The sequence below is a fragment of the Molothrus aeneus genome, chromosome 21, assembly GCF_037042795.1.
Source record: "Molothrus aeneus isolate 106 chromosome 21, BPBGC_Maene_1.0, whole genome shotgun sequence".
Lineage (NCBI taxonomy): Eukaryota > Metazoa > Chordata > Aves > Passeriformes > Icteridae > Molothrus > Molothrus aeneus.
This window is the reverse complement of record NC_089666.1, coordinates 5,881,009-6,002,904: the sequence shown is the minus strand read 5'-3', so window position 1 is coordinate 6,002,904 and position 121,896 is coordinate 5,881,009. Positions and strand designations below refer to the sequence as shown.

General features: G+C 46.8%; 1 protein-coding gene across 1 annotated transcript; it reads left to right on the top strand.

The window, feature by feature from the left end:
- The first annotated feature begins 601 nt into the window (after nt 1–601).
- Nucleotides 602–102,669, top strand: SKI (SKI proto-oncogene). The gene is made up of 8 exons (XM_066563972.1): nt 602–1,307; nt 1,416–2,337; nt 90,838–90,963; nt 91,447–91,562; nt 92,938–93,206; nt 93,583–93,884; nt 95,720–95,950; nt 97,870–102,669. The coding sequence occupies exons 2-8, from the start codon at nt 1,426–1,428 to the stop codon at nt 98,056–98,058; spliced, it is 2,145 nt and encodes a 714-aa protein (XP_066420069.1). The 5' UTR covers nt 602–1,307; nt 1,416–1,425; the 3' UTR covers nt 98,059–102,669.
- Nucleotides 102,670–121,896: the final 19,227 nt, after the last annotated feature.

The following is a 121,896-nucleotide window of genomic DNA, read 5'->3' as shown; positions in this document are numbered from 1 at the left end:
CAGCGGCGAGAGGGAAAAAGCCCTCGCCCTACCGCCCCTCCTTGGCGGCGCGGCGGTCCGTGAACCCAGCAGTTTATCCTCCCCCCGCTCCCTCCCTCCTCCCTCGCCGGCGCTGCCGCCGGGGCCGCGCCGCGCGCCCGCCCGTGCAGCGGCTGGGCTCGGTTCGGCTGAGCTCGGCACGGTTCGGCTTGGCCGGGCACGGCTCGGCACCACTCAGCACAGCTCGGCTCGGTTCAGTTCGGTTCGGCTCGGCACGGTTCGGCTCGGCTGGACTCGGCACATCCCAGCTCGGTTCGGCTCGGCGCGGCTGAGCTTGGATCAGCTCGGTTGTGCTCGGCGCGGCCGGGCTCGGTTGGACCGGCTCGGCTCAGCTCGGCTCAGCTCGGCTGATCCCGGCACATCCCGGCCGGTCTGGGCGCAGCGCGAAGGGGGAGGCGGGCGCTGTTCCTGGAAGAGCCCGGCCCGGGGAGTTGGTCACATTCTTGGCCGGGATTCAATGACTGAGGCAGACACCAACAAACAGAGGGGGGGAGGCGGAGGGCGGGAGGCTGAGCCCGCCTGCATTAGCTCAGCTCTCAGGCACTCTCAGTCACTGCTGGAAAGAGGAGCTGGGAGGATGTGCGCGCTCTCACCGCGGCTCCCCACGGCACAACGAGAGCACCGGCAGAAATAAGGGAAGGAAGGCGAACCCAGAGCCGAGGAGCCCTCCCAGGCCGAGCAGAGGGACCACGAGGGGCAGCGGAGCCGCTCGTCGCCCGTGCGGAGCCCCCGCGCCGCTTTGGCAGTGCCGGAGATCTGGGCCTTTTCTCCTGCGTTGTTCCTTCCACAGAGCGAGCGTGCTGCCTCCTCCTGCTTTTTACTTTCCTCCCCCGCGCCTTCCCTCGGTGGATATGGACAGAAGGGGGATCACTGCAGAGAAGCAGCAGCCGCCAGAACATATTTGAGCCCCGGGTGCTCGGAGCGTGGCACAGACTTTTTGTGTTTCCGTGGGTGGTGTGTGTGTGTGTGTGTGTGTGTGTGTGTGTGTATGTGTGTGTGTGTGTGTGTGTGTGAGTGAGTGAGTGTGTGTTGGAGGTGTGGGAGGAGGGATTGGTTTGCCTGGGGGTTGGCTGAGGGGGTGAGTGCTCGGATGAAGACCTCTTTTTGCCGTGATTCTGTGCTCCATCGGGGCAGCTTGGAGACTTGGAGGGTTTGAAATTGTAACGCGAAGCAAGAGAAAAGAAAGAAGAGAGAGAGACACGCATACAAAAGGATTTATTTCCTCTCCGTTAGTGGATTGCTGAGTGAGAAGGAGGAAAAACACAAGGGTGGGTTGTTTTATTTTGTTAATATTTTTTCCTTATAAAAATCCCTTAAGTGGATTTGCACCAGGGTGGAAGATAATTGGGGATTTTTGCTGTTTGTTTTGGGAATAGAAACTAAAAAATGGAGACTGTAAGTAGAAGCAGCTTCCAGCCTCATCCAGGACTGCAGAAGACCTTGGAACAGTTTCATCTGAGCTCTATGAGCTCCCTGGGTGGCCCTGCTGCTTTCTCAGCACGATGGGCACAGGAGATGTACAAGAAAGACAATGGCAAAGACCCAGCGGAACCTGTACTGCATCTGCCCCCGATCCAGCCTCCTCCGGTCATGCCTGGTCCCTTCTTCATGCCCTCGGACAGATCCACGGAGAGGTGCGAGACCATCCTGGAAGGGGAAACCATCTCCTGCTTCGTGGTGGGCGGAGAGAAGCGGCTTTGCTTGCCCCAGATCCTGAACTCGGTGCTCAGGGACTTCTCCCTGCAGCAGATTAATTCGGTGTGTGATGAGCTACATATTTACTGCTCCAGATGCACTGCTGACCAGCTGGAAATCCTCAAAGTCATGGGCATCCTGCCCTTCTCCGCTCCTTCCTGCGGGCTCATCACGAAAACTGATGCTGAGAGGCTTTGTAACGCCTTGCTTTATGGTGGCACCTATCCTCCCCACTGCAAGAAGGAATTCTCTAGCACAATTGAGCTGGAGCTCACGGAGAAGAGCTTCAAGGTGTATCATGAGTGCTTTGGGAAGTGTAAGGGACTCCTGGTGCCAGAGCTTTACAGTAACCCCAGCGCAGCCTGCATCCAGTGCTTGGACTGCAGGCTCATGTACCCACCTCACAAATTTGTGGTCCACTCTCACAAATCGCTGGAAAACAGGACTTGCCACTGGGGCTTTGACTCTGCAAACTGGAGATCCTATATCCTCCTCAGCCAGGATTATACTGGGAAAGAGGAGAAAGCTAGACTGGGCCAGCTCTTAGATGAAATGAAAGAAAAATTTGACTATAACAACAAATACAAGAGGAAAGCCCCCCGGGTAAGTGGTGCCTGTAATTTCAAAGGGGGCGGGGGGAATTTCGGTAACATTCATCGATATACCCAAATTGTTACCAGCTGCTTTTCCTTGGAGTCATTTTGCAATTTTAATCGTGTTCTCCATTCTCCCCGCGTGTGTGTGTCACTGTGGAGGAGCAGTGCTCGAGATGGCACCTTTATTTCTCTGGTTGTGTTCTGACCACGGTGGTTGGAGTTGGTTTAAATTACGTATGTGTATTTGTATATTTTACTATGTGTGGACCTTGATCCTTGAAGCCCATCACACTGCCCCAGATTTCATCCGGCAGTGCATGATTTCGGGTCTTTAAGGGCTTCTTCACTCAGGGGTCAAGGCAAGGAAGAAGGCAGAGAAAGGGAGCAGGTACTGGTGGCTGCAGACACAAGTCCATGCACTTTTCTGGTCGATGGATTGTCGCCAGGGATGGACGTGCGGGCTGAGTGCTCTCGATGCTTGTATGGAAATGAAATGTGCCTGTTAAAAAAAAATAAATTGTGCCTGTAGTGCAGGTTACTGGTTTATAGATGAAGTGTTCAGAACGTGAATGGAGAAGTTCTTGCTTTTTAAAGTATCCCTGCGGAGCCTAAATTTCCCCAGCAGACAGGCTTTTGTATATTGGATTATGTATACATCCAGCAAATGACTCTGTCTAGGGCCAGCTGCAGCAGCTCCTTAAGGTATTCCGTGCCGTGCTGTGCTGAGCCAGACAGCTCAAGCACATTTTTTTTTTTAGGTGCCGCTTGTTTTTCTTTCAGTCTGAGCTGCCTTTAGATCCCAGAATCCCTGGTGTGTGGGTGGGAGGCTGCCTTGGCATCTGGCACCGGTCCTGCTCCATGGGCAGCAGTGCCACAAGGCCTTGGGGACTCACAGACACCGGGATGTCTGTCTGGCTCCTGCCACGGTGCCACTGGCTGGGGATGAGCAATTCTGCTTCCTGCTCCTTCCCCCCGGTGCGAGGGCAAAACAAACTCCTGCCTCCGAGGTCTCCCCTGCAGGTTTGTTATTCGGGCTCTGCCTCACTGTCAGAGATTTCCAAACTTTGGGGTTTTGTGTCTGGAGTGGAAGGGCAATACACAAGCCTGGAAAAGAGAAGATGTTTAAAGCCCACTGTGAAAATTTTGAATTAACTTACCAAATACCTGTTTAAAGGGGCAGACACACACTCTGATTAAGATAGAGCTTTTATTTATAAAAAAAGTGCAACAAAAATACCCAAGCAAACCCCAGATTTTTTTAAAAAAATATGCTGTGCAAACAGTACAGTAATTCCAGAACCAGTGTAGGAGGCCTAGTGAGCCCATCTGACCGGGCTGCACACTTCTGGATTAAGGAGCAGAGTCTGACTCTTCCAGTTTCTCTCCTGGCCCCCGGCTCAGTCCTTGTCCTCACCCCTCCTCTTCCTCCCCGGAGTGTCAGGACGCTGTGACAAAGCTGGGCTGTAATGAGGCACATTATCCCCGTGGTTGGAGGTGGATGTGTTTTTAATGGCTTGTCTATTCCCCGTCAGTCATGTGCCGAGATGGAATGGTGGGATAGATCTACGTAGATGTGAGAGGAGAATATGGCTCTCAAACTGGAGACATTTTTATGCTAGGAAAGGAATTTTCTAGGGCATGCTCCGTTTGGGAAGTAAAATGAAGAAATCTCCACATTCTTGTTGGAGAAAGGTCCTGTTCCCCTGGCTTGGTCATTTCGAGTGTTAGTAGAGAATTCCTTTCCTTTTCTTGCAAGGCTTTTTCAGCGTTCTCTTCAACTGCATCCCTTATCCAACACCTCAGGCGAGGCTGCAGAAGAAGAACAAGAAAAGGTCACTAAACCTTGGCTGTGCCTCAGTTTTTTTGGGGACCCTTTCATAGGTCCTAGTTCAGAACATGAGAAACACTCTTCCCTCACCCCCCAAAATCTGCCCAGAGTGCATTGAAGATACCTAATAGTGAACGCCAAAAACTGTGCAAGGAAATAATGGCCATCTATTTTCTGGAAAATTTTGCCAGAAATCCATCATGAAATGCTAAAGTCTCCTGCATAAATTCATTTGGAAGGTAGCAAGGAGTGAGGTGGGGAAGAGTAGAGTGGTGTGTGCTCAGACGATGGGGTAGGAAAACCAGAATGTTTTACCTCATATTAAGTTCCAGGGCCTTCAGGACTCTTGTATTAAAGCAGTGCAGTCCTGAGGAGACCCTGACGATGCTGGCAGAGTTTTGTACTCTTATCCTTCCTTTTCCTGAAGTCTTTTTCCATTGGGCTTAGCCAACGGATATCATATGCTAAGGTCATTTGTGTTGTAGCAGTGTGTGTGGATAATTACAGAGAGATTTAATCAGGCTCTAAGATTGGTAGGCTGTGGCCAGGGGCAAGTAACATTGGAGTAAAGTTTAGATGCCTAGTGAGGAAGTGACAGGATGGTCCCATTCCGTGTGTGTTAGATCCTGTGTGGGTTTTGTGTGTCTGTGGGGCTCTGCCTGTCTGGGGATGAAAGGGTGAAGCACATGTGTCTTTGTGGTGGGCTTCCTTTTTGATGTAGATCTCAGCTTTGCTTTGTTCTGTTTCATACAGAGGTGTTCTGTGCCTGGTGTGCCATAAGCTGCTGTGTCAGATATTGGGTTTTCTGCTTTCAGGAGTGACCTTTTTTTTCAGTTTCTCCATTTATTTATTTCTCTGTGTGTGTACACACATTGCTTTGTGTGGTGTGTTTCCCCTGGGGCTCTGGTAGTATGTTGGTAGCATGGGATGCATATGACCAATTTTATGGCTGTTTAGGCAGCAGTGAGTGTTTTGACCTTTTCATGTGTCTCCATGAGGTTTCTGTGATGAGGTCTGGAGATTTCTGCCAGCACAGCTCTGCCTTTTAAGGGTCTGACTTAAATGGAGGAGCTGGGTTGGCACAAGCCCCTGGTGCAGATTCACTGTAGTGGCAGAACTGCCTTTTTTTCCTCCCTCTTTTTTTTTTTTCCCTTTTCATTTTTTTCCCTTGGCGTGGTTTTAAAGCTTTGCTACAAGGCGTAGCTTTTCCTAGATATGTCATTGCCAGTGCATATTTCTCTCTACATCAAGTGTCTGTAGTGCATATCCATCCTTCTGCAGGAGATGGATGTGTAGATGCAGAGATCTCCTCTCTCTGTCAGCCCTGTTGGTTGAACAACACTCCTGTTGCCTGGTCTTGCCGCTTGCAGAAGAACCCTTTGTCCAGACCTGTGTGAAGTCAGCAAAGGGTCCTAACCAAAAGCTGGAGGGAGTTGTGACAGCTGGGGCTCCCCACTAGAGCAGGGGCCAAAAAGGCCTGAGTCACATTCCTTACACTATTGTAAAATTTTGGTTTTTATAGCCTCTTGTTCATGCTTGGATGAGTAGCTGATCCCATAGGCTCTTGATGCCACTTCCCAAAGCTTTTCCTTTTCTTGAGCAGTATAACTTCTCCATTTTACTGACTCTGTGTCCTTCACTGGGTGTTCCACCTTCTCATGCAGGGTTTGTTGTGCTTTGCTTTCTCTCTCCACCAGCACAGCTTTTACTTGGGTGTCCTGTTTCCCTACCTGTCTCATCTCATCCACCATTACTGCTGTGGAGCACAACCAAGAGAAATTCTGGGGTATTTCTAGAAATGAAAAATGTGAATAACCTGATGGGGTTGCAAAACAGGGTCCTAGAAATCCAGCATGAGTGCCAAAGCCTTTTCTTGGGCTCAGCTCCTGGTGCCTGCTCTCCTGTGGGACTGAGGTGGCCTCGCTGTGGCTGTGGCACTGCTCTCCACTCACTCCTGTGTGACAGACAGCTCCCCGCTTGCCTCACATCAGGATGCTCCACTCACACAGAATTAGTTCAGACGCAGCCCTGAAGGCTTTGTTGGTTGCTATTTCCAGAAGAGGAGGGTGGGTTCAGCTGTGTCTATTTCGAACCCTTTTTCTCCAATACTGAAGCGAGCAATGTTTGATGGCACTTTGAGATTCCCCACCTGTGTGCCAGACATGTGCACCCTGAGCAGGACTGGCTGTGAGCAGGGCCAGGAGAGGCAGAGCTGTCCTTGCACGCGTGTGAGCACACCCACACAGCCAGCGCTGCCGTGTTCCCACGGTTCAAGTCCCAGCAGCACTTCTATGAAGTAGCTGGAAGCCAGAAGCAGCATTCTGGGTACTGACACACAAATGAGCACACGAGGCCTCCCACTTTATTTCACAATGCCTCCCAACCCAGCGCTGCCACAACATGCAGCTCGCTCAGCTGGAGGAAGGTTTAGCCAGGTCAAGTGTGCAGCAGAATCAAAGAACCCAAATTGCTGCGAGCGGAGCAGCCGCGGGTGGAGGGAGCACGGGGGCTTTTAGGTGCTGCCCAGTGCTTGCTGTGCTGTGCTTTATGGCCACCTGAAAGGCTGCAGGAGTAGAGCTGGAATTTGTGTCTTATCCTGAAGTCCTGCCCTTCTGGCAGTAGTAACCTTTATTTGTTAATGGGTATGTCCTGTGGTGGGTGTAGCAGAACGATTCTGAGTTTATTCCCTGGCAGTGGTGTTCAGGCTGCAGGATGGATTTATTCCTCTTGGTAGACACTGATGTGAAAAATACTGTTGCAAAATTTTTGCCTGACAACTGGGAGTTCAGTTGTTTTCCCATGGAATGTTGAAGTCTTGTGTTCTATCTGATGTTCAGGAATTGTTTTAGAGATTCTCCAGTAAAAATTTAGAAGTCTCTAAAACAAAAACATTGTCGTCTTGGGGCAGTAGTTTAGTTCAGAAGTCTTTACAGCTTAAAAGTTGAACTGCAAAAGTGACACCAGCTTGACTGAAATCCCGTGTACCCAGGGAGAGGACAGTGTTTAGCAAACATCAGCAGTTTTTCCCAGGCGTACAAACAGTTTTACAGATGTTGTAGATCGAGAACAAAGCAGCAGGTACGTGCATGTGTGTTGGACAAAGAGTTTGCTGCCAGTGATCTCATGGTGTTGAGTCAACCATGGCTCTCTCTCGCTCCAGAAGAGTTCCTAAGTTCCTCAAGTCAGTCCTTTTGAATTAGGGTGGGAATTATATGCAATCTCTGCTTTTGAAAATCACTGCCTAAAATATTTAAACCTCTGCCTCTCCCTCCATTGTCTGGACTGTCTCGCTTGCCTCTCCATTTCTGTGGTTTCAGGCTTGGGCGTGTGTCCTGCCCAAACAGTAGCACGCTTTGAAGATGCGTGTAAACACCGCTTCATTTTTGGACGTGCTGGGAGCCTGACACCTGGTCCCTGGCAGGCTGTGAGCCTGGTTATCACTGGCTGGGGCTGCCTGACCCGGGAGGGTGTGTTTGCACTTGCTGAGAGGCGCCTTTGCACCGGTGTTGTAAAAGCATCTGGAGGCGTCTGCGCCAGGCTGCTCCCGGCGTGTCCGGGCAGCGCAGCAGGGCTGGAGCCTCTCCTTGCTTATCTGCACCCCAGGCACCAGCACTGCCAGAGCAGGGGGCTCAGGGCCACAGCCACGGCCTCTGGGTATCTGCAGTGTCCAGTCTGACCAAAAACTCCCTTTATGTTCATCTAGTGATGTCACAGAAGTGAAGGGTTGGAATGGCCGCAGTGCAGGAGGAGGGGGCTGGCTCTTACTGGGGAGCACTGGTGATTGAACTCACATTGCTGGCTCAGCTGGCCAGACTGCTTTGCCATCACATGAGGAGCTGTGTCTCCATGTGTGCAGTATTAAGACACAGATTATTTTTTTATGTTTGGCTTGGTTTGGTTGTTTTGGTTTAATTTTAAAGCACACTTTGGACTTGACTCTAATTCTTATTTAAGAGGAAGCCGTCATGGAAGAGTTACACCAAATCCAATAGGGGATCTTGGGAAAAAAGTAGCCAAAAATGACTTATACTGAATTGTTGAGAATCTATTGATAGAATCCCTCAATTACTAGGCTGCTGATCTATTTTAGCTGAGTGGCCGTAGAGCACTTAATTCAAATTGATCTTCACATACAGGAAGTTTACTTTAAAATGTAGGAATATTGCATGTTTTTGTTTGAATTCTGTCACTTAGAGCATGTGTGTTAATGATACATTTTATCAGAGAATATCTACTTTGTGTATGTTTTGTATATCTGGGTAATGCATATTATGAATTAATAAATCAGCACCATTTTTTTGATGCTATTTCACTCTGTCTCTAATACAGGCAGTGTATATTCTTGGAAAACAATTTCAGAGAAACAAGTTTGCTCTGAAAAAATGTTCTCTGGTCCCTTCCCTCCTCCTTTACACTTTGTGCAGTCTTGTATGCCTTAAATTTCATTGTCAGCATAGAGAATCAGGCTCAGATCGTCACTGAAATCACCTGCTCCAGATCTTCTGGCACAGAGCAGGTTAATCCAAAGGTTTGGGGCTTTGGGGCTGGTTCTGCAGCTCCCACTCAAGAAATCAGCCCACAGTAATTGGAACCAGTTCACCCACAAACCACAGCAGACTCGTGTGTATCAGGCTCCTTCCTGTGTGTTGGCTGGCAGAGAGCAGGGGCAGATCTGAACCAGAATGTCCCAGTGCTCAGGCACTGTGGCTTCACTAAGTTTACTGGATTTACAGGACTGTGCTGACTGAAACCCTCTAGTTCTGCTACTGCAGTGTTTTCATTTTGCTCATTAATGAGGTGTAGAAGACATTTGGTGCTCTGATCCTGGTGGATCTCCCTGAATGGGACAACTGGGAGTTGGCTTCAGACTGAAAGAGTTTTGTCTGTTGGTCACTACATGCCAGATTTTGTTTTAAGGTTGTGCTAGAGATCTACCACAGAGATCTTCTCTTCCTGTATTTATGATTTATTATTTTTATTTTATTTTTTATTAATGAAGAAATATGTCTAAGGTTAGCATAAGGAGCAGCCTTTTCTGCTGGTGCAAATTCAAGGACTACAAGCTTGGCCTCAGAGTCACATCAGGAGCAGGAGATGGAGTGTGCAGCTTTCCTTGGCTGTGGGGAATCCTGCTGGCTGATAGAGGCTGGCCCCTCTGCACTGAGACAACGATTTTGCTTTGACTTTTGGTTGGATGAGGTGACGAAAACACTGATACTAAATTGAGCTCTGATCCTGTCAGCGTGTGATGGACAGAGCTCTTGTGGGAGCCAATGGGAATTCCCATGTGTGGAGCTGTTATCATCGCCTCCATCTATGGTTTGGTTGCTATCCTGTAAAATTAGACTTCTCCAAGCAGTGGATGCATATTAACACACGCTGATAAGCTGCACAGACATTTGTTCTGGGAAATAAGGCAGGTCCTGCCATCCTAACTCAGGCAGCCTTGTTCTAGCAGTCCTGTTTAAAGTGTCAGGGAAAGCATACATGAGGCTGGAGATTCTGTGTGTGTGTAAAAATTGCAGCATCATTCTGTATGCTGGAGGTAAACAGCAAAGGAGCTAATCAATAACCTGGGCTCTGCCTTTGTTGTTTATTGATTTATGTACAGTTACCTTTGCACATGCTTTGTAGAAAACCGGACTTGTATGTTTGGTTTTCTGTTGTTTTCCCTTTAAAAAAAATGGAAGCTGTTTCTGTTCTGGTATGAGAATCAGTGCCACTGGAAGCACAAGGACTGCTCAGCCTTTAAGGGTTAAAAGACAGCAGCAATATCCACGAGATAAGGTAGAGCCTGGTGCTTGTCTTTCCTGGGGAAGAGTGCAGTGATGGATTCAGGGCTGTGGTACCCTGGGCTGTGTTCCTCGCCCGCTGTTCACTCTGTGGTATCGTTTTATAGAATAAGGTCATTGACTTGGATTGCTTCTTGGTTTCTCAACCCTTTTCAGCAGCCAGTTTGTGTAATGTCTGTCTGAACCATTGAGTAAGGGCATTGAAATAGCAGACAGGATATCAAGTGTTCGGAAGTCTGGGTTAAGTATAACAGACAGTTCTGGCTGGCGAAAGGGGAGCAGCCCCTGGAGCTCCCTCACACTCAGGCTCTGTGCAAACACCAGAGCAGGGCTCTGCAGCCCTGCTCAGCTCTTCCCCCTGTTCCCTCCACACCCATATCATTAATCGTGTGTGGGTGCACCTCTTCTCTAGATATGCCTTCCTTGTTTCTTAGTGGTGCAGAATTGTATGTAATAATGTCTCTTTCTAAGGATTACATAAGTTGAAGATGATTTCTCCACTGGGAGAATTATGCAAGTTTAAACTGAAATGTATTTAGAAAGCTTTTATGTGTGTGTTTTCTGACTCGCAATGCAGAGGGTGATTTATTTGCATCCTTAATTGAACAACATCTGTTGGGGTTGGAAGAAAAACCATTTCATATCTTTTCACTGTCATATCCTGCATTTTTATGAAGTCCTCTACCCCCTCCACGTCTCACATTACCTGTGTTGCAGGTGCTGATTTCCAGGTAGATCACTGATGTGGTGTGGGGTGCTCTGGGCTCTGCTGCAGTCCTGATGCATATCAGCTACAGTGTTTTCTTTCACTCGTTGGATTTCACAGACTCACACAATCACTGAGGCTGGAAAAAACCTCTGAGACCCTGAGTCCAGCCCCTGATCACCACCTGAATGCTGTGTAATGCTGCTCTTGCTATACTCTGACCATTTAGTGAGGAAGTTCCTGCTGCCCTTGAACAAAATCAAGTTTTGTGTCCCAGGAGAAGAAAGCACTGCAGTCAAGAGCATTTATTGAACTTGAAGAGAGGCAAAGAGCTCCTTGTTTCAGTGTGAATTTCTGTGTGAGGCTCTTGTGGCACCTGCACCCATCTGCAGAGCTGCTCCTGCAGTTCCAGTGCCTTTGGGAGAGTCTCTTTCTTTCCCTCCCTGTGGAATTCAGGAGTGCTGCACTCATGGTGCTGGGAGCTGCTGTTTCCAGGATCACAAAATTAATTCTGCTGAGTAATAAAACACACAAGTTGCACAGGCATCCTGCTGCTTACCCACACAGAGGTTGCAACAGGACCAATTAGAAGCAGTGAATTATGTTAAATAATTAAAAACCTAAGGATTAAATTTTTCTAGGTTCTCTATTTTTTCACCCTACAAAATTTTCAAAATTGTTCAGGTTTACCTGTTCATAGCAGTAAAATAAGTTTTATAGCTTTTATACAGAGTAGTGGGCTAAAAAAGGCAGGAAATGCAAAATATTAGGGATAAAATATGGTTTCATTTCAGTAACCTACACTGATGTAATGAATTTCAGACTTACACTTTTGTTATTAAGAATTATATGTTAAACAGGCTTTTCTGAAGCACCATCATTCCACAATTGGAAAACTTACATGAGTTGAAAGATAACAGAATGTCTTCCAAAAAAACCCCAAAATTGCCAGTTTTAACTCCCCACTGGCAGTTCAGTTTATTCAGTGAATTATCTCACCTGTGCTGGTATAATTTAGAAATATTCCTTTGAAATAACTGTGTTTAGAGTGGTGCAGAGCTGCTGGGAGAGGTAAATCAAGCTCACAGCAGCCCAGACTGCAGCATCAGGTCCATCATTGAGGTTTCTTTGTTCCCCTTCGGTCACTAATAAGAAACATGGCATGCAATGAGTCCTTGTCCTTAAATAGCCAAAGATTGCAGTTTATTTGGCTTTTTGCCCTTTTTTTGCCACAACAGTGTAGTTTTTTGTAAAACCAGTGGAGCCAAATAACCTTTGGGCCATTTGCAGTGGCAAACAATGATAGAAGTGGAGTAAAGTGCTCTATTTTACCATCAGTGAACAAACAGAGCTACTGCTCAAAGGCCCTCACAGCCTGCAAATTAGGTGCTCCTTTGCTAAAACCTTCATTTCTAAAAACATTTCTGCAAAAATATTCTTTTATAATGGGTTCATAGATCATTCTTGTTGATTCTAGAGCAAAGGTATTATGTAGAGGACTACTGAGTTCTGAAGGAAAAATAAATTATATTTTTATTATTGTATACTTTTACACTTTTATTATATAAATTTTTTGAGTACAAAATGAAAGTAAATCAGTTATTTAGGGGGGATAACTGATTTATTTTGAGGGGAAGAAGAGGTAGAGAGAGTTGGCAGTGCCTTAACTACTATTTGCTTGTATTTGTTGTATGACTTGCTTCATTATTTGTAGCATTAACTTATTATTGTGTCTTTTAAGTAAATTTGGTCTTTTTGCAGTTTTTGAGCGATTAACCTAACTTATTATTGTGTCTTTTAAGTAAATTTGGTCTTTTTGCAGTTTTTGAGCGATTAACCTAGCTGTGATGAGGCTTGAAAGAATATCATCTGCACACCTGTTTAATGTTAAAGATGAGGCATTCAGTGCTTTGTGGCTTTAGCTTGAAATTCAAGTTGCTTTGAGTCATCCCTTTAGTCTTTTGTTTGGGTGGAAAAAAGGAGTGGCAGCAAAGGGCCTGCAGCTAAGAAATGAAAGAGTTGAATTAGGTTTTAGAAATGTTAGTCTTGGCATTTGGGCCATTTGCATTTGTAGAGATCGTCACGCTCGGCTTTAGCTGGGCTTGAGCAGTTTGGGATGGAGAATGTTGCACATCTCTGTCCCAGCTGCCGCTCAGGGGCAGTGGAGGAGCTGGGAGCCGTGGGCTCACCTTTCCACCGTTTCCACCACCATCCTCGTGGGGATTCTTGCTCCACCTGGATTTCCATGCTGGGCTGCACAGCTGCCTCAGTTTGTTCGAATTCTGTGACCCAGAGGGCTCTGCACTCTGAACTCACCAACCGAGTCACAAACATGGGGCAGAGCTGCTACCAGAGAATCACAGCACTCTCTCTGTTTCCCTTATTTTGGGTTATTTTATTTGGGTCGTTTGGGAGTGATGGGAATGACAGATAATTACACATTTTCCTTGGCTGTGATTGATCTTAAAGAGTCCAAGTGTTTCCTTGTTGCCACAGTCTGGAAGTTTGCTCAAACCTTCCTTAAATTCACACTGAGTTCAGTGGTGGAGAGGGACAGACATTGATATTTTTTTCTCCTGTGGTCATTGAAATGAAGGTATTGGGGTTTTCCAAGTAGAAATGGATTCTCTTGCAGGTAAACTCATTTTTTGTATGGATGAGCAGACAGTGATCAGGGGTTAAACAGCAGGGAAATGGAACAGATCTGAAACATTTGCTAAGAAATGTTGTGGTTGCTGAATCTTACTGCTGGAGCAGTAACTGGTTGCAGTGAGTTCTGTTCTCCTGTTCCTCACAAATCCCTGGGAACTGTGTGAGCAGCCCAGGCTGCTGTGCCACCACGGCGCTGTTGGTCCATCACCCACCCTGGTGTGCTCGTGCTGAGCTTTGTGAGAGAAAGGAGAAAACTCTGAACGTCCCTGTGCTCCAGACCTTGAGGGTCTTTCCTCAGCTCTTTGGCCTGGGATGCAGCCAGGATAATCTGTGGATATCAGTGCTGTCAGGGAAGCCCCGAGAGGGAGGAAATTGCCCCAGACCCTGCCCCAGTGCCTCACTCCAGCCTCTCTGGTTGGACTCCACTGAGGTCACTGCACTTGCTTCAGATTTATTAAAATGTAAAAATCGCTCCCAAATGTGCCCAGGTTTTCCTCACTGGCAATGATTTGAGGGCCACATTCTGCTGAGACGTTACAAGTGAAAATTTCACTGGAGCTTTTCCTTTCAGATGTCTATTTGAATTCTGCTCTTACAAATTTACATGCAAATTTATAATTGAGGTTTCTAAAAAATTTTATCAAATTTGCCCTTGTTAGCTGGACTAATTTATTGGTGCAGTTTTCTCTTATTATAACATGATTTGATTTCAGTAGAGTCACACACAACTCCATATATTCCTTTGTTTCTAAGAGGGATGCTCATTCATGTGCTTGTAAAAGAGCAGCTGGATCCCATCTTGGCAGATGTGAAACCCTTACATTGAAATTGCTGTATTTTTTTCTATGTAGGTTTTTTCCCTTGAAAAAATCTCTTATTAATTAGATCCCCCTCACTTTTGAACTTTTTTGCTCCCTCAGCCAAAATCTTCATCCCCTGTGACATCAGAATTAACTTCTGCAGACAATTGTGATGTCACAAAGTCTCAGGGAGGAGAAATATGGAGACACACAGATCCTGCTCAAAGCAATTTCTTAACTAAGAAAAGGTTGCTTGGTTTTTGTTTTCATTTTAAAGCCAGAAACAGATTTTACTTTAGATTATCATGACAAAGTAACAATTGAGTTGGTCTGAATTCACTCTCAGCCATCATGTAAAGGCTTCTCCAGTCTGTGATTTCTGCTTGGGCAGAGGGAATGCAGCTCTGGGCTGGCTCACTGTAGGGCCAAAGGAGAATTGCAGCCCTGAAAAATTTGGTCAAGACCAGCAGGGCAGAGCCATGTCCCAAAGGAGAAGTTTGCAGAAGTAAATTCATAATTCCCAGCTCTGTTGCTCCTCTTCCTGCTGGTTTGGACACACTTGGTAGCTCTTCTTTTTCTTTTGTTTTGGGAGTGTGGTGGTGTTTTTGTTGTTAGGTTTGTTGGTTTGGGTTTTTTCTCCGAGCTCCTTCTCTAGGCTCTGTGCCCGAGTGCATCTCGGGATTTCCCTTTTGCTGAATGAGCTGCTTGTTTGAGAGGGAGGAAGTGAGGTCCCTTCTGGATTAGGAGGGAATGGGGGTGGAGGGTGGGGAAATGTCCTGTTTCATATGCAAAGCACACTGAACTGAAAAAACCCCACATGAAAACCTTTGAACAAAACCATCCATGTCACAGACTGGCAGAGCAGCTGCTGGCTTTGTTAGGGAGAATATTAATGTTTCAAAGACTTACAGAACCTTTTAAAATATGAGATAAAGAATTGATTTTATTTTTTTTAAGATACAAGCTGAGGCAAAAAAAAATTCTTATCAATATCTGTGAATGGAATGTGCAATCAGCTGATGGGACACCAACTTCCACACAATGTGGTGAGATGTTATGATCTGCACTCTTCTTTGGAGACTGGAATGGCCCTGATTCTCCAGGTGTAAGAGCTCTCATTGAAGGGCAGATTATTGAAAGGAACTCCCAGAACTGTTTCTTACCATGTGAGGAAGTTGTGTTCCTGACTCTGAGTCTTTACCCAATGTAAAAAATATCATCTGACCTCCTTAGCAGGGATTCTGCACACTTTGGGTCGTTTGGGAGTGATGGGAATGACAGATAATTACACATTTTCCTTGGCTGTGATTGATCTTAAAGAGTCCAAGTGTTTCCTTGTTGCCACAGTCTGGAAGTTTGCTCAAACCTTCCTTAAATTCACACTGAGTTCAGTGGTGGAGAGAGACAGACATTGATATTTTTTTCTCCTGTGGTCATTGAAATGAAGGTATTGGGGTTTTCCAAGTAGAAATGGATTCTCTTGCAGGTAAACTCATTTTTTGTATGGATGAGCAGACAGTGATCAGGGGTTAAACAGCAGGGAAATGGAACAGATCTGAAACATTTGCTGTGGTTCTGAATATTACTGCTGGAGCAGTAACTGGTTGCAGTGAGTTCTGTTCTCCTGTTCCTCACAATACCATGTTGAAAATCTCTCCTGAAAATTTCTATTCCATTCAGAAACTGGCATTGTTTTTGTCTTATAACTTAGTTTATGTTACTGAGCTGCCTTCCTGTACAAGGAAGTGCTTGTGTAATGCCCAAGCCATTCCCATTCCTCACTGAATGATATGCAAATCTAGTCAATTAAGCAGGGGGGATTTAATTAGCAGTTTAAGTTCATGTGTGAAGTGTCTTGCCTTAATTACTTAACAGTTTTGTTGCAAATTTGCTAAGGTTTTTTTTTTTTCCCACAGAACTATCAAAACTGTGATTATATTTATTTATTTATTTTATTTTTTTGGTAACATTTTCCAATTCTGAGCATTGTCCAGTGCCTTTAACCTCTGTGTGCATGTATCCCCCTCTTTCTGCAGTTCTTTTCAAAACTGGGGGGGACAAAGCAGGTCTATGGTTATTGTCTCAGAGCAGAACAACACATACAGAAAAACCTCAGGAATTTTGGAGTGAAAAGCCATTTATTGGTTGGTTTTTTTGCAGCTACGTGACACCATTATAGTAGTATCAGTAGCAGCCTCATGTGGTTGTCATGATTCTGTTAAATGGTTGCTTTTATTTCATGTTCTGCCTGGCCAAGGTGCTTTTCTGCAGCCCTGCAGAAGCCCAGGCTGTGGCTGTGTCAGGGCCTGAAGTGCTGCAGGTCACTCAGTCTTGGTACAAACAAGATTTTTTGTGCTGCTATCAGGCCTAGTGAGATTTTATTTCACATAAATTCCATCTATTTTATTTCACAGATATTTCTGTGGAGTACCTGGGTGGGTGAGGCTGGCTGGGGGATGTTCAGGTCCCTGCTGATGTGGTTTGTGTGTCCTTGTCTCTGGTGTAAGGGTGGGAAACTGCCATGGATGGATGTGGAATCACCTGCTCCTCTCTCACCACTCATATCTGCATCAAAGCTCTGCAGCCATGGGCTGCTGTAGCTTCATGCTCTGTTCCTGCTCTGTTTAGCACCAACAGAGGCCTGGTGTGTGTTGGTGAGCCGAGACCAGAGCAGGACCAGTGTGTTTGGGGCAGTGCAGGAGGGTCCCAGGACAGTCCCAGTGCCCAGGAGTGTCCCAGGCTGTGTGTGCTCAGTGATCCCAGGCTCCTCAGGTGCCCACTGCTCCTTCTGCAGCTGGAAACCTCAGGAGGAGGGAAAGAGATGTTGGGTGTGAGGAGCTGTGTGGGAACCCAGCACATCCCTCTGGCTGTCCAGGGTGGCCCAGAGCCCTGCCAGGGGGCTCAGAGACCCTGGCACAGAGCCCAGAACACCTGTGGGTTTGATTATGACCTGTGGAGCAAAGCACCAACCTTGGATGAAGATCAGCAAGCCACAACAGTTTAGGTGGAATAACAGTGAAATTATCACAGGGTGGAAAAGTCGATTTTGGGGTTTCTGGAATGGGGGTTCAGGGGGCAAGATGGAGGGAACTGGGGGTGTCCAGCCTTTCTCCTTCTTCTTCTTGGCCTCCATCTTCTGCTGTGATGGTGGCACTTTGGGATTGGTTTAGAGTAGAAGCTCAGTGTCTGACACAGGTGATGGGTATTGGGAAGGAATTGTAAACATTATATGTGTAGGTTTTAGTACAAAGACATAACCCTGCCCTGGGGACAGGCACAGTGCCTGGAGCTGTCCTGCTGAGCAGACCTTGGCAGGACAGGAGAAAGAATTTTATAGATAAGAAACAATGAACAACCTTGAGAATGAGAACTGAAGAGCTCTGACTCCTTCTTCAAGCGCTGGGCTGGGAAAAGAGCAGAGACTTTCGAACTCTTCTTGGGGTCACTGGGAGCAGCAGAGATCCCAGCAGAGCTGGGCAGGGATTGCCTGGAGGAGCCCTCAGGACCACGCCTGGTGCTCTGTGGCTCCCCAGAGATCCTTGGTGGGCAGGGGTGGCTCTGGGCCTGTCTGGCCCAAGGGTTGGATTGCAGCCTGGCCCAGGCTGTGGGGTGGAGCCACCCTGAGCTCTGAGCCCCTGAAGAGCCCCCCTGGCTGGGCTGAAGGTGCCCATGTGTATCTCAGGGCAGTGAGGTGGTTTCACTGACTCTAGTTTGCATCTGTGATGTGCATGCATGGAGGAGAGGCTGGTGAGGAGCAAGAGCAGCCCTTTGACATCCAGGACACTGCACCACATTTACAGTGATTGTTTCAAAGGGCCTCTTCTCTTGGACTGACATAATTTTATGATTCCCCATCAGTACCTTGTGAAATTTTCTTTTCCACAATGCACAAGCTGCCTTTAACTCTGTGTTGTTGGTGGTGTAGTAGTGACATCCTGGGTTTAGAACTTTTAGACTTGAAAATGGGGTTTCTACCAAGCAGGAGTTTGAGACACATGGCTAGGAAAGTGCTGCATTAGTTCTGGTGACTAATTCTCACATCTGGGCATCTTGTAAAGAACAGATTTTAAATAATTCAGTGCACAGATTGAATTGTCTGCAGTAGGAGGGTTGTTAGAATCACTTCACTCAGCAGACATCCAGTCTGGGCAAAAGGCTGGGGTGCTCATGTTACTTTCAGGTCCTTGGGTTAAAGGATTCTGTTTAAAGATTTACTGTAGCACCCTATGATGGGAAATTCACCCTATTAATAATTCTCTTTATGAAGACAGGAGTCCTCATTTCATGTAACTGCTCTTTGTAAATTGCTTTTGTGAAACAAAGCGATCAAAAAAGAAAGAATAAAACCACTACACTTCTTACAACAGCCACTGAAATCCTGAGTTATCTCCACCACCCCAACCCCCAATATTAATGGAAATGTCAAAGAATCCTGTAATACAAAGCACTCCTCCCTCTCCACAGACCTGCAGCACATTTCAGATTGGCCTGTTCAGGTCCTACTTCCTAAGCACAGTGTAAGGGGCTCAAGAAAGCAAAAGTTACCAAAAAACTGTGAGTGACCCGACCTGTTTGGTTTCCAAACAGAGGTGTAAATGCTGGGATTCAGAATTTTCATTTTGCTTTGAAATTTCATACCACTTCTAAAATTAGAATAATATCAAATACTCACTTTTAATTGCATGTGTTCATTCCTTGAATTTTTTTTTGTGTGCTGTCCCAAGCTACATTCTGGAGGCATTTTCTGCAAATTTATTATCATTACTAATCTTAGTAAGACCCTGCGTTGGTGCCAGGATATTTTTAAAGAGAATTTCTTTCCAGTTCAGCCAGGGCAACCCCTTTGTTGAACCTTCCTTTGGATGGTGTTCCCATGTGCTGCAAAGGCGCTGACACATGACCTCGTTACACACAGAAAATCCTAAATGTCCTGCCCCTTGCCAAACCTATCACAAAACTACCCATCACCCCCTTTTCAGGATCCCAGATGGTAAATAGCAGCAGGAGGTGAAAGGGGAGCTTTGTCTCCATTCTGAGGCCTGTTTTAAGTATTCTGTGTCTGTCTGTATCCCTCTGCTTTTCCCACTCTGCCCATAAATTAGCAAGCCAGCTTTTCTGACGAGGGAAGACAAAATGTCCATAAGCTGCAGTAACATCACCTACCCAAGAGAATGTTTTTGAGCAGTTCCATTTATTTGATTGTGATCTCTCTTCATTTTGGTAGAACCTCTGCCTGCCCTCCTTGCTGCAGCACTGAGGGAAAGGCTTTCAGTTTATAATCTCTGTGCCACTTTGGAGTTTACCTACAAAAACAAAAAAAGCCCAAACCCAGAAAAGAAAAACCCTACAAAGATCTCCTTGTCTGGTTGCAGTGTTTTTATAAAGCCAAAGTGGCAGGAGGAGCAGCAGTTCCTGCTGCATGGGGAGTGCTGGGAGCAGCTGGGAGCTGACTTAGGAGGGGATTTCTCAGGCAGGGATCTGGGCAGGGGATTCAGCAGCAAATCTGGGACCATTTTGAGAAGCTGTGGGGATGCACCAAGCAGGATATTGTCTCTGCACACTTCCCATGGAGTTCCCCTCGCTGGCAACAATTTCCTGTCCTTAGTGCAGGAAAGATGATGTTGATTTTTGTGCAGGGGGATGGTGTGGTGAGAGCTGTGCTGGCCTTGGAGAGCCTTGGCAGGGCCTGTGTGGGGGCAATAGCTGGGGACTCACCTGGGTTTGGGCTGGCAGGGGTGAAGGATGTGTGAGATTCACACTTGGAGCATCTCTCCAATGTCAAGCTGACCTGAACATGCAGGAATAGGAGGCTCAGTGGTTTCTGTGCCCTGCTCTGTGCAGGTCTCACTCAGTGGCTCCTGCTCAGTACCACTGATTTCTGCTGCCCCAGTGCATGTCCTTGTTTGTGGGCACAGGTTGGTTGTTTTTCCTTAATTAAGATACTGCATTCTACTTATTCTCCCTTACAATTCCCCAACCACCCTGCATTCATCCTGAACCTGGAATCTGGCAGCTTTGTCAGGCTGAGATTAGTCTTTCCTCTGACCTGGGCTGGAGCTGAAGTAATGACTTTCCAGTTTCAGCTGACTGGAAATCAGAGGCTGGTGAATTGAAATACTGAAGGCTTAATGAATTCCCTGGATTCCCTGGTGGTTTTTTGGTACATCTTTATTTTAAACTGTTGAATATTAATAAGGAAAGGGGAGTGGGAGTGCAAGGCCTGTTTACTGTCTAGTAGTTGAAAGGGATATTCTTTTTATTTGTTTGTTTTATTTTATGTTGCAAATATTGTTGTAGAAATGCTGTATGTTTGCCAAGTCCCTACCTAGTCTTTGGATGCCAAGTTGTTGTCAGCTGGGAAGCTGCTGGGAGGGATTTAAAGCAATATTACCTCTTTTGCAAATGTGGCTCTCAAACCGAGAGTGAGTCCACCTTTGACCATTTTTAATGAGACTTCATTTTTAAGTTATGAGGAGAATTATAAAGAAGAGAGAGAAGAGCTCAGGTGTCACTTGCTCCTTTTTTCTGGGTAAGATTACTCTGCTTTCCACACTGAAGGTTGATTAGCAAAGGTTTGGGTTTTTTTCCTCCTCTGAGATCTCCTATGTTTCTCCTGACCTGTAATTTTATGTATAGTCATCAAGTAAACTAGATCTGATGGGCTCAGTTCTGACATGTTGTGTTTTGACAGCACATTTTGTTCATACTGACTCAATACTTTTGAAGCTGTAGTTGCTTGGTCACTTTAATTTGACATATACTTAGCTGCTGCCAAAACTCCTTTTGGCTTCTCCCCTAACACCAGCCTACTGTTCCTGTCACCTTCTTTGACTGTCACTGGTGCTTTTATGGCTGCACAATGTGCAACAACTCACCAGGGAATCAATCTGCCTGAAAATTAGTTGTTATATAAGGGAGAGTCACAAAAATTAACTGAACAAATGTGCTGTTGAGTGCCCAGCAAAAGCACTTTGGGGTCTGCTGGTTTGTTCACTGGGCTTGGGTGTTGCTGTTTGGGATTGCCGGGTGTGTTCATGGTTCATCCTTTATCCTAAACCCAAAAAAGATAAATAACAGATGAACAATGGTGGGAGTGTGGGTTTGAATCCAACAGTACTTCTGTAAGTAATCTGCAATTTGTTGAACTTTTGTGTAGTAGATATGGCTGCTAGACTTGGGTCAATGTCTTAAACACCTTATTAAGCTCTTGCTCTAAACCAGGAGCTTCTGGAAATGCATTTTTCAATTTTTTTAGAAAGGCTTTTGATGGATGAAGCTGTAAAATGAATAGAAATAGTGTCTCCCTCTTCCTTTTTCCTCCTACTCAGCGCTCACACACAGTCAGCCCTGGGGTCTTTTCTTTCTGTGTGGTTGGCAGAACAGAGGAAAAGAGAGAGAGCAGGAGACTGTCTGGGCCCCTGGTGCTGTCAGGAGAAGAATAGCCGTGCTGTTAGTGCTGAATCCAAAGGGACAGCCTGGGAGCTGTGTGCTGCAGCAGCCAGCGGGCTGAATTAGTGCCATTTAGGCACTGCTAAGAGGCTAATTGAGTCACTGGTACTTGCTGATTAAACCAGCAAATCCAATAATGGATGGATGTGCATGTTTGGGTTTGGTTCTGTGCTCCCTGGAAAATAGGCATGCTGGGTTTGCTCTAACTCCTTCTGCTATGGGCAGGTTACTCAGGAGCTTAAGGAATATCAAAATGTCCAAGTGAATGTTTTGGGGAGAGCTGCCTGTATTCCATTCTCCTCCTCCTCCTCTTTGCAGTAGGATTGGATGAGAAGGCAATAAAACAGTTCCATTACCAATGGCTGAACTCCACCACTTTTAAAAACACTGCCTTAAGTGAGCCCTGGGTTTAATGTGGGATAATCCAAACTGGGAGGTGACAGAAGGTAAAGAACTGAAGCCATCCCTGGTGGGTGATATATCCGTGCCACGTGGGGATGACAAACAAAGCCTGTGTTGGAATTTTGGTTGGCAACCATCTCCAAGCACCCCACCTTCTGAGAGGTGTGTTAGTAATGCACAGGTGGTGCTGGCACTGTGTATTAATGAGGATTAGAATGTGGGTAAAGAGAATTCTTGGTTTCAGTGGGTTAGAAGGGGAGTTCATCGAGAGTCTTTTAAGCTGACCTAAACTTTATTACACCCTTGCCATGTATTTTCTAATCCATTTTCACCCCTGAAATGTGCCCACAGGCAGGCCCTGCTTCACTTCTGCTCGCAGTGGTTGTTAGAATGATTGTGGCTTGATTGACTTCAGCAGAATTATTCCTAATTTGCAGCACTCTGACTGGAGAGCAGAATTAGATTCTTGTGTTTTTCTTTGAAGTATGCAGAGCTCTCAGGGAGGCTGTTGTGCTGAGGGCATATTGCTTTCAGTGATTCTTTTTAATTTCGTTTTTAACATTTAAGAAGAATAAGACGCCTCTCAATCTAAACCAGAAGGACTCGTATGAAAAAATAGTGAGACTCAGAGGCGAATGGTGGGTTCAGAACCTTGTGAGTCACTGCGGGGAGATTGACAGTTTGGGAACATGAACGCGGAGGAGTGAGGATGGGATGCTCAGGGGCTGATGAGATAAGGGAGTCTATGGAGTGGCAGCACAGGGGTCAGCAGCAGCGTGCATCTCATTGCAGAGTTAAACTCAGGCATTGGGAAATGGCATTCCTTGATGGCAAACACAATCTGACAGCTCTCAGCTAGCTACAGTATTCACCTCCTCCTCCTCCCCCCAACTGCGGAGCAGTGGGTGCTCGGGAGATCGTGTCTGTTCTTGCCTTCAAAGCAGCAACAAGAAAATATTTAAAGCCACAAGCACACCTTGGAGGCTGAGCAGGGTAAGTCAGGTTAGAGAGACATTTCTGCACTATAAAAACTGTGTCCCTGTTGAGGCAGCTCTGTCCTTGGGGCAGTCAGTCTGGTTTAGCTCCTGCTCAGGGATTAATGCTTCACTTGATGTGGAGCACTTCACTTCTGTCTTTCTTCTTTGTCTTTCTTTCTTCTTTCTGTGTATGTGAAAGAATTTCCCTCTGTTCATGGGCAGGCCTGAACTGGATCAGCTCCTGGAATTAACTACATAGGAGTTCATTCATCCCTCCTCTGGAATTACTTGGTGTTTGCTAGGTATAACTTGTTCATGGGTGGTGTTATTGTTATTACCATAGGTGCAGGGAGGTAATGCTGCCTCAGTGGGTAGGGCAGAAGATTGAGGCAAGAGCAGGTTTTTATAGTCCCAGCTCCTGACACCACTTAACTGGGTGACCTTGGGCAAGTTACGTCCCTGGCAAGTCACCTCACCTCTCTGTGAACAGGACTAACAATATTTACCTCCCTGCCCAACAAGGCTCTTAAGAAGAATTTTGTGAAGCATTTTACATATAGACAGGAGTGTGTTAGTGCTGAGAGTTGTTGTTTCTTGATGAATATGTATGAAAGGTGCCAAGACGTTACCTCACCTTGGCCTTCACACGTTACTCATTACAGGCTTGTGGTTGCTCTGAATTTAGGCAGTGGCAGAGACAGGGAGTGTTGTCCTCAGAAGCTGGTGACGTACTCAGAAGAGAAAGTGCCAAACAATTTCTCCTCTAATTAGCACTGTGTTAAAAGAAAAATGTATTTATTGTGAATATGCAGTCCTTCTGGTGACATTTTAGGGATGGGGCCTAGGAAGGCTCCTGTCAAACTAAGTCTGTACTATTTTTCTGTAGAGCTTTTTATGAGATCCTACGATGGAACTCATACTGCTGAGGGAGGAGAAATAATGGTGAAACATTGTGCTGTAGTTTTATTTTTGATTCCTGACAACTGAGCTTTGACAGGGGAATCAAGAGCGCAGCCCCACGAGGAGGTTGCACAAGCGCCGTCTCCAGGGTGTCGCTCCTCTGGTGTCAAGGAAAACTTCCTCTTTTCATCAATTCTGCACTGCAGCTGCTCTGAAAGGGTGCTCAGAGCCAGGAGGGTTTCCAGTTTGTAAAGGAGAGGCGTGATCCTCATCTCATTGGATCTTTTAGGCAGAGTGGGAAAAGGGCAGGAGCGCTGTGAGTGAGACCATCACGGGTCTGGGATGGGGAGGGAGAATGTTCTTAGGCAGAAACTCAGGAACACGGCCTTGTGTAGGGGTGCTGGTGCCCATACAGCCAAACCCTGCTCATTTTATCATACATGTGTGTTCCCAGATGCCACATGAAGAACTTGTGAATTCATTTTTAAGATTTTATGGATGTTATTCTTGAGCTCTGCCAGTATTTAGTTCCGTTTCTGTTGTGCTGTCTATGAAAAAAGAAAAAAAAGGAAGGAAAATTTTTGATGGTGTTGCCACAGGACTTCATGTTTGGGTTGCAGCTGTTGAAGGCAGACGGACCTGAGTACCAAGTGCTTTGTAATAACATCCCAGCCCTGCAGTCCAGAGGTCTTCTCAGGTGATGTGACTCAGTGGTGTAATGACAGCTCTCAGATAACATCTGTCCCTGCTCAGAGCCAGCAGTCTTAGCTTCAGTCTGCTGTGTTGGCAAGGCAGGTTTAGGTCAAAGAGAAACCTGTCAAAGCTCTGATCTGAATGGAGAACTGGGCTTCCTCCTCTGCTGACATCTTTGGGTTTGTGCTTTTTGGCCAGGGCATTAACACTCATCTCTGAAAGCCCACGGTGTTCACTGCACGTGGAGATAAAGAATTAAAAAGTGAATGTGTGCCATGAAGAAACATGAAAGGCTGTAGAGGCAGCCAAGCATTGCTGTTGTTTTTAGCAGTCTGAAAGAAATTTCTGGAGTGCTACTGTCCACTCTTCCACAAGTTCTGTCAAGCTGAATGGTTCAAGAGATGCAGTGGATTTTCACACATTTTAGGGGAGGTCTGTGATAAATTAATTGGGGTTTATTCACTAGTAAGACATTTGGTGGCCAGTTTTCCCCCAGAAGACTCCCCAGTCCTTCCATGGGTGGATTTCTGTGCTGGCTGAGAGCTCAGTTTTGTGGGGTTCACACTTGCAGATGCAGCTTTTATAAGTGCATGTGTGTTCTTAAAAAATTAATTGTGGTTAAAATGAAAATGCTTTACCTGGTAAGTGAATGAACTTGTAGGGTCAACTGTTTGTGAAGTGGAAAAAAATCTAAATCATTATGTGCAGTTTTGGTCCCATATTCAGGTTACTGTCTGGAGTAAGAAAAGTTACTTTCAGTGGTGGAAGATGGAATGAAATTCAAACTTTTTGTTAAATGTTGGTTTTTGTTACTAGAGGACAGAACATACCTTTTCCAGATTGCAAGCTAGGTGCTACACACAAAGTCTGCTTGATTTTCACTAGAGGCAGGAATTGCTGGCTGGATTCTGTCCATTTTAAGGTTTGAGAGGTTTTGTTGTTTGTCTTGGCTCTTCTACCCCTACACAACTCTGATCCTGGAGGGGCTGGGTGAGCACACTGGGGCCACCTGTACTAAACAGCCAGGTGTTATGGCTGTTGGAAGTGAAAAGATTTGGTGTGACCTGTTCCTTCGTCCTCCCCCTCCTTCCATCCCGACTTGTTGAAAATAATAGGTTTGAAAATTTTTAATTTTATCATTTTAAAATTGCATTATCAGTAGGCGTCAGGTAGAGGACCGATGTAAATCAGAACTTTTCACAGTAGCAAAAAAGGTTCCCATAAAGAAATACTTTGTTTCGTGGTTTGAAACACAAGTGCACTGATTGGCACTTCCTCCCTGTGCTTGTGGCTGACTTCACCTTGTCACACTGGGGAGATCTGTGACACTTAGCACCTGATTCTGCTGTGCAAAGGTCAGGCAGCTTTCACAGATGATCTTTTTGGGATGTACCAGAGATACTTTCCAATTTGCTTACGCTCATTTCACGGCACCTGTGCATTCCCTTCTATTCAGCTGACAAAGGGAGTTGAGTGTAAGTGAGAAATAGTTTGTACATTTACTAGGAGTAGCATTGCCTGGAAAGCACCAGTGGAACAGTGCAGATGCTTACTGGAAAGGTCTCCTGGTTTGAGGTTGGAATTCTTACCTTTGAAAGCAAGAGGGGAATTTAAATGTGGGCAATTACTTTATATTAAATGTGCTTTCTTAATTTGTAAAGTGCTTGAAGATGTACTGACATGAATGGCCCTGTGAAAGGGTGAGTCCATGGCAACAAAAAAGGAATTTTGTAGATTTCTGTTCTGCGCGAGTGCTGATTTGACTGGATTGGATTTGTTTAGTTGAAATGGTTCTTGTTTGAGAAAATTAGAAGGGCTTCATTCCTGTCATAACAGAATTGGGTCACTGTATTTAACTGGGTCATAGGAGTTTCCAGCATGGGAGGCCTCTTACCATGTTTGATGAGGGTAAAGTATTAAGCAGCCCAGTCCTGTTAACTCTTAGAAGGTGTTGAGTTTTCTGCCTGAAGTACTGAGGGAAACCATGTGCCCTCTGAAATGCCAGCTGCTGCTTCACCCTTGGTTTGGTAACTGAGCTGGGAGCCAGGGTTTGGCTTCTGCCGTGGCCTGAGGCTCTCCTGTATTTCACTGGGGGAGAAGGAAAATGCAAATATAGGGAGCTGTGTGTGACCTGAGTGCTGTGGGCTCACCTGTTCCATAGAACCCTGCTCTGAAATCACTGTTGTGAAGCACTGGTGAGTGTGGGAAGGCTTTAGGAGCAAACCCCCTCTCATTAGGGAGAGTCTCCCGTTTGTCTGCGTGCTGTGAAAAGAGGCAGTGTCTGAAAACCCAAACAAAACCCCCGGAGCACAACAACTGGCCCCGTTCCACGAGCCAGCCCTGCTCCCAGGCTGTCCCTGCTCCAGGAGCCAGCCCTGCTCCCAGCACCAGGGCCAGCGTGCCCATAAAACCCTGGGATTTGTGCTGGAGCCGGGAGGCTCCTCGGGTTCAGCTCGGCTGGAACACAACGTTCAAGACAATGCTGTGGGATCCAGCTGGAGCTTTGGCGTTAGTGCAGCGTCAGCCAGATGGAAATGAGGTGGAGAGGGCTGCACAGCGCTGGGGGATGGGGAATCCCTTCCCTTTCCAGGGAGGGGAAAACAATAGTGACTCTGAAATCCATATTCACATGGATCTGCAGAGTTCAATGTGAGCTCTGATGGGCATGTGGGCAGTCAGCTCGTGCCAGCGAGATGTCACTGGTGCTTTGTGTGGGATTGAGGAAACAGGGCAGAGATGGTGGGGAGAGCCTGTGCCACTGCACCAGGGCTGGGTGGGCACCACAGAACCAGGGCACGCTCTGCCCTTTGCTCTGAGTTCCAGCAGCCCCGGTGAGTTGGTGTGTGCAGCTGGACGTGCCTGGTGTTGACTTGCTTTTCAAAAAGTACCAGATGTACGCATTCTAAAATTGCCAATCTTGAAAGGTGCAAGCACCTCTTTGGAAACTTTCATTTCTCGAAGTGCCACACAGCTGGTAAGCGGTGATTGCCCAAGTTTGTCCTTTCTGCCACCTTTTATTTCTGCCGATGTGAAGGGATGTGTTAATGGAGCACAGAGCAAGGTCCAACAAGTTTTTCCTCCTTGATTTACAGCATTGCTTTGTTCTTTGCAACGGCTGGGATGGGGTAAGGCATCATCTGTTTGGGTAAAATGATAGTGAAACGAAGCTCCCATCTCCTATTTGTGCACGTCGATGGAGTTGAGGTTTTAGATCTCTCTTTGCACTTGATGCCAGAATTTGATAGGATGAAAGTAATTTCACATTAGTAGTTGCTTTGAAGAAAAATCTGTTCCGTTTCATCTCTCACTTGCCGTACAAGATTGGAAATTGTGAGCTCTGCTGAGCCTCTGGAAAATCTGTGTGACTGTGGAGAAACTGGGAGCGTTGAGTTCATGTTTTCATGGAGAAGACAAGGTAACTTTTTACTACTCCCTGTTCCTCAGTCACATCACCTTGTGCTGCTCTCCTGAGAGAAAACATGAAATTCAGCAACCTCCTGTCCATTGTATCTTGCTGCAAATGAACCAAAATCCATGGAGTTCACCTAAGGATGGTTGAAGGAGCTTGGTAGGTGACTTTCCACTGGAGCCAAGGAAGTTCTTCACATGGTTTGTCTCTCCATTTTCTATCCATTTCCTATTTGAACTGAGCAAAAGCAGAGCTACCTGAACACAAATAGAAAGAGCCAGTTCTGTTTTTACAGAAATAGGAAGAAGGAAGGACTCCTCCTTTACAAGAAGGAACCTCTCCTCTCCCTCTTTTGTTGGTTCATTTTTCCTCTTTAAGGGTGGAGGTCAGCAGGTTCTAGTGAACTCTACTTGAAAAGATTGAGAAATAGCTCGTGGTGCATTCCTGTAAGCAGGCTTGGTTCAGCAATGACTCTTAGAACATCTCTGAAAGAGCCCTGGGGCTCTAAACCATGGTTTAGGGCCCTTCTGAGTAACATCAAGCATTAATTTAACATCACAGAGCCTGGATGGGCAGTGGGGCAGCCTGGATTTTGGTCCTTTGAGGAACATCTTTGGGGAGAAAAGATGTTCCTCAAGACCATCTCCTTTGTGTAATAAAGAAAAGAACATCTCCTTCATGTATCAAGGAAAAGAACATCTCCTTCGTGTAATAAAGGAAACACTTCTGGAGTAAGAAGAAGAAGGAGAGGAAGCACAGAGATGTTGCACTTATTGGCTTCAGAGGAGGTGCATTCTCTGTCCTGGAATATTCCTGAGTTGTTCTCCAAGGGGCTGAAGAGTTGCAGTATCAGAGTTGGCTGCAGTCATGTGTTGGATGCTGAACTGTTAATTAAATTATCCACAGCACAGGTCCCTGGCTAAAGCCTTTAGAAGTGTTCAGCACTCTTTGATCTGTGCCCGAGTATCTTCTGGGAGCAGCTTGCAATTACAGTCAGATCCTGATGTGAGGCTCTCGAGCAGGGCAGTGTTGGTGGTGGTAAAAAGGCAGCAAAGTCAGGGATTTACTGGTGGCAGGTCAGTGCTGGGAGAGCCCCTGCCCCTTCTTTAAAAGTCTCTTTTAAAGTTCTCCCAAACCTGCTGTTCCCCGGCTCCCATTCACGACTCAGAGAGTGCATTTGTCCCTCTCCTCCTCTCCTGTGTGTTCCTGTGGTCCTGCAATCATAAGTTGTGTTGCTGTGCTCCATTTTCCCCTGCCTGTGGCTTCTGGGCTTTTGTGTGACTTCTTTAGAATTTCACAAGTACATCACAAGATGCTATTTTGGGTCTCTACAGGATAAAGAGTGTTTAAGATCTTCAGGATGCCCTTTGCCACTCCCCATTAAGACTGTGGAGATACTCAGAAAATGAAATGAATAAACCAAAACTCTTGGTAAATCTTGGTTCAGCCTGTTCACTTTTACTTGCATATAGGAGTTCAAAAGGTGTTACTTTTTAATTTTTTTTCCCCCGGGTTTATTTTGATCCTGGCACACAGTTTTCCAAATGCCTGAGTCAGAAGCATATGCTTAATGAGCCACAGAACTGGAGCGTGTCCCTCAGCCCCTCCAACACTTCTCACACTCTATCCTTGGACAAAGGAGCAGGAACAAACACTCTGCAGGTATTTGTGTTCTGTCTGGGGGCTTCTCACCCCTCAGCTGAGGGTCCCTGGGCTGTATCTGAGCATCCACCAGGCTGTGTTTCCTTCAGCTGTAACTCCTCAGCTCTCACACAGAGGCGGCTTCACTTCTCCATCAAATGTGTCCCTTCCTACGTTTGAGGTGTCTTGGGGCCAGGGTGCCCTGTGGGTGATGAGTGTTGGTGCTGAGGACAGAGTCCCTCCTTGCAGGGCTGTTGGAGCAGCACCTGCCTGGAACCAGCTGCAGGAACCCTCCGGCCCCGGCGCTCCCTCCCTCCTGTGCCGCATTCCTGGCGGCTCCCACTCGGCCTTATGTAACTGTCTCCGAGGCAGGAGAGGTCACTCCAGGTGCTTCTTTTGATCCCTTAGTGTCTCCTCTCCTCTCCTCGCCTCTCTAATGCTGTCTGGAAGGATTTGTTCGAGTCTTTTTTCAGCAGGAGAGGCCGGCCGTGCTCTTTGGCACCTGCACACGGAGCTGCTGCGCTGGGATTTAAGGGCAAATGGAAGCCAGGGCTGTGACAGGAGCGTGATTAGGAACACAATCCTTTCACAGCGCTCTGCTTTTGCATTTAAAGAGAGCCGGGTGTGCTCAGCGTTCAGATGGCTGCCCCAGTGACATCCCAGCCTGGCAGGACCCACTTACAGCAACACCCCCAGCAGCGCTTTCCTCCCCTGCTTCGTTTGCTGGCGACTGTTGGAACATTTACATATGTTAAACAGCCATTGTGTGACCCCGTGACAAAGAGTTTTATTTTATCCGCTCCTCCAGGAGTAAACTGAGATAGAGAACACCCCACGGCTTGTCTGTGGCCACACAAGAAGTTTTCTGGTGGACCTGCAGTTAGAACCCTCCGGTCCAGGCTCTGATGTCCTGATGAGCTTTTCCTCCTGGCACGCAGCCTTTGCCTCCAGTGTGATGTTCTGACCTCCCTGTTGTATCTGCAGACCTGCATAAAAGCTGGGTGTCACAATTCCAGCTGTGAGGGCCTGGAGGAAGCCATGTGGTCCATGAGGAGGATGTCCTGGCAGCTCCCAGGGATCCCATGTAGCCTGGGATTAACTGTGGGGACATTGGGAGCTGCCCAATGGAGAAAATCCCTGTGCTGCCTTTGGCCTGGTGAGCTCTTGGAAACACTTATTGTTGCCCTTTGTACACAGAAAAAAACTAAGCAGGATCCTGTTTGGTAACGTGGTGCCTCTTTGAAGAAGTAGAAAATCCAGAAACCAACCTCAGTGCTGGAGAGATGAAAGTTTGGATGAATGTCAAAACGCCCTGAGCTGAATTCAAAGTAGAGTTTCTGACGAGTGTAAATAATGGGGGGGGGGGATTGCACAGCACCAGATTGACACATCTCAGTGTCCTTCCCATCAAATGCTGCCTTGTAAAATGGAAATCATGTTTAGCTCTGGTTTTCCCCTAAACTGTATTCCAATTTTCTGTGGGAAAAGTTTCTGGATGGCAGTGCATGTTAGGAGAGCTTTCTGCAGAAACACTCTGTCCAAACCAGCATTTAATTCATGAAAAGTGAGATGTTACTGTATAGAGAAGATGCTGAAGGAGATACTGAACTGTTTACCTAAACCTCTTAATGGTAACAAGAATTGACTGTAAATAAACTCCAACTTTACATATCTTGCTTTATAGTGAGCCTTGAATTCATGTCCCTTTCCTCTGGTTCTGCTGTACATAGTTGGACTGGCTCATGTCCCTTCTGGGCTGGGCTGGTTTTGGGATGATTTGTCCCTTTGCTAAAGAAAAATAAGGGTTATATGGGTAAATTCCTAATTTTTTAAGACTTCCAGTTGTATTCAGGCGCCACTATAAAAGGTATCCACATTCCACATTGCCCTTTCTCAAAATGTTTCCCAGCCCTGAGTTAATTAATAAAAAAACCCTCTTTTTTTTCCCCCGGTGTTAACTCATTTATAGGCCAAGTGCATGTTAAATTCAGTAAATAACTTACTGCATTTTTGTAAGTATTTTAACAGTATCAGCCTCTCTGGCAGTGTTGGAAGGATTCATGTGGTCTGTATTTGGTGTTGGGATGTGAGTTACATGCATGAAGTAAAGAAGAGGGATGGATCAGCCCTTCTGCTGACCAGATGTTACATGAAAGGAGAAACAGAATACAAAATCCTAAACCAAAAATGGCAGAAAAAAAGGTGTGCAAAGAATTTACCTCTGCATTTGGTGTAGGCTTTACAACAAATAGCAAGAGAACTCATTATGGCCAAAATAATGTATCCTTTGCCACAGGAGTGAATAAGGAAAACTCCATCCTGGGAACAGAATTGGAAACTCTTCCATTTATCTGGAAGTAGGGAAAGGGGAAGAATCAACAAGGATGAAGCTGAATTTTCCAAAGAAATTCTCCCTTCCAGAACAATGTGTACTTCTACAATCACAGATTAAGTAAATTCATCCCCAAGTGGGACAGTTGGGAAACTGTGCTCATATTTGTTGGTTCTGTTCATTGTGGAATATTGGACTACACTGACCATTATATTCATTACTTCTTGGGGCCTCATTAGTGACTTATTTACAGTTTGAATTCTGTTGTATCAAACGTACAGAAATGTGTTTGAAGTTGTCTGATGTTACACTGTGCAGCTCTATGGGTTTGGTTTTGTTCTGTGATGGGTTACCTGAGGATCCCTGCAAGCATTTGGGCTTGTTTAGAAGGAGTCACATCAGCATCACAGGGAAAAGAAAAATAATGAGCATTGCAAATTCTTCTGGGTTTGTGTCTTTTTAGAAAATTTTATCAGAGCAGGATGAATCCGTACAAGAAAAATAATACTTCAGTGGTGATTGAGCCTGAGCATTCCACATGTAAATAAGAAATTCCCCCTAAAACAACCCGAAGTCCTCATTTTGCATGTGTGACTGTGGCTTCCTCCCAGTACTGGTGATTCTCTGCTGCTGTGGTGAGATCTTGCTCTGAACCACACTAAACACAACACCGAAGGGAGAAGAGGGAGCAATAAAATCCAACTGAAGTATGTGCGAGGAGAATCAATCCCCTAATTAAATCTAGGTGATAAAAATGAAGATACCTTCTGAGTTCCTGCCTGTGCATATTCTAGTAAAGTTCAGCAGAAGTTAAAGTTGTTTGTAATTGAGAAGCACGGAGTTGAGGCTTTCTCTGGGTTTGAAAGGCTGAATTCTTTTCTTTTTCACTTTCTTTCTTTCTTTCTCCCCTTCTCTGCTCATTAAAAAGGTGCTATTTGTGGTCATTAGGAGGCACCCAGAGCAATTAGGTCCAAGTGACCTTCGTGATAGCTATTCAAGACAGAAGCTGAAGTAGGATTGTGTTGTAAACAACCCCAGAAAGGGGGTCACACTAAACTTTATGGCTTGTTGGTATGTCGGGGGGAGATTAGAGGATGATGCAGTCACCATCCCTGTAAATCTTATTTATCACTGATGTGGGGGAGGATGCCATATCTGAGGGGAATCCTAGGACAGTGAGGTTGTGAACTTTGGGGTTTTATCAGTTAAAATGGCAGAGGGAGGAATGGGAGGAGGGAATGAAAACAGAATAAGGCCAAGCGACTCAGCCCTGAGTGTGAGCTGCTTGAGGACTGGAGTTAGAAGGAAAAAATGCTTTATCAGGAAAAAATGCTTTATCAGGACAAAATGCTTTATCAGCTGTGTTGTGTGAGAGTGAGAGTGACCATTCTGCTCATCCACCCAGCCCAGTGCCCTGACTCGGAAAGTGGACAAAGGAAGGAAGGAGACTGGGCTGAGCATGCGGAGATGCTTTTCCCAGTAAATATTCCCACCAGTCATGGGTGGCCTAAGGGCTTCCTGATTTGAGAAGTTGTTTTTAAGAGCCTTAAGGGACTTCCCTCCCCTGAGTTTGTCAGCTCTCCATTTTGCCACTGCTGTCTCCAGTGAGAAGCTAATTCTGGTTGAGTACTGGAAAAGGGAAGTTACAGGCAAGCAGTCCCTGGCATTTGAGCTGCCTCAGGATCAGCAGGTGGGTGTGCACACTCCCAGCCTGGGAGAATGGGCTCCTAAAGCATATTGGCTTGTATGGCCCTTGTGGCATCTGCAGTGGGACAGCAGAGAGCTCACCTGCTGCAGTGCAGGTTCCCTGGGGACAGGAATGCCTTTAGCCCCATAATCCCATGGGAAAAACCTTTGGTGTCCAAGGTTTTTTAGCAGTAAAAATCTTTGCAGCTGAATGTATTGAAAGAAGGTGGTTTACACCAGCCCTTAAAGCAGAAGGAGCATGTGACACTGCTGAGGGGAGGAAATGGCCAGAGGAACGTGGTTAGGGTGTATCAATAACCAGATTTGCTCCCATGGAGTCATGGGTGGATCTACTGCCTCCCCAGTGGCAATTCCTACTTCTTTGGAAGATGAATCCATGAGATTTTTTTTGAGTTTTGGTGGGAGGTTTTCTGGTTTCTTTGGTGTCCACTTGGGAGAGATGAAAAGGGTCTTTGTGGTGAGTTCACAAGTTGGATGGTTATGGTGATGGGGTAGAGCAAGAGGAAGAAAAGGATTCAGGGAAAAGAATCTGGACAGTTAAGGATGAACAGGAGAGAGCTGCCTGCAGCTGAAGTAGAAATGGGAACTGTGTTCCCTCCCTGCTCTGGGCTCTGTGGTGTTGCTCAGTCTTGGCCCAAGCAGGGGATGTTGGAAATCCAGATCTTGTCCATGTGGGGAAACTGAGGACAGTGGGGAAAAAAATAAGAGGTCAGTCTTGCACAGCAGCTCCTTGCCCGGGATTCTGGTCTGTAATGAAAGTTGTCTGTACTCCATAGCTCTGTCTGAAAACTCACTGGGCACTATGGCATAAAATGCCTTTTATTTGGAGCAGTGTATCCACCCAGGCCATTCTGGAATGGGTGTTGGGATTTTTCTGTGTATGTCCACAAACCAGTATTGTTAAAATAGAATTTTTGCTTTCCTTGTGTGTGGCTGTGTTCACTCATTGCACAGCAGTCAAGAGAAATGGTTGTGAAATGCTCATCCCTAAGACCATCTCTACTCCTTGTGTACGAGATTTAAATCCCCTTCAAGGTTTAAATCCCCTTCTGGTGTTCCCTTCCTGTGTACTTTTGTGTAATGTTTTAGGAATGGCTGACCTGCTGCTGGCTCTAAACCTGGGTGTGAATTCCTTACACAGAATTGGAAACAACGTTGGTACAAATGGGGTCGGCTTCTTTAAGGTTTGGAGGTCTCGGCATCCTCTGTGTGGGATGGGTAGGGAAAGGCTTGGCCCCTTCCAGTTTTATGTGGGGTCAGGCAGTCACGGGGATGAAGAAGGCTCTCAGTAGAGTCCACCATCTGGCAATCATAAAACGAGTAATCAACATTTTTCTGAGGAGGATGGTGAGGAAACAAGCTGCAGACGATTGTCGTGAGATGCCGGCCCTGCACAGACACCTTTATGGCTCTGCTCTGTTCTGGTTGGGTGTCTGCGCTGCAGGTCAAAAGTTCAGCCTGTCCTCTCCCCCTTCTTTTTTCTTCCAAAGATGGGAATTAGGCAGCGGACTGGAATGCCGAGAGACTGTAAAATGGCTTGGCCTCGAGCCCCTCCTACCCCTTTCTCCGTGGGCTCGGGGCTGGGAGGAGGCTGGGCAGAGCTCACAGAGCTGGGGAAAAGGCGGGAGTCAGCCTCAGCCTCAGCTGGGTCAGGGAATACAGGAATTAAACACAACCTGAACTGTGTCAGGGAATGCAGGAATTAAACATGGCTTCAGATGTGTCAGGGAATACTGGAGTTAAACACAGCCTAAACTCTGTCAGGGAATACAGGAATTAAACACAACCTGAACTGTGTCAGGGAATGCAGGAATTAAACATGGCTTCAGATGTGTCAGGGAATACAGGAATTAAACTCAGCCTCAACTGTGTCAGGGAATACAGGAATTAAACTCAGCCTCAGCTGTGTCAGGGAATACAGGAATTAAACTCAGCCTCAGCTTTGTCAGGGAATGCAGGAATCAAACACAGCCTCAACTCTGCCTGGCTGTGCTCAGATGGAGCAGGCAGGCAGCTCCCAAACAATGAGCTGGCAAGGGCAGGCTGGTTGGTTACTCTCCCTTTTTTTTTTCTTTTTATTTTTTTTTTCCCCTGAACACAATTAGTAGCTTATAAAAGTTGTTCTGCTGCAGCAGCAGACCTTGGAGGAAAACATGAACACGAAGATTTTGGGGTTTGCTGTTCAGAACATGGCATGAAATTTTTCTCAAAGAGATGAAGTGTCTCTGGAGCAGTTCTGGGCAGTGCTGACCCAGGAGCACATGACATTAAGGGGGTGAACACGTCAATGATTCAGCAGATCTGATACTTCTCTGAATTATACCAAAGAAAAGTAAAACTTGAAATAACTATATAAGGCTTCCTCTTCTGCTGACTTGCACGTTGTGTACAGTCCCAGCTCCTCCCACTGAGCTCCGTGGCCATCCCTCTGGCAGGGTGACAGTTCCAGCTGCCCAGATGTGACAGGAGCAACATCTGACAGAGCACTTTGTGCATTACCCAAATGCCACCTCATACTGGAACCGAGCAGGAGGCACTGCTGGGCAGGCAGCTCCATCCAGGGCAGGGCAGGAGGGGGCTCAAGGTGTTCACACAACTCCAGCACAAGTCAGAGAGCAGTGTCTGAAAGCAGCAGCAAGAATTAAATACAAGGAAGGTTCAGCAGTGAGCATGGAATGTTTTTAAAGTGATGGATGATAAAAGACCGATCTCTTTTTTCTAAAGAAGAGAGGCTGATTAATTTCTGGTTCTGAATAGTAAAGAGCATTTTAAAGCAGCCATACCTGGTTAATATGAATCATTCTATAAACTGTTTTTTCCTCCCACACAGCACAGAACCTCCAGATTAACAAATATGCTGGAATGCAAGAGGCACATCTGGTCTGCATTACTGCAGACCCGGCTGTAATCACATGAGAAAGCTACCTTGGGTTTTTATGTAGAAATGTTTGTATTATACAAACCCCTGTTGCCAAGCAATTTTTATTAAAACAGCCAGTTTATGCTCAATATAGTGTCCTGCTGAGGAGCTTGGAATGCCATGAAAATCTACTCCCAGCTTCACTCCCAGTGCTTGAGTTCCAGGGGCTGAGCGTCAGCAGAGGAGGAGGTGATGGCTCTGGTGGCTGAGCTTTGTCTGAAATTCCAGTTTCCCTTTGGAATCTCCAGTTGTTGCTGCCATCCCCACAGCCTTGCCTTGTCACAGTCACAGTGGATTGCTGAGGAAGCTGGAATTGCAACCACCATTTTTGCCTGGTTATAATGACATGGAAATTAAAATATCACTACCTAGGCTAAGCTCGTACTCCAGGTGGGCCTGGATTCCAAAAGTGGGGAATTAAACCAAACCAGATTGTAGCCAAGGGGAGCATGGCAGGGTTGGTTTTGAGGGCCTGAGGGTTTCTAATGATGCATGGAAGATTAGAAATGCTTACTTTGAAATCCCAATTCTCAGGACATAATTTTAGAAGTTGCTTAGGATAATTCTCTTAGGGACTTAAAATGATTAAGATTTACCATGTGCTTTAAAGATGCTTCACATTAGAATACTGATCTGACCTGACTAGCAATGCTTCCCAGAACTTGAGTCTAAAAGCGTAACTGTAAATCCAGAAGTTTGGCTGAGTGAAATTTAGGTAAATAAGTATCTGTGAAACTTCTCACACTCAAGGCATGTTCATCTAGACATACTGGGGAGGTGTCTAGTAGTAGAAAGCTGGAAATAAATGCTACAAAATTATTTTCCTCTTATCCTGCAAGAGTTAGAACAGTTGGTACTTGTGGTAGATTAGGAAAACTTCCCCAGCATTTTTCAAGATCTGACACTTCTGAGTTAAGAATGTTTTTTCTTTTTTTCTTTTTTTTTGCCTTTCCAACTCAGAATGTGCTTCAGAAATGGTTACACACAGCAAACCTGAACAAGTGGCACTGAAGGTCATGAGACAGGAAGGGGAAGAAGGAGGTTTCTTTGGTTGTGTCAGTCACAACTGTCTGCAGGAAACCACAGAAACCTGCCCCAGTCTGGGGGATGTCCAGTCACAACACACGTTGTTGGCCAAGTGGTTCCTTCCTGTCCTGCAATTCTGCATGTCCTCAAACTGGGAACTTTCATCTCTTCCCCAGCCTGTCCAGGGGAGAGCTGGGAGCTCTCACAGAGTGTGTGCAAGTTTATATCCTGCCCTGGCATAGATTGTCTGGCTTTAATTTGGTTTAAAATGCTGTTGATGAACAAGCAAAGACTGGTGGATAGAGGGGCTGCAGGTGCCTCATCCCCTTCCAGTGCTCTTTCCTACATTCCACAGCAGGGACATGGCTCTTCCTTAGAAATAGAATGTGTTCTTTCAAATAAATGTGACAATCCTCGATGGTTTTTGCCTCCACAAAGTGGTGAGCAGTTTGTAGAATCAGGCCCTAAGATTTTACACATCTGGGATCCACTACATGCTGTGTCCACATGGAAAATCTGCATAATATTTAACCTAATGGGTGAATTTCAACTCCTGCAGCTAAGTCAGTGCAGCTGTAGTTGGAATGTGTGCAAACAGATCTGATAAGAATGGTTTTTTTGTTTAGATTTGTCAGTTAGGAACATCTTAATTTTAAGTAGAGCACACAAAAAAATACGAGTCTGTTGCTGTTGACACCGGTTTAGTTAGAAACGGGTGCAGCTTTTCAGTGTAGGAATGATGTTGGTGTTCCTTTCCTCATGAACAGTTTAATTGCTCTCCTTTAAAGAGAAGTTTAAATCTCCAAGGGAGTGTGTGCCAGACTCCTGACACGCATGACAATTGAACTGTGTCTTTTCCTGCCTGCTATTTAACAACACTATTGGCATATAAAATCACTTAACTTGAATGACTTGGCCTAGCTGAAAGTGGTGCTAGGTGCAGAGATAAAACTAAGGTAATGAAGTAGTGTTGTTAACATAAAACTGAATTTTGCCTTGATACTCTTACTACAGTGATGATGTTAAAAAACCCCAAACCACCATGCCTGTCCTGTAGCAGAACTTGTACAGCTTAATAAATCCATATACAGTCATGCAGTGAGGTGCCACTTTCCCTTATTTATACTGAACATGCTCATTATATTTAATTTTTTAGTGCAGGAGCCCTGTTAGAGCTATAGATGTACCACCTTTTTTGAACACATTTTCTTGGCACAAATTGGTGTGTTTTGTTGGTCTGTCACATCAAGCAATATCCTTGTCAGTGCCAACTAATTGCTATCAATCATCTGCTGAGCATGAAAGGCTGGTCTGAACGTTTATTAAAGCACGTTAGAAAGCACAGGACACACGATTCCTCCCCAAAGAGGAGCCTGGGAGGGTGGTTCTGGAGGAAACAGGCTGACACATCCCGAGTTGTGTGGTGGGTGGGTAGATGGAGCAGGCGTGAGTGATTTATGGCAGGATTTAGTGCCTGTCACTTGAGAGCGAGTGTGAAAGTGGTCAGGAGGAAACCATTCCTCCCTGATTGCTGCAGGGACCATCAGGGACCATCTGCCTGCTCACACCCTGCTGCCAGAGCTGCTGCAGGGCAGCAGGAGTGCAGGTGATGCTGCAGGAGCAGAGCTGAAATAATCCACAGCATGCACTCGGGTCATTAGGGCATCATTGACTCGAGCCTGAAGCTCTCCCTCTTGTTAAATCATCTGTTTATTTCAGTGTGTGCTGCCTCTTGGATTGTCTTGGCATCCAACCTGATGTTTAAATTGTGTATAATTTATTAGGATAACAGGAGGCTGTAGCCTGGTTGTCCAGAGCTGTTCTTTTCCTGCCTCCCTTGTTCTGGGTCCAGCCCCAGGATCCTCCAAAGCTTTACAAGGGGTGAGGAGCTGCCCCTGCAGGTCCCAGGATCCTCCAAAGCTTTGCCAGGGGTGAGGAGTTGCAGGTCCCAGGTGTCCTCCAAAGCTTTACAAGGGTTGAGGAACTGCCCCTGCAGGTCCCAGGTGTCCTCCCCTGGCACAGCCGTGTCCAGCAGCTCCATGTGGATCCAAGGCCCAAAAGGTCAGAGCTCTTGTGGCTGTGAGTGTTTATTACCTTCCCTTGGCTTCTCAGGAGTCCCATTTCATGACCATCATCAGTCCAGGCCAGGGCACCAGGCAGGTCAGGGCTGTTGTCTCTTTTTTTATGGCTCTTGATGTTTTTTTAGGGGGAGCAGTCATTCCTTCTCTTTCTCACAAGCTCAACTGAAAGTTCTAGAAATGGCTATCAAGGTTTGAAACATTTTTATTCTTTAAGAGAAGCTGAGTGTTCACCTTAATTTTAAAACAAGACATAAACTTCAAAACCCAAAGCAATTGCAAGTCTTCACAGCTGGCTGGAATAACAGCCTGAATGGAGGAAAACGAGCAGGGTTGGAAATAAGGGAGAAACAGCTGTGCCTCATTTTGGCCTCTCTTTCCTAACAGCAGGAACCCTTTTCCCACTGAAGGACTTGGAGACTGCAGTTTGCTGGTGCCCAGTACACTCATAAACCATTTGGAGGGCCCTTAGGATTTTTTTTTCTCTTGAATATGTGAAACATAATTCTGAAAAATGTGACTTGCTATGACAGCAGGCACCAAAAAAAAAAAAATACACCTAAATTCTGAGGAGAAGTGAACAGGTTTGGGGAGAAGGAGGAAGAATCACACTCCCCCTGCTCCCCTTTTTAATCTGGTGGAGTTGGGTAAGTAACACATATTTTGTGTCTTGTATTTAAATTGTGGTGATGGGTTTGGAAGAATTTTCCCAGATAAAAATCTTGTTTTCTGACTGGAAGATGTGTTTTGTTCCTACAGTTCTATTCTGGAATTCTGTTACCTATCTTCTGTTGTTTCCCAAGGGATTCCTTGTGCTTTGGGAACTTATTATTTAGTAGTAGTTTAGTTCTCCCTCTCCCCTTATTTATTTAAAATAAGCAAACAAACAAAAAGTGGACAAATTATCATTACAACACTTGAACACCAGAGCAATGTATTATTCCTTCTTGTTAGAAGTCGTTTATCTTACCATTCATACTCATTGTCATTAAATTACATTTTAATTTCCTCGTGAATGCTATAGGAAAATATTTTCCAAATGGATTTCTCGAGAGCTTTGCTGATAACAGGCAGTAATGGGGCATTTTTCTGCAAAAGCACAGCAGAGCTGCTGTTCTATATCACAGAATCTGAATGTATCTTTGGAGAAATATCCAAGAGCACTGATTGCTCTGCCCAGGTGGACTGTTAGAGCAGTGCACGTTCCCCAGCTGCAGATCAGCTTTCATCATTCACTGGGATCTTTCCTAATCCATCACAGGCGCCTTCAGAGAAAGCCCCAGAGAAGTCTGCAGGAGACCTGGGCTTTTGTGGGGTAGCCTAAGTAACAGAGCACAGTCAAAATATAGAAACAGGGCTTTAAATTTCCTATGCTGCTTTACAAACAAGCTAATGTTTCAGGATAGTGGTGGTTTTTTGGTTTTTTTTCTTTAAAATTAAGCAATACAAGGCCTAAAAAGAAACATTTGCTTATCAAAAATGAAGGCTATGAACAGGTAAAAAAAATGAAGATGTGTTTAATTAAGATAAGGATCTCCATAGGAAAAGGACAGGGATTATAATGCACTTAAGGTCTTAATTTTTGTGTTCTCATACTTCAGGGAAGCCTCAGTTGTCTTGACTGGGAGCATTGGGTTTCTTTTCAGGTGGAGCTGGGCTTTGCAAATGGTGTTGGATTGGAGGCTTTGCTGAGATGCTTTGGAAAGCAGTGCCAGGAGGGGAGAGGCTCAGGCTGTGTCAGTGCAGGGTCACTGGGGAGTATTTGCCTTTGCCTTTGGAACTCATTTCCTTCGGGCATTGCTGGGGTTTGCCAGGTGAAGCTTTGTTTGCTGCAGGCTTGAATTGCATTTCTCAAGACATTAATTCAGAAGTATTTGAAATATGCATTTTCCCCTTTCCCCCCCCCAGTTAAAATAAGATCAACCTGAAGTTTGTCAGCTCTTGACTTCTCTCCTGAAGCCTAAGCTGGACCTGTCCTGGAAGTTCCCAGTTGCAGCTTGGTGGTGTTTCAGTGCAACAAGTTGTTCACAATCAAAGTTCAGCACCTTGGCTTCTGTTGAACTTCTCCCTTTCTGTCACAAAATATTGAAAGTGAGGAAGTGAGTATTTGTTTTTGGTTGTCCAAACCAAAACCACCTCAAAAAGGTTCAGGTTCTGGGAAGCAATGAGGCTTGTGTTGGTTTGCAGGTTTGTCATAGAGTGTTCCACAAAGTGTTATTCAATCACTGCCTGTATTTTTAGTCACAGTTTATTTGTACTGTGGTAGAAATCGGAGGTAGTAAAAACACAATAGAGGTTCCCACTGCTGGGAAATTCAGTTCATCATCCCAGAGAAAACTGGAAAGTGGAGGAAGAAAACCCAACCTCCCCAATGTGCATTGGTAGATGTGTCCTAAAACCAACCCCAAATCCTCGCCAGCTTCCATTGGCTTGGGTATCAGGCCAGAGCAATTTCTGAGCTGCAAAAAGCAGGAATGCCATTGTGTCCCAGGAAATAATGATCCTGCAACATTTACATCACACCAGATCTGCCTGTCACCGCTTGAATTGTGGAACAGATCTCATTCCCAGCTGCGTTTCCAGAGGGAATCTGAAAAAGGCAGGGTCACAGGGAGGTGTCCCTGTTGGCTGTGGAGCTGGTTACAAGAATATTTGCTTTTTTCTGGTGTATGCAGTGACAAGAGCCTGCTCTGTATTTGTACACAACTTGAAAGCAGGATGATTTGCATTCTATGGCATGGACACAAAAATGGACATATGGATTGTTTTGAAGGAAGTGAAAGTTGTTTTGTTTCTGCAAACTGGAGCAGTTAAAAATACATTGTCAAAAAAAATTTCTAAACCCACTTTTCCTTCAGGCAATTCAGTGAGAGCTTGTTTAGGGGTTAATATTGCATGCTTGAGTGACTTGAAGTTGTAAGAACCCTTGGAATGTGTAAAGAGGGGAAGGATTCTGGAGATAAGGCTGCACTCTGAACTCGGGGCACAATCCAGTTTACAGTTAATCTGCCCCCATAAAAGCAGCATCAGCTGTCAGACCCAGCCAGGCCTCCACTCCTCCTCTTCACCTTGTCCAAATAAAGAAAATAGGCTATTGCACCTGAGAGCAGGGCAGGGAAGGTGCATTCTGTGATCCTGAGCTTTGAGGCACACAGAGCTGGAGGGGAAAAGGAGGAAAAGAGGAAGTGTTGATCTGAGGTGGTTCAGTCTCATGGAAACGGAGTCCTCTCACAGGGGAGTTGTTTTTTGTGGGTTCATTTGGGTTTTTTTAATCCTAAACCCATTGCTCTGACAGCCCATGATCCCCCAAGCCCATTTCCATTCCTGGATTCCTTGGGAGCTCTCAGGGACTGCACTGTGCAGCTCTGGAAGCAACAATTCAGAGTTACCTGTTAGTGTGCCAGCAGGGACCAGGGGAGGAGAAACACCCACTGCAGCTGTGCTGTCATTCCCAAATGTTTTGCTTTCAAAATGGTGAAATCCTGCCACAGACATGACTCCAAGTCAAGATTATTTCATCAGTAGAGGTCTGTTATTTGGTTTGCATTTTAATGTCCTTTCCTTTTTGGGATTGTTGTGGTTGCCTCCTAATTCCACCCCTCAGTGAAGTTCTGAAGAAGTTGCCTGTGTAGGAAAAGATGAGAGTGAGCAGATTTGTGTGAGTCTTATTTTCTTACTTTGATTCTGTGGCAATCAGTCTTGTTCATGTGTTTAATCTCGGGTGTTTTATGGGAGGTTAAACCTCTTTGATTTGATTCTAGAACACACAAAAATAGTTTGTGATTATAAACAGAAGTAGGACGAGATTATTGTTGGATCATACCTGCATCTCGATGATAATGGTCAGCTTGAGGGTATTTGAAATGTGGACTTAGCAGCTGTTGAAAAATCTGCAAGGGGAAAAAAGCACATAAACTTTAAATCCAGGAATTTGCATTCTTTGGCAAAAGCTGATTGTGAATTTGCATTGACTGCCCAAGTAATGACTGGGCAGCTGGTGACAATTAGATCTCTTTATCTTGATTTTAGCACCTGATGTGCACTGACCTTCTCTCTCGCTCCTCCAGAAATGAAGGGATGTGAAATGATAATTTGTTTCCAAAATCTTAAACCAATCCCACAGGCAGAACAAACTCATATATGCTCATTCTGTCTGGAGCAACAATTTGTGACCTTACTAAAATCAGGAGGTTTCTGTGTCATTCTCACTCTCATTTCCTCAATATCTTCCCTTTTTACATCATTCCAGCTGATTTTCTGACCTAGGACATCATTAATTTTCTTACAATCAGGGTGTAGGGGGGTATGAAGAACTGGACATGGGTGTGAAGGTCAGGGAGTTGGTTTCTATTTTTGCTGCTGAGTGATGGGCTCAAAATCCTTGTGTCTGTTAACCTGCCTGCAAAAATGGAGATAATGCTGCTTATAGACTTATATGAAGCACTTAGAGGGTTATCTTTTTTGATAGGCTGCTTGTTAGGGAAGGATAAAACGGCTTGAGAGCTTGTGCCAAAACTAGACTGCGCTGAACATTTGGAGAAATTGATTTTAATTTAAATTTTCACTCTTGCTGCTGGTGGAAGCCAGAAGGGAAGGAGCATTTCAAAAGCAAGTCTCACTGGCTTTTTTTTTTTCTTTTTGGGCTCTTTTTGGAAGGTAGGAGTGCAGCAGTTCCCACAGAAGAGGTGCAACCCATGTTTTTAATGACTGAGGCTGGGGATCACTGATGAGGCTGAGTTCTTGTTTAAACTAAGTTTCAAACCCAGCTACTTGTGCTGAAGGACACAGTCCTGTGAGGTGCCAAAAATACCCTGTTATGCCATTCCTTTTCAAATAGGGCCCTGCTAATGTGTGCAGGGCTCTTGCTTAGGAGATTGCTAAGGAAAGGACTGGACCCTTGAAATAGAGACAGTACCAGAAAAACACCCACAGGACTCTAAATGGTACCTCCAAAGTGTGTAGGGCTGGGGTGGCAGAGCCTGGGGCTGTCAGCTGGAAAAGTCATTATTAAGAGATCATTACTGGCAGTGCCAGCTTCTTTTCAGTGCCACACTTGGTGGTGGTGTTCAAGATTCACTATTCCCAGTAAAAATGACATATTTGAGAGGAGCCTCCTGTGTCCCACTGGGATTCCTGTGTCCCACTGGGACTTCAGGGGTTCCTGTGTCCCACTGGGACTTCAGGGGTTCCTGTGTCCCACTGGGATTGCCATTCCCGTGTCCCACTGGGATTTCAGGGATTCCTGTATCCCACTGGGATTTCAGGGATTCCTGTATCCCACTGGGATTTCAGGGGTTCCTGTGTCCCACTGGGATTGCCATTCCTGTGTGTGTCCCACTGGGATTTCAGGGATTCCTGTGTGTGTCCCACTGGGATTGCCATTCCCGTGTCCCACTGGGATTGCCATTCCCGTGTCCCACTGGGATTTCAGGGATTCCTGTGTGTGTCCCACTGGGATTGCTGCTGTTCCAAGAGGCTGTTTGGCTCTTCCTGTGCCCTTTGGAGCTCCTGCAGCCACCTGGGCTTGGAGAGGGACATGGGGAGGTGAGGGAGTGTCTGCTTGGCTGGCCCTTATCGCCTGCCACCACTTCTTCAAAGGTTGCTCAAGGTTTAAAGTTCTGGCTTTGAGTAATCGGCCCAGGAGGACCTTCCAGAGGGAAACAAAGGCTGAATACAGAGCTGTAAATGCTGTCACCAAGGAAGTGACTGACCGGGTTTGTCTGAATTTACAACCTTCTGAGAGAACCCAAAATGTTCTGCTTACATTCTGCCTTTGAAAGAAAAGTGTCCTTTTGGCTGTATTTTCCAGCCCACTTTCTGTCCCCTCTCCCTTCCCCTTTATTTTTTGAAGCCACCATTTTCTTCCTATGCTTGTTCTGTAGGGTTTTTTTTTTTTTTTTGTCATTATATCATGTTTCTCAGTGGAGATGCTTTTTTTTCTTAAAAAAAAAGAAAGAAAAGCAGCCTCTCATCAGAGGAATGTGCAAGCAGAGTACATTTAAGAGCCACATTCTGTGCTGCCATGGCAACCAGAGTTTTAAAAATGATACCGTCGGTGTTCCAAAATGATGCAACCTACAATGAACATCAGGAATAATTAAGAAAAGTCGTGTGTGCTCTATGCTCAGGAGAAGAAATGATGAGGGGACCATTTCTCTGTTGATTTTTTCCCCCTCCAAGTGACGTGTGCTGCTGTTTGGGGTGGGTTTTTGCACCAGCAATACTCTCACAGAGGTCAGGGGCAGGCTTGTGAGGAACCTCCTCATTTTTTCCTGAGGGGTTTTCTAAGGTTTTCCCCTGCTGATTGATTTCAGTGACTGCAGAGCTAGAGCTCCTGCTCCAATGCCCCATGTTTGCCTGCTTCCAGGGCCTTGCAGCCCTTGCTGGTATCCACAGCCAAGAATTCTTGTCCCAACATACAAGCTGTGGCATAATAGAAAAGCTCTGCATTTATTATTGTCCCTCCTTCAGCTTCATTTCCATCTCTGATTCTCCTGCCAGTACTGGAGAGGGAGCAGTAAAACCTGGAAGTCCCAGGGGTGGATGCTGGTGCATGGGGGAGTCAGGAGGGCTTGGAAATGGCAAAGGTCACAGGTTAAGACCCTTCAGTGAGGAGCACAGAAGTCTGAACTTGTTAATGAAATGACTGGGATTTTTAGCTGGGTCAGGAAAGGGAGGAGGCTGGGAAGGAATAGCAGCCCCAGCTTTTGGGAAGCCTCATGAAGCTTAATTGTGAATATTGCTGCTAATCCCATGAACTGGATACCTTCTCCTTCCTCTTTTTTTTCCAAACAAAAATTAGCTTTTTTCCAAATTAACTGTTCAGTCTATTTAGGAGAATAAGACTGAATCCTGCTGTTTGCCAGACATCTAAGTAGAAATTATATCTGCTAATTAAATTACTACAATCCAAATAGCCATGCAAGTTCCAAACAGGATTGCTGTGCTGAGGGAACTCAGTGCATTTCCAGTTGGAGGAGAAACATTTCTTTAGTGGACATGGAAGGTTTTGCTCTTTTGCTGATTCCTCAGATCTTCCTTACCAGCCAAACAAAGTATTTCAGACATAGGCTTGTGCATGAAGATAGTGTAAAACACCAAAATTACTTCTGAGCTGCACCTCCTGAAATGCTGTTAAGTTTGTCTTTCCTTTTGCTGCTCTGCATGTGTGTGTTTTTTGTGCCCAAACACAGACAAGCCTCGAGAAACAAAAGCTGTATCCCTTCAAGGTTGTTTCACGAGGACCTTAAACAACAACGATAATAAAAGAAAAAACCCAAACCAATGCCCAGAGCAGCCAGAAGCGAATGGTCCAAGGCCAGCTCACTCCCATCTGTTCCAGCAGGGTGAGATTGCACATCCCAGCAGTGCAATTGCCACCCACAGCTGCACCTCCACACCCCCACGCTCCCTTCCCCTCCTCCCAGCAGCCCCACCCGGAAAGCGAGACAGAAACAGCTCTGTGGTAACGTGGGGTTTCTTCTTCTTCATTGCTCAGGGTGAATCCCTACAAGAACACGGAGTTCATGCCCCAACCACTTCCCTAGAGTCTGGTATTATAAGAATCTGATTTCTTTCCTCTTTTGCTGACGAGACAGATTGAAAGTGTGTTTTACGGGCACACCCTTTCAGGTTTCTCTATCTCCTCTCCTGCATTAATTTTTAATCACTTCCTCCAGTTGACATGCAACAACGCCTCTGAGGACCGGCAGGATTTATTCTCAGGCAGGCACTGCTCAGCCTTTATCAAAAAATCTGAGGTGACATGACCTTAAAAAAGGGATTCTAATTTCAGACAGGCTGGTGTGCGTTGGCTTCAGGGCAGCAACACGAGGCTCCTGGAGCTGGGAATCACAAAAACACCCCTTGCACTGGAGAGCAAATTTCCTGGGCTGTCACGTGTGCCTGCTAGCAGAGGATTCCTTGTGCAATTATGGAATTATGGAAGTGCTGCCCAGTTTTCAGGCAAGAGAGAAAGGTCCTGCTGGTTCATTAACCCTCTTGTTCTGAAGTTTTAAACTCAACAAGGGAAGTGAATACTTGGGAGGATGCGAGTATCTGTGTATGGATATGTATGCAAAGGGTCTGTATGAAATACTCCATAGATGATTAAAGATGCACTTTCATTTCCCAGGTAATGTGCCAAATTCATTCCAATTAACTAGAAAACCAACACGGGGGGAGGGGGATTTATATATTTAGTATGAGTAACCTTCTCACATTTTAAAAAGCATCCAGCACTGCACCTATAGGATCCCAACTCGTTAATACTCAGTTCCCAGGCACTATGGGGGCAGATTTTAGCGCTGGACCCTTGGTGTCTGTCTGGCAGCCTTTGCTGCTCGTTCATGGGCTGAGAATTTGGGTCAGAAAGCTGAAAGGAGCCGCAGGTGGGTTCAGGGAGGAGCCCCTGACACCTGCACACCCTGCAGTGGAGAGCAGCAGCTCAGCCCATGCAGGTGCTCCTTTAAGCCCCTGCTCAGGGCTGCCTGTCCTGGAGGCACGAGAGGAAGTCATGCGGTGCTGCTGAATGGATTTGCCTTGGACACAGTCCCAGCCAGGGAAATTGTGTGACAATTTTAGGGCAAAGGTTCCCCTTGGGTGACATTCGACAGTATTTCAAATATCCCGTGTGCGTTCCCCGGCCCTGCCCTCCTCCGCCTCGAGACAAATCAGGCCACGGAGAATTAATGAGCTGCTGGCTGGGGCTGCCCCGCGCGTCCCGGGGTGACAGAGGGTGACAAAGGGTGACAAAGCAGCGGTGGGTGCGGGCCGGGCAGGCGGCTCTGCCGAGCCCGTGCGCGGTACCCGCACGGAGCCGAACGCTGGGAAAGGCCGGGGCACATCCCCCAGCGGAAAACAGACAGGGATAAAGGAGCAGAGGCCGGCAGGGAGCCCCGGCTCCTCCAGGGATGCAGAGGCCGGCAGGGAGCCCAGGGAGCCCAGGCTGCCCCGGCTCCTCCAGGGATGCAGAGGCCGGCAGGGAGCCCCGGCTCCTCCAGGGATGCAGAGGCCGGCAGGGAGCCCAGGGAGCCCAGGCTGCCCCGGTTCCTCCGGGGATGCAGAGGCCGGCAGGGAGCCCAGGCTGCTCCGGCTCCTCCGGGGATGCAGAGGCCGGCAGGGAGCCCAGGCTGCCCCGGCTCCTCCAGGGATGCAGAGGCCGGCAGGGAGCCCAGGGAGCCCAGGCTGCTCCGGCTCCTCCGGGGATGCAGAGGCCGGCAGGGAGCCCAGGGAGCCCAGGCTGCTCCGGCTCCTCCGGGGATGCAGAGGCCGGCAGGGAGCCCAGGCTGCCCCGGCTCCTCCAGGGATGCAGAGGCCGGCAGGGAGCCCAGGGAGCCCAGGCTGCTCCGGCTCCTCCGGGGATGCAGAGGCCGGCAGGGAGCCCAGGCTGCCCCGGCTCCTCCAGGGATGCCTGCGGGATGCGTCAGCGGCGGCAGCCGGGGCGGGCGGGCGCGGGGCGGAACAGCCGCAGTCTGGGCTCCAGCCTCCTGGCTAGACTGGAGAAACTTCTAATTGAGTTCCTGAGCCTCCCCTCCCCTCCCTGCAGCTCAGCTGAAAAACACCCTGGCTCCCAGCCATGCCCTTTCGCAGTGACCTTGCCTGCAAATAGCGCGCAGGAATTTTTACAGGCGCTGTGCACTTGGAAAAAGGGCTGGGGGGGTGACAGCAGGGAGCTGGGGAGGGGGTGCTGGTCCCTCGGCTTTAAAAGCCAAATCCATCAGCTTCCCTTGTCAACCTCCTCCCCCTTCCCCCCACCCTGCCCCCCCAAAAAAAACCCTCTGGAGCCCATGAATTGCAAATTTCGATTCATTGTGCTTTCTCTTTTTTTACAATGCTATAGATTAATTTCTCTCTCTGATGGTTGTTACATCTAAAGATTGATGTAACTGATTGGTTTAAAGGGAATTGTTTTGTGTTGTGGCGGGATGATACGCTGTGTGCTCAGGTTCCTTGCACATAGAATTATCCTTTGACATGTATATAAAAAATATGTACTTAAAATGTAGGGAGAGTGTGTGTGTATGGACCTATAAAAATGTTCCTACATCCAGTTATGCATGAACATAATGTAAAACGATCCTGGTAATGGCTGTCTCCTTAGTGTATATACATAAAAAGCAGCAGCAACCACTGGCTAAAAATAACCCCAAATTCTTCTCTCAGATTACATCAATTAAACTTAGAACATTTGATGCAAAAAGTTGGGCTGGTAAATTCTGGTTAAGAATCCCTGGTTCTGGGGTACTGGGATGTGGAAATCCCCAGGGCAGGGGGCACAGGAGCCACCCGTGGCTGTGGCTGTGCCCGACGGCTCCTGCACCTCCTGTCAGCAGCACTAAGTCAAATTATGAGCTTTTCTGGGAGGGACGAGTATGACCCGTGTCAGCAGAGGTGTCAGAAGGGATATTCCTGCTGGAGCTGCGTGGTGCAGCCTCTTGGATCTGGGGATGTTCAGCACTTTGCAGGATCCTGCTGTTCACACGTTGCCACCTTGTTCTCAGTCCCCGAATCGCCTTGTGTAACGTGTCACTGGTATCACACTCTTGAGGCGTATGTATGTTCAAACTTCACGGTACAAAAGGGAAAATTGATAATCTAGAAGTGGCTTTAATTAAAACTTGTTTTTCTTGTTCCTTCTCCCGTGTTTGTCTGGGGCAGCCCCACTCCCTGTAGTCAGCAAGCTGCTTTTCCCTGCTCTCAGTTCAACTGTTGCAATCAAAGGTAATTTTGTTTGTGCAAGATACTCATCTCCAAAGGAAGGGCCAAGAATAGGGGTGAAAGAGAGGACAGCAGGCTGATGACTTAAGTGTTCCTGTCAGGCCTTTCTGACAACCCCAATAATTCTTTAATGGCTTCCTAATAAAGGGTAACATCATTATGTCTGAGAGGTTTTTTGGATCGCTTTTCTACTCATTTGCTAAAGGGAATGAATAAGAAGTGGTCAAAACCAGCAGACTTCTGAGCCTCCACGCTGTGTTGAGAAGATGCTTCAACAGTGTCCAAGTTCTTTTTAGCTTTTATACAAAAAAGGAGTAATAGACTAAATTTTGTTGCACAGAAATTCAACTACAAGGTTCACCAGTACACATTTTGCTCCTGGCACTTTTTGTGTAAGCACCCCAGAGTCTCCCCAGAGGGTTCTGATACCTGAGGGATCCAAAAGGGAAAAAAAATATATTCTTCTGTTGCAAGATAGAATTTGCTTAGTGTGACTTTCTCTGAGACATATGGTGTAGCAGCACCTGTTTTGTAAGTATGATCTCAGTGCAGAGAGAGCAGATCCTCGAGAATAGAGGAAATTTCTGCTCTCCTTCCCATAATTCCACCTGGCTGCCACCTGCTCCCACATTTAATTGGCCTTAGTCCCTTGGCTTCCCACTCCGACCGCAGGGTAGGCAGGAGGAAGCGGAGACAGACAGTGAGTGTGCAAAGTGTTGTGGGGAAACAAAAGGGACTTGGAAAGAGCAGCTCAGGGAGAAGCTGGGCTGCTTTGTGTGAGCCTCATCATCCCTGGGGACACAGCACAGCTTCTTGGCAACCTGGGCCAAATAACCTCTGCACTTCTGCACCATCCTCTGCTCCTGGTGGTTCTGAAGTTCCACCTTTCAGGTTTGGAGCACAAGGGAGTGGTGGTAACAGCTGGGAGGATCCAAGTGTAGCTGGCAGTGGTGGAGCCACACACCAGGGATAAACATCCTGACAAAACTGAAGTGTTTATTTGCATGTGGATGTCACTGCTTGGTAAATCCCAACACATCTGGTTGCCACCACTGAGATTTGCCAGTAAAAAGGAGGGTGTTTTGCCTCGTTTTTCCCAGAACAAAGTGAGCGTGGTTGCTTATGGAGAGGAGCTTTGAGAAGCTGATACGTAACAGATTTCATTCCTCCTTGGCCGTGTTCACCCCACCCCTACGGAGTTCAACCACCTTTTTTCACTTACTTAGTATGACCACAGATATTTAACCACGGATTCTTAACTCAATCTAACCACACTGGTAGCCGTGGTGAAGACGAGCAGCTTCGGAAGGAAAAGGTGGTAGTGACACACAAACCTGTGGGGATCTGCCTGCACAGCTGAGCACTGCTTGAAACCCTTCTTGTCTCTCTATCTCTCTATTACATGTGTACCCTGGACAGCAAGCTGGAGTTAGAGGCTCAGAGCACTTGAAATAAGAACTTTTGTATGAGGTGGGCCCTGAGTTACAGGCAGAGCAGTTCTTGGTAAAGCCAGGATTCCTATCAGTGTTGTGCTGTAAAGTCAGCAAGCTTTCCCATTCTGAGTGAGGCCTGCAGTTGCTTACAGTCTTACAGCACATTCTGAAGTGTTCTCCATCCATTTTCTGCTGCTGAAAATACTCAGGTCTGAACTATTCTGAGTTCCTGAAGCCCAGAATTTCACTGACACGTGTTAGGAGATGCTTCTCAAATAGCTCTGGGAAGCCTTTTTCCATCCTAAGGTTTTGCTTTTGCTGTGCAGTGGAGCTGGGGATTTCATTTCAGCACCTGGCTTGGGGGTCAGTGCATGGACAGCTTCTCCCTCCCTCTGAGCATGCAGGAAGAGGGAGGAGAAGGACATCCGGAGGAACCAAGAGGCTTAGGAGGTGTCCAGACTGTCTGCAGAGTGTGCTGGATAATCTGGGGCCACGAGACACTCCCAGGCAGTGTGAGGTGGCTCTTGCTGATCTGCAGCATTAATTTAAGGTTCTTTCTATGTTAGTGCACTTTCACTTCCTTTTCTAGAAAAACAGCAACTGCAGCTGAATGCTCCTGTTACTGCCCCATAGGCCCACTTATGCAGCAGTGGGCAGAGTCTGTGGAGGGAGGAGATAAGAAAACCACCTCACTTGAATGAGAATTAATTGCTTTTGCCTTGTTTCTGGAACATTCCTAAGCATAGGACTGTAATGGTTACTTTAATATGCAGAGCAATATATGAAATTGTCTTTTTTTCTCTGTGAGCCTTTGAGTTTTCTTTAACTGCTGCCTACATGAGAGGTCAGAAGGTGCAGGAAGCAGAGCTGACTGAGCTTTCCACTGCTTAGATGGAGGAATATGTGCACTGTTCTTCAGGTCCAGTGCCCAGTTTGGGACACTGTTGGATCTAGTAGAGGAAGGAAGGGACCAGAATGACCCTTGTTTAGCTCTCCCTCAGTGATCTGGCTTATAGCTTTTGCCTCTCACCCCTCAGTTCTTAATGGATTTTAAAAGAGTTTAAATGGTTGGACGATGATGGATGTGGGGGCTCACATGTGTGGAGAAGTGGGCATCCACAGGCAGTGTCCATAGCAGACATTCCAAGGTGAGCTGTCTTTTTTTGGTCAATTAGAACTTTAGAACAGTCCTGCTCTGTCTCACAGTTCCTGGCTATAGGCGTGACCAGGGAGGCTGCAAACACATACAATGCATTGTTACACCTGTGCTGGGGCTGAAACAGAACTTGCACCATTACAGAAACCATTTCTATAAAATCTGTTCTTATGGGGCATTTTTGTTTAGCTTGAGGCTGCTTTATGCTGCCGTAAAGAGGGTTTAGTGCAGCTCAGAACGTGCTGCACAGTCCATCACCAGCCTCCAGGCACACAAATGGGAACATTCCCAGCTGTTTCCCAGTGAAGCTGATTTGCCCAGGCCCACCTCTGCCCCTGTCACAGAGCACAGAGGTGAGAGTGAAATGCAGTAGCAGAGCAGCAGGAGCTGCCCCTAAATCATCCGGCAGGCAGGCAGCAGAGCAGCGCCGGTGCCAAGTGCGCCTTATCGGCGGGGCAGATAAGGGAAGGTCAGTGCCCTCAGAGCTGTGTTTGCAGAGGTGTCTGCACAGTCAACACAGCATCTGCTTCTCTGCCTCTCCTTCAGATTTCAGGTAGAGAACATCTCTGACTGCTCAGAGGCAGCCAGGCAGTGCTGAGCATCTAAAGTTCCATGTGCTCCGTGGAATATCGTAGTGAGGAGTCTCGCAGCCAGCTCCAGTGGAAGCTGAGACTAAGGATATGTAAATTTAATTCCTTTGCCACATAAATCCTCTGTAAGTATGATCTAAATCGTGTTAATCCAGATCTGCAAAAAGGGGCCTTTCTTTTCCTTTTCTTTGGATTTAAACTCTTTGGAATAGGAATTGCTTGTAAATGCGTGTGCTCACAGCGCTGTGCTCTTGTCAGAGGTCTGTAAAAACTTCTGCGGGGTCCCTGCTGAAAGAATGGGATCCATTGGAAGTTTATAGAGAGAGTGCAAGGTCTTACTGAACTGAGAATTCTTCCGTCTGCCAAGGAGGAAGCGAGGGCAGAGATAGCCTGGTGCTGTTTGATTGCAGAACAAAGAAGGAAGTCATTAGGCCACACCCTTTATGTGTTCCCTTCCCCTGCACGGATGTGAATTTCGGACTGAGACTTCAAAAATCCTAAAGGTAGGGGTGTGTGTGTGCCCTAGAAAAACCAGACTGGATGGTACAGAGTCCTCACGAGCTGCTGTGCACCCACTGGATCTGGGTTTGCTGCCAGCTGAAACAAGAAGTTACGTATGATTCTGTTTTTCTCCTTTCCATATTTCTTTTTTCCATTAGCTTTAGAGTCAGTTAATGTTTATACAGACTGAGTCACTCATCCCTACCCAGCCACCAAAGAATGCATTTAATTCACAGCTCAAGAAGCAAACTGAATGTTTAAATTGACTCAACCTTTGTGGAGGCTTTGATCCATTCTGGAGCAGAGTGACTAAGTGAAACCAGGGGAAGTCAGATTGCAGTACCCAGCTCACGACTGTTGCTGTGGGATCATTTTCACAAAGAACCCTGAATGTTACAGCACTTTGGGAGTGGCACTGGGGGTTCTGGGCTGGGACAATGGCTGCTTTCTGCAGGGCACCACAGTGCAAAATGACTGGGCAGCAGCCAGCTGCAGACCTTTGGGGCTCTGCTTTTAGAAATGCCAGCCCCTTGCAGGGCTTGGATTTGGATACCTTGGAGGGATTTAATTTTCACAAAGTGCTGAATACACACGCTCTGAAAAACAGAGGTGCTGGAAACTTGTCCTGTGCAAAGCCTTGCTTGGTGCCTTTTTCAGAGTGTGGTGTTAAAAAAGTCAGTCAGATGTGGCCAAAGACACAGAGCATTAAAAGAAACCTTTTCTCTGTCGTCCCCATCTCATCTTCTGTCCTCAATCCCTCTCCCCCATTATTCCTTCCACTTCTGGAGCACTGAAGGATTTTAATGCAGCTGGATTTGAGGTGTAAATAACTAAGCTGTGTGTGGCTGGTTGTGGGAAGTGTCAGGATCTCTCCTCCAGGGACTCTGCAGGATCTGGAACGTGTCCTGGCCAGGCTGTAGTGCCATGCTCCTGTCTCTGACCACCATTCCATACTGAACCAAGGGCTCCAGAGCCTTGCAGAAAGGGGGGAAATTGTCTCTTTTGAGCCCTGCAATTCCTGTTGTACGTTTTCTGGGGAGCAGCCAGAAATCCCTGCACACTGCCTCTCTCTTCTCCCTCTTATGCACACTTTGTCTCTCTAGCTTTTCCCTTGCCTTTTGTGCCAAGAATGTGGTGGGGGAAGGGGGAACCGCACAGGAAATGCCTCTTCTTTTCTCTAACGACATTTCCAGCTGCATTTGGATGGGAGAATTCGAGGAGGGGGAAAGCATCAAATCAGTGGAAAGTTGTTCAGCTGCCAAGTCAAACTGGTACATTTTAGCTCTGGAGACAGTAGAGCCTTTTCTCCTGAATTTTGGCCCATTTTTAAAGTTCCGTTTTTGGAAAAGCAGGGGGAAAAGAAGTTAGTGACATCAGTGCTCCTGGGTTTTATTTATATACGTATTTTTTTCAGCAAAAATGAAGCTAAATTGCAGCTTTACTTCTAAAGGTTGAAAGTGCAGTGGGGTTTAGGAAAGCTTGAGCAGGGTGATGCCTTTTTCTTTCATAGCAAGGAGTGCCTGCCTGCCTCTCCATCTTTTATCATCTTTTATTATCTTTTCTCCATCCAGCCACCCACGTGCAGAGCCAGAACCTCCCGCTCTCATCTTCTCCTCGGTGTTGTTGTTCAGGAACTCTCCTGTCACACCTGGGGCATGGGCTGAAGCAACACCCTGCAATGCAGGCTCAGCCCTTTCCAGCAGCTGGGGATGGATCCTGCAAGGGTGGCCTCGCCATTTATGAGGTGCCAAGGACGCAGAGGGGGCGCCTGCAAAGTGGAGATGTAGATAGGACAGGAGATGAAAGGTGTTCCAGCCAGACAACAGGATTTCTTCTCTTCATCTCAGTCCAACGAGGAGGAGGAGTTCTCCCAGAGTTGTCTGAAGTGTTGCAGGAGATGGGCTTTGCCTGTGGCAAGCTAAATTTGGAGTTTATCTCTCTGCTTGGTTTGGTGCCCAGCATCCTGAAATCTTTTGTTCAACTCATGTTCAAACAATATTCTTTTTGTGGCCTGTGAGAGTAAAACTTGTGGTGGACCTGACAGAAGTGGCAGGCAAGCACCAGGATCATTCCAGTGGTGCCTGTTACAGCTTTAACAGCTCGAGTGCTGTGGATTTTGCAATTGTTTGCCATATAAACTCTGTTTCTTTGAGTAAGGTGCAGTGAGACATCAAAGCTCTACAGCAGTTTTACCTTGTGAAAAAAATATATAAAAGGAGGAGGAAAGAAATGGGGGGGAAAAAAGCAGCTTGTTATTAGCAGCCTGGTTGTCTGCATTTAGAAAACCTATTAAAAATGCATCATGCTGAGGAGACAGTCTGCACAGTGTGTAAAAAAGATGGGTTGCAATAATTCTGTCTCGGTGTTTTGAACCACAGCCTCAGACAACATACACAGGATGGGGAAGGGGGGTTGGGAATAGAATTCTAAGAAAAGTTGTTTATTGCAGTGCAGTCGTATCCTGGACTGGAACCAAATGCGTGACTGTGCCAGGGTCAGGAGGAGCTGCAGCAGGAGAGAGGAAAAGGGCAGCAGGATGGTGGGGGGCAGCAGGAGAGCTCCCCTGAGCTGGGGTCATGCTCTGGGGAAGGTGCAGCAGAGCTGGAGTTGAGCTCAGCTAGATTGATCCCAGTCTCTCTTGAGCTGGGGTAAATCAAAGCTGGATTTCTGGAAGTCACATGGCTCTGCATTGATGGGAATCTCCAATATGACTTAACTGAAACACAGGAGTTGTTTGATTCTTCTTCTCTCTGCTTTTGTTAAGGTTAACAGGGGAGCATAGAGGGAGCAGAATGTCTGGAGGAAGTGGGGGAGAGCAGAAAATCCAGTCTGTGAATTCTCTGTGTTTGAGGGAGTGTGCTCTGCTCTGGATGCTGGTGAATGCCCTGGCTCAGAGTTTCAGGTCACCACCAGCAGGGAGGGTGAATCAGGCACCTGCATGGGCATCATCCCTGTGCCCACCAGGGCTCTGATGCTGCCAGGGTCACACATTGTGTGTTCACAGCGTGCCACAGGCCTGGGCTCAGTGATCTTAAAGGTCTTTTCCAACCCCAGCCCAGTGATTGTGGGATTCTGGGGGGGTCACAGGCAGGGTGTGCAGCATCCCACACAGCCCAGCTGCTGGCCCAGGGCTTTTCCCCCCAAACCTGCAGTTGCTGATAAGTTTATTCTTTCCCTGGCAGCTCAGAGGAGCAGATGGGTGTAGTGCAGTGCCAGTTTCTCTGGAGATGCTCTGCAGCCTCCTGTCTCTGTGCTTAGAGAGAGGAGAGGGGAGGGAGTGTTGGAGCTTCATCCTTTCCAGGGGTGAATCCCATTTCCCCACAAAAGCCAGAGTCACTGAGTTTGCCTGTTTTCACAGCCTTGGGGAGGGTGGCTGTCCTCGCTGTCAGCAGTCTCTGCTCTTTCCCTCTCCCCTCTGACAAGGCTGGGTTCCTTTATCTCCCTGCTCCCAAGGCTCCGTGGCCCTGTTGTCCCTTTCTGCTTTCCAAAGGCACAGGGGAGGTCACTGAGTGCCCAGGGTGGGCTGGGCTGGTGTTTCCTGCAGATTGGGAGGGAAGGAGCAGCGAGGGAGCTTGGAGCCTGCCCCTGCTGATAGCAGGAATTGTTTTCACTTGGCATTTCCATACTGTAGCTGTGCTGTTCTTCTTACCTAACATTGCAGCAGAATAATTGTAATATAGCAGGGCTGGGAGTTCACTTTCTCTGGTGTTTTCTATATCTTTCTATTCCAAGGTTTGAAGCTTCTTGTGTTGAAAGGCAACAGAAACACTGCAGAAAGCCCTAAATTGTGATAAATAATTTCTTCCATTTATTACTTTGTTGCTCTCTCTTTGCTTCAGTTTTTTGTACTAAGATCCTAACGAAAATTCACTAAAGAAGCACATCAGTGTCCAGCAAGGTACTTTCTCACAGGCTCTCCACTCAAAACTTCATTTTAACATTGGGAACAGTCTCCTGCTCTAGCAAGCATAAATTCCTTGGGCTTAGATAAGGGAGAGCTGTCTGATGGCCACACGTGGCCTTGGACACAACAGCGGAGCAGTTCTGCTCCTGCACAGCAGGTTAGGGCACAGATCTGAATTTAGGGCTGGGGTTTGTTCTTGTGTTTGCTTTTTGTGGCAAATTACTGTGTCCTCTATGTGTGTTTCTCCAGCTGCAGAAGGTCAGTTATAAACACATTTAATTTGTGTGCATTTTGGTGTCTGCAGAGCCACACACCAGTGAGGTGTGGGGTGATATTGAACCCTGTTGTGCCAAACTGCTGCTTCTTCAGTGCCATTCTGGGCACATCATTCCTTCTGCTCTGCTCGATTCATGATGTGCTGGGTGCTGTTTCACAGTGCCATTATTTGATATATGCTGGAGCAGTTGCTTGTGCTGCCTTCCTGGACAGACCTCTCTGGACAGACGGACTGTGCCTTTATCCTCAGCAATACCTTGAAGGATCACATGTGCTTGGCAGCCTGAGGGTATCCTGGACATTTCTTTCCATGTCTCTGTGTTTCTCTTGAGTCTGCCCTGGGCCAGGCTGTGTTTGTGGAGCTGGAGCCTGGCTCAAACTCGCTGTTATGTCGGTTTCTATGGAGGAAAAAAAAACACACGGGCTGCCAGACCTGGAAGAGTATTAAAAAAGGAGAAGAAGGAAGTGGAGGGAGGGTGGTGAGGGGAGTGTGGGGTGGAGGAGAAATGTGATCCTCTTGTGCTCTGAAAGCAGAATCTCGATTTCACCCCTCTCTCCCCATTTCTGAATTGTGAGGGGTGGGTTTTGCCTTCCCAGGCAGACTGAAATCTGTGTGTCTTTAACTGAGGGGTGTTCCAGCAGGGAGGAATCCTGACCATGAAGTGAATTCATGGTGGCTGAACCCAGCTGGGGTGGGGAGCACATTGGGGTCCACCAGCACAGAGATGATTTCTGCAGAGCCCCTGGCTGAGCTGCACAGCTGGGGGGTCATGGAGTGTTTCATGCACGTGCTTCAAACCCTCCCTGGCCTTCCCCAGTCTCAGCAAAGCTCTGCTTTTTTAGTAGTTTCAAACTGGTTTTTTAGGAGTAGTTTCCAACTGCTCTCTTCCCATCCACAGCGTGGTTCCATTTCTGTAGGTGAGTTTTCAAGTGCCTCAGTAGCCACCTCTGGCATCAGGTAAAAGCCCCTGCACCCGTTGCTGCTAATGGCAGTGAGGGAGTTTTATCATCTCCTCTCCATCTCTGAAAATCCTGGCTGCAGGGAGCTGCTGGAGGTTCCTGTAAAGCAGCGAGGTGTGATGTGTGCTGGGCAGGCTGCAGGGGAGCCCCAGCCCAGCAGTGAGGAATCACCTGCCCCACACTCATCCCTGCCTCCCGCCTCCTGACACGTGTCCACTTTGGAATGTCTTCAGGGCTGTGTTCTGGGGTGAGGCCTGAAATTGTTTTGGATGGGTTTGTAGCTTTGTGTTGCTGGATCCCTAAAGGAGAGACCCCTCCCCACCCTCATTTCACTCATCAAAACAGCCCTAAACAAGAGCTGGTTCTGTCTGCAGAACCAAACCTCAGACCAGAAGGAAATCCTGGGGTCTTCAGGTGTCATTAGAATAATTCAGACTTGGCCTGGGGTGGTTGGGAGTTGGAAGCTTCTTTTGTGACCAGGCTTGGAGCTGGCTTCCAGGGAAGCTGGGAGCAATTTATGGTTTTGTGCACAAACCAGACAGAATTTCTGTGGGTTTTTTTCCCCCTGAGTTTCGGTTTTATTGGCTTCAGAAATAGTCACAGGACATACACAGGCATCTATAGCTGAAGTGAAAAACCCCTCAGTGCAGTTTCTCACGGTTGCCTATTCAGTTGTTCCTCATCACAGAGAATATTCTCTCCTTTAAGACTTTAAGGTACATCTCTCAGAAATGCTGAGTCACAGAACTTTGGTATCTTTGCCTCTAAAAGAAATCCCCAGCTCTGGTTTGTGTGAACTTTGGGATGCTGATAAAAGTGTGTCACATTTGAGGCTCTTCTTGCTTCCATATTTTATATTTAAAATCAAGACAAATCAAGGAGCAACTTCTATACTCTATGGACATAATTATTTGCACCTTAGGGCTCAGTATAATTGCTTTTACAGGTAGATCATATTCTCAGAACTATTCAAAATCATGCTCTATTGCCTTTAAGAGAGAAGATTATTTTTTTAAAAAAGATAAAGAATCCATCAGAATATTGCACATTAGTCTTAAGATTAATGTATATTTGCTCCAAGCAGCCCAGTGTGTCTTTTTCTTTTCACTAAAGAGAGGTAATTTTATTTTCAAACAGTGGAATGCTTGTTGAATGTTGGGTATTTTTTGAATGTTGAATGTATTTTTACCTGGGAAAAGAAGGGTGGAAGCCCAGGACAGGATCCTCCCCTGCCTGGCAGTGGGAGGGAGTTCTGTGCTAAGAAAAGAGTGGATGAGCTCACCTGGGATTTTATTGTTGGTGTTGTTTGAGGGGTCCACACGTCTCATTTAGAATCCTGGGTGGCCTGCAGGATGTGCTGACATTTCTGAGCAGTGTCACTGTGAGCAGCACTGAGAAGATCCTGGGAAATGTGCAGCTCCTCCATATAATGGTTGGTTTTAGAACAAAGCCTGGAACACTTAACCACATTTCCCTTTTTATTTTGACAGTTCAGACACTGACCACAGGAAAGGCAGTTCCAAACATCTTTAATTGCAGCCTGGGCTGGAGGAAGAGGCATTTCTGTTTAAATCCTCCTCACTGCAGCAGTCCTGGACTGCTGGGGGAAGGTGTGGTGGGATGTTTGAACCCAAACAGAGTCCAGAGGCTGTTCAATGCACCCTTGTGTGTGAGCACAGTGAATATGACATTTGTAAAAATTCTGCTGTAGCTGGAAAAGTTTGATAAGGAAGGGAAAAGCAGCAGTGAGTTCGATTTGCCTGCTCAGAAATGGTTTGTGGGGCAGGGGGGCACAGCCTGGGAGGCTCCTGGAACTCCTCCACCTGAAAATCTCTGTGGTTCTGAGCATTCCCCTCAGCAAACATTGGCCTCAGCTGGCAGCTGAAGCAGGGCAAGAGTTTATTTTTATTTCTTGGAATTCGGTAGACCTGAAATCTCTGTTAAATGTTAACTTTCAAAAGGCACATGCATCAGCATTCTGAGCCACCGCTGCTAGGAAAAAAGAACAGATTATAGAGAACATAAATTAAGTCAGATTTTGGCCTTTCTCAGCCTGCTGTCTTCCTTCTCCTCTGTCTCCATGCTCATCTGCATGACCTGAAGAACAACCTGCAGACAACTGTTCACATCTAATAACTACTATGGTTTGCTTTTAATTTGATCACAGAAGAAACTGTGCTGGCAAGGATCTAACCCCATCCCCTCTCTTCTTTATTTTTCTCAGAATGTTTTCATTTCAGTGAGTATGGTGGTTGCCATAGGAAAAACTCAGCAGTTCAGAGTCAGTTGTTGGAGTGTTGACTCATAGATCGAGTGCTAAAGAGGTGTTTGAGTCTGAGGAGCTGTTATCAGAAATGGCACAAAATGTCTCTCTTGACTCAGTTTGTAAACTGCATGTGCATATATAATGAACAAAGGGACCTTGTTAAATAGACAGTTTTGACCTCAGAAAGGGAAAAAAAACCCCAAAACTATCTGGAATTTTAGCTTAAGTTAAAGCAGTTTCTCATTCAGATTAAGCTTCATTCTGTAAAGACCCCAGAGAAGAAATGTCTCCCTCTTGCATTAATTTGGTACTTTTAGGGATTTCATCTGGTAATATTAAGGATTTTTGAAGTTTTTCTTCCCAACAACAATTTGGAATTATTCCAGATTTATGTCAAACTGGATGACAATTGAAAGAATTGTATATATAATGAATCTTCTCCCACTTCTGAGTATTTGTGGCTAAGGACAGTAATCTGTGCATGGGGATGGTCTGAATTATTCAGACCAAGTTTCAGGTTTTATTTTCTATGACAGTTGTGTAAATCTGGACCGATTCCAATTGACATCATCTTGGCATTCATTTGTTGACTTTTGTTTCTCTCTATGCTAATAGTAGTACGTCCCTCTCTGATCTCACGCTGTGATTACAGGCTCCATTTCACTGTAACACCAACACCAGATTCATTATTATTCCTGCTGTAGTAGAGGCTGGAAACCAGAGTCATGACCTTCTGTGCTTCATGCTCTGTAAATGCATCGAGAGGCACTGGCTTCCTTCTTGAAATCTAATTTAGCAGAAAATGAAGCAAATGAATGAGAGTGTTGAGAGGAGGACAAAGGTAATGAGTAGGTGTAGCAGAGTCGAGGTGGCTGTTGTGCAACCTGATTGTTTTATCATAATACTAAATATATGGATATAAATGTAATCCACACCAACTCCCTTCACCCAGCACAGCCTTTCAGTGTGCTTGAAATCAGAATAGGAATGAGAGCAGGGAAGTGTTCTAAATAGAGGAGTGTAGGGGTTTCAGGGGTAAACTCTTGCAGCAGAGATGGCACGTGCCAGTCCTTCAGCTTCTGCAAAGGGCCTGCCACAGACTGGGAGAATGACTAGGAATAATTTAGTGTGTGTAACAGGTATTTTGTGAAATAGCTGTGCTGTAACAGGTATTTTGTGAAATAAGATTATTCCTATTTGGGACAGAAGTGAGGGAGAATCTGAGTTTTTTTGGAGTTTGGGATTTTGCTGCTGGTTGTTTTAAGGATGAATTCTAAAGCACCTCAGCTTTGTAGTAAAAATAATAATATCTACTTTGCCCTCTTTCAGTTGCCATGTGAGCTGTGCTCTCCTTCCTTCCAGCTGCTCACAGTGAACTGGGGCAAAAACATTTGCTCCTCCCAAAGCTTGTTTAGATTAAAGGCATTTGCTACCTTACTGTAATCCTGAAGGGGGACGGGAAACCATTGACAGAACCTAACTGGTCCCAGCTGTGTGGGGTGAGCAGCTCTGGGGCTCTGCTGGGATGTTTATAGTGCATCCTGGAATCTCAAGTGAGGCTCCTCTGGCTCCAAGTATCCTTTTAATTTACACAGATGTTTCTTCATCATCTATTCTTTTCGGACTGTTGGAATGATCAACAATTTAGTCTAATTGTGCCGGCTGTTTGGGTTGTGGGGCTGTTTATTTTGTCTGTGTGTCTGGAACAGTCACTCTTTCAAGGACTCTGCTCCCCAGACCGCACATGATTTAGAGAGGAATGGGTTGTGTTGGCTAAAACCTGCGAGATGATGTGCCCAAGCCTGGTCTAGGCTCTGTTCTGTCCTGGCCCTGCTCCATGGCTTTCACTCTTTGTGTGCAGGTGGGAAAGGGCAGTGCTGGCCATGGTTCCCTGGCAGTGCTGGCCATGGATCCCTGGCAGTGCTGGCCATGATCCCCTGGCAGTGCTGGCCATGGATCCCTGGCAGTGCTGGCCATGGTTCCCTGGCAGTGCTGGCCATGATCCCCTGGCAGTGCTGGCCATGGATCCCTGGCAGTGCTGGCCATGAATCCCTGGCAGTGCTGGCCATGATCCCCTGGCAGTGCTGGCCATGATCCCTTGGCAGTGCTGGCCATGGTTCCCTGGCAGTGCTGGCCATGGATCCCTGGCTGTTCATGATTCCCTGGCAGTGCTGGCCATGGATCCCTGGCAGTGCTGGCCATGGTTCCCTGGCAGTGCTGGCCATGGATCCCTGGCAGTGCTGGCCATGGATCCCTGGCAGTGCTGGCCATGGTTCCCTGGCTGTTCATGGTTCCCTGGCAGTGCTGGCCATGATCCCCTGGCTTGGGAATCAAGGGATAGGAAAGGGCTGTTCTGCTCACACAGAATGATTTCCCTTTTCTGGAGATGCCTGTAGTCAGTCCCTCCACTGCTGGGTCTGATTCTGGCATCTGGAATGATCTGTGTGGCCTTGGAACAGCACAGATCAAAGATGATGTGGCAGAGCATCCAGCACCAGCACCCCCAGTCTGTGCCAGCCTGGGCTCCACAGCCATTCCAGTTCTGGGAGATCCTTCCCAGTGCAGTGGCTGCAGTTTCTCAGTTGAGTTTGTATTGTCTCATAAATAACAGAGGTGGTTTGTCTTTTAAAATAATAAACTTTACATTCTTGGTAGTTTGTTTTCTTTGTAATTAAGGTATTGATTGTGAGTAAACATTTATGACAGGTCCCAAAGCAGGATGTTTCTTTTTGGAGAATTTATCCCAGCACACCTTAGTGACTGATAAATAACAGGGGTGGTTTGTCTTTTAAAATGGTAAACTTTACATTATTGGTAGTGTGTTTTCTTAGTAATTAAGGTGGGATACTTACAATCAAGGTACTTAAGGTACTTACAATCAAGTAATTGATTGTAAGTAAACATTTATGACAGGTCCCAAAGCAGGATGTTTTTTCTTGGAGAATTCATCCCAGCACAGGTTAGTGACTGGAAGTAAGTGCAGGAGATGCTGTGATCCCTGATAAAAAGGAATGCTCTTGTAACTGAGGGAGATGAAGAGAAACTAGAAAAGCAATAGAGTAATTGTTCCCTTTTTAACAAATCTGATGGATCTTTAACAGCTGTAGTCAAACAACCTTTCTTCACCTCCCGTGATCGTGATAGATAATCAATTGTCTAGGACAACTGATGTGTAATAAAACACCAGTTAGTGCAAGAAAACCCAATGTGTGGAGAAAGGAAGAGCCTTTAATGACTATAAGAATATTATTTAATCCCAGGATGTTCCTTGGAGAGTTCTTGAGTTTATAGAGGTGTCCCGGCCTACAATACATTAGGTTTGCAATTAATAGCTGGTTTTCACTGATGAAAAGTATTTATAAAGTGACTCAAGTACTGCTTCTTAACCCAGGCAGTAAATTTAGATGTGTGTGGCATCGGGTGTTCTTGCCATGGAGCTGTTGGTGTCTGGAGTGTGCACTCAGTTACACTGGGGGAGGTGAGCAAAATGTACTTTCTCTTTTTTAGTCTTGAACTTCTCCCTTAGACACCGTGACTTTATTCAGGAAAAGTGTTCGTTTTCCTTATTACCAAGAATAATAATTTGAAATCCTGCAGACCACCTGATGGAGGCCATTTATTAAGTAACATTTGAAATACATAAAGTTGGTGGCTTGGTTTGTCACTTGCTGCATTTTTCCACAGCCAGCTGTGGGACCTGGTGAATTTTTGGGAAGATGGGAATGTGTGTGTGTGTCTGTGTGTGTGTGTGTGTGTGTGCCTGTGCTTTCCACCCCACAGCTGGTCAGTGCTTGCATGTTTTCCGAGTTATTTTCAGTATGAATGCATTAGCTTGGTTTGTGTTTTAGTCCTGAGCAGCACTTAGATGGAATTTTCCTGGTAATTTTGTGGTTGTGATTGCTGGTTCTGCAGGTGTCACTCAGGTCTGGTGGCTGGAGCACAAGGGCACTTGTATATTTTATATTTTATATTTTATATTTTATATTTTATATTTTATATTTTATATTTTATATTTTATATTTTATATTTTATATTTTATATTTTCTGTTGGAACCTGGGGGGCTCGGAGCCAAGGTAAGCAGGGAACATCAAGAGTGACCAGAAACGAGACCTGGTCTTTCCAGGACTAAACATCAGAGCCAGAGATTGCAAGATTTGCAGCACAGGACTGTGGGTCACTGATGATGGGAGTGTGTGTCCATGTTTCTGGGCAATAGTGGCCAGTAATCCCAGCGTTAGCTTTTGTGGCATTCCAGTGTCAGCCCCAGAACTGGCAGCTGTGGATTTAGAGAACTGACAGCTGCTGTTGGCTTTTCCCACTTTGTGAACTGTTCCATGAATTGATCTGGGTTTTAGGTAAAACTCCATTGAACAAAAGCATGAAACCATTTTGAAGACAAGCTGTAAAAATGGGGTTTTCCCCCTCACTGGTGCATTTTGTTCTTTCCTGGGGGTGAAGTGGACAAGACAAATCTTCACTGGAGTGTCAGAGCTGCCTTCTCAAAGTTCCTCTGGTTGGGTTAATGACTCACCTTAGTGACCATGGTGACATTGTTGGGTGTTTCTTCATCTCTTCTTGCATGGATTTATCAAAATTCCCAGAGCTGTGGCACATTCCTTTGCTTCAGGGGCCTGTTACAGCAAGCAGGTCCTGTGGAAGAGGAGAGAATGGGTTCTGCAATTGGGGTTTTTGTCTCATATTGAGGGTAACTTGTGGTTTGGTCAGGAAGTCCTGACAGGGGCTTCCCCAGGGGTCCCAAACCAGCAGGATGGGATTTCTCCCTGTCTCATTGTCAGTAACTTGCACTGTGAGCAAGGCTTGGGCTGAATGGTGATGTCTTAACTGGGGGCTGCTGTTGTACCTCTGGAATATTTCATTCCCTGTTCTCCTTTATTTTGTTTTTTCCCTAAAACTGTGAGCAGTGGCACGTCCACTTTTGAAAAGTTCCTTGAGTTCCCTTCCCTTTTCTTGTTGCTTTACCTGATGTTTTCTTCCTTCAATTCATCATTCTGTGCCAAACCAGGAATCTTTTGCACAGGGAGAGGGGAGAAAGAAATTAGAGGAAATAAAAGGTTTTATTTTGCATGGAAACTTGGCAGAGTCTGATGCCAGCTCCCAGACACAACCAGTGCTGGGCCTACCTTGCACAGGGGTGATTTAAAAAAATCCCTTCTTGCTAGACATCCTAGAACTTGTTTTCTTCTTGCTTTGTCACCTTGGAAATGCTGTGCTTTGCACCAGATTACTTTTCCTGACATTCCTCTCGCAAGCCTTTAAGGCTAATAGATGCTGGAAAGAGCTCTTTCCTGTCTGCAAACAGTGACAGTGCTCTGCAATTCTGTCCCTGGGTCTGGCGACACTTGGCAAAGATGTGGTAATGACAGGCTCCCCCTGGGTGCTTCTCAATGCTGCAGGGAGCTGAGAAATTCATGATTTAAACCCTGGATTTAAACCCTGTCCCCTGTGCTGGGACCCTCAGTGCTGGGGAGACATCGAGGGGCTGGAGAGGCTGAGGGAGCTCAGGTTTTCAGAATTATTTTCAGTGTGAATGCATTGGTTTGTGGTTTAGTCCTGACCAGCCCTTAGATGGAATTTTCCTGGTAATATTGTGTCAGGGAAAGGGGCTCAGCCTGGAGAAAAGGAGGTTCAGGGGGAACCTTGTGGCTCTGCACAAGCCCTGACAGGAGGGGACAGCCCCAGGTCGGGCTCTGCTCCCAGGGAACAGGGACAGGAGGAGAGGGAACGGGAATTTCCCCATGGAAAGGGGGCTCAGGCCTTGGAACGGGGAGGGAGGTTTGGAGTGCCCATCCCTGGAGGTGTCCAAGGAAAGCCTGGACGTGGCTCTGTGTGACATTGGGGGCATTGGGCACAGTTTGGACTCTGATTTGCACCCTAAATGATTCCATCATTCTGTGGTTCATACTCCAGCACTGTGCAGCACACAGAATTTGCCCTCTTGCTGTCGTGAGTAGCTGCTGAAGTCAGAATTGAACTGGCACCTCTGGATGGAGCCTGCAGCCTGTCAGTGGTGGCATTCCATGGAAATGTGGCCAGCTGTCCTGAGGCACTGCCAGCCCTCAGCAGGAATGGTGTTTTAACATGCACAATGTTACTTTTCTGATTCTTGAGATGCTCTGGTAGAAAATCAGCATACTGGGGATTTAGATATTTCTGATTTTCTCTGTTGGTCTCCCAGAACTCTGAACTGGCTTGGGTTAAAAATGTTTTGTAGGTCCCTTATGTATTTTCATTTCATTGAAGGTGGGAAAATGTCCAGCCAGTGATGGATGGGTTTTTGGAACTTGTTCAGACCTTTTACTTTAGGGTTCTTACTTTGGAATCAGATCCAGCCTTCCCTGTGCTGCAAGGCTCCTGCTGGCTTCCCACTGACTTTTTGCTCTTAAATTTATAAAGAAAAGAGAGAGGGGGGGAAAAGCAGCAAAAAGTAGAGCAGGCCTGAAGTATTTCAGTTGATTCTGTGTTGAGGATGAAATTTAAAATTTCAGAACAGACAGGTCTGTACTTCCTGCTTCCTTTTTTCCCCCTGTCTTGTTGCCCTGCCAGGGCTCCTGTGTTTGCTGAGATTTTCATCTGGAGCCAAAATCCAGCTGATCAGGTGAATTATATTGGAGCAGCCAGTGTTAGAGGATTGTTTCTTCTGTGAAGTTTTCAGTGAAAGTTAAAAAACTTCCCAAGTTCAGGATTTTTGAGGACCCTGCTAAGTGTTGAAAGCTAAGCCTGAACTGGGGCCTCAGTGCAGGAAAAGAAGATTTGAGCATCCCTGAGGGAGCTTGGGGCAGGTGTGTCCCAAAAGGAGCAGATTTTCAACAGCATAGCAAAAACGATCTGAAAACCCCTCCTGATCTCTGTGCAGAGAGGGGCTTGGAAAACTGAAAACTGACTTAGAAGCAGGCCTGGTGCATCCTTAAGGCTGGAGCAGCTTTCAAGCAGCTCTGTAATTTGGAATGTGAGTGACGTCAGTTCTTCTGGCCATCTGCTTAGAAAATCTAGTTGTAACTGAAAATATCCAGCCCTTTTTTCTCCATTGCTAGGTGGTGACTACACACTTATGTAATTTAACAGCTCAAATTCTTTTCCATTCTGGTGATCTCTTCATGAAGCTGGAGCAGGGAGGATGCTGCAGGCAGGGATCAGGGATTCTTCAGGTCCCTGCCCCGGGGGGAAACCCAGGGCTGGGGGCTGGAAAAGGGGATCCTGCTTGTGCTGGGGCTGTTTGCTGGGTGACCTTGGACAAGAACGTTCTCTTTTTTCCCTACCTCAGTTTCCCTTATTAAACAGTGATAATGACACTTCCTATCTCCCAGGCATTGTTAGGATCTAATGAGTCATGCTATGGAACACTCAGCAAGGCACAAGGTATTGTTATAATTACTGCCTGTGCTCTTCTGCTCAGTCCCTGCCTCTCCCCCCTCTTTTTTCCTGCTTGGCACATCCAAACATCCCATTTTAATGCTGTTCTTTAAATACCTGTCGAGCTGCACTGCTCCTCCTGCACAGGTTGTAACTGGATTATAAAATTGTATTGATGGAAAATATATATCTATGAAAATGCACCCTGTGATAGTGCCTGAAAAATAAAGGGAGCAGAGCTGTCAGCCTTTTTAAAGCCATTTCCTAAAGCCTTTTTAATGGCAAAACTTAAAAGAGCACAAGAACAGGTTGTAAACCTAGAAACTGCAGGCATTGCCATGCAACCTAATGTTCAGATAAAACATTTCTTTTTTTATTATTATTTACTCATTCCTAGTAAATAAATTTTCCAAGCAGAATAACGACAACACTCTGTGATTCATTTTTGTTGAGCATTTCCTCTAATTCTTGGTGGGGAAGTGAAATCTTTCTGTATTACTGATCTTTAATGCCAGCAGAGTCCTGGATCAAGCATCCCTTTAGTTCCCTCCCTCTCACCAGTGACCATTAAAGAAGAGCTGAAATCACTGGGGACAGGAATGAGAGAGAATTTGCTAAGGATGAGCTGAAGTTTTAGGATGTAGGGGGAAAAAAAAAAGACTTTCTGCATATTCTTTATAGCTGCTCAGGTCATGCATATTAAAATTCAACCTGGAACGGGAGGAACTACTCCAGTTTATTATTCCAGAGGAGAAAAACTAATGATAAATAAAACAGAAACCAGCTTGCTCAGTGGAGGTAGGAACTGATGACAGTGTTCTGCCCCCTCCCCTTTTTTAAAGCAAACATATTACTGCAGGTAAAGTGGGGTTTGGATTGGCCTTCCAGGAGCTACTTTGATAAAAGACTTTTAGCTCCTGTAAATACATAAATAGTGGTGAAGGGGAAGCTGAATCACTGAATGCAGAGCTGCCCTGGCCTTACAGGAATATATGTCTGGGCTGTACATTTGCTCCCTGACATATTTGCTTATGTGCCACCACTCCTATGCTCTTAGGAAATAAATTAGGAAATAAATCAGTTGTCAGTGAATAAATAACAGTGAAAAAAAACCCTAGCCTAAGGGAAGGCTGTGATAGGCAGGAAATGCTCTCATTTGTATAATATCAGAACCAGTCACTATACAATAATTTATTTTTTTTTTCCTGAAAGCTTTTCCACCTGTCATGCATAGCTGAAAACTTTAAATGACCGTTCAGCTGGCTCCAGCACCAGCTCTGGGAAACAGTAAATCTTTGTGTTGCATCTCCTGTTACAATGCACCATTTTGGTACATTAACACTGACTTGGAGCTCTAGAGCTTACATTTATTTTCCTAAAGCACTAGAAAGAATGATTTCATATTAGAGGGGGGGGGGGGAAAGAGGAGTGGGAATTACTCAGGAGTTAGGTTTAATTGTTCTGAATCCTTCCAGTGCTTCATGAGAAAATGTACTGAGGAGATGTGCAGTATAGTGGGAAATGTGATGGAAAGGTATAATTTGACCACCTACCAGTAGCAGCTGAAAAGCAATTCCATGTCTATCAGGATTAATCACTGGCTCATTATTGAGAATCCCTTCGTGCTCACTCCTGAATCCTCCTTCAGGACGGCTCCAGCTCAGCCCTTCCCTCCCTGCAGCTCCAGCCCAGCTCTGGGCTGGCATTGCACAAGAGCACCTTTTGTTTGGTGCAGTTTTGGAGCTTTTTGCTGTGGAGATTGCCGGGCTGGAAGGGCTGGAAGGGCTGGAAGGGCTGGAAGGGCAGGGCAGCCCCCAGAGCAGCAGCATCTCCAGACAGTTTATGGCCCCCCTGTCTGGTCATTTACCTCGGGCTGAACTCTGCCGGTGGACGTGGCCAAGTATTTCATTTGGACAAGGAAAAAAAGAGCATTATTGAAAGGGACTGACCTTTCCATCACCCTCCTCTGTCGTCATGGTGCTTTTATAGCATTTCTCTCGACCAACCCCTTCCCTTTTCTCAACCACAATCATTCCCCTCCTCCTCTCCAGTCCATCCTCCCTGGAGACTTGGTGGTTTCTCTGTTTCCTCAGACACCTGCCCTGCTGCCCTCATCCTGAAATGATCACTTGGTCCAGCAGCAGAGCTGGGAGATGCTGGATTTCCCTCTGGGCTGGCTGAGGAGAGAGCCCAGGACAGGAGCCTTGGGAATGGATTTCCTCTTCTGCTCTGGGAGCAGGAGCTGAGGGATTTCATGGCACTTGTGCTCCTGGAGCATTTATTTTATAGAGAGAGTGGCTGTTCCTTTGCGAAGCAGGGAGTTCAGTGCCTCTCCCGAGCTGAAATCCATGGGGGAGTGGGAAATGATCCCAAGGAGGCCCTGGGTGGGGCTGTGGCACTGAGGGGACAATTCAGGCACAGAGACCTGTGGCCATGGGAATGTGTGTCATGCTCAGGGAAGAGTCCAGCCTGAAAATGGGATTCCTGATTTTCCCTGAGCACACAGGAAACACCAACATCTGTGTCAGTGCAGTGGGAACAGTGAAAATGGCAATTTATTATAGTGCAGTTTTATTTTCCTTACAGAAGTTCCTGGCCAATCTAGAATTGTTTAAAATTACAGATTTACAAAATATTGGCACACAGGTGTGGTGTTTCCACGAATTTGTTTTGATAAACACAAAGTACCAAACTGCTCAAAGCCATTTTCAGGGGAAGCTGAGATACTTTTGGGGTGATAATTTACACTGAACAGTTTTGGTTGCCACTGCATTCCTGGGATTATTTGATATTTTACATGGAAAAATTCCACCTGTCCTGCTTCAGTGTATTACACACAATTGTGGGGCCTTTTGTTCTGTCTGTTGAGGTCACCTGGACTGTACCTGCAGGAATCTGTGCATAATTCCAGGTGATCCCTTCTATTGCTGCTGTTATTATTGGACATTCAGTGTTTACCATGGGCATAACTTTTGCAGATTTTTCTTCTAGATGCAGCTCCCTTCCACTGATTCTTAAATCTCACATGATTTTAGGGTGCCATCCAAACTTGACATTTGCCACAAGCTTCAAGTCAAGCCCAGTGTCAGAGATGTGGATGTTTAAATACTGATCACATATTTCTGCTTCAGAACATGGCAGAATATCTGTGGGGTTTCAATGCAAGCATTGCACTTGTGCATTCCTTAACCAAAGACTCATCTCTGGGTGCTTGGACAGGTAAAAACCTGGATTTTCCTCCAATTTCTAATGAACATTTCAATTCAGTAATATACAGCTGACAGTGCACTTGGGCTGGAATGAACTCACAGTTCTGTTCAGGCTCTGTTTGGGCATTTGAAACATGTTTATTGAAAACCAAATGTGATGCTGGAGTCCTGAGGAGGGGTTCATGTAGTTCAGCCCCTCAGGTGAGACCTGAACAGGTGAGACAGCCAAGGCCTCCCCCAGGCTGTGTTCCTGCTATTTTTGTTTTGCACCTCTGCAAATCTGAACCTTTGTAGTGCTCCCTGTGCCCAAGCAGGAGGTTTGAGGAGGAGGAAGGAGAAGGAAGAGGAAGGCAGAGCTCTGCTGGGCTGTTCCAGCTGCCAGGTCCTGGCAGATTGATGGAGCACGGGCCGGGAGCCAGGATTCCCTGGGCTCTCCCAGATCCGGGGGATGGAGCAGGGGGGCCCTGGCACGGCGTGGGGAAGGGCAGACAGAAACATTGATCCTCCCTTTAATGGCAGCTGACAGCAGAGGACACAGAGGGAAAAGTGCAACCTCAGAGCTCCATGAGGAGATCTGTGGGATGGAGTGGTGGCCTGGCTCTCCTGAGATGAGTCTGTGGGATCCTTTCTAGGGAAAAACCAGGAGTGTGTAGCTCAGTGTCCCACTGGGGCTGTGTGTACATTAGTCAGACCCTTGATGATTGCTGCAGAATTAATGATGCTGTCAATAAACCCATCACAGGGTAAAATCACAGTCAAATGATTCAGGAGTGTGGTTGGAGTGGTAAAACCTTCCAAACAATGTAACCTGAGTATGATGGCTCAGCCACCTTTACACAGGGATAACTTGATTTATTTGTAAGCTGCTTTTTGGGTGCAGTTTCAGGCATTTGCAAGTAAAACATCTTTGCCCACAAGAAGGGAGTTGCCTTTCACTCTCTTCTTCCTGCTCAGGGCGTTCTGTGCATGAGGACAAGTGTACCTTGGTTTCCTTGTGGGTCTGGACCAGATCACTTTTTTCCTAATGAAAAATGTGATCATTAAAGGAGAGCCATTCATTAAAATAATTCTTTAGGCTTGTTGTTTCATGTGGAGGAGAAAACACCACAAAAATAAATCTGACTTATGCATGAGGCATGAAAGTGTTGTCTAAGATGTTAACAGATCTCAGTCAGCTGACATGAGGGAGCTGGGAGAAAAGATGCTTAAATATTGCCCCTTTACAGAGGGACCAGTCTTGTTACAGGGGGTTTGAGCAGGTCTTTGAGGATATTTAGACATTCATTTCTTTGAGGATATTTAGACATTCATTTCTTTGAGGATATTTAGACATTCATTTCTTTGAGGATATTTAGACACTCATTTCTCTGTGCAGAGTGTTGTCCATGAGCCTGGATAAAGCCAGGACTAAGTTACTGGTTGGCTCCAGTGTAGCTGTCTAAGCCAGGGCTGACTGATGGATCATCTGCAGGTTTTAAAGCATCTCCTTCAGGGTGAATTGCAGTCCAAAAGTGCCTTTCTGATGCCTGCAAGGGAATGTGGACAGCCCCATGTAAACATGTGTAAGCAGAGGGTACCTGTGGGGAACCCAGTTCTAAATAATCATATTTTACATATCAGTGCTTGGGTTTGAACTCAGTGATGGAGAACATAATGAGCAGGAGTTCACAGGGATGTGTGAGAAGTGTCAGGAAAAAGAGCAAAAAAAGAGCAGCTCTTGTGGAGTGTCCAGTTTTGGAGGATTTTATCATGGACTAACTTAAACCTTCTTTTCTGTTGAACTCCATGCTTTTATTGAGAAAGATGACCTGAGCCCTTTTGAGTTGTTGGGAGTTTCCACAACTGGATCCTGCAACAGTTCTCTGCAGCTATTGGCAAATTGCAGTCAAAGGTTTGAAAACTGAGTGTTCACCATGTACCAGACAAAGCTCATGAGCTGCACCATGAATTGTTTCCCAGCTGAATTAATGGTGTTTAACCCTATTAAAGAATTAGGAAAAGGAGGTTCTTTGGGATTTGTCTTGTTTCTGTAGTACCTTCTGCTAGGAAATACCAAACTCCTTTAGAAACTGGGATGCTTTTTACATTTTTAATGTTTACATTTTATTTACCTAAAGCCATTTAAATAATGTCAGTGGCAGAGCCAGGAATAAAACCCAGTGCTGCTGACCTCCAGGCCTGTGTAACTCTCAGTCCTGCCCTAAAGCTGATGGACAGATCTTTCTCCACATATCACAAAGGATTTTAATATTTTTTCCAGGAAAACAATGAAGAGTTATTGGAAATATCCATGAGAAGGGCATTAAAGTAGGTAGAACCAGAGATTTTTGCACAAACCCCAAGTCTGTGACCCTAGATTTAAAGCACACGTGTCTGCTTTGGGCTGTTGGCATTTATTTGTTCTATGTCCTCACTCCCAGCAGTGCTTGAGGACGACTCCATCTCCCCTTGTTTTGGGTTTAGTCTGATATGCAAACTAAAGAAATTGGCTTCAAATGGAGTAAAGTTGAGTTTTGGGGGTTTTGGTGGGATTTTTGTCCAGCTTTAATTCTATTTAAAAAGAAGAAAGAAGCCCAAACTGTGACTGCTTTCCCAGCCATCTGAAGCTGCCTCAACTTGCATTCCACGTGGGTCCTGCTGGCTCTACAATGTCTGCTGCTGACAGCACATGACTTTAGTATCTAATTCTATTAGTCATGACCCAAATCAGCTTTAAAATGGTTAAACACATAGAAGAGGAGTAGGAGTAGAGTGTCAAGAATAGCTTGGAAGAAGATGCTATCCCACATACCAAGGAGCTGGTATCTCCAAGGTGTCACAGTGATGGAAGTGAGCAGAGGGCTGAGCTGCCAAGTTGGTGTGACAAATAAATAGTGACTCCCAATGGAACGTGCACTTCTCCAGCAATTCAGAATATCCCGTGGCACTCCTGGGGCAGAGCTACCACAGGGCTCAGCTTCTTGTGCTGCACCTTTGGGAACAATTCCCATCCAGCCTGGTGGGGAACAGGAGCAGGAGCCAGAAGCCAGCAGCCTTCTTGCTCAGCTGCTGAGTGAGTCACTTGGCCTGTTTTTGTTGTGCAGGAGGGAGCTGGGATGGGGCTCCTGGATCTGATGGCACAGCTCCTTGGCTCTTCATGCAGGTCATGATGTAAAATTAGGCCTCATTTCTGAACTAATTGTCACTAAAAAGGCGTTTTTGGCCTTAATGTTTGGGTTGCTCTGGTTTAATCTGTGTAGAGCTGTGGAACTGCTGCTCCATTTACATTTTTTATAATCCTATTTCTCACCACTCCCAACATGCTATCGTGCTGTCTTTGGATGGATGAAAGGAACCACAGACCTACAAAGCAGCAAGTGGAAAACTGTAGGAAAGAATGTCAGGAGCACTGACAGGGTCTGAGGGAGCTGTGCTGGAAGTTTACAGTGGATGTGTTGGAGTGAAGGGAGTGTCAGCAAATCCACCTTCCAGGGTGTCTTGGTGGTGTTAATGCATTCACATTAACTGCAGCCCTTAATTCATTTGCATTTCTTCATTTCTTGCTACTTGCCAGGAGCTTCGCACCCTATCGAGAGAAAGGTGACCCAGAAGGAGCAGAAATGCAGGATTTTTTAAAAGCATACATTTGCCAGAGATAGATATTGCTGCTTCTTGGGTTTTAAAGGGGGAGAGCTCAGTTGGAGCTCAGTGTTGGAGCTCTCCCTTTAAGGCTTGTGGTTATAGTCCATGTTTTAATCACTGCTTTGATCTGATTAAATCCTCAGCCACGGAGAAATCAGCTTAGAGAAACATGTCTCCTGTTGAACCTGAGAGCAGCAGCAGTTCAGAAAACCAAGCCAAATACCATTTGGAAAAAAAACATGGAAGTTGTAGGTCTCACCAAGAGTCTGTGGCATGGTGAATCTCTGGCACTGCTTCCAGCAGGGTGCTCCAGCCTGCTCCTGGGGATGTCCAAACTCCCCTGTGCCTTCATCTCCTGTGCAAACACATCAAACCTGGCCCAGAAGGGAAACCTGCAATTGGTTGGGTTTTTATTCTTGTGCCTTGTGCCTCTTAGCAGTGCTGGGATCAGGTGTGAGTAGGATGGAGGGCAGGGAGGAGTTACTGTGCTTTGCTTGGGAGTTGGGGATCAAATGAGTTTTAATCTTCTTTCAATCTGTCTGCCACCTTATTACTCTCAATCTCCTTTCAAGATGTTATTCAAATCCACATGTGGGTCTCTTTACCAAGATTATAACACAAGAAGTATCCCATTAAACAATTCCGGTGGCACCCTACAACAATCCTTAGCCTGTGGATCAATATCAAAGTTGTGTGCAGAAAAAAGGGGGGAAACACCACTTAAAACAAGAAATGTGTTTTCTCTGATCTCAGATTTACCCTATTATTACTCACAGTGCAGCTTTCAGCAGGCTCTGTGTCCATCCCTACTGGTGCAGGCAAGGAATGTCTAACACTGCCTGCTAATCTTAAATTAAATGTTTTATGTTTCACCTGATCTTTTGAGCCAGCAGGACTACAACAGTTTCATCCTGGAGTGAAAATCAAGACCTGTTTCTCTCCAAACTCACACGAAGTAGCAGTCAGGATATGGGAGCCTTGCTGAGAAAAATTCTGTAAGAAAAGTCAGTCTCTGAAATTCCAAGGAAGCAGTGGAGTCCTTGTTTACACTCTCCCTGCAGCTCTACTAAGCCAGACCAGTCAGACTCCACCGTTGTGTAAGAATTGCCATTTTAAAGCTCTTCTGCAATGGGATCAGGTTTGCAGCATTCCTGGGGCACAGCAGCCCTGTGGATCAGGGTTCAATGCCTTGCCCAAGGTCAGGCAGGGCTGCAGTGAGAGGCAGGACAAGAATCATGTTTTATCTACTATGGTGGCCAAAATCTGGGCAAACCAATTCTTTGGCCATTTTTTTTTTCACTTTGTGACCTGTTAACAGACCCTGTTTTAGCCCCCTGGGTGCTACAAGCTCTATATCAAACAGCAGTGGCTCCACTCCCCTCTGGAGCAGCATTCCTGGCCCAGGAAAATCTGGGATTCTGACAGGTTTGTCCCAGTGTCCTGCAGCATGGCATTAGCTTTGTCCTGGGAGAGAAATTCAGCTGAGGAGAGGGGTCAGACTAAATAAATTTCATGGGACTGGGTCTGTTTTGAGTTTTTTTCTACCCCTTGCTAAAGCTGAAACCTCCCCCTGCCTCCCTGCTCAGTGCTGGGAGCCAGGCACACAAACGGGGGGGATGGAGGTGTCACTTTTCCTTTTAAATTGTGGAGCTGCAGGGGAGAAAAGGCCTGTCCAGACCCAGCCCCTGAGCTGCCCTGAGTGCAGCCAGCTATTCTGGGAAGGCAGCAGCTCACAAAAGCCATGAGAAAGGCAAGAAGACAGAGGGCCCCAACCTATTGTTTGCCCTGTTCATTCCAAATAATCGTGACTCCCGTGACCTCCTGGCTCCTTCCCTGCCATGAGGATTTGGGGGCAGCTGCTGCCCTGAACAGCTGAGCCCAGCATTATCTGCCTGCTTCCCTGCAGCTCCTTCCTCCCAGCCCAGCAGAGCAGCAGTGGCAATGATCACCTCCCCTGCCACAACATTCATCTGTCCTCCCTAGTGAAGGGTTGGGGTTCTGTTTGGTGTTTCAGTGCTTGTTCTCTCCCTTCCCCTCAGATTTGCTGCTTCAGCCCCGTTCCCTGTTCCATGTGCAGTTGTTGCTGTACAGCTCAGGCTGTTTCTTAGGGAAGTTGCCTGAACTTGGCCTTGTTGAGAGCAGGATTGTGATTTTTGTCAGAGAGAGTTCAATTTGCAGCCTGGTTCAGTTCTTTTCCCTCCTAAGCAGAAGTTTTCTTCTCCTGGTTGGAGGAACGTGCCTGAATTTCTTGGACAATAATTCTCAAGCCGTGTATATGAACAGCTTTGATGGTTGCAAAGGATTTTTGCCTTAATGTGTTTGAGGCCTTTGAAGCTTTTGGCTGTTGCACCACTTAAATTAGGTTTATATCTACCTAAAGGTGATAGTTTTTGTTTCCTTTAGTGGCTGGCAAAACTCTCCTTGAGGTGAGCTTTGATTTTCTCAGCCTCACTTGTGTTTAGGTGAAATGTCAGCTTCCCTGTGCTTCAGGATAAATGCACTTCACAGCCACTGGGTTTGTACCTGCAGCTTGTTGGGTTTTTCCTTGGGCAGACAAAAATCCACCCTGGCTGGAGTCATCCCCCATCAAAGCCATCTTGTCCCCTTCTCCTTGGTCTCTGGGGTTCCTCACCTCCTCCAGCCTCCTCCTGCCATGCATGGAGGGAGAAGGGATTTTCAGGTCACCCTTTGTCCCACTGGGAAAGGGACCAGTGAGATCCACCACTGCTCTCTCCATGCAGCCCTCAGGCTTCACCTGGCACAGGTATATTCTGTTAAACCTTCAAGTTAACCTGCTTGGGTTAGAAAGAAAAATGGGACAGAGAGATCTGTAGTGTGAGGCAGGTAAAGGTTTAGGGGTTGTTGGCACAGTGTCATGGGAGAGCAGGCAGTGAATAATTAAATACAAAGCTTTAGTTGGAACCTCTCACTCCTGATCTAACAGTAACATCTGATCCATTCATTTGTCTGTCCAGGCTCTCCTTTTCTGTTGGGTTGCACAAGTGAACCAGGGGATCAGTCTAATTTCAGATTTTTCTTTCATGCTTGACTTGTGCACCTTTTTCCTTTGGTGTTTCTGTGAAGGAGACCCCTCAGTGCATGGTGATTTGCAGCTATGTGAAATCCTTACAGCACTTTATTCTTGGAGTTTTGTGCTTCTTTAGACATCCTTTAAAGCAAGTAAAGCTGTGGCAGTGTAAGAATGGTTAAATTATCCTTATGGGGAACTCCAGAGATCAAAGCAAACCTTGGGATTACCCCTCTCCCAGGACTGCATTGTTGTTGGATTCTTCACTGGGATGTGACTGATTGTGCTGGCATGATGAGTGACACTGGCATGGATGTTTTGCTGGTCCTTTTGGGAAAATGTCAGGGCATTTTTCCACACAGACATCTTCCTGGTGTCCATCCCTGTCTCTCTGTGCAGCCTGCTCTGAAATAGGTGGTGCACACACAGAAGGAGTGGCCCAGGAGTACCCAGTGTCCTGCAGCACAGGACCTTGTGCCAAATCCGTCCTCTGGAAAATGGCTGGGAGTTCTCTTCTTGCTCCCAGGAGCAAGGCACTTTGTGTCTGACTGCAGACCCCTGACATTTCTGTTGTCACCCCACAGATCTGAGCCCTTCACCCATTTTACCACAATTTCCTGCAAACTCAGCCTATGGTTATTGAGTCCCTTCTGTGCATGATCCACCCTCACTTGAGCTCCTGGCATCAGACAGATTTCCTGTCCCTGTTCTACAGCACAGCACCTCCTTCCCTGATTTGTTATTTATTCATCATTCCTTGTGTGCTGGATGTATGAAAACAGCCCTGAAATGCAGAGCCTGTGACCCTTCAGTGTCCCAGAGCAGTGGCATTGTGCAGCTCCCCTGATGTGGCAGCGTTTGCTCTCGTGCACTCAGGGGCTGAGTCAGGCTTTTCCTTGACCTAAGACTTTCAGGTCAGGCTTTCCTGCCAATTTATATCACCCTGTGGCCAAAACACATCCCAGTTCTGCTCTGCCCAGGGGATGGAACAGCACAAACCTCTGCTGTCTGTAAGGTCTGGATTCCTCTGGGCTCAGCTGCTCACCATGGTTTTAACCTCCAGTACTTCTCAAAGCCTTGTGTGTGTCAGTCACTGCATTGGAGGCTGCCTTAGAAAAGTTCAGCACAAGTGGGTTTGAGGCTTCCCAGTATCAGACACAAGAAGCAAGTCAAACATGAGGCCTGGAATTCAGCTGTGTGTTGGTCCCCATGCTGGGTCTGGGGCAGTGTCAGTGTTGTGACAGCAGAATTCCACGAGCAGAAGCACAGAAAGAAAGGCCTTGGGTTGATATTTTGGGAATCTTGCTTACTGTGCACTTTGGAAGTTGGTTGTGTTGACAATAATAAGAAAAAAGCTCACCCCATGGTTTGAGCAGAGGCAAGTGTGGGAAGGGACGTTGGCATTTAGAGCTCCAGACTTCCCTCACCCCTTTCTTTGTGTTCCTGATCACGGGCTGCAGCCCAGGCTCCGCGGTGCTTTGGAATTAAACCCAAAGCTTGAAGGTTCTGGGGAGTTCTCGTTGCCTACCAGGTCAAACTGAATCTGGTTTCTATCATGGAATATTTCAGTTCAGTTACCCCTTGAGGAAGGCTGGGAACAGACAGGCCATTCATATTGAACAGATGACCTAGGCTTAAAAAACCCCTTTTTGTCTGTTAAGCTTATGGCTAAGATATTATGAAAACTGCTTAATAATGTGCCCCAACATTTATACCACACTATTTTCTTACTTTAATTTTCCAAGCAATTAAAAATAATTGAAAGTTACTGCCAAACCCCCTGAAGATATACTTTTTCTTTCAAATAAGCTTATTTTCATACTTGTGAGGTCACCAGATATTTATTTGACCATCTTTATAGGGGTCAGGCCCATTCCACCCACAGAAGGGGGGTGTGGAATAGAACTTGCATTGTAACAGCAAAGTGAGAAGTGAGAGCCAAGTGGTGAGGGGCCCTGTTTATTGCTGGGGCACCACAAACAGGACTTGTACATCCACCAACCCAGGCCTCAGTTCTGCAGTTCAGCACTAAAAAATCTGTGTTTAAAGCCTGTTAATTCTGAATAGAGGCAAAAAGAGCTTTCTGAGTGCTCGGTGAGGATGAGCTGGGGCCAGGCAGTGCCTTGGGGGGCTCTCAGTGGAAGGGTTTGCTTTGGGGTGGCACTGGAGCCATTCTGAGCCCCACATTGTCACTGTAGCCATGAGGAGGGAAAGGAGGGGTTTTGTTGGTGGATGTGGAGCGTGCACAGTGAAAGCTCCCTCTATGCTCTCCTATTAATAGAGTTGTAGCAGACACAACCCATGTGGCTGTGCAGTCACGCTGCTCCCAATATTGCTCAGCCAGTTCTCCCCTAAAGGCTTCAAATCTATCATGTTATACAAGAACTGAAAGCCTTCTTGGAGTGTCCCACATTTCCCCCTCCTGCCCATCCTATTCCCCTTCCATTTTTTCCTTTCAAATTCTCTTTTGCTGCCTCATCTGATGTTACACAAAGTAGGTTTTTGGAAATGTTGTGTTTTTCTCTCTCCATATTCACACACATGGGGCATTTCCTCTTACCTGTAGTTAAAGGGTGAGTTTATGTTGGGAAAAAGGAGACAAACAGGTGGGCTTTTTGTCAAAATTCTGTTTATTGGACAAGCCAGTTTGCTAAAGGCATCTTCTGCAGTGATGGTGTTCACGTTGAACATCCCAGTGTAGGGGATAATATCCTAATATACAGAATATCCTGAGCTCAAAGGGACCCAAAAAAATCATCCAAGTCCAACTGCTGGCCCTGCACAGGACACCCCAGCAATCCCACCTGGTGATTCTGGTCAGTTATTTTCATTTTTTGGTAACTGTTGGAAGTGTTTCTCTTTTCTCAAGGTGACCAAACCTTCTGAAGGATAAAAATGCTTTTGTGAGTGCATCACCCCAGTGTTGTGGCTAAAATTAATTCTGATTAGACAAATCACTCACTGGAACATGGAAGGTTCCTCCAAAGCAAACCTTTCCTGGCACAGCAGAGCTGCTTTGGCAGAAAGAGCAAACTCAAGGGCTCTCTCCTCTCCTCTCCTCTCCTTCATTCATCCTCCTCCTCCTCCTCCTCCTTCCTCCCCTCTTACACCACCCCTAACCCCCTTAACTCCATGTCTGGTGGAAAGAGCATGTGATGCTTATTTCTAAAGGCAGCAAAATAAGCTTTGGAAGTCTAAGTCTGTAATTGGTTGTCTGCCTTTATCCTGGGAGCTCTGGGAGGTTCAGGAGTAATAAATGTTACTTAAAGGGGATGAGCTCCTTGTGCCTTTCCTAGAACTGCAGAGCACTGAGCTTGTCTGGTGCTTGGGGAAGCATCTGCCTGTCTGCAGCTTTCAAAACATTTTGTAAGCAAAGAATTGAAGTTTTCTCTCTCTTCTATGTGGAGAAGTTGCTCAGAGTGTTCTTGCAGTGCTTTACTGAAAACTGAGTTCCTTTGGAGGATATTAAATTTGCTCAGGAACTTAAAGCCGTTGGCTAAAATACTTATAACTTAAAGAAAGTTACCTTAATTACCTAAAATATCTATAACTGTATGGTTGCTCCTCTTCTTCGGTCATCTTCTGATGGAAGGACTCAGGGTGTGAGGTTTTAGATATCTGAGGCCTTGCTCTGGTTTGTTTTTCCCCACTGGGACTGGGGGTTTTCCATGGCACTGCCTTGTAACCTTAATAGGATTTGTAACTTTTAATCCATGGCCAATGTATTGACTTTCACTGATATTTATGTAAAGCAGTCTTGGGTTTAAAAACTGCGTTGGGTGCTGGGTGGAGCAGAAAATGCAGATTCTGTGGTGATGTTACAGTGACTCTGTGAAGGTGGTGGAGGTAATTGCAGGTGTTTCCCTACTCCTCATTGTGCCTGGGCTCCAGAGCAGAACCTGGCTCTGTGTCCTGTCATTCCACACAGAATGCTCTGAAGCTTTCCCTGTGGTCATCTCAACTAAATGAAATTCAGTGAAAAAATAATGTAGGGCAGTGCTGCCTTTGTGCAGCCTGAGGATCCCAGTTGTTTTGTACAGTTTTTATTCTGTATGACCAAAAAACGACCCAGATGTGCTGCTAAAGTTCATTTTCCTGCAGTGGGATGGAGAGCATCCTGTAAAGAATGCAGGTGAGTGTGGGCAGACAGTGGGGGCTGTGCTTGCTGTGCTCCACTGGCTCTTCAGCCTCTGAGCTCATTCCTGGGCTGTTCTCAGGTCCTGTCCCAGCTCAGGTGACAGGGTGCTGTCCCTGCCCTCACAGCAGTGTCACACACTCTGGGGCTGGGGGGGGCAGTGGCTGGCAGGGAATTCTTCAGCTGGACTGGGAGGATTGCTCAGTCCAGGCTGGCTCCTGACTTGGCTTTCTCTGTGCTCTTTGCTTCTCCTTCCAGAATTAAGAAGGTTGGGTGCTGGTGGCTCTTCAGGGGCAGATTCTGTGCCCCAGGGAGCTCTGCAGGGGACTTGGGGACACCCAAATCAGCTTGGCAGCTCCATCCCCAGGTACCACAGAGGAGTTTGACAAAAGAGCATCAAAAGCCCATCAGTTTTATCAGTTTTAGAGCTCTCCCTGTCCTCTCTTGGCTTCCTAAACTGTGCTGGAATTAGGGGAAGTCACAAGGGGAATATGGGTCCGTTTATGTAACACTGGAGACCAAACTGAGGTTCTGGCTGGCAGAGTGGACTTGACTCCACAATCCAGGAGCAGATGGAGCTGGAACCTGAGTCAGTTACAGCAACAGAGCCTGCCTGCATGGCAGAGAAAATGTGAGGAGAAAATTCTATTCACAAAGAGCTTTTTAATTCCCAGAACTGTGACCCCACAAACTGGGCCCAGAGGAAATTCTGCTTTTCCTTGCTGAACCTGATGGCATCGCTTGGTTCTTCCCCAGTGCCAGAAGTGTTTTCTGGGACACAGATCCCTGGCCACGTTCCCCTCCCTTGGTCACTCTCCTTCCCCTGCTCCTGACAGGGCATCCCAGAGTTCCCAGGAGCTGCTGCCAAGAAAAGCAGCCAGAGGAAAAGGGGCCATGCCCTGTGCTCAGCCCCTCTGACTGCCCTGGCCTCCAGCCCTGGCCCTGCCCAGCCAGGGGAAGGGGCACTGGAGCTGCTTGGTTTTGATTCAAACCACAGGGCAGGGAATTCTTTTCAAGCTGTAACTTTCAGTTTCCACTGGAAAGGCAAAACAGCCTCTTAGCCAGTGGCAAAGGCTTCCAGGTGCATTAGCCAAGAGGCAGAAGGCAAGGGCATCATGTAACAAATTATCAGCTCTTTGCAGAGGGTTTTTTACCAGAAAAATCAACAAATCAGGGGTGCTTCATTGGAGGGGTTTATTAACACTGAGGTAGCCACATTCTCACGTGGCTTTTCCTTTTTTTCCTGCCTTATTTCAGAGTTCCCATCTGGGCTGAGGGCATCACCCCACAGTGGGTTTGTGCTCTGCCCATGGCAGGGGGATTTCTGCAGGAATCAAAATCCCTCTGGATGGGAAATAGTGATTTTGTGAGCAGCTACTAAAGGTTCATAGAATTTTGGGACCAAGAGAATGGCTATTAAGAAGTCATTATTTATAGAAGATTTGAAGAGTTATAGATCCATATTTATATCCAAGAGTAATTCCATGTGATGGATGTAGCAGGAGAACAATAAATTAAAAGCATCATTGTAGAGATCAGGGGTTAAACAGCCAGGTGAGCTGGCTGAGCATTTTTTATCAATGCAGGTTCCCAGGTAGAATCTTCATCATGTCCAAGTTCATGGAACTTAGGAAAAAAAGTTCCTAAATTGCAGTGGCCCAAAGAATGCCAGCAGCTTCACCAGTGGGTGAGAATTAGGAGAGATTTGCCTTTTCTCCCTGCATCTGAGACTGAAGTTTGTGGCTCTGGGTGTGCCTGGGAGGTGCTTGCTGGCTTTGCTGGAGCACAGCTTGCTAGAAATGCCTTGTGTTTGCTCCCAAGGAAAAGTGCAATCAGCAGATGTCATCTGGCCTAATTTTTGTGCTAAAGGAATAAAAGGAAAGAAATGTTGAGACAGGAGAGAAAAGGGTTTGTTTTTTTCTTTCTTTTATGCTAGCCAAGAAGCTTTGAAAATGGATGATGACTTATGCCAGGGGCTATGTAGAGTGTTCTAGAAAATAATTTAAATTTGCCTTTACAAAATGAATTCATCAAAGGGTACTTGCAGGACTTTGCTTAAACTGTCTGAAATAAAACAGCCCAGTCCCTTTCCACTTCTGCTGTTGTAAATTCTGGAGAGGTTTCCATAGAAATTAAAGATTTTTGCACAGGTGTGAGAAAAACTCAGTTCCCAGGTTTTTTAGGTGGACTTCCCAATGCTGCCAACATGACCAAACCATCTCCTCTTCCATCCAGTTCTTCCAGCCCAGCTGGGAAGGTGTTTGCATGGCAAACCAGCCCTGTGCACAGCCAGGGAGGCCACAACACCCCCAGGGCCAGGGAGAGAGGGCAGTGCAGGAGGGATTTTTGCCCAGCTCCTTCCCTGGCTGTGCCTGGCAGTTTTGGGTGGTGGAGATTCCCCCCAGGTCAGCCCTGGGGGACACCCTGGCAGCCAGGGTGTGCTGGGAAGGCAGGAATAGAAAGCAAATACTCCCCATAATCACACATCCCAAAATGACAGGGGAAAAGGAGTCCTTGTGCTTCCACCATAGCAGCAAAAGAAAAAAAAAAAAAAGGGAAGATGGAAAGTCTGGATTCCTGCCCAATGAAACCAAAATTGTAAAAAAAAAAAAGAAAGAAAAATAAAACAAATGCTCCATACGCTCCCTGGAACTGACACTGCAGTGTGGTAGGTTTTTTCTCTTTTAAATATCTCCAGTAGACAAGCAGTAAATCTTCTTACAGCTCCGTGGCACAGCTTTATTTTTAGCTTTTTTTATTATGGAGACAACCCTCCCCAGCTTTCAATCTGTACCTGAATATATTTATTCCTCTAATCCACGTGAAAGTGCAGTCCCTACAAAGACCTCTAATACCTCATTAATCACTTCTGGACCACGTCACAAAGAGGCTTTGGCAAGAAGTGTTCTGGCCATGGGCAACGTGCTCCTGGAGGCTTAAAGGATGTGGATCAAGGGCCCTTTTCCCACAGGGCAGGAGCCTCCACTGGGCATTTTAAAATTTGATTTTAACTGGAAATTTGAAAGCAGCTGTCAGAGCCCTGTCCCTCGTCCTGTGGTTCAGTCTGTTCTTCTGGAGACTCAGGCCTGTGATTTGTGAGAGCAGCACGTGGAAAATTCCAGGTTCAGCTCCCAGGTGTGGGAATTGTGGTCTCAGTAACTTCCAGAAGCAGATTTGAATCCTTGTCACTGGTCAAGGTACATTCCTTCTGAAATGCCATTTACACAACTGGGGAACTTCTTAATCCCTGTGCCAGCAGGAGCCTGAAAAATGTGTCCTGGGAGGAGTGGCCACTCCGAGCCAGCGCTTCACTGGGCTTAAAATAAAACTCTGCATCCTTCTGTTCCAAGTCGAAGCAGGAGATAAATGTCATGGCACCCTTTCAAAATGGGTCAGTGGTGTTACCCATTTTCTGTCTGCTGCTCGCTGGGTGTGACTGCTCTGTGCTCACCAAGTGACCCAGGAAAGCCACCTAGAACAGACCCTGGAAATTCTCTTTCTCACTTCCACTTGCATTTCTCACCGTGCCCTTTGTGCAGCAGGAACAGGGCTCACACCCTGCTTGCTCAGATATTTTCTGGAGTTCAGAGCACCACAAAATCCAGAGGTTTGCGCTCCTTGGGGGCACAGGGTGCTCCCTGTTGGCCCAGTGCTGCTGTCTGGCATGTTCAGCCCAGCAGAGCCTGCCTGGCTCTCTGGGTTTCAGCAGCCCAGCCCTGGTGGTTGCTGCCCTGCTGAGAACGCGGCTGAGCCTCTGTGCCCAGGCAGGGACAGGAAGCTCCACCCGGCTGGGGTGTGACTGAGGGAGCTCCCGGGTGACAATGAGCAGGGCCTGACAGGACCCTGCACGTTTACAGCCCAGGTTGTGTTTTCTCTGCTCATCCCTGCTTTTCCAGCAGAATTGTTTCTGATTTACACCTGCCTTAAGGATACAAAATGGAATTCTGCAGCCTTGCAGTATTTTGCCAATTAATTTCTTCAAGAATGCAGATTTCTCTGGGTTGGGATTGCTCAGTAGCTCTGGGGACATGAAATCTTTTATTTCTAAAGATGCCACACGATGTGCCAGGATTCCTGCTGGGCTGGGGCCACATTTCCCATCCCTGTTCTGAAGGAGGGGATGAGGCCAAGGCATGGATTCCTCAGTGGAAGCAGCACAAAGTGCAGTCACACCTGGCTCAGACAAACCTGTGCCACTGCCCTGCTTTACCACATCTCTGTCTTTAACCAGGATTTGGGATTCATTGCCCAACTCAGACCCAGGTTGGGGAGATTTTATCAGCAGAGGGTAGGCGAGGATTTGGAGCATGGGCTGATTTTTGAAGGTACATTTCCCAGCTAAAAATTCACAGGTATGGAGGCCTCCTAAGTGTTTTCCATTTGTTGATGTTTTCATTCTTAACAAGGCAAAAGCAGCCCAGTTTTCAGTACCACATGTTGTGGGTTTGGGGCAGAGTAGCAAAGGGTGAGGAGGGAGCAAAAGCCTTTGCCCAGTCCAGATGTGTGACACTGGGATACAGCAGGGGGAAAAAAGTGAATTATTCAGGAAATGTATTTTGGTAGACACTAGGGCACCAAGAATCATACCTGTGAGCACTCCCACATCTTCAAACAGAAGAGTTTTTCCTGGGCTCATTTTCCATTGCCTTTGTAGCAAAAGGTGCTGTTGAGGTGCCTGACCTGCAGCTGCTGGTTCTGCTCATGGTGCAGAGCTCCAGGGAAGGTTTGTCTTCCTGAGAAGGAGAGGGTCAAAAATTCTTTCCACTGGTCTCATGGTTTGTTACTGTAATATTTAATTGAAGTAGAAGATTTGATCTGACATGTCAAATGTGGCCCTGGCTGGCTGCAGGCCAAGCTGAGCCGCCTCATTTCGGTTTGCCTTAAAATGGCTGGCAAAGTTCACAGGCCCAAATTTCCCTTTGGAATGCACCTCTGAAAGCTTTTTTTAGTGACTGTATAAATCTTTCTGTATCTATTTTCCCCTGAATTTTGCTTCAGAAACCAACAGACCCGAAGCTTAAGTAAATGTTTCACGTAAGCATTTCTGGGCCCACTTTGTATCCTGCAGTTTCTTCCATCTGTGGATTGGAGAAAATGCTTATTAACAAGTGGCTGTGTCCAGCACAAGGCCCATTTGACAGCAGATTATTAAACTGCCTCCAATGGAAATAAAAATGAATAGGCAATAAGGAAATATTTATTTCAGTCTTCTCGAGTTTTTGTTTGAGTGTTTCATAAATCGTTTGTGAAGATGGCAAAAAAGCTCGATTGGATTTTCAGTATTTCTTTTGCAACTCGGTGTGTGTTTCATTATTTGGCACAGAGGAAAAAATGAAATCAAATCATCCCCATTTGAAGCAGTCCCAAGGTTTGTTGGCTGCTGTGGCTGGGCTGAAGTGTCAGAGTGGGGTATTTGGTGCCTGGAATGTGTCCTGCAGTGGGATGTAATGGCTGAGTCACATGGACAGCAGATCTGGTGCTCAGTGTCTGCCTTGTTCCACATCTGAGTCTCTTCCTGTAGTAGAAACTACTGGAATTGGTGCATTTTTACATTGTTAAACTGAAACCCAAATCCAAGGTGGGTTTTTTAAAGCATCTGCCAAGAGGCAAATCTGCCTTAAACCTGTAATGATCCATGGAATCAGGTGGGACAGGGATTGGAGGAGTGAGCACAGCAGCGCCCAAACCACTGAGTCCCCTGGGGTGCTGCTCCAGCTCTGGGTTCCCAGGAGTGCCCAGGGTGGAGAAGATTCAGGGCAGAAAAACCTCAGCACCTCCTGTCTGCCCCTGTCCATCCTCTGGGGAGCACAGCCCCGTTTTCCCTGTGTACACCCCTCCCTCCTGTGCTGCTTGTTCCCTGCTGCACCCCGTGTTTCCAGCTCAGCACAGGCTCCTGGACATGGAACTGGAGCAGCATTTCCCAGGTGTGCTCAGCCCCTCCTGGTCCTGGGGGTCAGCCCTGACCTGAAGGCAGAAGAGAGGGGACAGTGGAGAAGGATTGAGAGAATTCCTTTAAAAATGCAGACGAGATCATTCTGCTGGAACATCACCCCAGCCTTTCCAGGGCTGTCCCTGTCCCCACTCCCAGAGCTGGGGGTGCCTGGGGCGCTGCTCTGGGCCCAGCCTGGGGCCTGTCCCGTTCCTGCCTGGACAGAATGTTCAGGACAGACGGACGGACGGACGGACGGACGGGGGGAGGGCTGGGTTCCCTGCTGAGTCTTGCCACCTGTTGCCTTTTTCATTCCAAGCCCCCCTTCCTCCCCACCCTGCAGGCCGAGTCCCCTCCCCACACAGCTCCTGTCCCCAGCGGCTCGGGCTGGGATCAGCAGCCCCTTGCCAAATGCCTTTCCCATGCTGTCACTAATTCTGCACAGGCAGCATCTCCCAGAGCAAAAGCAAATCTTTTCCAGTGCATTGTGCTGTGTTTTCTAGAGAAGGGCTCAGGAATGCCCTTTCCTCGTTGGGTCTGAGGGGAGGCCCCGTGCCCTGGCTGGGCAGGAGGCAGCCCTGGGGAAGCCTGAAGCTGTGCCCAGAGAATCTGCTGCAAATCCCATGGAGCTGGAATTTGGCACTGGCACGGGCTAATTTTGTCCTGGGGGTTGCACACACACACCCCCACACCCCTCCCATGTCATCCTCCTTCATCTGCTGTGCATGGAAAGCTGCCCCAGGCTCCCCAGTGCCAGGGAATGCTGTGCTGAGCCCTCCAGGCCTGGCAGGGCAGAGGGGGTGATGCCAGACGGGCTGGCAGGGGCTGCACAATGATCTGCCCTGCTCCCATGGGATCAGCAGGCTCTGCATGGACTGAGGCTGGAACTTCCTCCTCATCAGGGCACTTAAGGGGGTGCAGTTAGAGAGCTCTTGGGTGGAGAGGCCTGAGAGAGGCATTTGGACAATTCTGGAGGTGCTTTTCAGGTAAATCATTTCAATCACAGTGCTCAGGGTTCAGTATCAGCTGGAGAAGGAGCCTCTGAGTTCCCAGCTGAAGGTGCCTTGAGGGGACTGATTTTCAGAGCACATTGGCAAACGAGGCCCTTCCTGTCACTGGGCTCCCAGGATATTGCCAGCCCAGATTCTCCAGACACACCTGGATCAACACTTGTTTGCCCACAAAAATCACGGTGAAGTGAAAGGATGAAACAAATGAATGCAAATATGAGCAATTATTAATGACTGCAGTGTGGTTCTGCCACCCTTCTGGGAGCCAGGCTGGGTGGGAATGGGGAAAGGTGGAGAGTGCAGAACTGCAAAAAGACACAAAAAGGAATGGAAACAGGGGTGGGATGTTTCTTTTATTGTTTCTGGTCATGATGCAGCACAAGGTCCAGAACCTTCTCCCTCCCTGCTGTGAGAAGTGTTTGTACTGGCAGCCCTTCAAGCTGCTATCCCCAGTGCACCAGTTAAACCAGTAGTTACCAATTTTTTTGCAAGCCACGCTGGGACTGTAGGAATTTTATTCCTTCACAGTGTTGAAGGAAAGGGATTTTGCTTGCCAAAGGACTTTCTTATGCTTGAGGATGATTTATGGGCCAAGCTGAGCCACTTGTGGAAAAGGCAAAGCAGCTCTTGGCAGCACCCCCAGAATCCACTGCAGCTGTGGGGTAGTGAAGTCATCGGCATAACAACCGCTGCAAACAGAATAACAAAGTCTGTTCTGTTCTCGTTTAAAATAATCTTTCCAGTTCAGCAACCACATTAAACTTACCTTTCTGCATGCAAAAATCATAAAAGGCTGATAGTTCTCTTCAGCTTGGAGCAGTGTCTCCCTTTGATCAGTGCCCATCTCTCCTGTGCCATGCACACTTGACCCGAGTGTCTCCCATGGAGGAGTGAAGTGTGTTATGTCACAGTCTGTGTCTGCCCCTTGTTTGCACTCCTTTGTTTGGCCTTACATTTGAAAAAAGAAGAAAAACATCCAGAGTTTCTTCCTCCTTAATAACAAAATTTGCTTTTGCTTTATAACTCGTTTCTAAGCTGATTGCAAAATGAGGAATCTGACTTTGATTTTTTTGGTCTTTGTTTCAGGTCTCTTCAGATCCTCCTGCTTCCAAAAAGCCCAAAATAGATGACTCTGCTTCCCAATCTCCAGCTTCTTCTGAGAAGGAAAAACAATCCAGTTGGTTACGGTCCTTATCCAGTTCATCTAATAAGGTGATTGTTGAATATTTTGTAATCAAGAGAGATCAAATTGGCACAAAGCATCACTCTACTGAGACCAGAGGAGAAAATGAGGGAAAGAACATGCCCAGGGTTTCTAAATTAGTAACATTTCCATCCTTTTCCTACTCAGCATTGAGCTACACAGTCCCCCCAGATTCCTTGTCACCCTCCAGTGCTCATTGACCTGGATTGTGCCAGGGAAGTAAGGAATTCCCTTGTGCCTTTGAGGTACAGGAATGCTGCAAGGCTCAGGATTTGTTTGTGGCTCTTTGTGTGAGTTTGTGGCTCTTTGTGATCCCTCCAAACCGCAGCAAAACCCACGAGGGCCAGCAGAACCCCTGAGCAAGGAGGTCGTGGCCAGTGGGGAGCAGCTGTGGGGATGACTGAGGGTGCCCTGGGCAGCCCCAGGTCCCCTCTGGGGGGGACTGATGCTTTCAGAGGTTGTGGGGTCACTGGTGTCCTGTGTGTCCCCAGAGCATCGGCTGTGTGCACCCCCGGCAGCGCCTCTCCGCCTTCCGGCCCTGGTCCCCCGCGGTGTCTGCCAGCGAGAAGGAGCTCTCCAGCCACCTGCCCGCCCTCATCCGGGACAGGTAGGGACACAGGCACGGGACAGGGTTTGTCCCCGTGCTCGCTCAGAGCCTTTGCAGCTGCAGGGTTTTGTCTGCAGAAAGGAAACACAAGAAGCGTTGCTGGTTTGTGTGTGAAGGGGTTAAAGGTGGCACCCGCCATAGAAGGGTCAGCTGGAGGCTGCTGGGACACCTGGGGGTGCAGCCAATGTTCAGGATGGGGTCCCTGTCCTGGGCAGGGGTTAGGGAGGTGCAGCCATTGCCAGGCTCCTGTCCCAGCCCAGCTCCATCCTCTCCCCTCGCCACCGTGCCAGGGAGGCCGGGGGGCAGCAGAGATCCCCCAGAGCCTCTGTGTGCCCTGGCCCGGGGGTCCTGGCTCCTCAGCCTGTCAGACCTGCCCAGACACCAACCAGGCTCTGCTCTGGGAGAGGAGCAGCCCCGAGTGAGTCACCCACAGCAGGTGGGACCTCGGTGTCCCCTGAGAGCAGAAAGTCCCAGGGCAGTTCCACAGCCCTGGGCCAGACTGGAGCTGTGCACTCTGAAAAAGCTCCGAGCCTGGTTTCTGCCTGAGGGGGATGATTTCTTTGGAAAGTTTGACTTAAGTGACCAGGTGTTTTTAGGGAGTATTATGGAGAACATATTGTGCTGCCCTTATGAATAAGTTTCTTAGAAGCTGTGGGGATTGATTTTTAAAAAAGGAAAATAGAAGGGAAAATGTCTATCAGCATATCCTAATTTTTAAACTAGGTAGGGAGAGAAGTGGTGTAAGTGTCCTTGTTACCTCTGTGAGAAATTGTCTGATTTCAGTATTGGATAAAGCCCACCTACAACAGCTCCAGGAGAAATTTTAACTGATACCACATCATGTTATAGGTGCTAAATTGAAGTTACAAAGTCTTTGCTCTACTTTTTGCAAAATTCCATGTATTTGATGTCATGTTAATGCTCCCCTTTAACACCAAGGTTTAACCGAAGGTCTGTTGGTTGTTGTACCTGTGGTTTTACACATGGACACTCAGGTGTGTGTCAGAATCACAGAGGCACAAGGAGATGCTTTTCCACTCCATGGTTTTCCTTAAGGAACTGCTGGTTTGAGTTTACAAACCTTTTGTGGATAGACACAAATCCAGCTGTGCAGTTGGTTAAAACAACAGTGCCATGAAGAGCAAACAGCTTTAGGCCTTTTAGGCTCTGGGAGGTCTCATCTCCTTGGTGCTCCTGGGATGGGATCCCTGGGTTTAATGAGGGCAAAGCACTAAACAGTGCCACGGGCAGGTTCTCAGCTGGTAGAAATCAGTGGGATTCACTGTGGGTGTTTGCATTGTGACTCTGGAGTGGGAAGCTCTCCAAAGCCAGGACTGTGACCATTTTCTCCTCCTCCTGCCTCCCCCCACACCAGCTTTTACTCCTACAAGAGCTTTGAGAGCGCCGTGGCCCCCAACGTGGCCCTGGCCCCTCCAGCCCAGCAGAAGATGGTGAGCAACCCCCCCTGTGCCACGGTGGTGTCCCGGGGCAGCGAGGCCCTGGGCTCAGGGCAGCCCAGGAAGAGGAAACACGGCCCAGAGCACTCGGCTGTGCCCGAGGCCGCCGCCGCCACCGCGGCCAGCACAGCCCCCGAGGAGGACAAGGAGTCAGAGGCAGAGATTGAAGTAGAAACCAGGGAAGAGTGTAAGTGACGCTTGTGGCTGCCTTTGTTTGGGTTGGGGTTTTTGCAGCGGTTCCTGTGCAGTTTCTGTGGGGTTTAAATGGAATTGTGGAAGCCCAGTGCCTCCATGGTACCTTTGTGACATGAGGTGCAGTCACAGTTCAAACAAATTGAACTCAGTCCCTTAAGTCAAGGTTGCATTTTCATCATTTTTCAAGTATCAAAGTATAAAATGAGTAGGTTTTTAATTTCCTTTCCTATTTAAAATTGATTATCAAGTGTCTCTGTACAAAAGGGCCTCAGCACATTTTGAGCTGTATAATACATATACGAGCTGTATATAATTATGTCTTAATTATTGACATTTTAAAATTAATTTTCAATGTTTCTTTTTTCCAGTCACCTCCTCCTTATCCTCGCTCTCCTCCCCATCCTTCACCTCCTCCAGCTCTGCCAAGGACATGAGCTCCCCTGGGATGCAGCCCCCAGCCCCTGTCAACAGCTCCTACGAGGTGGCTGCACACCCTGACCCCCACAGCAGCGGGCTGGAGGCTGAGCTGGAGCACCTCAGGCAGGCCCTGGACAGTGGCCTGGACACAAAAGAAGCCAAAGAGAAGTTCCTGCACGAGGTGGTGAAGATGAGGGTGAAGCAGGAGGAGAAGCTGAACGCTGCCCTGCAGGCCAAGCGCAGCCTGCACCAGGTAAGGCTGCCCTGCCCTGCCAGGTACAGCCCAGCAGGGAGCTCTGAAAAAGGAATTGCCTCATTTTTCCCAAATAGCAACAGCCTTTCCTGGGGCTCTGTTTGTAAATCCAGCTGGGAAACCAAAGCACAGGAACCAGTCTTATGTTTTTAAGCTTGCCACCTGTTTTTCCTTGGGTTATAAATCCATGGTTACCAAAATCAACATTTTTTCATTACTGAAAAAATCTTCTAGTCCAGCAGAGTTTATTTTGTTTTCATTTCACTGAACAGGAAACATTTCTGGAGGCTTTAGCTGGAGTTTAAAGGCTCTGTGAGGGAGGGTGTTCCTGGGACACGGCCACAGCTGAACTGAGGGCTTTGTCAGGCATCCCACTGGCCACACTGCCGAGCTTCAGGCAGGGAAGCAGCTCCTTCTTTCTGGAATAAATAAGGAATTCCTGGATGCATCAGTGTGTCCATGGTCAGGCAGGGCTGCAGGGCTCAGTGATGGGGGAACCAGCTTTTATTTGAGATGGGGTAAAAAGAGTGCAGAGAAATAGAAGGAGGAGCCAGCGTGGAAGATTTGTGTGTCCCCTTTGAATATTTGGTGTGGAGCTGTTCCCAAGCTGGGGCTGGAATCCATGGGATGGAGTAAATAAGGGCCTGGTTTGAGACACAAAACCAGCAGTGATGCTCTCTTTTTTAGTTACCCTGAGCAAATGGCTTAATTCCTTTGTGTTCCAGTAAATCTGTGTTTTATTTTATGTATTTAAGAGTAAACATTTATGCATTATATGTGTGTGTGTGTGTGTGTACTTCCAGGGGCTCTATGTGTTTCCAGAGGTTCTGGGTACTTCCAGGGGCTGTGTGTGTATTTCCAGAGGCATGGCCAGGCTAACTTCCAGCCTGGCTGGGAAGTGAGATTGTCAAAAGAGTGAATTTCCCATGACCCTGCAGTGCTACTTCACAGCAACCAGGGCTGGAGGGTTTGACTCGGACAGGGAGGAAATGCTGCTTCTGGGGGAAAAAATAGATCTTTAGTTTCTGATTTAACCATTTAGGAAGCATGAGCCACATCTCTGTGCTTGCTGTGAACGAGTATTTTAACAATTTATGGGTTTCTTCCTCTGTACCTTGAAGGTTCCTTATCATTATCACTTCAATTAATGGTTCCCTCATGGATTTGAGATTCCAAGGCAGCAGCTCCCAGCCTGGACAGGGGGAGTGGCAGTTCCCAGAGCAAAATGTGGTTTCCATTCAGCTTCAGGTTTTAGCCTAGAGTTTTCCAGCTCTTGTGACTGAGCAGTCCATGAGCTGGTTGTCAGGAGTCTTGGGGCTCACCCCAGTCACCTGCAGCACCCCAGAGCTAGGAAAGACACAGTTTGTGTTCTGTCCTTGTCTTGAGTGGATTTTGGGTGGGGGCTTGATAAAATGGAGCTGATTTCTGGTGTCCTGTTGAGCTCTGCTGTACACAAAGGACGCTCAGAACTGCACTTTGCACGTTGTGCATCTTCAGAGCCTTCAGCTCCAGCCCAGGCACTGCAGTCGGGTGGTTTGGAACGTGGAGCTGGTGCTGGAGCTCTCTCCAACTGCAGTTCATCTTTATTCAGGCCCAGATGGTCGCAGCTATTCTGCTTGACAAAGCAAAATGGGGCTGTAGCGCTGAGGTTTTTGTTATCCTGGGCTTCGGGGTAGCTGGAGTGCAGGAACTCCACGGGATTTAAAGGAGAAGGGCTCGTGCAGAGTTCAGAGCGGGGTTTAGCCGTGGGCTGCCTCGGTCAGCACCAGCGGGAGGTGGGAATGTGGTTTGGATGGCTTCCCTCGCGCTCACTCCTCACCTGCCTCTGTGTCCAGGAGCTGGAGTTCCTGAGAGTGGCCAAGAAGGAGAAGCTGAGGGAAGCGACAGAGGCCAAGCGCAACCTGCGGAAGGAGATCGAGCGCCTGCGGGCCGAGAACGAGAAGAAGATGAAGGAGGCGAACGAGTCTCGGATCCGGCTGAAGCGGGAGCTGGAGCAGGCGCGGCAGATCCGCGTGTGTGACAAGGGCTGCGAGGCCGGCAGGCTCCGGGCCAAGTACTCAGCACAGGTGAGGCCCTGCGGGGCTGGAGCAGCTCCTCAGCTCCCTCCTGCTGCCCCTGCCAGGCGCTGCTCCCAGCCCTGCTCTGAGCTGGGACAGGCATCCACAGAGGGCAGGAGGGCAGAAAATGGGGCCTGAATTCAACCTCATCCCATGCACCTGCCAGAGGTGCCCCTTTAGCTCCCTCAAACATAGCCCTCAAAAGCTTCTGTTTAACAAACTCTAATTTGTGTGCATTTATATGTACTTCAAATACTTTACATAGTTTACCACAGCCCTGAGAAGCTCGTGGCAGAGGGAATTCCAGGAGTGCAGGAGCAGCCTGTGGTGAGACCCAGGTGCTCCTGGAGGTGGGAGCTGCAGGTCCCTGGCGTGGTGGCTTTAAGGGAGGAGGGGAAGAGCAGAAGCCAAGCTCACAATCTCCAGGGCTCTGATAAGGGGAAGGGGAGTGGCCGCCTGCTCCTGCTGAGACACGTCTGGCCAGGAGCAGGAAATGATGTGGGGCTTCCTCTCAGCATCACAGGATGTCTCACTGATAAGGGGTGTCCAGACTAAACAGAGCCTCCCTGGGGCTGCTGCGCTGGGCGTTCCCCCAGGGCCCTGGGGAGCAGCACCAGGGCAGCTGAACACGGCCTGGGCTGGGCTTGGGGACTCAGGGGTGTCCTGGGGGTGACTCTGTGACACTGGGCATTTTCAGTCTCTTAATGCATTCCCTCCTTTAAGTTTAAAGGCTAATAATCACCTCAAAAAGAACTCAAGTAGCCAATTATTCCTCTTTTTTGAGGCCAGGCCTGGCAGGTTGGCAGCGTCCCCTGCAGCAGCCCCCTGTCACAGCCACCCCTGAGCCCCCAGAGCTGTCCCTGGGCACAGGGCACGTGGCAGCTTCTGTTCTGTGGCTGGCACAGCTGGTAACAAAACTCCTGTGAGTAACTCACTCCCAGGGCTGAATTTTATAAGATGTCATTGTAACTTAAGTTCTTAAGTCTTGAGAAATTTTAAAATAAAGCTTTATACACCCTTGTAGCTACAGCTTGGGGTGCAAGAGGAAGTTGGTCACGTATTATTTTTGAGGAAACCGCAGTTCTCTAGACAGGCTCAGTCTGACAGAAACAGCATCAGGCCAGGGTGGGAGAAGACAAAAGAATCAGGGTGGAAATGCCTTTGTGTAGGCTTAAGGTATTAAATGCTTAATGCCCATTGAGGAGCTGTGGTTTATGCCTTCCTTTTTCTTACCTTGATACTGAAATCCAAACATGGATGGGGGAGGTTTACCTGCATTTTAGCCCAAAATATTGGAGGTTTCCCTTCCTTGTTAAGTGGCAGTCTTTGCTGACTGCTGACATTTCCTTTCATGCTGGGTGCTGTTTCTGGTATTTGCACCTTCCGGTCCTGGGGGTTTTCTCTGCCTTTTCTGTCAGAAAGTACCAAACAGGGAGGTCAGGGAGCGGGTCAGGTCCTGCTGGGAGCAGAGTGGGGACACTGCAGGGCTTTTATCCATAGCTGGGAAGGCCTGACCCATCAGCAGCCAAGGCCCTTTCTGGTCGCTTCCAGTAACAATCGTTGTAAAAGAGCTGAAAGTGAATCCCCTGTGCCAACACCTGGGGTTTGCTTTGCTGAGCTGCTGTCACTGCCTGAAGAAATAACAGCCATGCTTGAAGCAGTGACCAGATTCTGTGGCACTAAGGAATTCTTGAATTGTTTCTTAACCTTCCTTTCTGGAGCTGGAGTCACTGGGAATGTTTAGGTTTCAAAGCTAAGCAGGCACTGTACTGCAGCAGGGTATGGAAAAAAGGAACAGGGAATTCCTTCCTCAAGCTTGATAATCCTGTGCCTGGAGTAGACATTGTCTTGCTCCCTGGCCCTGTGCAAGGTCTGGGGGAGGCCCAGGCTCTGTGTCCCACAGCCCTGTCTGTGTGTCTGTCCCGCAGATCGAGGACCTGCAGGTGAAGCTGCAGCACGCCGAGGCCGACCGGGAGCAGCTCCGCGCCGACCTCCTGCACGAGCGCGAGGCCCGGGAGCACCTGGAGAAGGTGGTCAAGGAACTTCAGGAACAGCTGTGGCCTAAAGCCAGCAGCCAGCCCAGCAGTGAGAGCACCTCGAGCCCCATGGAGAACTGACCCCTCATCCCCAGCACAGGGAGGGAGAGAGTGGGACTGGGAGTGCACGTGTGAGTAGCGGTGTCCTGGCACACACTTTAGGAATATGGATTCTCAGTAGTTGGAAGGCAAATGTTGTTACTCTCTAGAACAGAAGCACTGAATTCCGCCTCTTTTTTTCCCAATCCATATAGCACAACATCTTACTGTGCCTAGAAAACACAAAGTGTTTGTAAACAAAATACTTTTAAGTCCACAGCAAATTTTCTACTGGCAAACTCTAAGCAAAGCAGTGTGGTCCAGCTGAACCCGGAGTCCAAGGTGAGCACGGCAGTGGCTTTGTGTTCTCCTGCCTGTTGGAACATTTTGGAATTTAAAAACAAACCGACTTTTCTTATAAGCTATTTAAAAGAATTCATTACACAGACTTGGTATTAAAAAAAAAATTAACGAGATTTTTATAATGAACCTTTAAAAGCAAAACAAAAAAAAAAAGACAAAAAATAAAAAACCTTCGATGCACAATTTTTAATGACTTTATAGGCTTTGGGATTCTTTGTGCAGAAGCCCCTCTTGGTGATGATGCCATCCATGTCAGGAGCAGTTTTCCAGCCATCTCAGAAGCCATCGCGGTTCCATCCCGTCACGTGGGTGTAGGAGAAGTTCAGAGTGCTTTTCCAAGTTGATTTTTTTCCTTAGAATGAATTATGTCCATTTCCTGCCCTGGACACAGGAAGAAGGGAAGCTGCAGGAGTGTGCAGGGGATGAGGGGAGCAGAAGGGGTTGGGTTGAGAGCCCCAGCCCAGCCCCACAGACCCCGCTGTGTTCAGAGACTTCACCCAGGAGCACGTCAGCCTTGGGAAAAGAAAGAGAGAAAGAAGAAAGGAAGGAAATGGATGATCAGTTGGTAGAGGAACAAAGCAGAGACATCTGTGTGTTGAAGTCATTCTGAAATCTTCAGCTTTCAGTTTTCTGGAAAACTCATCTTGTTGCACCATCTTACCATGAATTCAGTATTTCCCTGCTTCCATTCCGAACTGTCAGTCAGGATTTCTGTGCCCAAGGAGAGTCCAACGTTGCAGTGTCGGATACTACAGAACAGAAAACCAACATTTTTGCTGCTGTGAATAAGCCTACATCTTTTTTTAAAGACTTTTTTTTGTTTTTAAAAAGAGAAATTACTTTAATTTTGGGATCCAAGCCGCGGCCCCGGGATACAATGCAGCAAACCATCACTGCCTTGGGGGTGGTGCTGAGGTTTTTTATATATATATTTTTTTTTAAACCTGCACTTTGTCAGAATCTTACTCTGCATTTTATTCCCTGTTCCTAAGATGTACATGTCAAGCATTTGAGATTCTGCCCTAACAGCTGTGCAAACCATGAACCCAATCTGCCACCACTGACAGCTCCCGTCAGCATCCGTGTAAGCAAAGGAGGATCCAGCAGGTCCAGAGTCCCCAGAGCAGGAATTCCCCCTGTGCTGCTGGTTCAGTTAGAACCTGGTTTTGTGGCTGTGTATGACCCAAGCTGGGGAGCAGCAGAGATGCTCCCAAAAGTGCTTAACGAATAAAGCTGGTGCTTTACTGATCAGGAGAAAATTAATTTTCACCCATGAACACTCACCTCTGACACGCTCAAACAAGTGAAAATGTGATCTGGGGCTGCAGATGTGCCTTCCAGCTCATTTTTCCTCTCAGCATCTTCTCTAGGCGATGCTGACACTTTTTTTACCTTAAAGAATAATAATAATAATAATAAAATTAAAAAAAAAAAAGGAAAAAAAAGAGAACCCCCTATGCATCATCATACCCAGAGTTATTCTAAAAGAAGAAACATATTTCCAGTAATCTTTATTTGCTTTTGGACATTAATGCAAACTATGTAAGCTTCAAAATTATTTCCCAGTAGACAGAAAGCGGCTTCCAATCCTAAAATTATGGTATTTACTTACAGTACATTAGAGAGATTTTTTTTTTTTAAACAAGAGCTGTTTGCTTGAAACCATTATAGTAACCATTATAGTAACTGTGAGCATTAACAAAGAAGTTCATATGTATGTTTTAGGTACAAAAAAGAAGAAATAAGAAAGGAGTGGAATTACTGGGACAATGTAAAACTGTTGGGAGCAAGAAACAGTCACACCAAGTCAATGACCTGAACCTGTCTGTGGATACAGGGGTTGGCCCTTGTGTGTTTGGGATACTGGAGACTGGCTCTAGGTGCAGCTCTCCTTCTAAAGTGCAATGCAAAAGGAATTTTGATTATGCTTGAGCAGGTTTTGTTTTTGTTTTTTGTTTTTTTTTTAATGTGGGGTTTTATTTTCTTTGTATGTTTTTTTTCTACGATTATTAAATCATATGCATGGATTAAACTCTGCCATATAGTCATTAATGGGCATTATTACTGTCTTATGTAAAGGGGTTCTTTTGTTATGCAGTATGCAGAAAAATGTTCTCAGCCTTATGATTTCCAGATCTGTATTATCCACTTATTTCTTCAAGGGAAACTAAACAAGTGTAGCTGTAGCTGATCATTTTTGTGCATTTCAAGTCCCTTGTGCTCTGCTTTACTGCCGTGTTGGGAACCACACAGAGAACAGACCCCGCTCCTGTGGCGGCTCGTGGAAGCCTGGCTTTGGAAGTTTTGCTTATTTGGGTTTTTCCCCCTGTTCTATGATGGTTTCTCTCCCTTTATAACCCCCAAAAAAATAGCAACAATGTCCATGTCCAGCTGTTGTCTGCCAGGAAAAGCCACTCACCTGAGCACATCGTGAGTTTTCTCTCTGTGTCCAGGGAAATGCAGTCACTCCCTGGGTGTGAGGCTCCCACGCTTCTGAAGGAAGGAAATCTGCAGAAAGAAGCAGAACAGTAAAATATTCAGTCAGCACCAAGCAGCCTCAGCTGTGCTGCACAGGTAAAGGGTCTCAGGGCAGCACAGCCTCCAGAGCAGAATTACAGCTGGGGCTTTCCTCTCTGCCCCACTCCCAGCACTCCATGCAGGGCCATACCTGCAGTGAACTCACCCCAAAACTCCCTAGGATTTGTCCCTTGGGAGTGAAAAGCCATTTCTATCAATTAACATTTAAAATCATGAAGAGAAATACGGTGCAAGAAGAGCAGGAACAAACCTTCTCCAGCAGCAGCCACTGCCCGGGAGGGGCTGGCAGGGTTGGGGCTGGCTTTAAGCACGGGGCATTTCCTGGCCATGTTTAACAATCAGAGTTGACTCTGCAGGGCAGGGGAGCTGTTTCTGCAGAGTGTGGGGCTGGTTTGGAATCCAGAGCCATCAGCAGCGTCTGCCCCAGCCCCAGGGGCCGATTCTCACCAGGGGCGCTCTGCAGAGCAGCCCCGGCCGTGGGAAGGTGCTCGGAGCTCTGGGGTCATTCCTGTGCCTGCAACACCTCAGTAAAGCTGTGAGAGCCCGGCCCGTGGAATTCCCTCCTTCCTTCCTTCCTTCCTTCCTTCCTTCCTTCCTTCCTTCGTGCAGCCCCCACGCCCTGCTGCATTCCCAGGGCCAGGGGCTGCCCCTCCATCCCCCCATCTTCTGTGCTTTAGTTTCCTTTAAGAAGTTCCAAGGGAGAAGAGGTGTTTCATACAGGCTGTTGACTCTCCCTGTACCTACAAATATATTACTACTTGTATATTCAGTTTAATTACTCCTTGTTTCTATTACTGAACGAAGACTTAACGAAGGGAAAAAAAAAACCAACAGCAATAACATTCATATCTATGGAGCAGCTAACTCTATACATAATATTCTGCTTTTCAAACAGAACTAGCCAATGTAAAAAAACATTAAAAGTAAATTCAACATGTAAATACTTTTTTTCATTTTACACTGTTGTATTATAAGTGTATATGGTGTTTACTTTTTCAAAACTCTTTCTTACCTGGTAGTTGTCTTGTTTTATGAGTTGTGTTTTTAACTGAGAAGAACCTTTGCTGTCTGTTAGGAAAAAAACAAAACAAAATCTTTTTGCAAGTTTTCAATGTGGGTTATAACCTTTTCTCCATCATTTGCATTTTATTTGTCCTTATTTTCACTGTAAAGTATTTTATTACCAAAAGGTTGGTTTTTGTTCCATTCTGCCCTCTCAGCAGTCCATGTGTTTTAGAGAGAAGTTTTTTTGTTGGCTTGGTTGTTGTTTTGGTTTTTTTTGTTTTTTTTTGTTTTTAATTGAAAGAACTCACAGAAATGACATTTTTTCAATTGAAGAAAAATAAATCTTTACATTTATAATAGCCAATAGCATTTCAGCACATTTTTGTTATCCTGGTCTCTCCTATGCTGCTGCTAATGACAATATTATGACTTACTCTACTATTCTAGAACTATTTTTATGTAAGTAATGTATGCTTTCTTGTTTATAAATGCCTGATTTAAAAAAAAAATAAGAAAAAAGCTTGGCATATTTATCTATTTCGCTGTGTACCTTGATAGTCCTTTTCCACCCCCTTTTCCACATCCCCTCCCCCTGATGCAGATAATATTGTAAAATAAAGGACTTTATGAGATTATGTATGAAAATAGCTATGCTTATATACCACAGTGACTGAATGTACAGTGTATAGACGCATTACCGAAAATAAAATTGTTTGTCCAGAAAAAAATAAAGAGCTCTGGGATGTTTTTGGAGTTCTCTGTGCTTTGCTGAGGTGCTGCTCCCCCTTTCATGATGATCCCACAGCACCTGGTCCCTGATTTCCTGAGGGCCCAGGAAAAGGACCCTCCCTGAGGCATCATTTAGCACAAATCACTGCTCATAAATAATAATATATAATCATTTAAATAATAAATAAACAATAAAAACTTTTAAGCGTGGACACTGCTGGAAGGAGACTGGAATTTAACTGGGATCACAGCATTCCACTGCGTGGGGAAAATCTAACACTGAAATTTCTTTGGAATAGTGAGAATTGTAAGCATGGAGAAGTTTGTTCTAGGTCAAAGAAAAAGAAACACAAGAGGGGAAAATGCAAAAAGCAGGAGATGGAAACATATGTCAGAATAATTCTCTCATGGTTTTCTGAGAAGTGGCTGCAGAATTTCCACAGCTCTGGGACATTTCTGAAATGCCTTTGTAAAGCAGTGGAAAAGCTGGAGAATGAGCAAAGAGCTTAAAAAAATAAATCTCTTCTTATTTGAGACTCACCCAGCTTTCCATGGGGTTGGTTTGTGTCCTAAAGCAGCTCCACATCCTTGGGGAGGGATCCTGTGCCCCATCTCCCACCCACATCCCTGTCCTTCCACCTGCACAGCCCTGCTGGGACTCGGGGTCCTGAAATCAAAAGTTCAAATAACATTTCTCCTGCTGTTCCTTCTCAGAGAGACTTGTCAGGGAATTCCTGTTCCAAACTAAATAGCAAACTAGATTTGGCTTGATAAGGCTTGGTACCAGCGGCTGAAATATTCTATTTTCTCTCTCCAAGGACCTCTGAGTGCAACAACACAGATTGGTAAAGCCCAGTCAAGCTGTTCTGTGTTTCTGGGTAAGGGGTAACTAACTGGGTTTGAAATTTCTGGTTCTGCTGACAAAATAACTTCAGTTACTAGGAATGAGACCTGAACCTGCCCAATAACCAAGTGAGCTGAACTGACTCAAGCTCAAAGTAGCTGAAATAAATAGAAATAGAAATAAAAATCCAATTTCCTGAGGCCTGGAGTAAAAACTTTTCATGATTTACTCAAGAGCTTGTGTTACCCAGCCATCAGAGAACACCACTAAAAACACAAACTCGGGGTGGCAAATCCAAACCTTGTGTGGGGCACAGCTGAAAGAAAGGGCCACAAAATCCCCCAGATGGGGATGAACAGAGCTCCTCAGTGCTTCCCAATGTCCTGTGAGCAGCCCCTGATCCCAGCCTGGCAGGTGGAGCTCAGGGAAGCTCAACACACACAGAGCAGGGAGAGGCCTGAGGGATTTTGGGGAGAAAGGAGGAAATTCCTTGTTACTGCTCAAGGGATCCAAACCAGAGCTTTTAGGTGCTCCCACCTTCATTTGCTGAAAAGACATTACAGAAACACATCCTGCAGGGAAGGGATCCAACATTGTGGGGAAATGACAGCAATCTGGGAAGCAGCAGAAGCCCAGGAATGGCAGAGTTAATGGAGATCTGAGCTCCAAGGCACTGTCAGGAGAAGAGCACAGCTCTAATAAAACCCAGCTGTGTGACGTACACAGCACTGGAATTTTTATGAGATGGCTTATGTGCACTTTAAGTATTACCTGACTGCAATGCAAATTCCCACACACTTTTATTTGGGAGGGAAAAAAGTTTCCACAGCTCTCTGGGCTGGCACTGGTTGAGCCCAATTGTTGTGCACAGCATCCGTGGGGTTTCTGGCTCATCCTTTTGGATTTACCTTTGTATTTGTTCCTGTCGAGTCAGCTCCTCAATCTGGAACCCTGAGAATTACATCCTTACTAAACTGCCCCAGAGCCACCCTGGCCCAGCCATCCCAGTCCTCTGGCCCTTCCACCCCTGCTCTTCCACCTCCCATACCCATGCAGTTGAGGAAGACTCCAAGGAACAAGAGGACACCTGCACAGGTCAAAAGCAAATGAGGTTTTACTGCTTCAAAGGTCAAATTTGCTCCAAAATCTCGTTTCTGTAAACACAATGAGGACCATAAACACCATGAGTGACCATGGTTTTGGGAAGGAAGTTTACAAAGAGCCCTTTATAAACCCTGTTTATAATACATTGTTTTGGGTTGTTCCATGTGCTCAGTTCCAGCCCTGGAACAAGAAATTCCTTTATTGTCTGGTTGTCAAAAAAGGTCATGAAACCCTTCCCTTTATGTGACCAAGGATGAAACAGGCACATGAACAGAGCATGAACAGCTCATGAACACAGCCCACGAGTGCCAGCTCAGATGGATTCCCTGTGCAGCATCCCCTGTGCGGTGCCTGCTGGGCCTCCCTGCAGCCCCACTCCTGCTGCTCACGGTCCCCACCAAACACCTCCGTGGCACTGCCGGCTGCAGGGCAGAGTGACCCTGCACTGAATCCAGCTCCTGCCTTTCCAGCACTGCTTTGCAGAGTAAGTGACCAGTCAGACACAGAGAAGCCCAATTTCCTTCAGCTCCCTTTCCAGCCCACGAGGTGAGTGGAGCAGCAGAGGAAGGCAGGGCACCAAACCTTCCATGTTCCATTTCCTGGCGTGTTAAACTCCCCCACAAACCCTCTGCCCCAAATTCCAGCCCCTCTGCCTGGCAGCAGCTCCCAGCTCAGGATTACACTGCAGTGCCAAAGGATTCAACACACACAGCATTTTTCAGCAATAGAGGTTTCCTAGGCCTGCAATTACTGCATCTTTGCTGATGTCAGCCCTGCTGCTTTCCCTCCAACGCTCTGCATGGAAAATCTGGGATGGGACTTTGGCTCCACCAAAAAGAGAACACAGGATGGGATTGGGATCGTACATCAGGACTGTGAACAGACACGAGGCTCCCAGCTGGACCTGCTGCTGTGGGCTTGGAGGTTCTGCATGGCAAGTTCTGAGCTCCTTGTGCCCACCCAAGCCCTGCTGCTGCTGGTGGATGCCCAGGAAGTTGCCAGGGAGCAGCAGCCCAGGGCAGCTGCACCAGCCCTGCCCAGCTCTGAGCACAGCACACGCAGCTCCCGTGCAGGGATCCCGTGCTGCTTAATTCAATCTGGCAGATAACACTGGGGAAGGCATTGATTTCCTCCCCTCGCTCCCTCCTTCCCTTCCATCAATTTTCCCAGATAAGCAGCCTGTGGCTCGGGTCCTGCTGGTGACGGATGCCTTGTAATTGCTCTGAATGGATTATCCCCAGACATGGAGCAGGCATTTACAGTGCACAGCTGTAATCAGAAACACTCGCACCCAGGAGAGGGGCTCTGAGGAGCAGACAGCTGCCTCTGGCCTCTGCCTTGTCTCTCTGCTCTTATATTAAGCCTAACTTTATGTATTTGTATTTTTAATACAGTAATGTCCAGGCCATCCACTGAAATCAGGGTCCAGATGGGTTCAGTGCCATCCCGACCCTCAGAACTGATCTCTGCTTCCCAGGCTACAAAGGGAGCCTGAGATTGTCCACCCTGCCCACATCTGTCTAAAGATCTTGCAAATTATTATTTGGCTAAATCAGGATCCACCCATTTGAATGGGTAACATCATCTCAAACTTAGGAAATCCATGCAGACATACTCTGTCCTGGCAATTACTGGCTAAAAGACATTAAATGAGACAGTTCTCACCTCAGTTTATTGCTGCTTTTCTCCCTCTGCCCAGACTAAATTGTCAGCAGTTTGTTTATCAAGATCCCAGTGACTTTCTAATTTGTATGGCTGGGGGGAGAAAACCCATGAATAACTAAGTGTGAGACAGACTGTTACATAGGAACAAAACACGGCAATTTGAGCCACTGAATTTTAATTTTGTGCAATTAACCACAGCAGCCCAGTATCAAGGGGCAGCAGATCCACGACCAAGATGCTTAGGCTGAAAATCTGATCAACGTCAAAGTGTTTTGCCCTGCAAACTTTCATTGAGGTCACCTAATGAGTGAAGGAAAGCGGCAGAACAGCACCCAGCAAGGAAAGGCTGATCCTGCCCTGCATTCCCAGTTACTGGAAGCTCTCTCACACTGGGGTTTCCTCCTCCAGCACCGGTTTTCCCCTAGGATCCCTACATTTAACAACAGATCATGGATTGCGCTGGAGGAAGCAGGACTGAGGTGCTCTCATCCCCTTTGCTTTGGTGTTTGTGCCACCCTGGTTTTCACTCTCTGCTCCTGCAGCATCAGTTTGGTCACCCTGTGCAGGACGGGGGCAATGGCAGCTCCACAGGAAAGGTTTTGTGCTCAGTATGAACAGTACAAACTTCACTCCTCCAACCTTTAACCAAAATCCAATCCTACTGTGAAACAAAGTCCATCTAACCCCACGTTCCAGCTCCCTCTGCCATCTGGGAAAGCAACAGGAATTCTTTCCTGGAGCAGTTGATGCCTTGCTGCTGTTTGGTGCTGAATTGGGAATCCTTCCCTGCACATCCCACCCCTCCGTGGCCAGCACAGCCCTGCAGGGCCTGGCCTGAAGTGAGGCTGATTTTCCAGAACTCCAGGGAGTGAGACCTTAGAATGTTCCACACTGATTTATTAAACGTGCAGAAATCAACTACTCGGGACAAAAGCTTTGTTATAAAAAAGCTTTGTTAAAAACTCACCCAGCACAAAGGCCTTTCCCTTTTCTGCCCCCCAGAAGCAGCCTGCAGGCAGGGGCAGAGGGGACAGTGGCTCTGGGAGCACACGTGCACAGCCTGGCTCGTGCAGCTGGCAGATAATGGGCTGTGCAGGTCACTGGCTCTTGAGCACTGTTATCTCTGTGTAACATACACCTTGTTGTGTCTTACTGCTTAATTACAGCTGATACACAGGCCATAATATTGCTTATCATTAGCCAGAGGATGACAATTACCATTTAAGATTAAACAGCTTGCTTTCTTCAGCCAAGTCTCCATGTGACACTTCCTTGCCCAAGAAAAGATTTGCACATGCAGAACAAATCCCCAGGCTAATTGGAGACGTGCCCCTCACAAAGAGATGGAATTCTGGAAGCACCATTGCAGGTGAACATCACCAACAGTCACTGCAGGGTTCAGCAGAACCCTGAATTTGAGGTGAAAACTGTTTCAGAGAATTTCTAAAGTCTCTTGGCTTTATCAGGGCTCTTGTTTCTGAAATGGACACAGTGAACAGAGTTGGGAGCAGTTGGAAAGCCTGGGCTATTAAAGGATCAGCAAAAGTGCTGAGGCTGCACAAGCTGAGCTGTCATTAAGTAGCTTCACCCTTTCCACAAAACACAGATGTGTTCCTGTGCACAAACATGGTTTTGTCTTACTGTGCACAGACAACACCAAAACTGCTGGGAAATATTCTGCACTGAAACCCACCCAGGCCTGAGAGGAGATTTCACTACTGAACACTACAAAAAAAGCAGAAAGACTGAGTGAGAACCACATCCCTGCACTCAGCTGAGCATTTCTGAGATTCCCTCAGAGCAAAGCCTTTCCCTCCACAACATCAATGTGATAACATACACTGGTGATGACTCCTAATGTCACAGGTCAAGGGTTTAAATCTCGTGTCCTGTATTTTGTCAGCTCCCATTTATCCCATCCAGCACAGCACAAGGGTACCACACATAAATCTTCCAAAAATGTGTTCTGATCTTTCACCTACAGTAGATTAAAAATAGCCTGGAGCAAGAGCTTTTAGCATTTTGTCATAGCAATTTCTCCATCAAGTAAGATGGATCACCAGCTCCACGGGGAAGGAATGAACCCACCCTGAGATCAGAGCATGCAAAAGGCTGAGTTCCACCTCCAAGGAGCAGGAGTTGTGCCTTGGATGGAAATCCCTGTGGAGCTTCCCCTGCTGAGCCCTGTAGCAGCACAGAACATCCAGGGAAGATTTTCTTCCCTCCCTGCACACTTTTCATTTCAGCCTCAAAACAGTTTGGGGAGTTCAAGCAGAAGTCTCAGGTCCTGGTTTGGAATTTGAAATCCTCCAGCATGACTTTGGGCACAACTGCCATCTCAGGGTTTATTTTTGAAAAGTATTATCTGCAGACAGGTGCTAATTTTGGCTATCCAATATCATTATTAGAGCTCCAGCCGCTCAAATTTTCTGAAAACCTAAAGGCAGAAAGTGAATAGTGAATGAATACAACAAAACATCTTCCTCTCATAATCCTGCTGAATTCTTCAGTCATTAAGCCTTGTTATTTCTAGGTGATCTTGCAGCAGTGAGATGCACATCACCACCATTAAAGCACAGAACACCTTTTCACTACTTGCACAAGCAAATCTTGACAAAAACCTCTCCTGATCCATTAATGTCTGCTGGGCATTAATGGTTCCCTTTGAAAACCTCAAGACTCAACTGCCTGAAAGTGAATCCACCCTTCTGTTATCAGCTGGTTTGATAAAAGGTCCAGCCCTGCTGCAGCAACTGGGCTTTGCTTGTGTCTTTACCTCCCCACAGCCACAGTTGCCAAAGTGGAATAGATGTCCAAAGGATTTATTCAGGAAACTAAAGCTTGCAAAGCTGCAGCTGCTTCCACATGAATTCAGTGATGCAGAGTTTCCCAGCAGCTCACAGAGACTGCAACATCTGTTTACCAGACACCTTTATGACATTCTACCTCAGTGTGCTGAGATCTCAAGAGTTATCACATTAAATCTTGCCGAGGTGCTAAATAAACTGCACTCAAAAACCCCACCAAAAATAAAAACAAAAAACAAACAAACAAAAACCCCAAACAAAAACAAAACAGCACAGTCTTGCTCATAACCCAGAAAATCCTGAGAAACTGAGAATCTGTACTCTTTGCCACAATTCAGGGCCCAACTTCCAGGTTTTCCAGAGAGGCTGCCCTTTTATTTCAGGCTGATTGTAGATCCCATTGTCTTACATAATATTGTGTATTTCATATATATAAATATAAACCAGAAACCCAGCACCTGTAACAGAGATGTGCAGCTCTCACTAGTTCAAGTTATCAATGAGCACTTTCAGCATCGTGTGAGACAAAACTGGAGCATCACCTGTGAGTCAGAACTGGGTAAAACCTACAGAATTTACCCAGTATTTCCCATTGGTTCCCCTTTTCTAAAACCCATTCTCAGTTTAATCAGATTTTATTTTTCCATCAGGGAAGGAGTCTCTGCTTTAGTCTCCAGTGTTAGAGCTGGAACAACCTCCCCCATCAGAGATTTCCACACTTTTCTAATGGGATGCTCCTCATGAAAAGAGCCTTCACCTTCCTTCCTCTCAAGCCCACTGCAGCTCTTGGATTAGAGCAGAAAACATGGGGGAAAACACATTTAGGGTTTGGACTAGATGATCTTTAAATCTCCATTCCAACACAAACCATTCTGTGATTCTATGACACTTGTGGTATTTGTGTTTATGTTTTTCCATAGGTTTTTTTAACAGACCTCAGGGAACCATTTGTGGGGCCAAAGTAATGTGGATTCACATGATCCCATCACATGCTCCTGTTGGTTTTGATGCCAGGATCAAGAGGAGAGATCCTGTGTTATTTTTATGCTTCTGTTACATTTATGTTATTTTAGCCTCATTAATGGGCCTGTGGAAGGGGAAGGGCCCATGAAAAACACTCACAAATGCCAGGACATTGGGTTAATTCAGATTTAAGTGAACATTAAAGGATCCTCAGAGCTCCCTTTGGGGTTTGGGGAGAGGGACAGGGGGGCACAGGCTCTTCAGTGACAACAGGGCAGCTTCCATCTCTTGGACACTGCAGCATTCTCTGGCTACTGAGTCATGTAGGAAACTCTGCCACACAAAAATCTGTAATTTCATATTCTGCAGCAGTGAGAGAAGACAGAAAACAAAGGTACAGCTGCTCAACTTCCCACCAGAAGCCAATCCAAATGGAGAGGATGGGGTGAGTCAAGCAGGGCCAACAGCATCCTTAAAGGGAAGATTAAAAAGAAAGGCAAACATGCTCATCACAGTTATACTGAAAGATATTTGTGATTTTATCACTCATCTTTCGGTGTCCTGGGGATTATTTGCATTTGGAGGATGGAGGTGAGCATGAGATTCAGCCCCAGTCCCCGGTGGTTTGTGACACACAGACAAGGAAGGGCCTGACTCTCCCAGCCCCAGGCAGTGATGGAAAGAAACATCTCCCAGAGCCAGCCAGTCCCTCCCAGCCCTGAATCAGGCAGCATTTCCCTTTTCTCCCAGCTGCCAGTCATCATAATACCTTCTTATCTGCATCCTCTCCATAAATCCTGGTGCATTAGAGCCCAAAGGGCTCTGACAATTCCAGCTAAGGTACACTCAAAGGGGGCCTTTTCCTTCTCTGCAGGGTCTCTCATCCCTCCTGTGGCAGGAGGATCCTGGAGCTCAGCAACAGAGGCCCAACACTGCCCTCTCTGCCCCTGCCCTTGGTCCCACACCACACTAATTTTCCATTTATAAGCAGTTTATATGGAGGCAATAAACTATTCTCAGGTGTTATAAACATTTTACAGGCTGGGGCACTGCACACGCTGGGGTGAACAATTATTTACTAAAGCAGCCTCTAATCATTTACAAAAAGGGTATGAACTGAGGTTGGGTGTAATCCCCTGCTCTGTGCAGTGCCTCTTATCTTGGCTGCCCCACTGGGACTGGCCAAGGATCCCCAGAGTTCAAAGATTAACCAAACACCTCAGGGCAGGAGCAGCCAAGCTTCCCAACAGGGAGCTGTGACAGGCTCACACCTACCACAGGCTGGAGTAACAAAAGTGCAATAAATACAGGAAAGTTCACTAAACCTCCTTATCATATGACCCAAATTTCTCAGCCCTGATTTTTCTTTATCTACAGTTTCACCACCTGTTTGTAGGGATATAAAGGGTTGTGCCAAAGTTCCTGAATATGGTGCTGCAATCTTTAAACCCCCTGAGTTTTAGGTGTCCTGATATGATGGGTGCTTTTCTTGACCACCTGGGAGTGTTTCCTGTCCACTCTGGAAGGATACAAAGGAATAGCTTTATTTCTTTGGCATTTTTAGTGGGATGAGTCAGAGAGTCGTGAGCTCAAACTGCTGAACATACTGGTATTTTCAGACACCTCAAATGCTTCTATGACACAAGAACATTATGAAATATAAAACATTTCTTTACTGTCAAACCAACATTGCCTTGTCCTGCCAGCAACCTGCCTGCTGATTGGGGTTTCTGTGGATTTCTTTCTCCTCAGCATGAGTTCAAATCCTGTGCACTTCTGCCATATTTCAATTATCCATTACATAAGTGATCATCTTGCATTAAATCTGATTTGGGATGAGTTCACAATACAGGGCACTGTACAACAGCACTCCCTTCAGCAAACCAGCTTCCTCTGGCAGGATTATTCATGCTCCAGAACTACTTGTGAACCAGCAGAGCTGAGAGTTCCTCTTCCAGCACCTCCTCCTGCGACAGGTGTGTGCTTTCCACATGGAATTCTGCAGCAGAACCTATTTCCCCCCTGACCACTACAGTCTGCCCCTGCTCAGAGGCTGACTTAGATGATTAAGTCAGTTAAGTGAACATTAAAGGATCCTCAGAGCTCCCTTTGGGGTTTGGGGAGAGGGGCAGGGGGGCACAGGCTCTTCAGTGACAACAGGGCAGAGTCCATCTCTTGGACACTGCAGCATTCCCTGGCTACTGAGTCATGTAGGAAACTCTGCCACACAAAAATCTGTAATTTCATATTCTGATCTGAGGAAATGTTTAAGCAGATCCCTGGCAAAGCCAAAGGGAAGTGCACAGCCCCTGAGTGGGACTGTTGGCTTGCTCAAGCACTTTCCTGAATGGAGATTGTGCAGCCAAGGGCAGCCCCAGTGTAACCCTGGAGATACACCAAGTGTCCAGGCTGCTCTGTGAGCCTGATAAGCTCTAATCTGATAAAGACTTCGCCACCCCAGCTGCGTCAGAGCCGTGCTGGAGCGAGGGGATATTGCAAGGGTGCTGCTTATCTGGCCGAGAACAAATGAAAACTCATTCAAAGAGCTCAGTGCCTTGGAGATAAAGCTGGGGAGGCCTTGTAGGGCGGGCATGAGGAGATGAGGTTATCACAGAGACAGACAGGCCTGAAAAACCCCACCTCCTCTTCATTACAGTGGCAATTAAAAGATAAAAGTCACAGACCTTCAAAAGCTGTAGAGGTGTCTCATTCCAATTTAAATCACTGGATGTGAAGCACTTATGAGCTTTGAAAATTTGGATCGTATTGGCACTGATTTTAAAGGGCAATCAAATTTATATTACATTTTTTAAAAAGACCTGTCTGTCCCCATTCATTCTTCACGAGTCATTGGAACAAATTAATCTGCAAATTTAGGTTCAAAAGGGAAGAATCCATAAGGGAAGCATATTCCATATTCCATATTGTCCCCTGTGATGGAATACCAGTTCCAAGGAGGATCCCAGCACTAGAAATGAGTCCTTCAGTTTGGGGCAGGACAAGAATTAGACATTTTTGTATGATGAACACCTGTGTACCTCTCCAGTTGACTCAGTGACAGCTACAGGGACACAGTGCCTTCAAAAATAATGCTCAATAACTCCCTAAATTCAGCCATTGATGATTTGCACTGAAATTTCAAACAAAAGTATTTCCCCTCAGAACAGGCCAAGGCTAAAGGAAATTTTAAGTAACTCTTTTTTTCTTCCTATATCTTGAAAACCACTGTAAGAAGGCCAAACCCTACGGCATGGGCTGTTTTCTCACCCAGTGAAACAGAGCACTGGCCAGTTTCATTTCCCCAGCACTGAAATGCTTAAATTCCCTGCTTTACTGAAGAATTGCAGCTCTGAGCTCCACTCCGTGCTCTGTTTCAGTTCTCAGGAGGTTTGTTTCCCACAGCTGCTCTTCAGCCAAGCTGTGAATGAACCTGAAAATTCATTTGAAAACCCCTCTATGGTTTCTCATGCTTTCACAATTACAGTATAGCTTTCCTCAACATTTACACCACCCCCTGCAGGGAATTCCCCCGGCACAGGGCTAAAATGTACCAGGAAGGCTTGTAAACCCTGATAAGCGTTTCATCTCAAAGAAGGCAAAACCTCGGTATCGAGTGAGTCTGGGAAATGCTCTTTTGCAGTGATTGTGCGGTGGAAGTTTGGCCTTTCAGAGCTCTGTGATCCGGCTCTGGAGCCCTCGGAGGCGGCCGGGAGGACTCTCATTAATGGGAGCGCTCAAAGCGCTGCTGTCTGTCACTTGTGAGTCAGGAGGGAAGTACCCGAGCTGCGGTTGGGGACAGCCCTCCCTGCCTCAGCACGGCTGACGTGGAGCCGGGGACTTTGTGGGAAATGGCACAGGAGCCACTGCCCGGGGGCTGCAGCTTCTGCCCTGCCAGCAGCCAGCAACAGGGTGTGCGAGGATCGGAGTGTGCGAGGATTGGGGTGTGCAGAATAAGGGTGTGCAAGGATCGGGATGTGCAGAATAAGGGTGTGCAAGATTTGGGGTGTGCAAGGATCAGGGTGTGCAGAATAAAGGTGTGCAAGATTTGGGATGTGTGAGGATCAGGGTGTGTGAGAATTGGGGTATGAAGAATAAGGGTGTGCAAGATTTGGGGTGTGCAGAATAAGGGTGTGCAAGGATCGGGGTGTGCAGAACAAGGGTGTGCAAGATTTGGGGTGTGAAAGGATCAGGGTGTGCAGAATAAGGGTGTGCAAGGATCGGGGTGTGCAGAATTAGGGTGTGCAAGGATCAGGGTGTGCAGAATAAAGGTGTGCAAGATTTGGGATGTGTGAGGATCAGGGTGTGTGAGAATTGGGGTATGAAGAATAAGGGTGTGCAAAAATTGGGGTGTGCAGAATAAAAGTGTGCAAGGATTGGAGTGTGCAAGGATTGGAGTGTGCAGAATAAGGGTGTGCAAGGATCGGGGTGTGCAGAATAAGGGTGTGCAAGGATCAGGGTGGGCAGAATAAAGGTGTGCAGGATTTGGGATGTGTGAGGATCAGGGTGTGAAAGGATTGGGGTGTGTAAGAATTGGGGTGTGCAGAATAAGAGTGTGTGAGGATTGGGGCATGCAAGATTTGGGGTGTGCAAGGATTGGGATGTGCAAGGATCAGGGTATGCAAGGATTGGAGTGTGCAGAATAAGAGTGTTCAAGGTTTGGGCTGTGCAAGATTTGGGGTGTGCAAGGATGGGGATGTGCAAGGATCAGGGTATGCAAGGATTGGAGTGTGCAGAATAAGGGTGTGCAAAGATCAGGGTGTGCAAGGATTGGTGAGTGCAGAATAAGTGTGTGCAAGGATCAGGGTGTGCAAGATTCAGGATGTGTGAGGATCAATACGTGCAAGGATCAGGGTGTGCAAGGATCAGGGTGACAGGTCAGACCCAGCTCTTCACCAGTTTCAATTAGTGATCACTGAGGTCACAGTTCACACATCGGGGTGACAGTCACCATGGAAACCTCTGGAAACATCTGCTTGATGTTTTAAAGAGCCTTTTTAAAGGCTCCTGGCAGAGAGCAGCTCCCAGCACTGATTTCCTCCATGGCTCAGTCACACCCTCACTCCCAGCCCCTTTCCTGGCACATCCCAGGCTCCAAACACACCAGAGACTGAGGTAGGTGTGTGTCACAACCTAACAGAGTCGGTCCCCAGAGTCACACCCCAGAGTCCCAACAGAAGCTCTCATTTTTAATTCACACTGACAAATCAAATAAATATCAAATTCTTCAGAATGTGTTTGCAAAACATTGATGGTCATCATCTTATTATACACACAAATGGATCTTACCTATAATCTAGCTACTTAAAATCAAGGTAATAATTAAACAGAGCCTTATAAAATGAATATCAACAGTAGGGGTTAGTTTCTGATAGGCCCATACAAAAAAAAAAAAAAAAAGATGCTTCCATTTGATACATTGAGCCCATATCTATTTAATTTTTACAATTTATATGTGCCTAGATTTGACACTGGCCACTACCCTGCATTTCCCAGACCTTTAAATAAACAAACAGGTGAAGCTGGGACACTTCTTTTGTGGATTAGCTCTTGAAACTGTGGTGGTTTGGGGACAGAAACTTCCTACCATGTACGAGCACAGCTCCAGAGTAGCAAATCTTTGATCTTTCCTTTTAGCCAGCACATCACAAAACAATTAATAGTGTTCAGTAGTGTCTTACATATTCAAAATATGCTCCTGCATAAAGTTCATGCCCATGAACCCCATTTTAAATCAGTACTTGTGACTGATCAAAGGAAATCACTGACACAGAGTCAGCTACAATGACACTTGCTGGAGCATAATTTAAATAAACACCATGTAAACAACCTCCCGAGACACATTCACGTTCTCTGAGAAGCAAAGGTGACATGAAAGGCAGCAGGGGGAGGGGTTTAGGCAGATTTTCACTTCAAGTAGCAGATATTGGTACCAGTACATGAAATATGCACAGGAATGTGCCCAAGCACTGAGGGCAGCTGACCCAGAGCAGCCCGTGCTGGGATTGGAAACCTCTCAGCTCTCTGAATCCGGGTGACTGCATCAAAACCACTTCTTGGGAATGGTCTCCAGCTTCAAACCCTACCTGGGAACAGTTGAGACAAATATCAGCCTGCACCGGCCAAAATTCTGCCAAGCAACATTCCAGCGCTTCACTAGTACAGTATCGTGTTCCACACTTGAGGAACATTCCTGGGAACATTCCCAGGCATCCCTGATTTTACTAGCATGGACACAGCCTAAGATTTCCAGATGCTCACTTAGAATAAAGTTTTGTACTTGGACACTGTCATCTGAACAGAGAAGCCAGGCAAACAACAAATGAAAAAATAATAAAAGAAAAAAAAAAGAAAAAAAAAAGAAAAAAGAGAAGGCTTTATTATGGCAGACTGAGTATTAGAGCTAACATTTCCTAGGAGAGATTCCAGGTCCAGTGGAGCACTTGCCAGAGAGCTGTGTGCTCATCAGCCCCTCACTCTGCCCTGGAGCAGATCCCACCCCAGCCCCACTGGCCCCTCTTCACTTTGGAATTCAAAAGGGATCTCCAAGCACAACCCAGCCCAGCTGAGAAGTGAAATCACAAGTGTGAAAGCCCACACAAAACACAGGTTCCTGCCCACGAGCTGAGGTTTCCCTTGTCACCTCCTTCCCCCTCCAAGTCCCCTTTGATCAGTACAAAACCGGTGTCACCTTAGCCCAGAGACACAGCAGGGCCAGCGCACCTTCAGGCTGGCACAAAAAGTTCCAGGAAAACAGAAAAATACTCCATGATGTTCAGAAAGGCCCACAGTGGGAAGGATCACTGGAAAAGGAAAACAGAGAGCATTCCTTTGTCCTCAGGTAAATTTATGAGTACGCCCATATTTGGGTCCAGTACTGACCTTTTTCCCATTTCAAAAATATGAAAACAGAAGTGGAAAAGGCACAGAAAATGGAGGGAAGGATTGTAATAATTAGTCAGACTGGGCACCACACTTGCTATAGAGGTATTTTAAAATGGTTTAAAATTTTCAGGAATTACTTGAAACAAAATAAATTTCATTAGCTTACTTTGATTTCTAATTCCTGATGTTAATGGATCACATTTTCTTGAGGTTTTCCTCCCTCTAACTTCAAAAGCCACAGAAACCCAGCTTTTTAAACATAAAACCAAGAGTCCTATGGCAGGAATCCTGAGGTGGGCTTGACAAAACCTCCCAAGTATCACAATGTTAAAAACCAAAGAGTTGGCAAAATACCTCAAATTTGAGGAGGTGAAGAAATATGAGTGGCACTAGACGGACTTGAACAGCTGTACATATTTCAGCCCAAGATTTTAAAATTTCTGTCAAAATATTGCAGTGAAAAACCAACATTCTCCATGGAAAGCAGCTATTTTCAGTGAAAATGCTATTTTATCAAAACTCTATTTTCCATTAAACACAGTTTTGACAGAAATTTTTCAACTATCCTTATTCAGTGTTATGCTCTGTAGTTGGAAATGTTAGCAGTTTTTAGGCTGTCTCTACAACTGCAAAGATTTATAGGAACTTGGCAAAGATGAAAAACACACCAAAAAATCTGATTTAAGACTCATCTCTGTCCTTCTATATTACACTCATCCCTGGAAATTATTTTACAGAAGTTTAATAAAATACAAGACAGTGACACAGCACAGCAATGCTTCTTCAAAACTCTGAATATTTTCCTGATTTTTGTTCCCTCCCACTAAAATTTATTGGCAAAGGATCTTTCCTCTATTAGCTCTGGATAATTCCTTTTTGGCATAACAAACTGCAGGGGCACTTTTCCCCTGGGCAGGCCCTGGTACCTCTGGTCAGTGTGTTGATTTCAGGGCTCTGTGGGTGGAGCTGCCCCTTGCTGTCCTTTGGGATTTGTGGACTGTGCAGAATTCCCTGCTGGAATTACGCAGGGCTCCCAGGCTGGCTGCTGCTCCCTGGGTGTCTCACATTACAGCCCAGTCTGAATTCAAACTGGGGGGGAACAGGGAATCAGAGGGTGCAAAACAGTATTTGGAAAATCAGAAACTCACTGCTACAGAGGAGCAAGACGCCCAGAGAACTTTTGAGTATTGTGTGATAAGCAGAACTTTTTTAAAGCTTTCCAGAATGTATTTACAGGGGGCTGGGGCTCTGCAGCCTCCCCACTGTGCACTGAACTCTGGCCAAGCCAGCAAATCCTCGGGAACAGGATGCCACCAGTGAAAAGGGGAAGGAGAAGCCACAGCCATGACCTTCACCCAGCCCAGCCCCGGCCTCTGCCTGAGCCTGCAAAGGGACTGCAGAGTCTGGAGCCCTCTCCCACCCTTGCTGCTCCTGGGGATGCCTGTCCCACAGGACACTGCTGGGATAGCAGCTGCTGGAAACCAGGGTCTCTGCACTCACTCTGGGCTCATTCAGAGCTGCCGTGAGCCAGTGACACGTTGGGGTCACACAGAAAACAGGACCTGGATTTTGCTGCCACTGTTAAAAGATGTTTCTCTTGTCCCTCCTTCCTCTTCATCTTGCTCAGAACTCACAGAGTCATCATCATCAGCCAAGGTCCCTGAGCTTGCAGTCAGGGATGAGAGGCAGTCTGAGAGAGCTTTTTAACCCACAATTGCACACACCAGCCAAAGGCAGGCAGAACCCAGGCAGAGAACACCTCAGAGCTCAGGGAATGAAAGAGCAATAAAAACCAAGCCTAAAGCAGATCCAAGAGAAGGAATCTTCCATACAACATCCCCACCTGACTGACTGGAGAAGGATGCAGGGAAATAACAGGGCTGTTTCCAAACCAGAGACGTGTACACACGTACACTGACAGAGTTTCTGCTGATTGTCTCTGTGGAACCCCTAAATATCCAAAATATCATTATAAATCCTTCCTTCCTGCAAGCCAGCATTCCCCAGCCCGTTCCATCTCTCACTTCCCCCACAAAAATGACAGACTGACTCTAAGCTCCCACCTGCATAAATCTCCTACAGACAACCACAAATATTTTAGCTATGCTGATTTATGGAAGCACAAGCAAGACTAAACCAGGAGATCTATCCTCCATGCATGGTGACTGATGGCTCGCTGCAAATCTTTCCATTTAAAGCACTGTCACTTTTGCAGTTCCATAGAGAGAGAGAGAAAAGAGGAATAAAATAACCTGCAGTAATGCAACTTATGGCAGTTCCTGGGGAAAAAGCCCCAAACATTTGTGCAATCAGATTTCTTCCAAGTTTTTCTGCATAAGATCCTTGCTACTAATTGAAGAAATTCTCTTTGAGAGACAATGTGCAAACAGCTGCAAGACCCCTCAAGTCCTCCTCCTCTCCTTATTCCATTTTCTAACTCTGACCACAGCAATCCTGATTTGCAGCCAATGGGAAGTTGGCTTTTTGACCAGTGTTTTGAGGCTGATGCTTTAGTATCTGTGGATTGAAAGAATGAATGAAGATGGGGATTCCCTTTTCAAATTTAACTCTACCCATAAACAAAACCAGGCTGCAGCAGAGTTAACAGGAAAGGGTGGAAGAAGCTTTGGAGGCCGCTAGACCCAGGCAACTCCCCTCAGCCTTGGAGAACACTCCCCACAGATGGGACCAGTGTGACAAGAAGGAGACCACACATGACCTTGCTCATGGGAGACAAACAAAGGAGACAAACTGTGCCCAACAGGAGCCCTGACAGCGTCTGCCTCAGTGTCCCCACGCTGGGTAACAGCCCCGTGGAGGCAGGAGCTTGCAGAGGACACTGAGCCCATTTAGTTGTTTTAAGATTTGTGTTTTGCACAAGGACATCAGCAGGGACCAGTAAATGCTGCTGGGGCAACGCTTTACTGCTCCTCTGCTGAGCAGTGTCAAGAGCTGGGCTGGGAGCTGGAATCACAGAGCAAAGCAAGAGGTTTCTGCATCCTGGCTCTACCAACAGCACATGGCCAGCACTGTTCCCTCCCTGGCACTTCCCTTGCACTGGCCTGAGTGCTGCTCAAGGTCCCAGTGTCACCTGTGAGGGTGCCCAAGATCCCAGAGTCACCTGTGAGGGGTGCTGAATGTCCCAGTGTCACCTGTGAGGGTGCCCAAGGTCCCAGAGTCACCTGTGAGGGGTGCTGAATGTCCCAGTGTCACCTGTGAGGGTGCCCAAGGTCCCAGTGTCACCTGTGAGAGGTGCCCAAGATCCCAGTATCACCTGTGAGTGGTGCTGAATGTCCCAGTATCACCTGTGAGTGGTGCCCAAGGTCCCAGTGTCACCTGTGAGAGGTGCCCAAGATCCCAGTATCACCTGTGAGTGGTGCTGAATGTCCCAGTATCACCTGTGAGTGGTGCCCAAGGTCCCAGTGTCACCTGTGAGGGGTGCCAAAGTCCCAGTGTCACCTGTGAGGGGTGCCCAAGGTCCCAGTGTCACCTGTGAGGGTGCCCAAGGTCCCAGTGTCACCTGTGAGGGGTGCTGAATGTCCCAGTATCACCTGTGAGGGTGCCCAAGGTCCAGTATCACCTGTGAGGGGTGCTGAATGTCCCAGTATCACCTGTGAGGGGTGCTGAATGTCCCAGTATCACCTGTGAGGGTGCCCAAGGTCCCAGTGTCACCTGTGAGGGGTGCCCAAGGTCCCAGTATCACCTGTGAGGGTGCCCAAGGTCCCAGTGTCACCTGTGAGGGTGCCCAAGGTCCCAGTATCACCTGTGAGGGTGCCCAAGGTCCCAGTGTCACCTGTGAGGGTGCCCAAGGTCCCAGTGTCACCTGTTGGTGGTCCCTGCAGCAGTCCCTCCTGCTGCTCTGCTGTCCCTGAGTGCTGGCACCATGGAGCAAACGGCTCTGGGACAGCTCTGGAATTCACCAAACCTTGCTGGGCATGGGGCAACTGTGTTTTCACATCCCAGCTCCAGGAAATGAAGAGGGATAAAGAGAGCTGCAAGAGGTATTTGATCTCTTAGGAATGCAGAGCAGGACAGGTAGATCTGAAGTGCAGTGGGTATTTCAGGGCATCTCACACTGTCTGCGTGGTCATTATACAGAACTCTGGGCTCACTTTCCTCTCTAGGGTCTCTAAATCAGCATTTCCTTTCTCTAGACCTTAACTTCCCCAGTCAGTAAAAGGGGAAAATTAAATCTACTCTTCTTAGAAATGCCTTTAATGACAAACCTCTGTGCAATACCTAATTGTGCAATACCATTAATAAAGAAGAACAGCTGACAAGTACCTTGGGACATTTGCTTCCATATCAGTGACAAAGTTAAACAAGTTTTTCTTTAAGTTTCTCATCCAATAGTGACTAGTGAAACTTGAGAACACCTGTACTAACAGGAAACTTTGCCTTTTCTTGCTATGATTAAAAAAATGAAACAAGACATTCTGTACTTTTTTTTTACCAGCCTGTAAATCCAACATAAAAATGGGAAAAGAAAGTCCTGATTTGATAAGGAAATTAAAAAGCCACAGAATTCATTGACAGACACTCCAGTAAGGCTCAGGTGACTCTCCTGGATCTGAGGGTGCACACTGAGACATCTCTAAGTAAAAGCTGGACATGGTTATGCAACTTGCAGCACCTTCAAACAGACAGAACAACAAAAAACCAAAGAAAAGCTAGAGAACAGGGATGAGAAGAAGCACTGGTAAACAACTGGGTGGAAGCCTCTCCTTTAAGAGTTTGTTTTTGCAGATTATCCTCTTCAAGCTGCAGGAGGAGGCCAGGGAGAGCCTTTGTGATGAGGGCCCAGCACGCCCTCCCTGTGCTCTGTGCTCCAGTGCTCACACTGGGGGCAGGAGGAGAGCTCTACTCTGCATCCTGAGGCAGGAATGGAGGAATGAACCAGGGGTCCATGGAGTCTTTGCAGTTCACAGCCTTGACCTACTTCAAAGGAGGACCAGGGAGGGCAGTGGCAGGTTCACGCTG

Bases quoted from the DNA above. Each gene is read 5' to 3' on its own strand.
- SKI (XM_066563972.1), top strand. From the start codon at position 1,426: ATGGAGACTGTAAGTAGAAGCAGCTTCCAGCCTCATCCAGGACTGCAG. The intron at 2,338-90,837 runs GTAAGTGGTGCC...TCTTTGTTTCAG, and splicing joins ACAAGAGGAAAGCCCCCCGG to GTCTCTTCAGATCCTCCTGC. The intron at 93,885-95,719 runs GTAAGGCTGCCC...CTCTGTGTCCAG, and splicing joins CCAAGCGCAGCCTGCACCAG to GAGCTGGAGTTCCTGAGAGT.